The 119,078-nt window shown below is 33.5% G+C and overlaps 1 protein-coding gene across 3 annotated transcripts; it reads right to left on the bottom strand.

The window, feature by feature from the left end:
- Positions 1-5,061: 5,061 nt before the first annotated feature.
- Positions 5,062-116,379, bottom strand: LOC145291509 (protein O-mannosyl-transferase TMTC3-like). 3 transcript variants are annotated; one of them, XM_080137477.1, is made up of 22 exons: positions 116,121-116,379; positions 115,918-115,999; positions 70,790-71,099; positions 67,588-67,724; positions 47,330-47,411; positions 45,730-45,829; positions 44,422-44,537; positions 43,161-43,333; positions 39,501-39,753; positions 37,274-37,425; positions 30,044-30,127; positions 28,845-28,982; positions 25,959-26,083; positions 23,749-23,852; positions 21,829-21,911; positions 21,602-21,674; positions 19,801-19,887; positions 17,578-17,651; positions 16,311-16,431; positions 14,652-14,756; positions 10,193-10,276; positions 5,062-7,558 (listed from the first exon to the last, which is right to left on the bottom strand). In XM_080137477.1, exons 2-22 carry the CDS (start codon positions 115,932-115,934, stop codon positions 7,280-7,282), a joined length of 2,697 nt encoding a protein of 898 aa, XP_079993603.1. In that variant the 5' UTR covers positions 115,935-115,999; positions 116,121-116,379; the 3' UTR covers positions 5,062-7,279. The 3 variants fall into 3 exon arrangements, with proteins under 3 accessions (XP_079993603.1, XP_079993604.1, XP_079993605.1); XM_080137478.1 differs by lacking the exon at positions 116,121-116,379 and having other exon boundaries at positions 115,815-115,962; XM_080137479.1 differs by lacking the exons at positions 47,330-47,411; positions 67,588-67,724; positions 70,790-71,099; positions 115,918-115,999; positions 116,121-116,379 and adding an exon at positions 46,704-46,824.
- Between the last annotated feature and the right edge of the window lie 2,699 nt (positions 116,380-119,078).

Raw genomic sequence — 119,078 nt, 5'->3', positions numbered from 1 at the left:
CATTTCATTATTAAAAATTTATTCAAAAATTTAAAACTTAGTTTCAATGATATACATTTTCAATCATGGAATCAGTTTGTGTGTCACTAAAAAAAAAAAATAAATAAATAAATCAAAGTCTGTATGGTCTTAACCCCTTTATGACCTGAATTATGATGTAGATGATTAAAAAAATATTTATTGTTAATTTTAGTTTGTTTAAAGGGTAATCATAGTATGATTTAAAAACTTTTTCACTATAACAATCTTTCATTATGAAGTTCAATAGTTAAACTATCACTGAGAATTTTTTGCATTTCATAAACTTACTATTCATAGTGCTCCCAAAAAGTTTAATGACAACATAATCCTCCACTCTCTTGACACAGATGGCAGCATACTGAATGTATGCAATGGACAGTTGCAATTTGGAGGTATCTGGCATCTAGCCAGATATGTACGAGATATGTTTGAATCAATTCCCACTTTATTTATGCCGTTATATTCATTTATTTATGACTGAATTAGTTCAACCAGGTCATAAAGAGTTAAACTATGATTTTTTTTTTTCAAATATTACAATCAGAAAACTTGTGCATGGCTCGCATGAAATGAATTAAATTTTTTTTTTATGTGTAAATTTGAATTAGAATTTGTAAGTCAAAAAGCCAATGCAGTATTGTTTTTTTTTTTTTTTTTTAAGAATTTAAAATCAACTTAGTTTCAGTGATATATGTATTCTTTAGGAATGGAATCAGTTGGTGTTCTTTCCTTTTTCTTGTGGCATCGTGTCAAAAGAAAAATGTCCTTGTATTTTTTTTTTTTTCAAATGTTCAAGTTAAGAAGTTCATATGAATTCGAAGTGTTTTTATTTGAATTTTGCATTGTATTGGCTTCTTAACTTACAAATTTTAATTCAAATTTACACAACGCTTACACCAAATAAAAACAAAATCTAATTCATTTTTTCCCTTTCAGCTTTTTATACTTAAATGATCCTCTACTTTGCTCACGCTAATTCATGCGGATTTTCTTAACAGCCAAATCAGAATAGATTAATATTAATTTGAAAAAGTCTTATGTAAGACCTTTCAAAAAAAAAAAAAAAAAAAAAAAATTTTCAATATCTATGGATTTTATAATTGCAAAAATGTTAGAACAGTGAATACTTGTACTGCTGATTTCTCTTGTTTGTAGAGAGACATATGATATCTGTCTTTACCCATTATCATAAAAATTTAAAAAAAAATTGTATCTCAGCTGAAAATTATTGTTCGACAGTTGAAGACTTCTTAGAAGTAGATTTAATGCTTTTTTTAAAAATTTTTTTATTTATTACATTTTCACTCCAAACAAGGCACAGTGCCACTTTGATACTATGTAGGGAGTTGAGCAGCCAGATATTTGTTCAATTACATTTGAACTTTTGCATGTCAGTACAGTTAGGGAAGCAGGAACCCAGAAGAAAATTCCAGAGTCTAGCAGTTCTGGGGAAGAAACTATTAGAGTAGAAAGCTTTCTTACATCTAGGGATCTCTACTGTGTAGGGGTGGGACTTTGCTGCATGTCGGGTTTGACGGGGGTATTTATGTCGAGGGGATACAAAGACTTGTAGTTCATCGGAGCATCCATTATTAAAATACTTGTAAAACAGGAAGAGGGATGCAACATTTCGTTGATGGGACAGAGGCCGAAGCTTAGATGACAGTTCAGGACTTATCAGGTTAACAACTCTTTTGAACCCTGTCTCGGAGTGAGAGACTAGTAGAAGATGCACCAGCCCAAATGTGACAACTTTATACATGGGCGAATGGAGAGGTGTAAGTAACTTACTAGTACGGTAGAGAGCCCACTTTCTTTGCAGCAGCCCTGGCAATGCTCTCAATGTATCTGTTCCAACTCCTGTTCCCTGTGAATGTTAAGCCGAGGAGTTTTAAAAAAGTACTTTCAGTTAATGTATCTTTAACCATAGCTATTGATGGTAGAGAAGGTTTCTTGTAATTATTGAAGGAAACAAGCTTAGTCTTGGCAGTATTAAATGTGATCATCCATTTTTTCTCCCCATTCCACTACAGATTGGAGGTCTTCCTCTAGTGTTTCTGCCATTCTCTTAGATATGTTCATTCGTTTTCCTCTCATGCCTGTTATAGAGCATGGTGTCATCAGCAAATATGCCCATCTCAGAGACAATTTTATCAGGGAGGTCATTTATGAATATTAGGAATAGTAAAGGTCTAAAAATAAACCCCTGATTTATATTGTATTGTTTAGATGTACGACCATCGAGGAAAACCTGGATTTTTCTCTTAAGAAGGATTTAATTATGTTAAGTATTTGTATTTAGAATTACACTTAAAAACAAGAAATACAGAAAAATTCTTTAAGATTTCTGTGTTTGTCATGGAACGAAGATATCATATTCCAAAAAAACAAAAAACAAATTGATCAAGTATTTTTTTTAATTAAGAAAATCAAATTTAAAAGAGGCCATATTGTTTGAAATTTTGCCAAAATTCAAGAATGACAATTTAATTCAACTACAGCAATTTTGTTTGTATTTAAAATAATTAAAACTTTTTAAATCACTAAAAACCGTAAAATTTATTTTCTTCATTAACAAACTACTTGCTTAATTTATGTGATTTTTGGAATATGACATCTTCGTTCTATGACAAGTACATAAAGATTTTTTCTGCATTTTGTTTTATAATCAAGTGTAATTCTAAATAAGCACCATGGAATTTAATTGTACCCTCCCCCCAATATTTTTTATTATTTACCCCAAGCAAAACATATTTCCACTGGAGTGTAAGGAGCTACTGTGATAGGAATCAGATTTTTTTATGCTTGTTCACATTACATTTAAATTTGTATGTTTATACAGTTGAGGGAGGGGGCTGAGAACGGACACAATTTGAGGAAAAAAAGAAAATCTTCTGGCATCTAATGACCTTAAGTGAAAGAGCAGGATTTTACTGCTAGTATTTACAAGTGAAATAGTTTCATCAGCGTACATTCTATGGATATACTTGCAAAACAAGTGCAGATACTTGTTGATGGGGCTGGAGTTTGGTAGACATTTACAGGACCTATTAAGTTAGAGATTTTTATTTGTACTCTGTTCAAGAGGAACGGGCTAGTGTTTGGTAAATCGACCTAGATATAGCAACAATACTCCATGCTTGGGTGAATAGTGGCTGTGTAGAGATGTAAGATACTTGCAGATGTAAAACGTTTTCTAGTACAGTAAAGGGAGCCTACCTTTACAGCAGACTTGGCAACATCTACTTACTTATGTTGCCTAAGAATGATGATTCAAGGAGTTTGATGGGCTCGGGATATCCAGGCGTTTTATGGAGTGGAAACAAAAGGTGGCACACTGCACATCATAAAACATGAAGCTGAAATTAAATTTTGCGATGCTTAAGTGAAAGAGGTTCTCTAAACAGTTCACTGTTGGACAGAAATGGATGATGGAACTTTTTAGAGGAGCAGCCATCTTGGTTAGAAGATGTGAAAAATTAAACACGAGTAAGTACTCTTTATTTTATTTTCATTCTGTTTGCAACGAATGTTAACGTTGTGCAGGTAAGTATGGATATTGATATTAAAATGAGTTTTTAAAGCAAACAAACAAACTTGTTTATGAGATTTCTAGATTTGCAATATTAGGTTTTTGAATTTTTGAGATGACGATTGATAATTTGTATTATTCATACTACTATTCTCGTCTTGGGTGTCATCACGTTTCGTTTGATGTAATCTTCGATCTTCTTCAGGTTGTATCTTGTAAAATTTGTGAATCTTTCTGTCAAACTCCAGAATCTGCACAAAATTTCATACATAACGAATGTAACGTTCTCATTCTGTCAGCCATCTATAATATAAATCTCACCTGTCTGTTTAAATGTATGTCTGCCTAAAACTTTCGACAGAAGCGATGGATTTTCGCAAGATCAGCATCATTGTGAAACTTGATCCTTCGGGCAACGAATATCGAAAAAAAAATTGGCCAATAACATTAATTCCTTCACCCTCAGCTGGGCACTTTTCCACAGGGAGGGGGGGGGGGTCGCTTTTTTGAAAAGTCATCCCTTCTTTTCGATTGTCTAGCCTTAATTTAAACCTTTGTCACTTCCGGTTTGGCGATGGATGCAACAGCAAACACGTCAGGTTTTTTTGCACATTCTTATCCTCCTTCGCATTACAGGTTCAAGCCTGCCTGACTACTACCACTTTTTTAAAAAATTTATTTATTTGTTTAAATTTTTGTTTTTGCTCAACACACCCCTAAACTACCGGGCAATGCCAGGCACCCAGGCTAGTAACCAGATAAAAGTCTTAAGTGATCACAATTGTATCATTCTAAGGATTGAACCATCAACTGCCAGAAGAGTGTCACACTTACAACTGGATTTTTTTTAGTATATTATCTGTTATGCTACGGGTCCGTTTGAAATTCTGTGCAGATTTCAGACTTTGACGAGACACTTGAAGAAAGTCTGAGATTACATCCACTAAAATGTTGTGCAAATAACTGTCAAACTTAGAACAGGAGTTGGAATAATCCAAAGAATGAGATTTTCAAGTCACAGGTATTATCAAAAAAAATGTAGAATGGTGGGAAGTTGAGGATGCTTGTGAAGTTGTTTTTGTAGGTATTGCAAGAAAATGGTGAGCAGACTGTGACAAGCTAAGACTTATGTCATCCCAAATCGACTTGATGTAAGCTAGAATCCGTCTTACCTACTGAACAATAGAATGACAAGTTACAATAATAAGAATCCTTTTCAATCACTGGGTTCATCATTCAGCTGAATATTCACAGTTGGCTATTTGAATAAGGTTACAGCTGAAACATGTATGCACATATGTAGCCAAAAAAACAACAAAAAAAAACAATTGTACTAAAATGCAGCTGTACTTGTAGAGCACTATCTTTTAAACATTATAGCTCCATTGAATTAACATCTATGAACCAACAACCATGCAAACACAATATAAGATAAAACAATTTTATTTGGAAAATAGAATTTATTGCAATCAAAAAAGATTTAAATGGTTGACAAATTGAAAATTAAATTTTGACAAAATGGCCATGAGATGTTCGATTAATTTTTCTTTTTTTTTTTTTGAGCATCATTCCGAGATCAAAATAATTTTTTTTTTGTCGCTTGAAATGATTCAGATTTGAAAATGGTTCACTTTTTTTTTTTTTCCTAGAAAATGCGTGACTCAGTTGAGAATAGAATTGCGTTTCGTTACTGCATATAGTGCATCGATGGAAATTTTAATAGCTATAAACCTATTTCGTTTGCTGATTGCTCTTAAAATTTAGTTTTGCACAAAACAGAAAAGGAAAGAAATTTTACTGAACTCTTGGCTCTAAAGAAGCAACTGTGACAGCAAGTTTTTAGAATCCAGGAAGAAAGGGTGTGAGATGGGGGTGAAGCTGAATGAAATTTTGTAGTTAATAGCCATTTTTTTTTTTTTTTTATTTAAAAAAATTTTTAAGGACAAGCTTTGATATTTTGAACATAAAAGTGTCACACTCAAGAAGAGCGAAAGAAAACCCTTTTCAACATGGATTCTAAATCCTGCAATTTTGGAAGTCAAAAAGAAAGAGATAACTGTCTAACGCACTTTTATCTCTGAAGACATCGTTGTCATAGGGATACTGGATCCCCCTTCTTACTGGACATTTCTTTCCTCAGCAAAATGCATTTTATTGAGGAAAAAAAAAATGAGGGGGGGGGTAGGGAGGAGACCGATTTTAACGCAGTATGGGGGGGGGGTCGGAAAATTTATAATTGTTTTAGATTTGAATCAGAAAGAAAAACCACTAAAAACTTAAGTGTAGATGATTTTGGATATTTTAAAACATTTGATTCTTCATTTATTTATTGTGGACTATTATCCTCAACTTTTAGGTGTTTCACAACGTTTCAACCAACTATTCCTCTGGCCTTCGTTAGGAGATTCGGAATTCCTATCCCACCTGCATTCTCAGCAATTACTACCTCCCATAGTTGTTTGTCTCACCACGTTTTGGCCAACTAAGCCTCTGGCCGGCTTTGGGTAGGATTGGAACCGTTACAATGCTCACCTTGAATCATAGAGATTCAATGGCTCTACCCACTGCGCCATGGTCCCAAGTGAGCATTGTCTGAAGATAGCGGTTTCAATCCTACCCAAAGCCAGTCAGAGGCTTGGCCAAAATGTGATGAGACAAAAAACAACTATGGCAGTAATTGCTGAGAATGCAGTTAGATTTGGAGTTTCTATCCTGTCACGGTTACCACCTGATGAAGGCCAGAGGAATAGTTGGCCGAAACATGAAACAACAACTAAAAGATGAGGATAATAGTCCGCAATAAAGAAATAATATTCATCTCAATAAAAGCATTCCATCTTGTCTAGAATTCCTTGATATTAAAAACAAAAATAAAGAAAAATGAGCATGATTTATTTATGTAGACGTGATGAAACGAAAACATATTTAAAAAAATTACGTAAACTGATCAAGTAGTCTTACTTTTATAAAGAAAATCATTTTGAAGTGGTTAATGGACATTCATAGGCATTACAACATAAATCTCACAAGTCTGAATCATCGTTTTATCTTTTTCTTTTCAAAATGGTGAACAAGACAGTGGCTCTTCTGTTACACATAAAATTTGATTTTCTTATTTTTAAATAAGACTGATCAATTTACGTAATTTTTGGAATACGATAGTCTTATTTCATCATGGATATGTACATCATATTAAATTTTTTTTTTTTTTCATTTTTGTTCCTTAATATGGGAGAATTCTGGACGAGAATCAAAATTTTTCCGTTAAAGTTTACTTTTCAATTTTTATTTAGGAGAGTTAGGGGGGGGGGTGTCTTACAAAACTTGTCACCTTCCCTTCAAACACACACTTTCAAACACAGCAGAATTAGCATGAAACTATTTTTAGGACATTTGTTGTTTAAATTTTGCATTTCATGATTTTGCTTAGACTCTTAGAAAATGGTGGAGTAACTTGCTAGAAGGTTTCTTAACAGTCACATTATATCACAGCAATGCCAGTGTAGTAGTAGTAGCAGCTATATAACTTAGATAGATGAAGGGGGGGGGGGCAAACAAAGGAAAGACAATGGAGGATAAAAAGAGGCTGCCTTAAAACTCAATTTAGTTTAGTTGTCTCTTATACTCCCCTCCATCTTTCCCTAATGAAAATTAAGAAGCCTACTTCCCCTTCCGGTAGGGTTGATACGGATTTTTTAGGGGAGGTCAGATGGTAAGATGCTTAGTTCATCGATGTTTCTCTGGAGGAGATGCTGACTGCTTTGCACTTGCGGGTGGAGGTGGTGGTACGGTCCTGCTCGCTGCTCTCGCCTGCAAGACAGATTGGATCTTTTTGCGCACAATGTTCAAGTGTTGCAGGATGTAGGCTTCTTCGGGCGCCAACTCATGCGCATGTTGCAGGCATTTCTCAGCTCGCAGAATGTCACCTCGTTCCACATAAACCACGCATAGATTGTGCAGCGCCTGCACGTTATTCGGTTCATTCTGAAGAATTGTCTGAAAATTCTGAAAGAAAAATTTGAACATTTTCAGATAAAAATGTTTAAAAAGAAAATACTTGCCATAAATTTTGTTCATTAATCATTTTCAATCCTTTCATTATATTCATCATTCAACTGACTATCCATTCATCTCATTAACCTATATCCTCGAGTGGTTTTCAGCCTTTATAGAAGACTCATTAGTTAAAAAAAAAAAAAAAAAAAAAAATTCAAAATAATTGCATATAACATCATAATTTTTTTTTTTTCTTAAATGAAAATTAAAAAGTTTAAAACCTAAAAACAAATTGCTTGAATCTTTTTTGCACTTGGTTCACCAGGTATATATGCCAGGTAGTTTTTGAAATTATATGCCATATATATGTACCAGGGAGACTCCACACCCTGTTACTGAAGACATAAGATCTAAGTTTGGCTGTCATTAAAGTCAAAGATAGGTTCATCAAATCATAAAAACTGACCTGTTTGATGAAGAAATAAAAAAAAATGAAACTTTTTTTTTTATAAACAACAAAATCTTGCAAAGAAATGTCATCTACAGCCTGTATATATTTGAAATGGGCAGGGGCACAGAAATGCTCAGGTTGGTGACAGTGCAGTAAATGCATCAGGAGAAATAACTCCCTTCGGCGTTTGTAAAGGCAGACATCTAGAAGAAGGTAATATTCTGTTATAGCACTTGAGGCGACTATTGCTGCCAATGACGTATACTTGCTGTTCTTTTTGAATCAGGATGAGAGTTTCTGAGAAAGTGGGATTCGTTTTGTGCAAAGCTTTTGCTCACTCATAAGAAGCTTGATATTCAGGCATTGCTTGAAAACTTCAAAAGCCTACTTTTTTTTTTACAGTGACAAAGACAATGCTTAAAAAAGATTTGCAGCCATCTCTCACTCACACACCACTTATATATATATATATATATATATATGTATATATATATATACATACTAGTATGGAACTATATAGCAAGTAAGCTATACAGAAACATTTGTTTCATTCATGAATCTACTAATCTCTACTCGCATATTGAGCACTATTTAAGTAAATACCAAAACATATATACATAATATATATTACTTTATCATTCAAACACTCGTGTTTAAATATATGGTTAAGTGGCAGTTTTAGTCATTTAGAACTGCTTTAAAACTTCATCGCTCACTCATTTTTGGACCAAATTTCAAACAATTATTATAGTTTATAGATCACCTCAGCTATATTGTGAAAATTTTTTTTTTCGATTTTCGTTCAGTAAAACAAAAGTTATGAATTTTCTGGTGTTCAAAATCATAAAAATATGTAAGGAGGTGAGAGACGTTTTTTTATGACTAGTTTTCATAGCAACTATGTTGCTTCTGCGATTACTGTTGCTGCTAATTCACTACTCTTGCGGAAAAAATGTAACGAGTGAAACAGAATGAAAGGGACATAATTGGGGCGGATTTTATTGAAAGCATACGAGTGCCGTACATGGTTTTACATATGTGTATGTTATGTTTATGGGGGAAAATAAAAAATAAGACTGAAATTAAACAAAGAACAAGTAAATTTACTACAAGCCTGGAAAAATCATGAATTGCAAAAGAAAAATCCGAGCATGAAAAGTAACATCGTTAAGCTTAAACATGGAAAAGTAAAGGACTAGTTAAAACTAGAACAGAAAAGGACAAGATATTCTAGTAAAAACTATAATAAATTTATAACTTAAAATGTTGCAGCATTAAGAATTTTTTTTAAAATGCGATTTATAACATTATATGATCAATTCTTAATGCTGCAATATTTTTAGTTATAAATTATTATATTTTTTACAAGAATATCTTGTCCTTTTCTTTTCCAGTTTTAATAGCTAGTCCTTTACTTTTCCATGTTTAAGCTTAACCATATTATTTTTCATGCTTGCATTTTTCTATTGTAATATATGTATATATATATATATATAGCAACCCCCAAAATGTCATTATAAATTCATTCTTTTATAATTTGTTCTGGATTCATCTAATTTATTCTTCAAATTTTTTGCATATTTTTAATGTGATTAAATATTTTTAATGTGATTAAATATTTGTAATGTGATTAAATATTTTTAATGTGATTAAATATTTTTGTTTCAGAATTTTTGACATGAGGATTGATTATTTAGATTACTGTTCTCATTTTTCATTATTTTCACGTTTCATCAAATTAATCAAGTGTTGCATCTTTTCAAACTTGGAAACCTATATGGAATTTAGAACTAACTTTTTTTAATCCATAGGGGTAGATTGTTCTTGTTCAACCAGACACGACCAAGTAGAAGGATTAATTATTGCTATTCATAATTATTATCACTTATAGTAAGGATTAAACCTTCAATTTTGAGAAGACTGTCACAACTGATTATTAATCCAAACCTTTAAGTGACAGGAGGTTGATGGTTTAATCCTCACTGCGAGCAGTAATAACTAAATATAAGTTAATAATTAACACTTATCTGGTTATGGCCAATGGAACATAATCTACTCCTGCAAATTAAATAAAAAGTTCAGTGTGAAATTGGTTCTCAAGTTCAAAAAGATGTACCTGAAGGTCAAAAGTTATCTTGTGGTGAGAATAGTAATTTGACTAATCCAAAAAATATTTTTTTGATTTTACTTACCTTCTCTGCTTTATCTAAATCTTTTAACGTGTTCACATTAATATCTCCCATCAAGATTAATCCTTTCGTGTGGTTCGGATAATACTGGAAGGAGGAAGGAAGAAAAAAAAAAAAAAAAAGCTTTCAGATTTACTTTCATAGAATAGGAAAATTATGAAAATATTTGTTTCTTTGTTTAGAAACACACAAACAAAAAACTTATAGATCATACCTGCTTCAAAGTTGAATCAGTTTATTCTGTAAAGAATTTTGGAAGGCGAAAACTTGCATTAAGAAAATGTCGAAAAATAAAAAACAAAAAACATCTCATCCATCAGCATCAGCTGCTTGAAGTGCAACCCTTCTACGCCATAAAAAAATAATAGATGTGTTGGTTATGTTACAGCATGACGGCAACTCAGCTGAGAAGGTTTTAATGAAAATCATTTATACGGCATAATCATGTGGACACACTAGTTTCCATTAGATCACCAAAGTTAAGTGGCATTAAGCCTGGTCAGTATTAGATGGGTGACCATTCGGGAATACCATGTGCTCTTCGCTTATCTCGGCCTTATTTCCAGTCGTTCTGGACATTTCCTTGCTGGTGGACTAGCATTGCTGATTCAAGACAGGTGTGGTGGGATATTGCGCAACGTTTATTTCACAATTATATGTGCAGCTAGCCCTACAGGAGGTATCCATTGTCTCAAGATTGAATAGAATTAAGAGTCAAAATCCAGAAGGAATCAACATCAGAATCTGTTTCTGCCTTTGCAGATAATAGTCAAGGACGTATCAGACGTAGAATTGCATATGCATTATGCGAGGATAAGTTGCTTCTGCGTATGTGCAACAGTCATTGTGTTATGTGTTCTTGGCCAAACAAACTTCATACATAAACATTGGGACTTGTTGCTCTGGATATCAGGGGCAAAAATCAGCAATCTTGCAGAAATAACAAAGAGCGACAGCTGACAAGGACTTCTTGCATATCAGACAATTTTAACGCACAATTTTTGGAGAAGTTTAATTCGCTCCACAGCAAAAAAAAAAAAAAAAAAAAAAATCAAGAATATTTATACAAAAATCTGTACTCCTATAAATTTGTTTTTCTTTTGTGTGTATTGATATTCATATTAAAAACCTTCTTTTTCTATTTATTTAAAAAGAAAATACAATTTATTTATATGGGTTGCGGAATTGCATTCACTAGCAAAAGGTCTAGTTAATTTGCATATTCTTTTAAACATTCATTTTAATTCCCTATTAGTTTTTTTTTTCGGTTTTCTAATGGGATGATCATCTTTAGTTAACTTTAGTTAGTTTTCATTTTGATTCTCAGTGGTGGCACATGAGTCTTTTTTTTTTTTTTTAATACTTTTTAAATCATTACTATATATTGCATCCAATCTATTTATCTATCTATACATTTTTTTTTGCCATCCAAAATAGGAGGAAAAAGAATTCACCAAACCAGCGCATCTATGCAAGACTACCCTAACAATATAACACAAAATTTAATGGAGAAATATGGAATTTTAACGGACAGCTAGAAAACCATGCTTCTTGCAACATCTCTTGGATATTAGAACTACTACAATAACAATAAGTAGCTACGCCGACTGGATAGACCTGTCCCTTGTGTTCATAAACGAGAAAATATGTATTCCAGTTTTCTAGGCCTTGCTTTAACATAAACTTGATGGCCTTTATAATCGGATTTCAAAAAATTTAAAGATTTATTGTAGACTCTTGAATCTATTTTTCCCAGTGAAGGACTTCTTTAATTTAAACCCAAGGTTTTTTGTTTGAGCTCTTACGCTTTCCCGGCTAATTCTAGATCTATTTTCAATGTACCCTCACCCCTTTCCTTTTTTTTTCTCTGTGTTTGTATATATGGATATGTATATGCGTATATGTGTGTGTGTATATATATATATATATATATTCTTTTATTTTACTTTATTTTTTCATGGGATCACTCACCCCTATTTCCTGTTATTCTGACCCCCCCCCCACTTGTCTGTATCCCTTTTTTTATGCATTCCCTTGTAATTATTACTAACATTGTTATCATTATTATTATTATTAGTAGTAGTAGTAGTAGTGGTGGTGATAGTGGAGGTAGTGGTAGTAGTATTGTTATCACTATTATTATTATCATTATTATTGTGTTGTTTTTACCACTATTATTATTATTAATATTATAGTCTTTATTATAATTGCTGTTATTATTATAATCCCCGTTATTATCCCCGTCATTGCGACCATAACCGTTATCATTATCTTCATTTTCATTGTTATTACCTTCAACATTGACATTACTTTTATCACAGCTATTGGTAACATTTTTTTAATCTTTATTTTTTACTTTTTTATCTTTATTTTTATTACTATTATTATAATTACCCTACTATTATTGGTATTACTACCACTTTTATAAGTAATAAATGTCCCCTTACTCTTCCACCTTACCAACTAGTTGTATCTTTAAACCTTTTGCATCAAGTTAAACACACTCATAGACATTGCCATCCTATCCTCCGACCGCCCCCTTATAATCATACTCCCTATATCATAACAGAAGAAACTTAAAAATATTGCCGAATATTACCTAATCTATATTACAACCTTGCATTACCCCCCCCCCCACACACACACACAATTTATAAGCGACTTTATATCTGCCATTTGCCGTTTAGGTTGCACCTGTCAAAAATACCACTCCATAGATAATAGACACCCCACAAACCATTAAAATTTTACCATGCAGCAACAATACACCCCAAATTTAACCCTAAAACATATACCCCTTAAACTCAACACTCAAAATATGTTAAAGACCATATACAATCTTATATATCATACTATATATAACAAGCTTCTCCTTTATTTATTTAGAATTCAATAAAGCTTCCCCCAACATTCTATAATTCCTCTTAATCGTTTTTGTCGCCAATGAACCCTATTCTAAACGCCGCATCTTCCCCATGCTACCTAGCAACCTTCTCTACTCTTCTGATGAGAAGCATTAGGCTTCGAAATGCCCTGGCATAAAGACTCCCTTCTATCCCCCAAATTTTGCTTGTATTCCATTATTCAATAAATGACCCATTCTATATCCACCAATATATAGTTTTGTGACTTCATTTCATGCTCTTGCTGTCTTATTGTATAAGCTCCAATAATAATTGTTGAGCTTGGCATTATCCAAATAAGTCTCTTCTTGTGGAATTGAACTCTTTTCCTCTTACGCATTAAGCTATATATCTATAAAAGTGAAAATGTCTGTCTGACTTTTCTCTATGGTAGTTAAGGAAGACTATTATACAGAAAGGCATTACTTTACATATTCACACTTTTTAATATATAAATATCCACATAACCTTATGAACAGTACATAGGGCCCAAGCAAAGCCAGGCAGAACTGCTAGTATATATATGTATATAAAAGTGAAATCGTGCGTGTGTCTGTGTACATTTCCCTACTGTCAATTTTCAAGATACAAACTCGAAATTTGATTTACAGGGTAGTGAGATTTGGGAAAATCTTTGATCAGTTTTCGGCCAGAAATTTGGCTGTTAAGAGGTCAAAGTTCAACGATTTGACCCTTGAGAACTCTACTAAACTCCTCTGCCAATTTTGGGTCTAAACACTTGAAATTTTAAATATAAGTTGCTTGGACATGGATTCAACTTAATAACTTGATTTGAGCCCAAAACAGTAAATGTTAAGGGGTCATAAAGGGGTTAAAGTTTAAAAAAATTTGACCTCTGCGGTCTCTACCAAATTACTAAAGACAATTTCTGGTATAAACATTTGAAATTTTACATAAAGGGTATTCAGAGATAGGGCAAGCTTTTTAATCGGTTTGGATAAAAAATTTGAGCTACAAATATATAAATCTATATATGTATGTATGCTTGCATGTCTGCTTAAAACTTTTGACAGATGTGATGGATTTTCACAAGATCAGTTTTGTTTTGAAGCTCGACCCTTCAGGCGACAAATACCGAAAAATTGGCTAAAAACATTAATTTCTTCACCCTCAACTGGGCACTTTCTACAGGGAGGGATTGCTTTTTTGCTGATATTTTCGAAAGTCATCCCCTCTTTTCGATTGTCTAGCCTTAATTTAAACCTATGTCACTTCCGGTTTGACGGTGGTCGTAACAGCAAAGATGTCACGTTTTTTTTCACATTCTTTTCCTCCTTCGCAGTACGAGTTTGAGCCTGCCTTCGTACTACCACTTTTTTTTGCTCAACATACACCTCCAAACACCCAGGCAACGCCGGGCACCCATGCTAGTCATATTATAAAAATGAAAGTGTAAATAGTTATAAAATGTAAACTTATGAACTATGCCATAATAATAATAATAATACTAAATGCTGACACAATATAATCTTCGTAATCTCATCTGTTGTATAAGGCCGAGTGATTGTATTTTTCTACAATTTCCTTCAATACTTTACCTTTAATAATTTCTCCAAGTACATAACAGCTTCAAGTGGTTTATTCATGTCGTTAACCAACATCAACGCCAAATTAAACAGTGCACTGCGCATGTTGTCTTCATGCTAATCAAAAAACAAAAAAAATTAATTTTTCTTTTTTTTTTGATTGAAAATCTAAAAAATGTAAAACTTAAAACATTTGAAGAAATTTTTACAAATAAAAAAATTTGGCAATTTTTGAGATGTGGATGGATAATTTGGATGAAGCAGATGAAAATAATGGCTGATGTAACCTGACCTCCAGGTATGTTTTTTGAACGTAAGAATCTGTGTCACACTGAAGAGCCTATATGCAAATGTGCCCTTTATATAATGTACAGAGATATATAGTTTTTTTTTCATCAGCCATAACCAAATAGAATAACTTAATAATTAACATTTCTTAGTTGTTATTGTCTGTAGTAAGGATTCATCTTTTAACCCCAAATAAACTGTCACTTGAAATAATTATTAATCAATGGCTTTATTAGTCGCACCACATATCCATAAAATAAAATTTGATAAAATGGCTTTTTCACAAAGGAAAAAAAAAATGATAGTTAAAAAATTTCTGGGGGTTATTTGGAAATCAGATAAAGAAATGATTAATTTTGAAATGTAAAAATGGCTTAAGAATTTATAGTGAAAGATTAGTTCTTAAATCTAACTTGTTGTCGTTTACTGGATGCTTCAAATAAATTAATTAACGAGACTCCAGTGGAAAGTTTTTCTTTCTCGCAAATTTTAATATACAGGGTGGAACGATAAAATTGTCGCCCTAAAAAAGACGACATGATTCCATTTCCATTTGATGAAAACCGTTTTTTTTTTTTTTTCGTTGCAGACCATCTACTAGTTAGCCAGTTGTGTACAAATCCCAAGAGCAATAGAGATCATTATGTCTGAAAGCGACACAATGCACCCTCAAAATGCAAATCTGGTTCAACGCTTGAGGGAACAGTTCAATGAAGTTTCCGGCCACGGATATAGTTTTTGGTGTGGTTTCAAATGAGGGCCACATCATGCCACCTTACATCTTTGAAGTCGGCTTGAAAGTCAACACCAAAGTGCAACTGGATATGCTGAAAAGTGTAGTGATCCCTTGGTGCAATCAGGTGGCCGCTGGCAGATACTAGGTGTGGCAGCAGGACTCTGCATCAGCTCACAAGTCCAAAGAAACCCAGGCTTGGTTTCAGGAGTGCTATGACGTTGTACCCTTCTCTCACTGATCCTCCCCCAACCTAAACACACTGGACTACTTCATTTGGTCATAGATCGAGAACACCACCAACATGACCTCCCACAATACTAAAGCCAGCCTGATCACTGTTATCTGTCGAGCACCCACCGGTACTTATGGAAAAGGCATAGTTCCAGTTCCGGACTTGTATAGAAGCAGTGATTTAAGGCTGAAGGCTCTACTACATAATTAAGTTATCTCAATTGATTTTTTAAATTGATTTTTAAATTGACTTTTCAATTGATTTTTTCAATAAAAGTTTTGAATAAAGTTATAGTGTTGTTTTGTTTAGGACAAAAAATTTATTGTTCCACCCTGTATTTTGCATCAAATACAAAAGAGAGGAAAGAAATTACTCTGTTGATAGAAAAGCTAAATGATTCTCTCTCTTATCTCACCTTGATAGCACTGATGAACCATTTTTTTGCATTTATAAAATCTTTATCATCAGCCGCCAACATGGCCAGGCAATAATATGCTTTGCCATCATTCGGTTGGATTCGGAGCAATTTCTGCAGCCTAAAAGAAAAGGAAAAGATAGTTTAAGAATAAATTACATTTAACTTAATTGAGTTTTGTTTTCTATCAAAACAGAAACAATTCTTCCCAGATGCAGTTCAACTGCTTTACAAAAGCTTATATATATATATATATATATATATATATATATATATATATATATATTCCACTAAAGTTGAGTTAATCAACATTTGTTTCTCTCTGGATTTTTTTCTTGATCAATCAAGCACTAATCCACCACCTTGCAAAAGCTAATCTTTCTGACAAACAATATACATTCAGGCAATGTTGTTCTACTGCAGATATTTTAACAGTTATCTCCCCACGCATACACCATGCACTAGATAAGGCGGGTGAAGCTAGGGATGTAGCCCTCGATATATCCAAGGTCTTTGACAAAGTCTGGTATGAAGGGCTGTTAATATTAAATCATAAGGTATAACTGGATAAATACTAATTATAATTAGATCCTTCTTAGACAATAGGACCGTCCAGGTTGTCATCGATGGACGTTCATTCAAGTAGCATAACATTAATGCAGGAGTGCCTCAGGGGTCAATCCTTGAACCACTTTTATTCCTGATACTCATCAATGACCTTCCCAATAATATTGAGTCCGAAATGAGTATATTTGCCGATGATACAATGCTCTATAACATGAATGAGGGAAGAACAGATGTACACAAATCGAAGACAACGGCTGAATCATTAGAAAATAACTTCCAGACTGTAGTTGAATGAGGACGTAAATGGAAGGTGACATTTAATGCTAGTAAAATTAAGCTGCTCTCCTTTAACAATTACAAAAAGCCTCTCCAACCACTAATATCTATGACAAATAACTCCCTACCTAAGAATTCTTACATCAAACTACTCGGCCTAACATTCACAGGAAATATGAACTGGAACAAATACATTGAGGACATTGCAAAGGCTGCTGCGAAGAAGATGGGCTCCCTCTATCGTACCTCAACAAGACCACCATTTTTGACTTTTGTCCAAATTTAATAAGAAAAGGAAGAACAAAAGTAAACTAACAAAAAAATAATTTCAAATGAAATGTAAATGTAACTTGTAAATGAAAATTTTTTTTTGGATTTCAAATGAAAATCAAATCCAATTTTAACCATAATAAATTGAACTGACCGTTTCATGGCCACTGGTCGATCTTTTGGGTCACCGATTTCCTGCATCAACACGGCAGAATTAAATAAAGTTTGCTGAAATGAAAGAAAAAGAGAAGATCATTAATTTAAAAAAATAACTTTAAAATATTTTTTTTATTGGAATCCTTCCAGATGAGTAATTTGTATATTTATTTATTTATTTATTTATTTGTGAACTGTTATCCTCATCTTTATAATTGTTGTTTCATGACGTTTTGGCCAACTATTATTCTTTTGGCCAACTATTATTCTTCGGAAGCTATAGCACAGTGGATAGAAGCATTGAATCTCTACGGTTCCAAATGAACACTGAAGATAGCGGTTTCAATCCTACCCAAAGCAGATTAAAAGATTAATTGGCCAAAACATGGTGAAACGACAACAACTATGGAAGGCAGTAATTACTGAAGATACAGTTGAGAGATTCAGCATTTCTATCTCGTCACGGTTAACCACCTGATGAAGGTCAGAGGAATAGTTGGCCGAAACGTCATGAAACAACTATGAAGATAAGGATAACAGTCCACAAATAAACTTTAAAAAACGGTTTCATCTTGGATGTTATTCTTACAATGTTTCAGCCAATTTAATCTCCGACTTCTCCAAGTGTATTTTGTCAAATTCAGGAATCTGTATAGAATTTCAAATAGAATCCTTTATTTTATTCATGCAGGTAGATTGCTCTTGTTCTATCGGCTATAACCAGGTAGAATTTTTAAGTCAGTTATAATTGTATTCAGAGTATCATCTGCACTGAGGATTGAACCATCAACCTCTAGAAGACTCACTTAGAACTTATTATTACTTAACACTTATATCAATTATTGTCAAGGATTACTAATAAGTGGGAATTTTGAATGTTACATTCCAAAATGTAGTCATCGCAAATGATCACACACATCTAATATATAAAATAGTGCAGGTGACAATCAAAATATAATTGCAAATTGTTTAAGACTTCTGTCCATCATGGTTGAGGAAACAAGAACATGCTACCCTCATTGATTAAATAAAGGTTTCCATTTGAAATTCTGTACAGATTTCTCAGTCTGACAAGATACACCTGGAGAAGGTCGTAGGTTACATCGACCGAAATGTGAAAATGCCATTCAAGATGAGAACAGTCGTCTGAAGAATCCAAATAATACAAATAAATATTTTGTGTCGGATGAAAAAAAAAAAAAAATACTCAGACACAAAATTATCAAAGATGCTGTACAAGATTGATGAAAATTGAGCATTTAAAAAAAAAAAATTTCACCTATGCTCTGTTATGTATGCTTAGTTAGTTAGTTAGTTAGTTTTGGCTTAGTTTATTAATAAACAAATGCAGGCCAATTGGCTTTGTCTGGTTGTAAAATACGCTTACATATATTTTAATTCATGCAGACATCGTATTTATTGTTACAAAGCCAATTCTATATATATATATAAATATATATATATATTAGTACTGGTTTTAAAGTTAAAAAATAAAATATGACTTCGGTGCCATCAGCTAGAATTGAAACCAAAATATTTAGTGCTCCAGCTAGATTCCCTACCATTTGAGTTATCAACAGATAAGAAAGATTAAAAATGAAACCATTTAAAGCTATGAATGAATTTGTGCATGCGCAAAAATAATAGAAATATGTTGGCAAGAGGAGATGAACATTTTGCATTTCAACTTGACAACATATTTCTGTACGCGTTATTCATCCATCCAAAGATTTTACTCGTTATAAACCATCTTTGGTGTTTGATTATCATTTCCTATTAATTTTAGTTATATATGACCAGTTGTTTAAGAGTTTATCCATTAAATATTTTTACAAAGACACACATACATATATCTATTATTTTATTTATATAATTTTTTTTTCTTTTCTTATTTTGAGCACGTGTCCATGTGTGAAAGGTTACTTCGAAGCAATCGAGTATCATCAGCCTCACATGTTTTAAGTTTACCGAATAAACCACAAGTGGTGAAAATTAAAGTTTAAAAATCTCTTCATTCAATTATTGAATGATTTATTTTTAAAGAAATAAAATTTTAAGAGTTAAAAAATATTACAGCATTGTCTGATCAATTTGGGGGGAAAAATGTGAAAGAAAAATGAGAATAAAAAGATTTCCTGGACAACACCAGTTTATGCACTGCTGATTACAAACAGATTGTCAAGATGTTTTGAACAAAGAAACCAAGAATTCTCACACTTACTTGATGATCAGGGTTGAGTTGAAGTGCTTGTTCGAAATACATTTTTGCATCAGGAAGTTTTTTTTGTTCCAAACTCACAACACCAAGCTGAAAAAATAAAGACAGAAATGTATTTCAATAGAAAAATATATTAAAGGATTTTTTTTTCCCTAAATTTTGGAAATTTTATTAAAAAAATGAATGGAAATCAAAACTTTCTCATTATTTCACTGTGAAACAAATGAAAATATAAATCTTAAGACATTTTTTTGATAATCTGATTAAAGTGTGGAACGATAAATTTGTCGCCCTAAAGAAAGCAACACTACAGGTTTATTTCAAAACTTTTATTGAAAAAAAATCAATTCAGGTAACTTGATTATCTAGTAGAGCTGACATATTCGATGTAGCCGCCTTCAGCATCAATCACTGCCTTGATAAGAGTCCAGAATTGAGAGCATGCCTTTTCCACAAGCACTAGCAGGAACTTGGTGAATACTTGGCAGATGGCGACAATCAGGCTTGCTTTGGTATTGTGGGAGGTCATGTTGGTGATGTTCTTGATGTATGATCAAACAAAGTAGTCCAGCAGAATCATGTTGGGGGAGGAGGGGGGGGGGTAGTGAAAGAAGGGTACAAAGTCGTAGCACTCCTTCTGAAGCCAAGCCTGGGTCTCTTTGAACTTGCAGGCTGGCGCAGAGTCTTGCTGCCACATCCACGGTCTGCCAGTGGCCACCTGATTGCACGAGGGGTTCACCACACTCTTCAGCACATCCAAGTATACTTTGCTGTTAATTTTCAAGCTGACTTCGAAGATGTGAGATGGCATGGACACTTTGTTGAGCTCTGTCCTCAAGTGTTGAGTTGTCCAGATTTGCATTTTGAGAAAGCTGGTAATGGTCCTGTTGTTATCATAACTTGGCTTGGTAGAGAGTACAAGATGTACACCGGTGCATCTCCAATCTCGTTCGTTGAACATTGTGTAACTTTCACACATGATAAAAGGTTCCTATCGCTCTTGGGATTTGTATACAACTGCCCAACTAGTAGATGGTCTGCAACAAAAAAAAAAGAAAACCAGTTTCCATCAAGTGGAAATGGAATCATGTCGTCTTTTCTAGGGCGACAATTTTATTGTTCCCTCCTGTATTTGCACTTTTACAAAATAATATCCTTATCACCATGCATAAAATATGTTTTTATTAATTGAAGCGTTTTGAAGTGGATGTAAGAAATCCAAGGAACTCTGCCATGAGTAACTAGCATAAGTTTTCTTTGTAATTAACCATAAATTTGCATGGAAAAGGATGAGCTTAGTTTTAATTAGTTGTAATTAATCAGTAATAGTTATTAATCAAAGATTGTGAGTTTAATCCTTCAATAGATTAGCATCAACAATCTCCATAATAATATTCATTTGAAAAGTAGAAGAGTGTAGTTAGTAGCAATCACTCCCTTCCAACAAACTTTTTTTCATTATTAATCAGCAGAATGTTAATATGGTCGACCAAAGGAAGAATTTATCAAGCATGTGTATGTAATGTAATGATTTATAGAAGTGAAATATGGCCGGTGTGCATGGAAAGAAATATGAGAATAATATGATGGATGTATAGCGTGCATCTTGAAGATAGGATTAGATCTAATAATCTCAGAGGAGGATTAAATCTGGACAATATGAGTTCATGTCTACAGAGCAAGAGACATTGTTGGTATGGTCACATTGAAAGAATGGATGAGAGTAGATGTAGAACAGTTGAGGTAGCAGGGTCAGTTGAGATCTTCATGAAGATCGATACAAAAATATCTGGAGTTCACTTACATTGTAATAAATGTCTGCATCAGTCTTGTCATATCTCAATGCAATCTGATATTGTTCTTCTGCTTCTTGGAGTCTGCAAGAACAAATACAGTTCTTTGAAATCCACTTTTACTATACAATATAATGTTCTGGTGTAAACAAAAAAAAACATTTCTTTTGCTTTTCATTAAAATTAGGACTACAGGAAATATTGCAAAAGCCAATCGACAGGAAGTTTGTCTACTCACCTTCCTAAACGAACCAAAATTTCTCCTCGGCTCATGTACGCTTTTACATAATCCACACGCATCGTAACTGCAGTTTTGTACAACTAAACAAATAAAATAAAAAACGTTTTTTCTTTAAACAAAATCTCTTTGAAAATATCTTGAAATAAAACTGAAATTAATTTGACTTTTGATTTTTCTTCAAATAAAAAAAAAGATTGATTTGGAATAAAAGTACACAGCATTCATTGCTTTTATGCAAAAGAGAGAAAATTTGTATTCAGAGTTAAATTTTGAAATAAAATTTCTAACTTATTTTGAGATTAAAAAAAAATTGAAAATCTGTTACTTTAGAAAGATAAAATTTGATCTGTTAATGGGTTTTAATGTTTTTAGTTCCAGATTAGTTTTTTTTTTATTACTGGGGATAGGGCATCCTAACAGATGCCAGGTACACCCTCTGTTTCCCTTTGTGAACTTGTATGTGTGCATTCACTGCATTAGCCATGATCATCTGGTCACTGTCTTAGTCTGAATTCGGTTTACTTGATTTCAAAACTGGCCGTAATATCAGTCACTTGGTCTCGATCAGTGATTTAACAAAGGGATTTTTCCTTCCAAATGAAATCATTTGATTTAAAACAAGTCATAAAATTGTGTGAAATCAAAAAGAAACTTAATTTCTCAACCAGAACAGACGTGTAATAAGAACAACAAATTCTTTTTTTCTAACTGAGCACAAAATAACATCCCTCAAGTTTGAAGGCTCAGCTGTTTTTTTCTCTCTGTTTCACTCAGTATACATAGACATCAAGGATTAACAGATTGATCAGAATATATAGACACATCAATGATTAATGGATTGACCACCCAGTGAGCTCTACTTTGAACATCAACTCTTAATTGCAGGACATAAAAACCGGGAATTTTATCTATGTATTTTTTTTTTTTGACTGAAATGAGTATAAGTGGTTTGGTTTCTGAGTATGAATCTTTGTTTTTAAGAAACAATTATTTTTTTTTTCAAACTTTTTTGAATGATCAATCCCAGAATCAAATATTTTTCTCCTCATAAGTCCGCCAGTATACAACAGTATCACAAAACATGTGCATGGTGCAGGTTTATAAGAATATTGGAATTTTATTTGAAATCTTTAACAATATTGTCAGTATTCAAGTTCTTTTTCTGTAATAACATCATATATCGCTTGTATAAGATGGCTGTTAAATCACAAAACCATTTTTGCTCAGCCTAGGCTACAGATTGCAACACCCGGTATCTTATGAAATATTGTTTTTTTAAAAGATGATTTTTAAACTTTAAGGGTCATCTTATATGCTGAAATATACAGTAAATAAAATTGAATACCTTTTCTTTTCTTCAATCATTGTATGTTATCATAGCAGGATTGGTATGATAAAAGTTCATCAAATCTTGGTCATTAAAGGTTAGTCCACCATTGTAGTTACTCGTGATATGCCAAGTTTTCACAAGGGCAATTGCTTGTTGTTGCTGATACTCACTTATGGAGGTTGACAGCTGTTCATCCAATTTTTACTCTTGCTTGGTTATAGGTCACCCAGTCCTTTGTTAGAAAAGTCATTCTATGTGGGAGATGTTCTCAGAGATCTTGGAGCGTTTCCAAGAATTCCATTTGTCAATATGGTAGTTCTGTGAGTTCTATGATCATGCAGGATCAAGTCTCTTCTTGATTTCAATGTTCCGCTTGATTGTCCATTTTCAGGCTAACTTTTGTCAGTTTTTTGTTTTTGTAGATTAACATTTTATTTTCAGTGAATTTGTTTTGAGAAGTTTTTTTGATTAAAGCCTATAAAATTAAGAAATTGGTTTAAAGTTTTGTCTACTGAAATTTATTTGACTCTAGCAAAAAGTTAAAAAAAAAAAAAGGCTTTCAAAGAATAAAACCAACAATCTTTTACCATTTCAGCTTCTTTGAGACGTGACTCGTTCTTTGCAATGAGAGATGCAAGGTTCAAATATGCATTCAAATGACTGGGAGCAACTCGTGCCGTGTAACTTTTTCCTGGAAGAAATGAAAACGAGGCACTTAAAGAACAGATCTAGAAATGTTGACAAAAATATGAATGTTTGGTGTTATTTTTTTTTTTTGCTTTTGAAGAAAAATTCATTCAAATTTAACAAGAATGGTGAATCAAACAAGAAATCAAATGTAATGAATTAGATTTTTTTCTTTTTAAAGAATGTGACAAATAATTGCAGATGTCATTTTTTTTTTTTTTTTCAAGAAAAGAATTGTGAAAATCCATAAAGAATTGTTCCATGCTACAATATTTTTAGCATATTAACAGGATATAATTACTAGGGCTGTGACAACAGAATATTCTTTGCATTCTTTTGACTCTCGGGTATATATCCAACACAGTAAGACACAGTCAATCAACCAAGAACCACATCAGTCTATATAAAAACATAAGATTTTAACGGATATATACTCAAGAGTCAAAACAATGAAAAGAATATGCGGTTGTCACAGCCTTAATAATCACAAAGATTTGGATGATTACATTTATAACAAGAATGAACCAATCAGGTACAAGAATTGATTTATAAATCATGTTGAATCAGTCACAGCTTTTTGTCTTGATACTAGTAATTTGATACTAGTAGAGGATCACTGTTAACTGATTAGATTAATACTACAATTATTTACAATTCCAAGCTTCTCTGATTGGATTGATACTGCTAATCTTTGGTTGGGATAACAACATTTAATACAGGGTGACTCCCCCCCCCCCAAAAAAAAAACGGGCCCCAACTCTAATTAGGCCCCGTTTCTTAGTGTTTTGTCCAAATGAAATGGAACTTTGGTCATAACTAGTTTATTATATTCAAAACATCACATCAAAACACTAGGGTTTTTGGCCTTTTTTTTTCCATTCGACAGCATATGTTCTAGATATACTTTCTATGTTTTTTTTTTAGTTTTTTTGGGGTCACCCTGTATTCACAATTGGATAATTTTATGTTTTCTATGATAGTTATTTATTTTACCATCCCTTTTTAGATTATCATTAGGCTACCTGGCATTGCCTGGTTGTAAAATATGTTTAAATATCATTGTGATTAATGTAGATTTCGTATTTATTAAATTGAACCCAATATATAGTAATGATTTAAAAAAAAAAAAAAAAATGACGTGTGCCACCACTGAGAATCGAAACCAAAATGTTTAGCTTACGATTTGCTTTTTTTTTTTGACGTTAATGCCTGAGCTATGAAGATATGTTAGCTGCAAGGCTAAAAATTAAAACACGAACTAATAGCTATTACGTTATGCATGCATATTTGTCATGCCATTTTTCGACCTTCACCTGACAAATTCTTGAATTTTCACACTTTTGCAGATTTTCCTTGGCTAAAACCAAAATATAAAGTTTTGCATGGGTTCAAATACCCTATATATTAAGTTTCATGTTTATTGACCAAAAACTGACAGAGGAGTTTGGTAGGAAATTTTTTTTTATACAAATATATACACGCATGCATAAATATATAGAAAGAAGTTTGTGTTTACTATAACCTTTTTGTGCAAATATTACACAAGTATAAATCATGTAGAATACCTGCATGAATATAATTACACGTAATAATTAACTGAAGATAATCATCTCATAAAAAAACCAAGAAAACTAATAGGGAATTAATTAAAATGAATGTTTAAAAGAATATGCAAATTAGCTAGATCTTTTGCTAGTGAATGCAATTCCACGACCCATATATAAGAAAGTTGTATTTTCTTTTTAAATAAATAGAAAAAAGGCTTGCCTTTTTCTGTTGTCCAGAGTGTAGTATCTATTCTGATGCTACTCTTAAGGTAATTTGTCTAGGTCAACGGAGGAGAAACCCTCTGTACTGAGACAATTATTATTTTTGGTCTCAACCAGAGTGCTCCTTTTGCCTTTTTTTCGGGAAGCTGGTTTAACCCCACATTAAAAACGACCTTGTGTCACATTTTGCTTTTGTAAGGAAGCAAATAAATACTAATAAATAGAAAAAAAAAAAGGGTTTTTAATATGAATATCGATACACAAGAAAGTATAGATTTTTCGATTCCACTCAAGAATCCATATTTGAAACTTATTGAAATTAAAAAAAAAAAAAAAAATACCTGGAATGATAGGAGGAAATAAAGCAATGGCTGCTCGAAACGCAGATTCAGCTTCAAGTGACATATTCAAATGATTGTACGTTCGACCGACGTTAATGTGAGCGCCAATGTCGTCTGGTTGTACCCTGCAATTCAAGAAGAAAGAATAAATAAACTAAAAAGTCTTTTAAATGACAATTCAATAATCAATCTACTCTATCATTCATTTCAGGGCAAGATCTTTGACTGAGCTTCAATCTTTTTTTTTTTTTTATAAGACATTCACAGCAAAAACTCGTTTTTTACCACAACTACAAAGAACTTTCCTTTTTCCTCTGTGTGGCTAACATCAAGTGAAATTTTCATAAATATATTTTCTTTCCAAGAATGTTCACTTTGTAACACATTAACATGGGACTGCTTCTCTGCAGGCTAACAATCTCTCAAATCCAAACACTTGTCATAAATCATCATAAATAATCAATTTTGTTTATTTCATCATTTCCAGTCCTCTCATCACATTCTTCATCATTGAATTAACAATCCATCAACCCCATCAAAATGATATGCGATTTCTCTATCTTAATCTGGTTCTCAAGGTTCATCTGTTTTTTTTTTTTTGTTTTCTTAAATTTTCTTCGTTTAGCTCAGAATATATGAACATTTTAACTAAAGTACATACAACTATATATTACTCACTTTTCATAATGAGTTCTTGATAATAATAATACTTTTAAAAATGATAAACACTTCAAAGATTCGAATTAATGAATAAATCTTTGTTTTACAACATATCTACCCTTTGTGAGTGGAAAAAATTTTTTAACACGACTTGCACATTTTTTTCTTTCAATAAAACAAACTTTCTAAATATCATAGAAAAATTAATCTACATAAAAAAGTAATGCAATAAAATTGTTAACGTTTGTGAAGTTAAACTATTATTTAACATCCAATAATCCACCATAAATACATCTTATTTCTACGAATGCGTGTTGCCGTGAATGGTCATTAATGAAAAATCTCACAGATTTTTATTTAGTGAGATTTGAACTACAGTTAAACATGATTTAAATGTTGATTCTAAAACTTCAAACACAATTCAATCATTTAAAGACACTTTTCTCAGTCACAAAATTATGTAAGTTCTATTTCAAATGAATTTGAAACATTCTGAACACACACACTTATTAGCAGGCTAGCTGGACAAGTATTTCATAAATCTGTGAAAACGTTTAATTTAGATATTTTGAAAGATCATATTTATTTAAAAAAAGAAAACTATAAAAGTGCCAATAATCATTTTTTTATACTCAATTTCAAATTTGTAGAGGAATTTAATTATGTTAAAGCAGAGATTATCTTTTCGGTTAAGTTTGTCACTTGTGTCCACAATTGTCACCAAACTTGAACAAAGTCTAATTAAGAATGGATTTAATTTTGGGATAACAAGTTCAAAGGTTATCATTGCATAAGTCACATTTTTGATGAGAACTTTGATTCTATTCATGGTAGAGTTGTCTCCAATGAAACTCTGGTGTTTATAAGATAGCGCTCAATAACTGTATTATAATATGTTTTTTTATTTATACAGTCATTGTTGTCTATATATGTACATTTATGTTTCTGCTACAATTTTATTTCAAGTTCAACTTTCTCAGGCCACAGTAATTTTACTATGGTCTGAGGAAGTCTGACTTGAAATAAAGTCATAGCTGAAACATGCATGCACATATGTAGCTAATAATGTTTGTATACATAAAACATTTATACTATATATATATATATATATATATATATATATATATATATATATAATCTCTGTTGTTGATTTATTTGTTTTTATTAGCGATTCGGTGGTATTTAATTGTTATGTTCAGCTGACCGCAGAAACACGTGTACATGGATAACTTTTATGCATGTAAAAATATTTGGTACTTGTACAGTTTAGTCAACACATTAAAAAAATGAAAATATCGAAAAAAAGTTATATGTACATATCCGTTTTGGACTGAAGATCTCCGAAAAAAAATTTCACTTAATTTGATTGAGTAGTTTTTTTTTTTTTACAGCGGAAAAACACGTTTTTATGAGAGCGCGGTGAAGGCAGACATCTTGGATTTGTTTTAAATTTTTGAAACGACATGGGAGATAACTCCAGTTAAAACGCCGATACTCCCTCCCCATCTTTATTACTAGCTTTTCTTCCTAAAAATCGAACCTTTTGCTCGGTATCATAACAAATTGTTTTTTTTCGCTGTAAAATAAAAACTACTTGATAAAATTAAGTGAAATTTTTTTTTCGGAGAACTTAATTCCATAACAGATACGTACAATTTAAACTTAATGTCTTGACTAAACTGTACAAGTACAAAATATTAATAAATATTGAAATAAAAAAATATTCAAGTGTTAAATCAATAAAATTAATAATAAAAAAAAATATGTCTCAAATAGAAGGGGTGATATAAATAAAATCAAAGGGCAGGTAACTGCCTCAAAATGCTCAGGTGAGCATAACAATTAAATACCACAGAATTGCTAATAAAAAAAAAAAAAAAAAAAAATCAATATATCTTACATTTAAAAGCGACAATAAAATTTGACGACGTACTGTGGTCTGGCAGTAAAAAATCAGGCTGCTTATTGAGCTGTTACAAGTTTGAACCTTGTTAAAAGTTTAATCATGCTGATGACGCGTGAAACCCAGAAACACGTGTCCATGGATAACTTTTATGCATGTAAAAATATTTAATAAATATTTCAATAAAATATTCAAATGTTTAATAAATAAAATTAATATATATATATATATATATATATATATATATATACACATGAGAGAGAGAAAGGGAGAGAGAGAGGCTGAGAGGGGAGGGGAAAAAGAAAACTCTGAAAATGTCTTACTTGGCTGCAGCCTTGAAATATTCCAAAGCTTCTCTCCACCGAGAATCTTTTTCCAATGCATGGCCTACATTATTAAATAGTTTTGCATTTTGTTGATTAACTTTTAAAGCTGACTGAAAAAGAGTGTATTCAGATTCCCTGAAAAGAAAGAAAAAGACATTAAATAATTGCCTTTCCTGCACTCTTCCACAAAAACAAAAAAAAAACCCTGAAAAATAAAAGATGCGAAATAATCAGTGGAATAAAAAAAATTGTTTTACTTTATAGTAAAACAATTTTTTGATTCTCTCCAATCTAGAATCATTATGAAATCTTCAGTTTAACGTCCATTTTACATCCTGACATATGTTGGACAGCTTTTAGTAATTAATTTTTAAACTAACCTTTAAATTAACCTATCTCTAACCAGGTCTTTATTCTTCTTTCTCTCAAGTTCATCCTTATTTTATTTACATATTTTGTTTGGTCTTCCCCTGCCAATTGACCCGACTACCTCAACTGTTCTACATCTAACTCCTAAACTCTCATGCATTCTTTTAACATGGCCACACTATCAAAGTTTACTGTTTTGCGTAAATATCCCTATACTGCCCATATTTAATTTTCCTCTGAAATCAGCAAAACTAAGCCTGTTTTTGAGACTCACATTACACATTCAGCGTATCATTCTCATATGATTTCTCTCCATGCAACCCAACCCTCACTGGTCAGATTTCACTTCTATATATCATCAAACTGCATATACATATCTGATAGATCCTTCCCTTTGTCAACAATGGTAATGCTCTGCTAGTTAGTAATGACAATTTCCCTGAAGTTACTCCATCCACCTGTGCCTCTTGCAATCACGCTACTATCTGCTCTTCTGTATGACAATGAAATAAAAAAATTTCAGAAAAACCTCAATAACTTCACCATCCAAATATACTTTCTCCATATCAGAGTTCTCATCCATCTCCGTTGTCTTCTTGCAAACAAAGTGGTTTTACTATCCTCTTCTAGTTAGAATGAGTGCAAAAGCACAAACCTTGTACGACCCATGCATAATCGTCAATTATGAAATCCATTCCATTCTACAAAGTTCCTTCTTTAACCAAGATGCAATCCCACCAATCATCCGAAAGCGTTCAATTAAACGAGGATCAACACCCCAAACATCTCCAGCTATTAATTATTTTAATTCTGCATTTTTGACTCACCAATCAAAATTTCGAATGAATGTCTTCAAACCATGGAAAGTTATGAGAAATCCCATGAAGAACCAAAGAAGAATCCGCAAATTCCTGAAAATAAAAGAATTTATCCAAGAATCAAAAAATCAGAATCAATATATCTAATCGATCTGGGTTTTCTTTTTTTTTGAATTATTTGGATCATTCATACAATTATTCCCCTCTTGGTTGTTATTCTCACGTTTTGAATGACGAAATCTTCGACTTTTCACAGTTGCAGCTTTTTGATTGAGGAAATTTTCATGTCAGAACCTATATGGAATTTAGAGCTGAATCATTTATCCACAAAGGTAGATTGTCCTTGATCGATCAGCCATCACTAGGTAAAAGCGTGAATTATTGTTATTTTTAACCGTTATCCCAAATAACATAATTAACACCGACAAAACAAGAACAATCTACGTGAAATAAATAAAAGGTCAAATTTGAAATTTTGTCAAAAACAACTAAGAATAAAATAATCAACATTAATAATTAATTCTGTATAGGATCTGGAGTTTGGAAAGGTGCATCTGAAGAAGGTCGGAGATTATATTGGCAGAAATGTGAAAATAAAAAAGCTGTAAGGAGTAATCTGAATTTGTGTTTTTATTTAAATTAAAAAAAAGAAAAGAAAAAAAAAGAATTGCACGTGAAAATAAAGTGACGATGAATTGGTGATCAAGATTAATACTTGATCATCTCGAAACATTGTCAAGACGAGAACATAGTCGTAGCAATACACATGAAAAAATTGAAATAGCTTGAAATATTTCAATATTGGTATGCATAGAAAGAGCTTGATGAGCTAAGAAAGAATCTTTTTAAAATTTTAAAATCTGATTAAAATTAAGGAAGTTATGGCTATTTTTGTGCCTCACACGTTTGGATATTTTTCCCTCTTTAAGACCATATGCGTTTCGTCACATTTTTTACACTACTTTTTCAGTAAAAATGTCATATCTTTGTTAAAACACAAGACTAAGAAATGAAATTTACCATATAAGTGTATTTTTGTACAAGGAATCAGAATATGCAACTGAAAATCTCCCAAAGTTTATGGTTTCCAAATAATCTGCAGTAAATGTGCATAAATATGCAGCAATTCCTTAAAAATGCCATGTATCCATAAACAGAAAAGAAGTTGGAGAACTCAAAGTTGAATTGTAATGTGCTTTATGTACAAAAAACTTAAATCTAAACATAAGACTATTTAAAAATGAATATATTGCAATATTTCTTTGGTATTATTGTAGATTAACACCTTCTGTTTAACCCCACTCAACTCCTTCTGACCACCCCTCCAAAATGTGATTCTACCTTTTTAGGAAATTATGTATAAAATGCCATGAAAAACTTTAATGAAAGATAAACAAATTATTTTAGAATTGAATGTAAAATAATTTCCTATTACAGGTCATTCTAGCATTTTAGGGCAGTTTACTGTTTTTTTTTTCTATGGGAAAATATGCATGCTTTTTTTTTTTCTTTTTTTTTTAAGATGATTATGTGTAGTTTTAAGAGGGTTTCTATGCAATGAGAATATGGGGAGGGTTGCCATTCGGACTTTGAATTAATTGTAGGGCTAAGGAAAATTATGTGTGAACATACTGAAAACTTGACAGAGACAAAGCTAACAAAAACAATATTAGAGGGGGGAGCGGTTAGTTTCACAAAAATTTAATGTAAAATAATTCATCATTTCCTGGCCATTCTAGCATTTTAGGACAGTTAACCAATTTATTTTTATGTGTATTTTCCTTTAAGGAAGGATCTATTTTTTGTTTGTTTTAGATGCTTGTATGTGGCTTACAGAGGTATTTTGTTGGGGGGGGGGGGCTTGCCACTCGAACTTAGTGTTATTGTTAGGGTTAAAGAGTGTTTTAGGAGGAGACTTGCCACACATAATTTGTATTAGAGGTGAAGTTAAGAGAGCTTTTTTTTCAAAGAGAGCGTTCAAAAATTTGTTGATTTCTATTTTCGAGGTTGAAGGTGTTAATTCCATAGGCCGTTTATACTACGCTGGAGCAGGTTGTAAAAATATCTTTCGCTTAATAAGTAGAAAAAAAAAATAACGAAATAAAAAGCTTCCTAATTGTAGTTTGATGTGTTTTCTAACTGCTTTTAAAATTTCAAGAATATTGATATAGATTTTGAGGGTTTGTATTACTATACACATAGATTCGAAAAAGTTGTCAAAAAAAACAAATATATAACAAATAAATGTTATCAAAAGCAAGTTACTTTTCTACCTAACTGGATAATTTTTTAGTGTTTTTATTTAATGTAACATGTTTATTCAGCTTGAAAACAGTGTTTACCGATGTTTTGGAAAATTTAAAATGGCGCCCGCGCCCGACTCTCTTGAAACGGTAAGTTTGGGGAAAAGAGTTAAAAATAAAAAAGTAGACAAAATACTGCTAGAAACTCGCTCAATATATGTTACCGTGACATAGGCTGACATATATTCGGTGAGTTTTTAACAGTATTTTGTATAGTTGTTTTTTATTTTTAACTCCTTTTCTCAAACTTACCGTGTCAAAGAGAGTCGGGCCGGGCGCCATTTTTAATTTTCCAATACATCGGTAAACACTGTATGTTTTTCGAGCTGAATAAACATGTTACATTGAATAAAAACACAAAAAATATATCCAGTTTGGTAGAAAAGTAACTTATCTTGCCTTTGATAACATTTATTTGTTATATATTTGTTTTTTGACAACTTTTTCGAATCTATGTATAAACGAGATTTTGATACTTATTTTGATTTTGAAAAAAAAACATTTGTGGCTGTTCGCAGTAAAACATTGTTTTAATTCGTTGTTCAAAACTAATTTAAAGAATAAAAGTGCATGCAAGCTATATATCTACAAAAGTTTATTTTGTTTTTTTAACCATGTTTTTAAATTTGACGAGCAATGTGAGAAATTGCAACAGATTCATAATGCCGAATTGGTTGGGATTGTTGTTATTATACATTCTGAAAACCGAATAGTTCTAAACTAATGTTATTCTGATAACAAAATAGCTCTCATTAAACATATAAGAACATTTATATTCATATTTTCATGTTTTTCTTAATTCGTTCTTGAATAAAAATTAAAGAACGCGTGTTGTTTATACACTGTGCTGTGCTATGGCTGATTCTACAGGCTGGAGCTGCTGCTGCTGCTTCTAGTAATACTAACTTCATTTGACCAAATTCGAGAAATAGAAACAATTTTTTTTCGGGTAGGTCCTTTTAAATTATCAATTACCGCGGTCCTACTCAACATAAAATAATACTTTTAATTGATAAAAATAGTAAAAAGATTGATTTACTTACTACTGAGTGTCTGAAGAATTTTTTTTTCAAAATGTTCAATACTCGTCATATTAAAGTCTTATTTTTAACACGACAAAAAAAGAAATGGTCAAAAATATTTCGGACACTTGACAGTATTAAGATTAACACCTCTTCTAATTGGTTCCCAAATTTCATGACGAAATTCTTCATACAATCACGGTACGGACCTTTAGAAAACAGGGGGGGGTCATTACAAAACCTTACCGAAAACGCCATTTTATGACGTTCACATTTTTATCACTTTATTTGCTTAAAACTCTTAAAATATATAATGTACATTCATATTTATTAATTCATTTGAAAGTATATTCATTTCCGAACAAAACAGTAGTAATTTGAAGACTTGAAGTGCTTTGGTTTAAAAAATATGGCTATTTTAGTAGAACTACCTTGAAATCTGTGATTATCCAAAGCGTTTTTTCGTCCGTGTGTATTACTACTAATAGTCGTCTCAGGTGAGATTGACAACCTTGGAAAATTGCCAACAAAACGAGTGATAAAATGTTGTAATTAACTTTATTTTTTTTTTTATTACATTGTTGGTTCTTGCCCAAAATCACCCCCCCCCATTAAAAAACAAGAATAAAGAAAAATCTGTACGATGTATGTACAAAAATATCCCCCAAATCACATAAATTGATCAAGTAGTTTTATTTTTATAAAGAAAATCATTTTTAAGTGATTAATGGGTATCTGTAGACATTACAACATAAAGTTAGTATGAATCATTGTTGAGTTATCTCCCTTTGCTTCTTTAAATTTTTTTCAAAATGGCAGGTGAGACACTCATTCCTTAGATATTCATAAAATTTCATTTCCTCATTTCAAATAAAACTACTTAATCAATTTACATGATTTTTGGAACATGATATTTTCATTTTGTTAGGGATACATACATCATACAAATTTTTCTTTATTTTCGTTTCTGGGGGAATTCTGGACAAATACTAAATCTATATATCTATAAAAGTGAAAGTGTCTGTCTGTCTGTGTACATTTCCCTATGCAATAACTTTCAATTTTCAGTCGAAAGACTCGAAATTTGATATGAGTATTGAGATTTGTGAAAATCTTTGTAATCTGTTTTCGGACAGAAACTTGGCTGTTAAGGGGTCAAAGTTCAACAATTTGACCTTTGAAAACTCTACCAAACTCCTCCGACAATTTTGGGTATAAACAATTGAAATTTTAGACATAGGTTCCTTGGCCATGGATCTAACTTAATAACTTGATTTGAGCCCAAAACAATAAATGTTAAGGGGTCATAATAGGAGTCTATAATGCGGTCTCTACCAAATTACTCAGACACTTTCTGGTCTAAACATTTGAAATTTTACATAAAGGGTATTCAGAGATAGGGCAAGCTTTTTAATTGGTTTGGGTCGAAAATTTGAGCTAGCAAAATATAAATGTATCTATGTATGTTTGCATGTCTGTCTAAAACTTTCTCAGAGGCGACGGATTTTCACAAGATCAGTATCGTTTTTAAGCACGACCCTTCAGACGACAAATACCGAAAAATTGGCTAAAAACATTAATTTCTTCACCCTCAACTGGGCACTTTTCTATAGGGAGGGGTTGCTTTTTTCGCCAATATTTTCAAAAGTCATCCTTTCTTTTCGATTGTCTAGCCTTAATTTAAACCTACGTCACTCCCGGTTTGATGGTGGTCGTAACAGCAAAGACGTCACATTTTTTTCCCGTTCCTTTCCTCCTTTGCAGTACAGGTTCGAGCCTGCTTTCCTACCACCACATTTTTTTTTTTTTTTTGCTCAACACACATCTCCAAACACCCGGGCAACGCCGGGCACCCATGCTAGTTGTTTAATAAAGAAAGTTAAAATACATGAATATAAATAGACATTTTTTTTTTAATGTATATTTTGAAAAATATATATATATATTTATATATATTTCTTATTTTTGGGTCAGAAGTTTCTAACCAGATAGTGTTTTAAGCCGATACACAGTGAAATTAATGAATATAACAAATGAAATAGCCTGGAAAACTTCCCTCAAAAATGCTGAAATCAGACAATGGTTACATGTTGTTCAAATGGAATATGGTTAGAAAGTGGGTGAGTATTTTAAACTAACTTTTATAAGCTAATATATATATATATATATATATATATATATATATATATATTTCAAAAAAATTATTTTACTGTGAAGTTCTTTTAGGTGAATTAATATAGGGTTCTAATTTATAATAATGCTAACAAAATATAGAATTGTTCTTAGGGATAAAACAATTTTAAAAAAGAAACAATTTCTATGATATCATAAAAAACTTAAGACATCTTCAAGGTGTGTGGGCTTGATCTCATCCCTGCTATACCAATTAAGAAATGCTAAGCTAAGCTAGCCCCCATACTTTCCAAACCGTACAACAAATGCCTTGCTGAACATTGCTTCCCTAATAGCTGAGTCGATCCTTGAACCACTATTATTCCTGATATTCATTAACAAACTCCCTGATAATATTGTGTTTGAGATAGATATATTTGCTGATGATACAATGCTCTATAACATGCATGAGGGAAGAACAGATGTACACAAATCTAAGACAATGCAGAATCCTTAGAAAATGACTTTCAAGCCATAGTTAAATAGGGACATAAATGGAATGTAATATTTAAAGCTAGTAAGACTTAGCTGCTCTCCTTTAACAATTACAAGAAGCCTCTCCAACCACCATTAACCATGACAAATAACTCTACCTGAGAATTCTTCCTTCAAACTCCTCAGTTTAATATTCACATGCAATATGAACTGGAATGAATACATTGAGGACATTGCAAAGAAGGTTGGCCCCCTCTATCATGCTAGAAAACTAGTTACACCTGGGAGTATCCTGTACCTCTACAAAGCCACCATTCGTCCATGCATGCATTGTTGCTACATTTAGACTGGTGCATCTACCATTAGTCTCTTTCTTTCTTGGATAGGGTTCAAAAAAGGATCTCCAATCTAATAGGTCCCACTTTGTTAATTAAGCTCCAACCCATTTCCTATTATCGCAATGTTGCATCCTTATGCCTGTTTTACAAGTATTTTAATAGAATGTGTTCTGATTAACTAATTGCACTTGAGCCCCCTTGACATACATATCCCCAACAAACCCACTTAGCAACAAAATCACACCCCTTCACTGTTCCCAAAATGGAAGAAAGCTTTCTACTCTAATAGCTTCTTTCCTCGAACAACTAGAATTTAGAATTCCATTCCTGCTTCTCTGACTGTACTGATATGCAGAAGTTTAAATGTAATGTAAACTAACATCTTGTTAATATTTCCTAGACATGATCTCAAATAGTAGCCCCTTACGTCTAAGTAGCAATATGCATTATTGGAAGTGAATGCAAGTAAAAAAAAAAAACCCAAAAATGATCAATTGTCAATTTTTTCTCATTAAAATAAGAATTCATTTTCTGTAAAGTTTCTGAATATTTGAAATGAGGATTGATTATTCAGATTATTTGGATTTTTCCGACTACTGTTCTCATCTTCGGTGTTATTTTAATGTTTCGGTCGATGTAACCTCTGACCTTCCTAAAGTTCCCATGGATTAAATAAAGTGTTCCATTCGGAATTCCATGCAGATTCCCAAATTCGACAGCAAGATTCCAGAGTTCAACAAGATGCAACTGAAAATTTGCAGGTTACATTGACCAAAACATGCAAAAAACACTCAAATTGAGAACAGTATTCAGAAGAATCCAAATAATATGAATTATTTTCTGTTGTAAAAAGATTTTCAGAGAAAATCTTTGAATAGAATCAATCAAATTAATTTTTATTTTTAGGGGTGATGGATGGTAGAAGTTAAAAAATGTGTACTCACTGAAAATGCTGATGAAAATACTTACTTTTTGTGGTCGAGTAAAAGCTGAAAACCAAGCGCAACCAGCATACAGAATCCCATACTTGGAGCATAGAGAATTCGCTCGGCAACGACAAAACCCACAGGAAAGAAAAGGTTGGAAGCCGGGATGAAGGGTAGAATTAAGAGAGTCAAAGCCTGCGAATAAGAGAACAAAATGTGTGAACAATTATCAATCAATGCTGAAAAATGTTGGCCCTGTGCCAACATTAAGCAACTAATAACAATAGAGAATAAACTGGTCGAATCAGTCAAACTATTTTTTCTATTTTAAGAAATTAAAAAAAATTAAGATGTAAAAAACGAACAAACAAATTTTACAATTTTCCTGCAAAAGAAAAACGTTGCTTTAATTAGAATTCAGGATTATTGCATCATCAACAACATATCCACGTTATTGTAGGATTTCTTTTGATCAAATATGCAATGGCAGCCTGCAATCCTGGTCTACAAGCTTGACAGTCTTTTCTTAGACCTTCACTTTTCTCTCGTCTTCCAACTTAAGATCTTTGCATTTTGTTTATCTAAGTATCATTCCTCTCAGTCAGATTCATGTAACCAGCTCACCATCAAGAGTTCAAACTTTGGTATATTCAACCTCACCGATCAGGTAGGAGAGTTGATATGCTAGATTTGATCTAACCCGGCATCGGATATGATCATCACTATGATTGCTAATACTAGTATTACTACCAATAATAATTATACTAACGTGTCAACTTGTGGTATGGCAAATATTGTGTAATCACATTGACACACCATCACTGAAGCTAAGCAATGTGAAGTCTGATCGATTACAGACGAGTGACCATTTGGGAATATTAGACAAGTTATATGGGAGGACAGCAACATTTACCACGAAATAAAAAAAAACAACAACAAAAAAAAAATAACATTGTCAAAATCATCTTCTCTGACCAGGATCTATTTATGACTGGAAAGTTCTTGTGAATTTAATATTAAGAAACTTCCTCTCAATAAGCAAACTGAATTAACTCACATCAGGATGCATATTGCAGAATTTCCAAGAAATTCCAACATAAATCAAACAGCTGAATATGCTGTTGTCATTGTTCATTATAATACTCTTTCTTACAGAAAAAAGGTTGCCAATCTTTTTTTACTGTATCGTTATTTTCCTGATAGATATACTATGGAAATCCAATCCATGGTTTCCCCCTCTCACTGTAAAACACAACAGGAACCCGTCTAGCAATAACCACTGTAAATACATTTCCTTTCCCACCTTTGTGTGCTTAAAATTTAACATAACTTTTCAAGAACTATCCTTTTGTAGAAACCAATACTGTTAGGCTGCTTCCCAGCTGATTGTAGCATGGTTGTTTTCAAGTCCAATCTTAACAAATTCTTGTTGAGCAGTCTTCTTAAGTAATCAAATTCTAACCAGCATCAACTATTGTTACCAATAATCATTTTGTTTCACTGTCGTCCTGACAAACTTATTGACTCTTATCTTTGAGTGGCCTATGGACCTTGATAAACGGACGTGTTTGTACAAAAAAAATTCTGATAAAAAAGAAATTTTGTGTTTTTGCAAAGAATAAAGTTTAAAAAAAAAAAAAAAAAAAAAAAAAAAAGTGGGGTTTATTCTACCCCCTCCATTATATGCGAATTCACCCAAAAAGCAAAATGAGATTCTACTTTTTGGTGAAGAGGGGGGAGCAGTTACATGTAAACAGTCTAAAAAACTTGATGGTAAAAGAAAATAAAACAAAAAAGAAATTACTTAAAAACTTTAAAGTGGGGGACCATTTTTCATATAAATTTAACGTAAAATGATTATCCACTTTCAAACCAGATAGCATTTTTAAGGAGATGTAACAAATTTTGATTTTGTTTATTTGTTAAAAAAAAAAAAAAATCTAGGACATTTTCTTACTTTCTTGGAAATTAATTGTGTGCGTGTGTATTTTCCAGGCTGTTTACATGTAATTGCCTAAAATGATAGAATCTTCTTGAGGGAATTAGCATAGGATGTTGGAGTAAAATTAAGAAAAAAAAAAAAAGAAAAGATAAAATTTGTCAGCTACAAATTTAATTCTTGAGCAGAAAAAGAACATTGTCTTAAGTATTTCTTAAAACAAAAAAGCAAAAAATAAAAACAAACAAGCAAAAAATAAAAACAAACAAGCAAAAAATAAAAACAAGCAAAAAAATATAAACAAACAAGCAAAAAAGGGAAATCTACTGACCATAATGACTGCCCTTCCTTGCGGGCCTGGTTCCAGGAGCCCAAATACAATAAATTTGAAGAGGACGACATAAAAGATGAGGGTAAATAAGTTCCTATAATCGAAAAGTGAGTGAATGAGGGGGACTGAGCCCATTGTCCAATCACAGCAGAGAGGTGAAGGGAAAAGCAGCAACCATTGGTTGATTGAGAAAAGGTAATTGAAAGTCATCTGACGAGTTGGTGTCTTGGCAACAGATGCAGGATTATCAAATCTGCAGACGAGGAAGAAAAAGTAAGATAAAAACATTGGTGAAAAAAAAAAATAAATAAAAATAATTTTTTTTAGTCTCGCTATACCTACAGTGTTGAGTTTTTACATTAGTTTATGTTCCAGAATTTTTGAGATAAGCATTAATTATTTCGATTATCCAGATTACTATTCTCATCTTTGTTCAGCTTTTTAACAATGGTAACTGCACAGGGTGAAGTAAACCATCGAGGAGAGTAGGGTGTCATAAAGTTTCCCTGAAGGAATCTATCTATCTATATCTATCTATCCATCCATCCATCGCCCCATCCATCCATCCAGTCGGACTCCTTGCCCGTACCAATGTGGCACTTTCTCTCCAGATTTCCCTGTCTTCCATCAAGTGCCTCAGATCTTCAGGATCACAATTGGCGTCATTTCCTCCGCAAACATTAGCCCAAGTCAGAGTTCATGCAGAGATGGCAACAGTCCAGGATTACTTCATTAGGCTATATTGTTGGATGAAAAAGACTCATTTCAGTACTAAATCGTGGTAGAATGAGAATATAGTCTCTGGTAATCTGGTAGGGCCATTCATGGTGGACAACCTGATATAGAACCTAAACTGGCTAACGGAGCTCTGGTGATGTCATGGGGAGCAGCATGACACTGGCGTGCTTTGGCAGAAGAACTAAAGAACCAATCAATGACAGTGTACAAAAGATGTTGAATGGAAGAATCAATCATTGATCGATGGTCAGGGTTAATCAGTCTAATTAAGAGATGACTGCGTTTCACTTGTAGACGTAGCTCACACAGATGATATCCGAGCTATTGAAAGATTCAATGTGACTCGTAATTAAACCATGATGGAACATGTGCTTTGACCATTCAGTTGCATCATTTACACACTGTTTAGCAGGGAGAGAAAAGATATTGCTCTATGGGATGTCTATGATGGATTTTCAACTAGTGCTTTTAAAGTATCTACTCATTTTGAGCATTTGTTCTTTAGTTTGGTGTTGAAAGTTAAGGGTGATATCTACCAGCATAACAAGGTGATCAACATAGGTATTCATCATACAAACCTTAGGTAGTCAAGAATAAATCAAGAAGTGAGGCTTGCTGATCCTCATGATCTCGGAAGCAAGTCGAGAAAACGACAGTCTGTGAAAGGGAATGTAGTATAGATAAACTATGCACTGTTATTAGCTGCAGCTTGAGAAACAGTCAATTATTGTAGTGGATATTAAAATTACCAAATGCATGTGGCACTAGTATATAAGGAGAATGCTGTATCTATACTGTAAAAACCTCGGCTGAATGGTATATAGTCCTAGATCGAAGGAAAACAATCGAGTAAATATAAGTAACGAATGCTGGGTTTCAGCGTCAGTCTAAGCACATGAAGGTCTAAGGCACATGAAGGTCTGTCTGATTCTAGATTTTTCTCCCTATTCAAGAATAGGGCGTTATGAATATAAACTTCAATTCTATGTATACATCAGTCTGAGCTATTATGGCAAAGTGAGAAATATCCAATGACGTCAAAGCAATTGTAGGGAACTTGAGAGTGTAGGTTAGTTTCGCCAATGCTAGGATAATCAGGGAATTTACTAGGAAAAATGTTTTTACTTGATTTAAATTAGTTCTAAGTAATCATATTTGTGAATGCAAGCCTCAAGGGAGGAGGTAAATTGGTTGTATGCTTACGTAGGTGTCTGTTTGTTCTTGTCCAAGATGTAATTCCATATAATTGCTTCAGATTTAGCGTAGAGTGGGCTGGGAAAATTTGGTATTTATTTAATGCCAGTACGCTCATACAAGTAGACCATTAGTTGAATCTTGATCCATGGTGTTGTGGCCTTGGAAAAGTCCAAGGAAGATAAGTGCAGTGTCCGTTTCCATGCATGACATGGCACTACAGTTATCCTGATATTATACAACTGATGATAGATCAGCCACCCTTTGGGGCTATCTAAAGTTAGGGCTTCCATACTATCAGGTAAAACAGCAGTTAGACAAATTGTCAAACTTGGACCTTCAATCTGTCAAACAATGAAATATTTGATCTTCTTTAGACATCTTTTTGAACGTGAGAATCTTTATATCAAAACTAGACTACCTGTGACCCGTTGGGTCAATATGTTATATTAGCTATGGAATTCATGTATGAGCGTGACACTTGTGACGTAAAGAAAATAGTCTTTTTTTGACATCAGAAACATTTCTATGAAAGTATATTAAAATGAAAAATCACTGACGGATCACTCAAACATGAAAAACAAAAAAAATCCTCCCTATTCGTGTAAAGTTACCTATTTTTCCGAATAATCGCTCAAAAATCGAAAATTAAACATGATTTTCCTACGAATCGAATGCCGACAAGTCATTTAACAGCAAAAACACACATGAACCTACTAATGAGAAATATAAGAATGAAAAACCCATACTGGAATCCTTCAACAAAGTTATAGAAACTTAAAATCTAAAAAAAAAAATAATTAATAAAACCTGAAGCAAAAAAATAAAACCTAAATAAATAAAATGAAACTAATATTGAAACAGATTAGTAAATGTGTCAACAAATTCACCGTTCTCACACAACTATTTTGTATCTAGAAATGTAAACAAGAAATAAAGAAGGAAGGACGGAAGGAAAAGGGATGAATAGAGAGTAGTAGTAGTAGTAGTCTTGGCTTTACTACAATTGTTCTTATGTTTGTCAACGGGTTAAAGTTGTTTAGTTATAAGAAAATAGCGACAGTATAGTTGTAATAAAGAATAGTTGCAAAACGCCCCCACTCTTCCCATATTAAATAATAATTTTGAAATAATAACGTTAATATTTCAGTGCGCAGGTCAAAATCTGCAAAAGAAGCGATTTGTGTTTGTTTACGTTGTTATGGGTTAATGTTTATGTGCACATGTGCAACCGGATGTCGTAAACAGGAAAGTGGGTTACATCACTCGTTACAAGGTCATTTGAGTTTTATAATTATATAGATTACATAGTTTTTACTAAATGCAAAAAAAGCTCTATGCAAATTTTTTAACAGATGCCCCTGAAAAAGGTCAGAGGTTACACATCCAAAATGTTGTGAAAATAATAACTAATAGAGAATATTAGTCTGAATAATGAGTTATACAAATTAGCAATCGTCAACTCGAAAGTTCCAAAATATAAATCATCTTTGTTCATTACATAAAATATGAAAAGTCCGTTATTTTTTGTTTTTCATTTTACGTGATTTTTGATCGATTCTTATTGAAATGCATTTTCAGTTTCAAGAATTGTTCTCAGCTTTTCTTTTTGGTTTTAAAAGATTCACTCGGCAAAATGTTTAAAAGACTCACTCGGCAAAATGTTTAAAAGACCCACTTGGTAAAAAGTTAGAAAGACTCACTTGGTAAAAAGTTAGAAAGACTCACTTGGTAAACACGGGCAACTCAGCTCCCATGATTTTGATCCGAGCAAGTAACAAGAAGAGGGTGCTGCCGACCAAAAACAATGACCTCAAGATGGCACTCCAGAGCCACGGAGGAGGCAGCGATATGCCCCGGACAAATTTATTAACAATTTCCCAAATTTCTTTAATGGTCATCTGCAAAGAAAACAAACAAGAATACAAATTAAAAAAAAAAAAAATGTCATATTTTCAATAAACGTTTTTTTCAGTTTGAGATTTCTTTTAGAAAGAGAAGAATATAAAGAAACAGTGTTATTTTCTGTTCTGTTCCCCTTTGTTCATAAAAATGAAATAAAAGAAAAGGCAATGTTTTCTTCACAAAAGCAACAATAACAGGATTGGTTTGGTTGTTTTACGGCATATCAACCCTTTTCAGGTTATTTAATGCTGAATCCAAAGATTTTGAAGAAAACTTTTTTAATAGAATATATTTGTCGTTTTCAAGTCGGTTTCTATTTAACCCATAGTTGGAACCCTAACAGGTACTACCACTCCGGGTCAGAGTGGACCTGGGAGCAATGGTAATTAAAGGGTGGCTCCACACTCCCTAAAGCCCGCAAGCTGGGGCCTTACCATTGGATATAATTTTAGGTCATATCCAGGACCACAATAACAGGAAGAGGACGGTGGCTAAGTGGTTAACGACACGAACCAACAGTCTGAGTGTGACAAGTTTGAATCTAGTTTGTTCAAATGAACGATTGAATGGTGTTCAACAACATCATCATCATCATCATAAATCGTGGTTCAGAATAACAAAGCATCTTCAATTATCATTTGCGGCTGACATTCTTATTTACCCTCACCTCTCTCCTTTTCCCCAAGAACTAATGTGACATGATGCAGAAATTAACAGAGTTGGGTCAATTACTAAACACCACAAAGATGTACATGACTCTTTGGTGTCCAATAATGGGCACTAAGACTATGAAGGAACTTTTTACAGCATCCCCTTTCAAGGAGAAATTAGCAGGGCTTAAATAGAGTTCCAGCAGCAGTGTCAAGTCTAAATAGTGCTGACTTTTCATACAAACTCATATGTATATGAATAGAATTGTTTAAAATTATAAAATATTTTATACTGTCGACAGAAAAAAAAGGAATTATCAATAATCATGAATCTGAAGTAAGTGGAGATAAAAAATATAAATCCAATCTAAAACAAAACTTAAAAAAAAAAATAAAAAATAAAAAAAAAAAAGTAGAAAAATACATAAACTGACCCGTTGTGCAATAAAGACTTCATAGACACAACAGACGCCAATGACTGTAATTCCTTGCTCCTTACATAACATGGCCACGGCAACCAATAACACAGTCAGCAACAAAGACAGCCAATCTAGGCAAAGATTAGAAAAACAAAATGCAAAGAGAATAAAAAAGAAAAAATAGAAAAAGATCATATTTTTCATTAAAGGGCGAATAATATACATAACTAAAGTTCAAAGTTGTTTTTTTTTTTTTGTACAGGGTGTTTGGAACAAATTTGATGTTTTTTGGAAAGGAAAGAAAAAATATCTATCTTGACCAATAATTAAAATATTCTTAAAATTCAAACCACATCTTTTAGAGGATATTTTGTTGAATACAGTTGTGTTGAACACAGAAGTCACCCTGAACCTCCACCATGGCCTTCATGCAGGACCTGAATCTGAAGCATGTGTTTTTCATGGTGCCTTTCGAAAGACACCTGAATACCAGCTTGATCTTATAATCAGCTTGTTGTTTGTAATGCAGACAGTACTGTTCATGTCTTTGTCAACTGTGTCCTGTGATAATAGTTTATAGGTCGCAATCAGACAAATTTGGAGGGCAGATGCTGAGACTAGTAAAGTCATGCAAGTTCTAAACCAATCATTTCTAGTTTTTTCCTGAAGGCATGACTTGGAGCGGAGTTCTGCTTGCCACACGTATGACCTTTCTGTGGCCACTCTCTCCATAAGTACTTAACAACAGTAGACAGCAACTCAATATAAACATTTAAATTGTGTCGAATGTGGGGCTGCATGATGGTAGGCTAGTCACTTGTTTGGCACATTGTGCAACTGGTTCTAAGAAGATCCAAAGCATCCTCAAGACGATTGACTATTTGACCTTGTTGAGAAGTTTCTTGGCTTTTGTAAAGTGATTCTCTTGAGTCTTGTTGATAAGTAGTTAGCCATTGCAACTTTTGTATTAGGAATACCAAAGATCTTCATTCTGAACTTTTTTCATCGTCGCCAGTCCAATATCTATTTCATTCATCAAGGCCAGCATTGCCATACCTGGTTCCTGCCACACTGTTTTTTTTTTTAGATTTATCAATGAATTTCATTGTAGAGACAGACAGTAAAAACACCTGTTATGATACGTCGTCTTCATAATTCTCCAGCTCACACTTCAGAGCTTTCAAAAAACACTCGGCTGCTTGATAGTTGTGGGCATGATAAACATTAAAAAAAGGAAGGAATAAGTGATGGGGGGGGGCATATGACCTTCGGTGCATGGGTACATGGTGGAAGTACTGACCATTTCGTCAAAAACAAACTTACTTGTTGCTGAGTGATATGCAGTAGCTTTAGAATAATTCAAAAGTGCCGCTAAATAAAACAATGAAGACAAAGTTTCTGCTCGACCAACAACTCCCGTCACCTGTAAAAATGGAAAAGAAATCATATTTTAATCACAAAATTGATGAACTCCTAATCATCATAGTGGAAAAAATAGTAGCAAATTCAATGAAGCATAGACTAATCACTGTACAAGAAAATGAACATTTTTTTTTCTTTTAGAAAAAAAGAATATAAATAAATTGAAACTGAACTTTGGGGTCAAAGACAATGGTACAAAAACAAAAAGCAAAGATTTGCTAGTCAGAAGCAAAGATCAATCTTTCAGGTCAAATGTTTATATTGTTTTGCTTGTTTGGATAATTATTCTCATCTTGGATATTATTGGCACAACGTTTCGATTGATGAAATCTACGACCTTCATCGGGTGTAAAATCCATGTTTTTTTTTCAACTAATGAAAAGGGGTTAGCTCTGTATTGTAAGAAATCTAACCATAGATTTGAGGGTGTGTTCATAAATGATAAAAAAAAGGGTCAATTCAGAATTGTTTCTGGGTCTAAGTTGGAAAATATGACAAGATAACTTTATAGTTTAGAAAAAAAAAAAAAAAGAAATATGTGTGTGTGTGTGTATGTGTGTTTTCTTGTGTGTGTGTATGTGTGTTTTCTTGTGTGTGTGTATGTGTGTGTTTTCTTATATGCATGTTTATTTTTACACTAGCAGTAATATATTTCGTCGTTTTTTTTGCTGATTATTTTCCATGTGAAAAATTTTTTTTCTTTCATTTTATGTTCCATTCGAAAATATCTACATTGTTAAATTAATAAGTTAGCGAGTTGGATTGAAGAAAGTCCACACTGCCTTTAAAGTGCTTGTTTTTCATATCTAAAAGGGGAGTTTTTATAAGTTTGTATGTCTAACTAAAAGTCAGAAACTACATAAGACACTACCTACAAAGCAGATATACGGCATAATCACGTTGACACACTGGTTCCCGTCAGATCACTGAAGTTGATCACGAATGTTGAGCCTGATCATTACTAAAATGGGTGACCAATTTGGGAATTCCAGGCGCTGTATGTAGGAGGACGTCGACATCTCCCTGCAAAAGATGCAAAAAATCTAACATCATCTCCCCTGACAGGGATATACATATGACTACGGATCGCTTGTGAATTTCATACTCTGGTTAAACGCAAATAGAATTAGTGCCGACACACACACACACAAAGCTGGATACATTGGGGGTGTTGGTAAAACAAAAAAATTTTCCATTCACTTTTGGTGCAAGAAATACTAGTACTTGAGAAAAGGGGTAGATAGGAGTAATAGATAGGAGTAATAGATAGGAAAGAAAACATTTCAAAGAAAAATGTTACACACACTTTTCAATGCTTCTATTTTGTTGTCATTGTCTACCCTTTCCTCGCCGGGCAACATCAAGTAGCCATGTCGGTTTGATATAAAATAACAATGTCTATGCTTCTGTTTTGTATTATTATAATAGAGTTAAGATGAAGTGTTGAGGGTGGAGTGGGGGTCATAAGCAACAAGAGAGATTGAGGGATAGAAATACTTACAGCTTCAGTGTGAATTGGATGCAGAGAGAAGAGCAGAGCTGCAATGAAGGCTGTAAATTCATTCACAAACAAACTGCAAACTCTGGCAAAAGAAAAAAAAAATCAAATCGATTAATGAAGAAAAGAAAAACAAAACATGGAGAAATAAAATATTCCATTGTAGATGCATATGTCCAATGGCAAACAAAATTTGAAATTGAGATTAATTTCTCACCCCCCCCTCCATTTCCCAACCTACAGAACCAGAGAGTTCACTTATAATTGCCTAAAATGTAAAATATCGTTCTTTTTTTGTGTGTGTGTGTGGGAGAGGGTGATGGCAGCAAAGGGTGTTAAGCTACAGTACATGTTTTCATATAGAAAGTATCTACTGATATGTTTTAAAGGAGACAGAAAGACATTTATGAATAAAACAAGAGTATTTTATCTCCCCTCCCCCATATACCCATGAATCGTTTGAAGTATGGCAGTTAACATTTTCAGAGAGAGGAAGGAAAGTGAGGCATAGCAAGGCAAAACAAAATATGACAGAAGAAGGAAGAGCTATAAAAACAAGAAAAGAAAAAGAAAATACAATATGGTGGGGGGGAAAAAAAGGGACATAAAGCTCTAGGGATTCAACCAGTTATCATAAAAAAAAAATGTTGAATTTTGCTTTTTTTGAACTATAAAAAAGTGGAATTCTGTTAAAAATCTGAAAACACATTTCTGATAAAGTTGGCAAAAATGGAGAGTATTCTACCCTACTAAAAGCAGTTATTATCTATTCTTGAGGTCTAGGTTGGAGGACATCAAATGTTGAAGAAAAAGAAAATCATACCAAACATGTCATGCTGTAGAAATTTTGTAAATTTAAAAGGAAAAGAAGTCAACAAAAAACAAGACTCAAAATCATTATAAGAGTTTCATTCACCTTCGCCCAGCAATTAAAATGACAAAACCTAATATATAAAAGGCTATATGTCTGTCCGTCCGTCTGTCTGTCTCCATATTTCCAGCTATCACTTCATTTCGAAACTAAAAGTCACAGAGTGGCACTAGGGGCCTCAAATGATTGGATTTTTTTTATGAACCGTTCTTTTATGGGGTTTTAGCCGATTAAAATAGTTTTTAAGGGGTCCAAAAGAGGTCAGAATTAAAAATCGTTATACATTTTGTACATTCATCTTAGTTTATTTTTAATCCGTTCATATACGTGTCACATGGGTAAAGTGGTAACGTCACCAGCTTTGAATGCTACAGTTTTGCTTTCGATTTCGATTCTAGCTGATGACACTCAAAATACTTTTTTTTTACTTTTGAAATTACGACTACAATAATATATACAAAATCTGGACAAATTAAAATATCATATTTAAGTGTACTTTACTTCTTAATGAAGTAAAACACCCAGCTGAATCCGCAAGATAACTTTATATATTAGGTATATGTATAATTAGATTTTTCTAAATGATGGATGGCAGCCATTAGCAAAGATTTGTAGATCTTAAGGATAAGAGTACGCTTGTTTCTGAATTTTTGAGATGAGGATGTATTATTTGCATTATCTGTTACCATCTTGAGTGTTATTCACTCTTTCTGTCAAATCTTTCTGCACAGAATTTCAAACTTCATTTCATCCATAGAGGTAGCATGTTCTCATTCCATCAGCCATGACTGGGCAGAAGTCTTAAGTAAATCACAATTAAACCTTGAACCACCAGAAGAGGATCACTTAGAACTGAATTTTACTTAATACTTTATCCATTATGCCACAAATCCACTCTTCATTGTAGGGAGAAGATTTTAATATATTTCTCCATTCATTTCTAAACATGAGAAAATGACATTGTGTCTGACTTTGACAATGTGTGGAGGCAAGCATGTACAGATAATAAACTTACTATGAATAATAAGAAACCTCTTGCATCATTTCAAAACCATCCTGTATTGTTACTACTCATCTACTTGTAGCATTTCATTGAAACAACATTTTACTTAGTTATTAGAAATAAAATTATTTTACCTACTATTATGATATAGAAGCAATTTTAAGAAATAAAGTTTGATATTTCTTTTAAACATAATTGTTTACTGGTAAGCTTAAATAGATAGATTGATGTAAAATTTTTGTTATTAATGTTGTAAGCTGGTGTTGCTGTTTAGATTCTCATTGTAAAATGTCTTATTACATCTAAACTGAAACTTAAAAAAAAAATAGAATGAATCAAAATTATGTTGTTGCAAACAACATGGTGCAAGGATAAAAAAGAAAAATTGGATAGTCAGAATCAAATATCGATCCATCAGATTCAAAACTGTTGATGAGAAACAGAACCGTTTATTCATTTTATCATATACATGTTTTGATAATTTGGATGAGTGGAAGAATTAGTATAAGTGCCTATAACAATACAAAATATGGAATCATTAATCTATGGCCCCCCCCCCCGCCAAACTTTCACAAGAAACACTAAACTAGCTGAAAACATTATCAATAATTTTCCCCACTCTTTATCTGTGCCTAAACCTAAACATAGATTCCATGATCAAAGTTTCTTTCTTAGAACTGCACGCCTGTGGAATTGTATTCCGTTTTCCTGCTTTCCAGCTGTCTATAATATGGTTGTCTTCAAGTCCAACGTGAACAAGTTTCTGATGAGCCGTTCCACTTAAGTTAACAAATTTACCGAACTTCCATTACTATTGATTACTATATTGTCCTTTTGACTACTCTACACTCTTTAACCCTTATCCTTGAGTGGCCGATCGGCCTTGATAAGTGGTGACGCCTATGTAAAAAAAAAAAAATCCAACACTCATTAGATTTATTACATTCAGTTACATACTAATAGCAGCAAGTCCTAGGAACATCAACCTGAAAGAACAGTTGGAAATGACTTATATACCATACATTACGACCATGTAATCCCTACAGCCACCTACCTGTAAAATGCTGCCGTGAAACCTGACATAGTTATATGGAACAAGTCAGAAAGAATGGCAACCTTGATTGAAGTGAGTGTCCCTAATGATGGCGGTCTGAACAGAACTGAAGGAGAGAAACAGATCAAATACCAAGGTCTCATGTATGATATGAAAAGAAACTGAAATCTAAAGGGGATATCAATCATACTAGTTATCATAGGTGCCACAGGACTTATAAAGAAGAACCTGAAGTCCTACCTAACTAATATTCCTGGTGAACCAAGTGTAAAAGAAATCTAGACAATTGCACTTAAGGGAACAGTGAGGATACTAAAAAGAGCTCTCAGTTGGTTTCAATAAAAAGCAGGGCAATGTTGGCAGCTGGTTTTGCTGTCCCATACCCAACATTACAATCTTCAAAGAAAGAAAATTAAAAAAAAAAAAAAAAAAAAAAAAAAAAGGGAAAAATAGCATTTGAAAAGGCATGAACCCTTGATTTCTCTTCATCTATAGATAAAATAGTTTACTTTCAGATTAACCAATTACAATAAGTAGCTGTCTGGCTTGGAGCAAAGTGTAGTACGCGTTTTGATGCTACAGCTTTTCTGTGTTCAGTTAGTGAAGGAGATGTCTTTCTAGATTGAGACAATTTTTAGTTTTGTTCAATTCCCGTGTGCCCTTCTATAGGGAGCAATATTTTCTCCATATTAGAGATTGCTTGGTCGTCAAATGACGAAGTTAAACCAGAAATTCACATTTGGTTTTCTGGAAAAAAAAAACAAAAAAAACAAACAAAAAAAAAAACCAGTGTTTCAAACAAATGTTTGTTGTAAAATGTTATTGTATTATTTAACGGACAAATGAGAGCGTTTTTGTTATTTGTGCTTAGGATTGAGTATTTTAATGTATTATGGAATGTGAATGGTGGCTTTGATGCACACAATTTAATCCGACATACAATGAAAAGAAACACCGAAAAAGGAAAAAAATTTGCATTTTACAAATCGTAATTTTGTGTGCGTGGAAAGTAATTTGTTTCACATTGGAGTTTTTATTAACCATTCTTGTCTGTAGATAAGAAAGAGAGAGAGAGAAAGAGAGAGAGAGAAAGAGAGAGAGAGAGAGAGAGAGAGAGAGAAAGAGAGAGAGAGAAAGAGAGAGAGAGAGAGAGAGAGAGAGAGAGAGAGAAAGAGAGAGAGAGAGAGAGAGAGAAAGAGAGAGAGAGAAAGAAAGAGAGAGAGAGAGAAAGAAAGAGAGAGAGAGAGAAAAAAAAGAGAGAGAGAGAGAGAAAAAAAGAGAGAGAAAAAAAGAGAGAGAGAGAGAGAGAGAGAGAGAGAGAGAGAGAGAGAAAAGAGAGAGAGAGAGAGAGAAAGAGAGAGAATGAGAGAGAAACTAGCAGAGAATGAGAGAGATTGTTCTTGAGCTTTTATGCATCATTTTAGTTAATAATAACTTAATAATCTAAACATCACAAAAGACAGAAAGAGAGAAGAGAATGACAGAGAAAAAAGAAAATGGGAGAGAATGAAAAAAAAGAGACAATAAAAGGAAGAATGAAAGAGACGATTCTTTAGTTTTTATGCATTTTTTAATCATCCCAACATCTGACAAGAAAAAAAAAATAAAAATAAGCACCTCATCATCAAAACGGGGCTGGGGGTGGGAAAAGCAACAAAAAAAAATAACTTTGAGCTTTCTTTGTTTCTTTCTATTTATAAGAAGACACAAGTTGTATTTATCCGGTGTTCATCTCTGCATGTTCCGGCATTATTACTGATGGTCTTGAATTTTCTCATTTCAAACAAGCACGGAGAAACTCTTGCTTAACAATACACTATCAGCGGTGTCCATTGTCTTTCAAAATGGGAAGGGAGGGGGCAACCTATCAATTTATAATTGGAAGAGAGAAAATGCTTTACTGTTGAAAACACTAAAATACATAACAAAAATAATAAAATTGGTTTAAGTTGTAAGTTCTTGCTGTAGAATCGTTTTCTTATCTAAAGAAAAAAAAAAATGTGGGGGAGGAGATTATTTACATACTTTTATACCCCCTCCTTTCTTATTCTCTGCCTTTCTCTTTTATTTCTCTGTCATTCTTTTTCTTTCTCGCTCTTTATCTCTTTTTGGTGATCAGGTTACCCCACGCTGATGTTTGGATAATTAATATGCAACAGTTATCCCTATCCATAATAAAAGAAGCGCATTTTTCCCCCCTCTGGACCAAAGTACACTAGGTTTGAAACTGCGCATGCGCATTTATTATGTCTAGCCAATTACCCACTATCTTATGTAACTTTAGAATGGCATTACATACATATCTATGTGTGAGATTAAAATGTTACGTTATTTCCAAGTAGCGCCACGATCACAATCTAAACATCTACAGAGCAATTAGATCATATTTTTCTCTTTGACTATTCTGTTTACCACTACTCCCACTTGACTCTGGCACCAATCTTCACATACTCCTACTTTCCGCAGTTCTTAACTGATTAATATCCACATACACATATAACATTTACACTTTCTTACTTTTAAATAATAATTTCTCTCTTGCCGATATCTGCCACCACTGATTGGATGAGACGTAGACATTCTTCTATTCTGATATTCGATTCTTCCACCATTAAACGAACGCTTCCACACTTACAAAACATGTCGCCATTTATTTACATATCCATTTGCTTCTTTTTACTCTTTCCTAAATTATCTACATTATCTTTGCATTACAGGACTTTTCCTGTATTGTTTAAAGTCATTTCATGTTTCATTGTATTTATTCAGCCACAGAAATTCGCAGTCAAACGTACATAAACCTCAGTCTTCCTTCATCCACTCCTGTCATTACTGGCTCCTCCTTCTCTTTCACTCTCTGATTTGTTTATCAATTGCCCTCTGCTAAGCTGATTCAGTTAGCAAAGTCACCTAGCTGTTTGTTCACTTCGATTCACCTCTACTTTCCAAGACAGAAAGGGGGAAAGACAGATACAACACGTATTTGAGCATACATTACTTCATAAAAGCTAACACCATTTCAATTGTAATATTAATTCAATACTAAATACTTATGTATGACAAAGAGATAGAGAGAGAGAGAGAGAGAGAGTATAATAATTAACTAATCTCAACGACACGCATGTGTTAAAAATGTTACTTCCGAAACAAAAAAAACCCAAGTTATCGGTGGCCCAGTTGCTAAATCTGTCATCTCATTTTTGTTTTACACCAACTTTTCATCTAAACATTACACGTTTCAGCCTGCAGTTTTTTTGGTTTTTTTTGCAGGTACTAGCTGCTATTTAAATTTTTGCTACGGGGTTGCTTCAATTTCTTTTTTTTTTTTTTTCCACACGCACAGGTAACAATTATTATTATTATCTGTTTTGTTTTCATTTTGTGAGTACTTTAAGCAATGTCAAACGATTGCAAAGAACGGAGCACATAATCTTGTGACGTCAGACTTGTGTTAACTATACAAAGTATAGAGCAACAAAAGTGATAAATGATTTTTTAAACTCTGTTTATTTTCTTCAAACTGCAATAATAATGAATCTTTGTAAAAGCTTTGTTAGGTTTTAAAGATTTACATTGTTTAAGGATTGTACATTAAATGTGAAATATGGATTTACAAAATATGTACGACTGTTCATTCGGTTAATTAATGGTTCCCATAATTATTGAGTAAAAAGAAACAAAATAGATATGGTATTGATCTACAAAATGTTAATTTTTTTGTGCACTAATAGTTTTTAATCGATTTTAATCTGGCAATGAAGTAGCTGGCAAGAGTTATGTTTGTATATGTTTATAACTTAATATTTCAAAAAACAAAACAAAAAAAAACAATTTTAAACACCCTTTTTAGGAAGTTTCTTTTTCTTGAAAATTCAACTGATAATACAATATATTAATTAGAAAAAATGCTATTAAAAACATAATATAAACTTTATATCACTTTTTTAATTGCAACTTCAAGGTAAGTTTTTGTTATGTTTTCACGTTCGAAATGCTTACTACATGGGAACGTTATTTTAAAGCATCAATTATGTAAATACGATTTTCATTTTGTAATTTCATTATTTTTAGACGATGGAAAACATTTTTTTAAAATTATTACTAGTTTATTTTGCCCTTCTTTTAAACTAGTCTGGGTATTGCCCGAGTGTTTGGAGGTGTGTGTTGAGCAAAAAAGTGATAGCAGATAGGCAGGCACGAACACCTACCACAAAGGAGGAAAAGAACGTGAAAAACAAAAAAATGTGATGTCTTTGCCATTGCGCCCATTGCCACACCAGAAGTGGTGAAGGTTTAAATTAAGGCTAGTCAATTGAAAAGAAGGGATGACTTTCGAAAATATTGGCGAAAAAAGTGACCCCTCCCTGTAGAAAAGTGCCCAGTTGAGGGTGAAAGAATTAATGTTTTTAGCCAATTTTTCAATATTTGTCGTCCGAAGGGTTGAGCTTCAAAATGATACCGATCTCGTGAAAATCCATCACGTCTGTCAAAAGTTTTAGGCAGATACACAAACATACATACATTTAAACAGACAGGTGAGATTTATATTATAGATGGTTCAAAAGTTATATTGATAATATTAAATTATAATAAAGTTACATCGTGTTACATATGGGGAGGGGATTCTGTGGTGAATTTTGGAGGTGCCTAGTGTACTTTAAACATTTACAACTAAGATTTATTGTTTTGTTTTAATGTAAATAGGTCACTAAGCTTAACGACTCCTGCTAGTTATAAAAATAAATGAAAGAAACTGATTTGCAGAGGAAATATTTAGTGCAGACTTTTCCACTAAACAGGTTGAAAATATGAAGTTCAGATTTTCTTTAAATGAGAATTCCTAAGCAAAGGACAAATTGCTTTTTATTCAGGTTTTGATTGATATTCTGTAAAAGATGTAACAAGGTTTCATGAATGAAGAGGTGAGTATCCCCTCCCCCTAAAAAAACAAACAAACAAAAACCAATTAAATTCCCAGGATTAAAACGTCTGGTTTTCATTTCCCACATTTCAATTATTCCTCCTCTATTTATAACCTATAAAACTCATTTGTCTTGGGCAAACTAGTTTCTTAAAGCAATTCACCAATCAAAAGTACATACGCATCCCCCCCCCCCCATCTTTTTTTACATAAGAAACCGACTCTACAACAAGGACATACAACTCGTGTCAATTTTATTATTTCAAACTTCAGCTTTATAGGTCCCAAAAAATGCTACTTAAAACTTAAGCACAACAGACTGACAAGAATGCTATTTCAAAGCTAAATGTGACAGATTAACAGAAATGATATTTTAAACTTAAGCTTGAATGACTAACAAGAATACCATTTTAAACTTAAGCATGATAGACTGATAAGAAGGTTTCTTCAAAGGTAACTGTCGTAGACCAACACAAATGCTATTTCAAACAAACATGAAATACAGACAGGAATGCTATTGCAAACCTTAGCTTCAATGAATAACAAGAATGTTGTTTCAAACTTAAGCATAACAGACTGCCAAGAATGCTTTTTCAAAGGTAACTGACAGACCAACACAAATGCTATTTCAAACTTAAGCATCATAGACCGACAAGAATGAATGCTATTGCAAGCCTAAGCTTCAGTGACTATCAAGAATGCTATTTCAAACATAAGTGCATAGCATTTATCAATTGTACATTTACTAGTTAGTACTAACTTACAATGTTTCTGTTTCTTTGATGAAAATGCTTGTGGATCGTTTAATGTTGTACCTTTTTTGAAAAAAAGAACAGTCAGAATAAAGCATAAATTTGTGGTTAAAAATTGCAAAAATATCGCATCCATTTTTGTAAATTCCTTTCATCAAATCATAGAAAATTCTTTGAAAATTATTTGGATTAGATATGGAATTGTTCGCAAGCGAGTGCTTACAGGTTTTACAACACTACGAATGTTATTTGGGTTTGCGCATCTAAAAATTTTAGTTTGTTTACAGACCCTCACCCCCACCCCGCCCCTCAGATAAGAGTAAACTTGTTAAGTTATGATGATACATGACTAGAGACAAATAAATTTACAAGGCGAGTGTAACTAACACAAACTCTAGTTTCACACCTTTTATCCCTTCTTACCCGGCTGCATTCTGGAGGCTACTTGCAGTGGTTAGGTGGGGGGGGGGGTGATGGGATTTTATTAATAGATTGATGACACATAAGAGATTCAATCTTCAGAAAAGAAACTTTTTTTCACACACACAAAAATCATAAATAAAATCGTTCAAGCAAAAAAGTGAGAGAAAAAAAAAAATATTTTTATGAAAATAGCATAAAAAAATCTAACAAATAAAGTTATCTTGTGAATTTTTCAAAGTCAGACCCAAATAACAACATGGCCGTAATATCAGTGTAATTCAAACTATACAGGGTGGAACGATAAATTTGTCACCTTAAAGAAAACACTAGTTTTATTTTGCAACTTTTATTGAAAGATCAATTCAGGTAACTTGATTATGTAGTAGAGCTTACATTATTCAATGTAGCCGCTTTCAGTCTTAATCACCGCTTCGATACGGGTTCGGAACTGGGAGCATGCCTTTTCCACAAGCATCAGTGGAAGCTCGGCAGATGGTGGCGATTAGGCTGGGTTTGGTGCTGTAGGAGGTCATGTTGGTGAGGTTCTTGGTATATGACTAAACGTAGTCCAGCATTTTTAGGTCAGTGTGAGAAGAATACAAAGTTTTAACACTCCTTCTGAAGCCAAACTTGGAGCTCTTTGGATTTGTGGGCCGGTGCCGAGTTCTGCTGCCACACGCAGGGTCTGCCAGCGGCGACCTGATTGCACCAGGGTATCACCACACTCTTCAGCACATCCAGGTCCACTTTGGTGTTGAGTTTCAAGCTGACTTTGAAGATGTAAGGTGGCATGATGTGGTTCTTACTTAAAACCACACGTGGCCGGAAACTTCATTGAGCTGTGCCCTCAAGTGTTGAGCCGGATTTGGATTTGCATTTTGAGGGTGCTGGTAATGGTCCTGTTGTCATAACTTTGATAGGTAAAGAGCAGGAGATATACAGCGGTGCATCTCCGATCTTGCTTATTGAACATTGTGTTACTTTCAGGCATGATAGAAGGCTCCTATTGCTCTTATATTTGTACACAACTGACCAACTAGTATATAGTCTGCAACAAAAAAAGAAAACCGGTTTTGATCAAATGGAAATGGAATCATGTAGTCTTTTCTAGGGTGACAATTTTATCGTTCCACCCCCATACTATTTTTATCACTTCACATTTCTACTATGTTATTGATAGGAATATATTTTATTTTGCATCAGTTTCTTTCTGAAAATACTTATTCCAGCTAAAAAAACATTTAGTGTGTATATTTATTGGAAAAGAATGCAAGTAAAATTTTTTAGCTTCTCTTAAAAGTATTTAAAATTCTTAGCAAATCCTCATGCATTAAAAGATTTAAAGTGAAAACAGATTAAAACAACATCAGCATAATAAAATTAGTTACAGTTTTATAATAATTTGATTCAATTAATAATTTAAAGATCAAATAATATTGATAATTTAACTTGATAAATTTGATTTAAAAGTAAAAAAAATATATTTTAATAAAAAAAAAGGAAAAAAAAAAGGAAAAAAGAAAAAACAAGTTAAAAAAAAATGCAAAATAAAAATGAAAGTACAGAGACTTCTGGGTATTGCCAGGTCAGTATTGCTAGTAGCTAATAAGATAAATTTCATTTTAGTAATTTGTCATCTACAACAAATATTCACCAGAAAAACAACATTAGAACTTAACTGAAATTAAAAAAAAAAAAAAAAAAAAAAAGCACCAAAATTATGGATTCAATTAGCAGCTATCCTTACTTGAGTGGTTCCAGGGTTAAACAATGTATTTATAGTAATAAATGAATTTTCAAAAAAAATAAAAAATAAAATAAATAAAACAGATGGTGAGAAATGAGATTGAAAACAGGACTTTAAGATCAGTCTGATCTGCTACCATATGTGCTATATGCAGCAAGTTGGTTCTTTGATAAAATCAAGCCTTCTTTCTTCTTTTCATTTAACGTCACTTTCCCCCCTTTTCAGGTTCAGACATTTTCTTATATTACACAACCTCGCTCTTCTCTAAATCATTAAATCAGCAATCTCCAAATTCCACTCTGTGAGGTTTTGTCCGATCATTTGCTTTTAAATTTTCCTTGGCCAGCTATAATTCCTGCGATTTAGGACATTCATACTTCTGCAATGGTTTAAGACAAACATTCCACAGGACCATACGACAGTGATAAATTTATCCTTAAGACAACTTCTTACTGGGCAAGTGTACAATTTTATTTGACCAAAATTGAAGATATATATATATATATATATATAATATTGTTGTGAAGAACATAGGTTAAGTTATCACAAAAGAATACGAATAAAAAAAATGAGTTTGCAAATTGATGACAATACATATGAAACAGGCAAGTTTTTCTTTATTATGGAGATACAATCTTTAGTCTTTATAAAAAGTAGTTATCACAAACCAGCCTTGTTTAGGGTGCAAAGGCAAATAAATATGAAATCCGCCACCATTTCAACTTCTGATATCTTATATAGGGTGATCACTTAAAAGTAACCCAACCTTTCTAATCTTTCTCTTACCGACCAACTGACACCACAAGACAAAATGCAATTCTTTTTCCAACAAGATGGTACATGTCATATGTCTCACAGATCACTGACACGAGTTCATGACATGTTTACGGAAGAGAGAACAATAAGCAAAGATTTATGGCCACCATGTTTCTCGGACTTGTCATCATGTGATTTTTATCTTCGGAGGACTTTAAAAACAAAAAGTTTATGCAAATAATCCTCACAATCTAGACCAACTAAAGGAGAACATTACCAACGCTATCAGGAGAATCATCAGAGAAGATCTACAGGCAGTAATTGCAAATGTTAAATGTGTCTTGAAATGCATAGATGTCAACAGGGGGCACTTCTTTTTATAACACTACAGCTAATTTCAACAATACTACGGGTAATTTCAACAATGCTACGGGTAATTTCAACAATGCTACGGGTAATTTCAACAATGCTACGGGTAATTTCAACAATGCTATGGGTAATTTCAACAATGCTACGGGTAATTTCAACAACGTTACGGGTAATTTCAACAACGTTACGGGTAATTTCAACAATGCTATGGGTAATTTCAACAATGCTACGGGTAATTTCAACAATAAAAGAATGTTCCTCTTCTCGGACTTATCTTCATCTTTATAGTTATGTCAACTATGAAGATGAGAATAACAGTCTGCAAATAAATAATGCTTTTTTTAAGAGGCGGGGGCAGTTTAATAAAATTTGGATGTAAATAATTTACCTTGTTTTTCTTCATATTTTTTCTTGTTTCATGAATCATGTTTTTCTTGTTTCATGAATCATGTTTTTTTTCAGACTACTTTAAGTTGTTATCTTTGATGATAAAGTATTTTTTATGCAAAAAAAAAATTTGTTAGTTTGTCCAAATTTGGTGTGCATGATATTGTGTTTTGCTAGGCATATAAAAATTTATCTTTTATAAAAATCGCTCGAGACGAGGCATGAAGCCACTTTATCTAAGGAGCTAACAAGAATGAAAAATGATCGTCACAAAGACAGATGTTTATTAATTTGAGTTTTTTCATATGTAGGAAAATTAACGGAAGAGTCCATGTATGCAATTTTTTTGTTTTTTTACCCCAATATTGCACTTATTATACAAAATGTATATGGTTTAGCTTTTAATGTTTTGATCACATTATTAATACAATCACAAAAAAGTAATTATTAAATCAAAAAAGATTAAATATCCGGGAAAAATGCTATAATCACTATTAAAAAAAAAAAAAAAAAAAAAAAAAAAAATAACACCGAAGCTCAACTTTTATTTCTTATTTATGAATGAAATGTAACGGACAAATAAGATTCATTTCAATGGTTAGCATATTAGTTTTTTTGTATTCAGTGTTCTCCCCAAACAAAGCATATTTGTAACAGCGTGTATGAGCGCGTGGGAAAATAGCAGCAGCAGGAGCAATGTTTGAACGCGTATGCAAATTAGTGGACGTGCTCAAGCTGATGCGAAAAGAAAAAACAAGACACCACCTGGTTGGGGAGAAAAAAAAATTGAGTCCAAAGGAGACGGACATGTAAAATGAAGGTGAGAATGGGCTGGCCGTGAACAGTGTACAGTCGGAAGAAAGAAACGCATGCCAGCGAGAGACTTTTTAAATCGTGCCAACATGAGAGAGTAACAGTAATAAATGATTTTGTTAAAGAAGAAAAAAATGCCGACCTGGATTTATTTGTTTTTGTTTGTTCCTTTTTGATAGTGCCGGATGGCATAAGGGCCTGAGAGAGGTTTGAACTGTGCTGGTCATAGTTCGAGCATAACGGCCACTTTACATGTTACCATTTGGATGTAAGAGGCTACTATTTGGAATCATTTCTACAGAGGACTATGTAAGATGAGCAAGATGTCTATTCACATTACATTTAAATTTCTGCATGTTAATACAGTCAGGGAAACAAGAAGAAGGGAGGTAATTCCAAAGTTTAGCAGTCTGAGGGAAGAAACAATTAAAGTAGAAGACTTTTCAACATCTAAGGACCTCTGCAGTGAAGGGGTAGAGTTTTGCTGCTGGACGGGTTCGTCGGGAGTATGTATGTCAAGGGGTAAAGGAGTACAATAGAATACATTCCATTAAAATACTTGTAAAACAGGTGCAGAGATGCAATATTGTGACAATGAGACAGACGTTGAAGATTGGTTGTAAACTAGAAACATAATTGGATAATAGGGCAAAACTTTCTTTAAAGTATTTCATTCAGAAAAGTTTTTAACGTGGACTTTTTTTTTGTGAAAGGCAACTTAAAACCATATATTGAACCCACCATATTAAAAACTGGCCCATTTTTAAGATTGGGTTATCTTTATAGAGAGAGAAACAATACTGCATACCAATTGGAAAAACATTCACAGAAAAAAATAAATCTTCCATCATGGAAAATCATAACCTAACTTGAAGTAGCCTAGACCCCCACCCCCTAAAAAAACAAAAACAAAAAAAAAAAAAACTATTAATGCCATAAAGAAAAACACTGTACATTTATAAAAAACATTGTATAATTATAAAGAGCAAAATTTAAATTTGTTTACATTCAAATTTTAAAATAACTTCCTAAGGAAACAAGAAATTACAAGTTAAAGTTAATCTATATATTAATACGATAACGTGTGTGTCACGCTTACATCTTTTTTCTTCTGAGTGATTGTCGTTTAATTGTTATGACCTATTTCTTGGAATAATAATTTTACCAAGAATTGTTCACAAAATTTGGTTTTGGTTTTGATTATAGCTGAAGGAACTCAAGTTTTATATATACATATATATATTTTTTCTTCATAAGTTTTGGTCTTACTTCAAGCAGATGTACCCAAACCATATCGATTTTTTAAAAAATTTTTTTAAATCAACTTTATAATATATAAAAATATCTATAGAAAATTAACTTTATAATAATATATACAAAATCTGCATTAATTAAAATATCATATTTAAGCGTATTTTACAACCAGGCTATGCCGGGCATCCTTGCTAGTTTAGATAAATACTTTTGCAGTTTTAACAAATAATAATATCATCTCCATTTCTGCTGAACATCCACAAAATGTCAACATCAATATATTATATGAAAGTGTCCGCTGTGGAATTTCCACAGGTCCTGCTAGTTTTTCTCTATTTAACTATTTTTTTTTGCACTATGAACTAAGATGGTTTACACAAGCAGCATTCACCCTAAGCAGGTTGGACAGGTTTCCAATGAGGGAGGAAGTATCTAGGAAGCATCAAACTCAAACAGTGTCCAGTTGCATCTATATCCTAGTCAGGGGAGACGACACGTTTGTGAAGTTCTTGTAGTCTTCTTACATACAGTTCCTGGTATTCCCAAATAGTCACCCATCTGGTACTAAACAGGCTCCATGTTGCTTAACTTTGGTAATCTAATGAAAACTGTTGTGTCAATGTGATCACGCTGCATATACTAGAATGGTTTGTGATACAGTGTTTCAATTTCATCATTTTTATTTAGTTATGTTTTTAATTGATTTTAATTATATTATCATTTTCAGTCCCCCACCCCTAATTTCTGGCTCCCATCTTATCTCGCAATTACTTATAACGTCACCAACTAACTTCGGAAGAACCCCCCCATCTGATTTTCTTTTATATCATAAGTTGCTTAAAACGTGATTAGTTAAAGTTCAGAATAAAATCACGCTTTCTCTTAACGGTTAATTTAAAAAAAAAAAAATCTTCTGAACGCTATTAAAAGTTAAATTCTTCACTAGTTTGCAATTTGGAGACGGAAGCGTTGTTGTGATAAGTGATTTTCTCTACTAATTCGCACTTTTTATTTTTAGATTCAAATATTAATAACTACATTTTATTTCAGTATTTAATTTATGTATTTCTGTTGTATTAAATGCTAGCTTTTTTTTTTCCTCGTCCATAAATGTTTATTCATCTACTGAGTTGATTGCAAAAATAGATTACCTAATTGTACTCATTTTTAGTTCGTGAGAGGGGAATTTATCACCATACTTTCCCTTAAACACGTCCGTTGGACTTTTATTAAGTACAATACTTAATAGTTTTTTTTTTTTGTTTTTTTTTAATGGAGAGTAGAAAACGCATTGTGGATGCGTTATCGGCAGCTCCTGTTACTCTCGCTTCTTATTTGTCCCTCAGTCCTCATTTTTTAAATGAGTGATTTTTCTGACAAAGGGAGAAGAAAAAGCTGTTTTCTAGGTTGGCAGTATTTTTGCGCGAACAGTTGGCAGAATTGGTGGAAATTTTCTGTTTCTATGTCTATCCTTGTAGCCATGTCACTAGTAAGGGTGCTGGAGGTAAACGTTTTGTCTGGGCTGACGTTATCCGCCTGATAGTCAGGGACCCGAACCTTGGATTAACCACTAAGGAGGCTGTCCTATCAGCAGGTGCAAAGTACTGGGGCTGCTGTATTGCCATTTGGTGAATGGAATCTGGACTATGCAGTAGCTTCTGGTGGGGCCTCTCGATGCCATACTAGTGGGTAATTGTTACGGCTTTACCTTATCATGTGCTACAAAAAAAAAAAAAAAAAAAAAAAAAAAAAGAAAATTTTTCGTTTCTTTTTCTCTCTTAGTTTCCCCTCTCTGTCCTGCTCTAAGTAAATCTGTCGACCTAGTCCACAAATTCCAAAATTTCATCATGACAAGTTTCAAGAAAAAATACACGATTAAACCCGGTTCTCCAACTTCCAACGTAGACCCCTACTACCATGTCTCCTTCTCCAACATCAGGAGTCTTCGTTCTAACCTTCCAGAGGTTGAAACCCAATTACAGGAGACTAAACCAGACCTTTTATTTTTAAGTGAAACTGGCATTGGACAGGCTATTTCCCTAGATGAGTTTGCAATTTCAGGATACTCTAACTTAACTTCTAAATCTGACCTCCAAGATCGCCATGGGCATGGAATATGTGCCTATATTAAAGATAGCTTTCCATGTGGGAGGGACATCTCCAGGGAAGATCCTAACTTACCCTATATGTGCTTCCGGGTTGCTTTAGCTCACACTACTGCATTTATATTTACTCTCTATCGCCCCCACAACAGCGGAGTTACTATCTTTCAAAGCATATCTGAGAAAATTGACCAAGTCCTTTCTACTTATCCTTCAGCTAACATTCACGTATGTGGAGACTTCAATGTTCACAACGTCGAATGGTTGACCCACTCAAACAAGACCGATGATGAGGGGAGGTTCTGTCATGATTTCTCCATTGCCTATGACCTCACTCAGATTGTTCAGGAACCTACCCGTGTGCCCGATAATGACGGCCAGTATGCGAGCCTACTAGACCTTTTTCTCACAACTTGCCCTGAACTATGTTCAGTTTCTGTTCTGTCGCCTCTTGGATCTTCCGACCACTCTGTTGTATCAATTAAGATAAAAATGAAATGTAATAAGTCCCCAGACGTACCTCTTCATCGTACAGTATATCGATACACTAAGGCTGACTGGGATAGCTTCCGTACATTTATATCTGATCTACCTCTGCATTCCATGTTTAAAAAGGATGTGTCCTCTATAGTATTAGACCTAACTGAATGGTTAATTGTAGGTATTGACCATTTCATACCCTCTAAAAAGTTTCAGCAAAAACCTAACAGCCAGCCATGGTTCTCTCCAGAATGTGCTGCTGCCATTGCGCATAGAAATCACTTTTTCCACTGCTTCAAACGTAATAGATGTATGGAAACTAAAGCCGTTTTCAGGACTGCCAGCAACCATTGTAAGAAAGTAATAAGGAACGCAAGAGAGTTGTATGCTCAATCTGTTAAGTCCAAAGTAGCTGAGCAGCGGCTTGGTTCCCACCAGTTTTGGCAAATAGCAAACAGAATCCTGAACAGAAGCGTGTGCTCCATCCCAACTATTATCAATGAACCTGAGGTAATCTCGTCAGCATCAGACAAAGCCAAACTCTTTGTCAAGAACTTTGCAGCTAATTCTACCCTTTGCGACCAAGACCGCCAACCCCCAATATTTCCTCCTGTATCAGAAAACACGCTATGTGATATACGTATATCTGTACGTGATGTTGCGAAGCTAATCAAAAACCTTGATTCGAGTAAAGCAACTGGCCCTGATGGTATTCCAATTATAGTACTCAAAAAACTTCAACCTGAATTAGCGCCCATACTTACAAAACTGTTTAAACGTTGTCTTAAGGAGAATAGTTTCCCATCTCCCTGGAAAATCTCATCAGTATGCCCTGTATTTAAGAATTCAGGTGATCGCTCATCCCCCTCTCAGTACAGGCCAATAAGTCTCCTGTGCGTCATGAGTAAGTTGCTAGAATCTGTGTTAAATGCAGAAGTAATCAAACATCTCAACAAAAATAACCTTCTTAGTGACACTCAATATTGTTTCCGTTCTGCTAGATCTACAGCAGATGTCCTTACAGTTATATCGCATAGGATTAGCAAATCTCTCGACGGTGGCAATCTTTCTAGGGCAATTGCTCTTGACATATCTAAAGCCTTTGATAGGGTATGGCATAAAGGTTTACTTCATAAGATCGCAAGCTATGGTATAGCTGGAAAAGTCTTCTCAATTATTAAATCATTTCTTTCTGATAGGTTCATAAGAGTAGTAGTTGAGGGGCAAAAATCAGAAGCTCACAGTATTAATGCCGGTGTCCCTCAGGGATCCATCCTGGGCCCAACTCTTTTCCTGATCTACATTAATGATCTTCCAAATCATATCCTTACATCATTTGTAGACATTTATGCTGACGACACTACCATTTATGGTACCACATCTAAGACAGTAAACGACCAAGTTCTCTCCAATTCTCTCTCCTCTGATCTTGAGCACGTAGTACAATGGGGAAAGGAGTGGCTGGTTACTTTTAATGCATCTAAAACCAAGCTTCTCTCTTTACATCATCAACATTCTAATTCACATTTGTCATCAATTGAAATGAATGGCTCTCGTCTTCAGGAGGCCTCAAGTTTTGACAAGCTTCTGGGCTTGACCATTACTCCTGATCTTAAATGGAACACGTATATTAAATCTGTTGCCAAGGCCGCTGGAAAAATGGTGGGATCTTTCTATCGATCCAGTAGATATCTCACTGCTGATGCTATTCTCTACCTATATAAGAGCCAGGTACGTCCAAGGATGGAATACTGTTGCCACATCTGGGCAGGAGCTGCTAGAAAGGACTTGTCCTGCCTTGATAGAGTTCAAAATAGACTTCGTAGCCTCGTAGGAGATGTCCTTTTCTCCTCCTTGCAACCTCTATCTCACAGAAGAGATGTTGCGAGTTTGTCTCTGATGTATCGTTATTTTCATGGAAAGTGTTCAACTGAGCTTCAATCTATGGTCCCCCCTCGCCAAACTTTCACAAGAAACACTCGTCTAGCTGTAAACACTATCAATAATTTCCCCCACTCTTTATCTGTGCCTAAACCTAAACGTAGATTCCATGAACAAAGCTTCTTTCTTAGAACTGCACGCCTGTGGAATTGTCTTCCGTTTTCCTGCTTTCCGGCTGACTACAATATGGTTGTGTTCAAGTCTAACGTAAACAAGTTCTTGATGAGCCGTTCCATATAAGTTATCAAATTTACCAAATTTTCATTACTAATGATTACTATATTGACAAATTTCTACTGTACACTCTTTAACCCTTATCCTTGAGTGGCCTCTGGGCCTTGATAATGTGGTGATGCCTTTGTAAAAAAAAAAAAAAAAAAAAATTAAATATAAGAAATGAATAATATTCAATTTTTATATATGAACAAGTGTGAAATACATCACATTCCTGTATGGATTCTGACTGGTCGTTAAATAGGACAATTTGCTTTATTCACTTACACAGAAATATAGAAGACAGGTACGTATTAACATAGATGGTAGCAGTTGCACATTCACATATAGATTTTTTATTTTTATTTTGTATCTGCAACATTTATTTCTGAGATTGTACGAGTAGAAAACATTTTTTCTTTTAATTAAAACTAGCAGGGAGACCCAATGTTGCCCGGGATTGAATGAGGATCAACAAATATTCTATTGTCATTGAAATCGATTGTCCACTCTAATCAGGGCCCCACTGCAGTGCACCGGGAGCAAGCTCACATGCCTTCTGACAGTGACTTAGTCAACAATACATTGTAGTTTACATTGCACTGTAGAGAACATACTGTTGATTTTATAAAATTATTCTTATATAATGGCTTGAATTAAAGTTTAAAATGCAAAAGTCAAGTATCATGGTTCACTCGTGCTCTAAACAGAAACATGAATTTCTAACATGCCCCTGCTTTATCAAAGAGCCTACTGTTGATTTTATATGCCGGACCCTTCTGCTTGCATAATAATACAACTTTTCAAATACACTTGAAATGTTAGACTGTGTATAAGGATGTTAACTTTAGTCAATATCAGATTGTTCCTTCTTTAATCAGACATTTTGGATTTTCGATACTCAGAGGCATTCTTATAAAAACCTATCTAAGAACACTCCCAGACATATTAAGTACATTTGTGCGAAATTAAAAAAAAAAATATCGACTCAGCTGTTTTGGAGTCCATAAAGAAATTCACACAGAGACAAAATACCTTTATATATAAGTAGAAATAATATGACTTGTGTGTTTGGCGGCATAAACATTTTGAAATTTGATGAAATAGAGCAGAAAGTAAATGTATTGTCTACCAAATAAAACAAAAAAATCAATAACAAAATAGCAATACTTTACCTCATAAAGACAACACAGACGGATGCATGGAGCAACAGGTTGACAAGGTGGTAAGAGAAAGGGTTCATGGCTCCTAGCAAGTAATTCAGTCGGAACGTAAGCACACATAAAGGCCGATAGGATTTGTGACTATTCTCCTGGAACCAAGTTAGATAAGTGGGTGTAAAATACTCAAGCGATTTAATATACAGTAGAAGAAAAGTAACATTTTAAGATCTTTTTTAAAGTAAGAAAAAAAAAAAGATAAAAAAACAAAACAAAATAAGACAACAAACAAAACAAAATAAGACAACAAACAAAACAAAATAAGACAACAAACAAAACAAAATAAGACAACAAACAAAACAAAATAAGAAAAAAAAAACAAAATAAGACAAAAACAAAATAAGACAAAAACAACAAAATAAGACAAAAAAACAAAATAAGACAAAAAAAAACAAAACAAAATAAAATAAGACAAAAAAACAAAATAAAATAAGACAAAAAAAGACAAAAAAAAACAAAAGACAAAAAAAAAGACAAAATATGAGAAAGTATGTGAAGAGCATTCTTTTTAAATTTTTATTCACCTCAAACAACACAGAAATATAAAGGGCCACTGCAATACAGATCAGCTGTATAGGAGAACAACTTGGGTGGGGAGTTTGTGTTTTTCTGTTTTGTTTTTTGTTGTCTTCTACTTCTTTCTTCTCTACTTCTCGTGCGACATCAGTCGACACTGAAATGAATGACAAACTCAGAAACAGACACCCCATGCCCAGAAATTTACTGTCTTTTATACTCCTCGAAGTCGAGGTATACAAATAAGTATGGGCTTCGCTTTGAGTTCAGTCGTGTATATATAGTGCCATTTCTGCATCTGCCACCATGATATTCGTTTCGTCACACTGTCTATTGGACAGCAATAGGGACAGAAAAGGAATTCCAAAGGCATATGGTCTAAGCTATTAGAATAGAAAATCTTACAGCATCTATGAACCTTTACAGTAAAGGGGTGGAATTTTGCTGCTAGTCAGGTTGGTTGTGGGTATTATTGTTGAAGGGAGTATAAGTGCAGTAAGTTCATTGGAGCACATTCTGTGAAAGTACTTGTAAAACAAGCATTGGGACACAACACTGCAGTGATGCGACAGGGGTTGGAGTTTGACAGACAGGGCAGGACCCATTAGGAATAGGATCTCAATGGTATGGCTTACCCAAACCGACTTATATGAGGAATGTGCACCTTCTTCAAGTGATGTTGCCTTTAGTAACAACACTAAGATGGATATTCTACCAGACTAGATGAATTCTTCTCCTGGAATCCAGTAACACCAAAAGATCACAAGATAAACTATAACATATTTAAATGGTTAATTGAAGAGAGGAAACTTAACTTCTTTATTAACTCAACATTATAGATGTATGGGAGAGTTTGATGGAATATTCCAAAAATCTATTCATCTCATGTAGAGATCAAGTGTTAACTCCAGGAAGAAGCTCTTGATTTTTGAGAACTGACTGAAGTAAAATGAAACAAAAAGTAGAAATTTTTTTTATAGTTTGTCCGAAAGTAAGTGATTGGAGAGGTTAGGGATTGGTGAACGAGCCCAGACATTTATTTTTGAATTTTTGAGATGGGGTTTGATAATTTGTACTATTCAAATCATTCATCTTGGTTGTTATTTTCATAACATTTCGAACGATGTGACCTCCATTAACTTTCATTATTGACAGAATGGGTATAACTCGTAATTGAGGCAAGGGAGGAGGAAATCTGGATAACATCAAATTCCAGGTTCAGTAAAAACAAGCAAGAAAAACTCCTTGTGGTTAAAAATGAACAGATTATAACAAATGTTTTTTTTATGCAAAAGGCATTGCACTAGTCTGAAAAGATGCAATATAAAATATAAATAGCATTTGCACAATTACATTTTGGATCATTCAGATTATGATTCTCATCTTGGTTGTTATTTTCATAACATTTTGACCAATGTGATCTCCGATTTTCAGGTGCATCTCTTCAAACTAAAGAATTTTAAAGGCAAATTTGGGAATCTATACAGAAATTGGAATTGGATATAAAAAAGTTTATTTGAATAAAGCCCTATTTACTTCCTTCCATATGAGGGCAAAGTCTTTTGTGTTTACTTCATCAAAGCTTAAATGTTGCAAAATAGACATGGTGTGGACTCAGGTGATAGCTAGAAAGATGCACTGGAACAAGCAGCCTCTCTCTCTCAGAGCTCATTCCTACAACCAATATCTCATATGAATCATAAAAAAACACCCAAAAAACCCAACTATATTGATTACAGAGTTACATCTTTTTTTTTAAGATGGCATTCATGCAAAAATAATTCTGATCTTGTCAAAGTATTTTCTGAAAGGAATTACATCGAGTTACATTTTATTCTTAACAACATGCTGCAACCATTCACCAAAAGAACTGATGAACCAGAACAAACTATTGATTTTGCAGGAAGAAAGCAATCGATGACAAAAACTGTGAAAGAGACGGATTTGATTTTAAATATTAAGTGAAGAATATATTACATATTATTAATTGTATCAGATTCCTAAAGTAAAGACATTTTAATTTAATATTAAAATAACATTTCTTTAAATATATTAAAAGTTTCTTTTTCCTGACTTTTCTTACAAAATAGTTTCTTTTTAAGCTATTTATATGGATTTTAATATTATTTTAAGGAAAAAGTATGAGAGTTAAATGTGAGAAAAAAAAGTAAAAATCTGGATTGAAGTTTGAATAAAAATTTTTAAAACTGTTTATATTGGAGAAGAAAACTTCAGAGAAACGGTTTCTTTTTTAAACTGCATATCTTGCAGAGTTGTAGAATCCTTCATAAGATCCAACTCAGACTTTTTATTTTAAAGTTCAGAGTGTCTCTGACTCCTAACATTTTTATGAGTCCTTATTTACTTGCCTCCTTCAGAGGGTAGAGTTAGATACAAGGCCGGTTTTTAATGAGAAAAATTCTGCTCCCAATAAGGAAGGACTCTAAATCGACCAAGGACTTCTCCTTTGATAGAACTACACTTGATCACAGCCTGAAGAATAACAAAAATCAAAAGAATGACTATTATATATATTAGATTAAAAACAAACAAAAACAAACAAAAACAAAAAACCCAATGAGATGGAAAAAAAAAAAAAAAAAAAAAAAGAGAGAAAAAAGAAAGTGTTACACAAATTTACCTTTTGCATTGGTGTTCCCCAGAAATCATTCCAGAAGAGATTTGTGATTGGAACGTGAGGCCGGAGATCTTGGTTCTCTACGACGGCAGAGACATCATCAAATACAAAGCCACACATCAACGAGTTGAGGTAGCAGATACATACAGTAACAAACAAAATGGCACTGTATTTGACGAAAGATGATGAACATGATGAAGAGGAAGAACAAGTGAATTCAGGCTGGCTGGATGCCATTGTCACGTTTTTGGAGTTGCTTTTCATAAACCCATTTTGCTTGCTGCCCGGCTTTCGAGTGTGGCCATTTGTATGACTGGAAGAACAAACAAACTATTGTTATGGAGACAGACATAGAAATGAAGTTAAGAGAAAACAAAAATATTTTTAAGATATGGCCATTCAAGTTATACATTTAGATCGAGAACGTTATTTCAGATGGTGAGATTTCGTTTTCTCTATCTCGCTGCATCGCAAGTGAGAAGACATTTTAAAAAGAAAATTTGAAGAGAAATGACATTTTTCCTGTGTTATATCATAATAATATATTGCTATAACATTAAATTACATTTTATCATAACAATATAATGCTATAACATTAAATTACATTTTATCATAACAATATAATGCTATAACATTAAATTACATTTTATCATAACAATATAATGCTATAACATTAAATTACATTTTATCATAACAATATAATGCTATAACATTAAATTACATTTTATCATAACAATATAATGCTATAACATTAAATTACATTTTATCATAACAATATAATGCTATAACATTAAATTACATTTTATCATAACAATATAATGCTATAACATTAAATTACATTTTATCATAACAATATAATGCTATAACATTAAATTACATTTTATCATAACAATATAATGCTATAACATTAAATTACATTTTATCATAACAATATAATGCTATAACATTAAATTACATTTTATCATAACAATATAATGCTATAACATTAAATTACATTTTATCATAATATATTGCTATAACATTAAATTACATTTTATCATAATATATTGCTATAACATTAAATTACATTTTATCATAATATATTGCTATAACATTAAATTACATTTTATCATAACAATATATTGCTATAACATTAAATTACATTTTATCATAACAATATATTACTATAACATTAAATTACATTTTATCATAACAATATATTGCTATAACATTAAATTACATTTTATCATAACAATATATTGCTATAACATTAAATTACATTTTATCATAACAATATAATGCTATAACATTAAATTATATTTTAACATAATAATATATTGTTATAACATTAAATTACATTTTAACATAATAATATATTGTTATAACATTAAATTACATTTTATCATAATAATATATTGCTATAACATTAAATTACATTTTATCATAACAATATAATGCTATAACATTAAATTATATTTTATCATAATAATCTATTGTTATAACATTAAATTACATTTTAACATAATAATATATTGCTATAACATTAAATTACATTTTATCATAACAATATAATGCTATAACATTAAATTACATTTTATCATAATATATTGCTATAACATTAAATTACATTTTATCATAATAATATATTGTTATAACATTAAATTACATTTTAACAATATATTACTAAAACAAGTGTGTCATAGGGGAGTTCAAGTATAATGCTAATATTATCAATAATAATAATATTAATAATGATAATATGTTTAGCCACTTCACGTTTGCATGTATGTTATCACCTTTTACACATCAAAAAATGAGATCGACCAATCAGCAAAGGCGGTGATCGGCGATTAATCTGACGTTCCTATTTACTTGCCTCCTCATGAGGGCAGAGTTAGACACAAGGTCGGGTTTTAATGCGAGGAAAATCCAGCTCTCCAAAAAGGGTCAATCTGGATATGAACAAAAATAAAAATTGCCTCAGTCATGAAGGATTTCTCCTCCACTGATCGAGGACAGAAAAGGTGAAGTGTAGTATCAGAACAGATACTACACTTTAAGAGAAAACATTCCGACTTTATCAATTTTTAAATAATTTGTCTCCAACCCATCAACTAAAAACAGTATAATTTTAAATAAGTGGATTTCAAAACGTGACATTCGTTATTCTTTTTTTAATTTAATATTTCGCTGACAATCATTTTTATAAGAAAGACAATATTATTTTAAAAAGAATTACCACAATTGTAAATAAAGAAAAAATATATTAGTTTTATTTATTTACAGAAAATTTTGTTGACAATAATAATTATTTTTACAGAAGAAAAAGTAATTTTTTTAAGAGTATATTCGTCCCTACAGATATTTTTTCAAAAGAAATATTAGTGTTGTAACCCTGCAAGCTGGTAATAATATTAGGTTGGTGCAAAAATGTCATTTTTTGATGTTCAACTTCAAGTCAAAAAACGACATCATTTTTGCTCCAACCTAAGACTAAAAACACAGTGGTATACTTAGTAAATAGGTTATTATCAATATTATAGAAGTACATGCCATACTGTTCAAACTAAATTCTTACCCAATAACGTGTTAAATGTAATTATATTTATAGTCTCCGAGTAAGTTCATTATTCCTAAAATAGGCACATCCGCATATTCATAACAATTACTAACAGTAAATTATACATGTTGATGTAGAAAGTCCAATAGAATTTCCATGAGCTTCCACTAATAATGAATAATATTGATAAACTGATGAGGTACCGGATGTAATAAAATGAAAAATGCAATTTATGATGCTTAAATAATGTCCCAACAAACAGCTCTCCACAGAAGTTATTTGGCATGTGTTTTAAAAATACCCCACCCTTGTTAATAAAATAACTTTCTAATATATAAAATAAAGCCAGTCTCTTTATCATTTCTTTGTTATCAATAGCTTTCTTCCTACAAAATCAATATTTGATTCTGGTTTTTCTTATGGATTGTTGTAGCATATTATTAATAGGAATAAAATGTAATTCGATTTAATTCCTTCTAAAAAATAATTTGTCTGGATTGGAATTATATTCGAATGGCTGCATGTTTTGATGCAACTTGTTAGTATTTGAAGATCAGGACAGTGACAAGCAAAGATGATATAGCAACACTATTGGATCCACAAATGGATGATTTTTAACTACCGAATTGGGATTAACTAGATATATTGTGTGATTTAGCTCAGTATTGGCAAAGATGTGCTATGATGGTCACAGATGATATATTTCTTAAGAAGAAGCAGGATCAAGTGGACTAGGGTGATCATCATTACACGTACAAGTAATTTGTTCAGTTACTTCTTTGATTGGAACCAAAAAATAATACTTTTGAAAAACAACGCAAGGACCTGTGGCAGATATAAGCTTAACAGAGCATGGACACACATATGCAAATGCCTATAAAATGTGAAATGACGTCACTGTATGGAAAAAGACTATAAAAAAGACAGCACGTTAGAGGGACAATCATGTTAAAAATATGGGTGACGTCACAGCCGTAAAGAGAAGTCACCTGTGGTGGGAGAATGAGGAAATAAATGTCATGGTTATATAAAAAAAAAAAAAAAAATAGAAAAATAATGTTGAATTATTACTTGTCCTATGTTTCTTGTGACAACATGTTGGGTTTACTTGTGTGAACCTGTATAACATTACATAAGTTCTAAGCAATATTCAATTCTAAATGAACGGAGGTTAAAGGTTTAATACTCACTAAGAATATAATTATGGATTACTAAGAATTCTACCTAGTCACTGTTCATAGAATGAGAGCAAGCTACCCCTGTGGATTAAATAAAGAGTTCCATTCAAAATTCTGTACAGATTCCAGAGTCCAACAAGATACATCTGAATATCCGAGGTTACACTAGCATTGCAAGAATATCATGCGAAATGAGAACAGTAGACGAAATAAAACCCCAGCACAGTTAAAAAAACAAAAAAAAACAGAAAAACAAATTAGAAATAATACAGCACCAGCATAGTTAAAAAAAAAAACACAAAAAAAAAAACAAATTACAAATAAAGCTACTGCCAGACATATACAGTATAAACACGTTGACACACTGGTTCTCGTTAGATCATTGAAGTTAAGCAACGTTGAGCCTGGTCAGTACTAAAATGGGTGAACGCTTCGGAGTATTAGGCAGTGTATGGAGAAGGGCGTCAACATCTACCTGCAAAAACTGCAAAACCTAACATTGTCCTCTCCTCTGACTGGGATATACATGAAACTGGGGATTGTTTGTGAATTTAATATTCCCTTGACACCTCCTCCTTCAGAGGAAGTCGATTCAAGCCACTTAAGTAAATACCACTGGCATTTTTATAATGTTGGGCAGTATCAGTTAGTTAATACAGTGCAAGAAGTATTTTTGCAATAAAGTTATTTTTTCTGCCTTAAATGTTGGTTTGGCTTCCCACGTGTTTGAGAAAGCCAACCTGTTGCATCATGAAATATCTTGAAGGGCTTAGAAACTGATAAGGATAATCCTTTCATGTAGAATTAATTTTTATCATCAGATTATCTTAATCACTTGATCCGATTGAACCTGACTCTTATGTGGTCAAATTCGGTTTGAAAGGAAAGACAGAACTCTCTGCACAGACATAATATGACACCTTTACGTTTTAAAGAAAGTATGGCATAATCATGAGGACACAATGATTCTCATTAGATCATCGAAGTTAAGCAACGTTGAGCCTGATTAGTGCCAGATGGGTGACCAATTTGGGAATTCCAGGTGCTGTATGTAGGAGGATTTAGACACCTCTCTGCAAGAGTTGCGAAAACCTAACATTGTCATTTCTTCTAACGGGAATATACATGGGACTGGGGACTATTTGTGAATTTCATATTCCCATGGAACTTCTTCCCTTGGAGGAAGCCGGTTAAACTCGCATAGAGTTACCGCCGTTTCCATTTTTTTTTTTTACATTTTATTACAATGATTTTCAATGGACATTTTTAAAGAAAAAACATGTAGCCAAACAGTAAAGGTTTGTTAATAAAATGCAATTACCAATTCCTTGGCAATATTTTGGTTGAGAGAAATGGTTTATGAAAATTAACAGTATTATATTATCTAATACTTGACTATATTTCTAAAATGAGCAGAGAAAGACTAATTTCATTTTTTTACACTAGTTGTGTAATCAAACTATACACGCAGACATGTATTTATTAAATGTTCACAAATAGCCGAACCATAGGTATTATGCAACACATGAGATGATGCACAATTTGCGTATCAAATCTAGGATGGGACGTGCTATTTGATACAGGAATCCAAAGTTTGTGATGTCCACTCAATGTAGTACATTCCACAACTACAAATAAATAAACAATAGAATTACTATGATGGGAAGACATCTTTTCGGATAAAAAACAGTGTAGGTCTTGTGGACAAAAACAAAGACTTGACGGAAAATAAAACTGTTGAACAGTCAGTGAAATTTGTTGCGCAAATCCGTCACTAATGTTACCCAGCCAAGGTAAGCGAAAGTAAACAGGACATTTATCTACTGAAGTTTCTGTACTTTTAAAATTGGAAACTTTTTTTTTAGTAGATTTTACGATATCCAAACGATAACCATTGTTACACAGGGTTTAGGTAATAAAGTTCTTTACATCCAGATAGAGCCATAATGATTTGTTCAAAGCCCTACGTGTAAGGGTCTTAATTAAATTAATTTTTCGTTCGTTGGGATAAAATGAGTTACAGCGAGTATAAAGACCTGAAAACACAGAAGTGAAAAATCCTAAAGTCTCTCTCTCTTTCCACACACACACACAGCCTTATTTGGTGTAACTCGACCACGATTGCAGTCATAAGTGCAAAATAGTAATTTGTTCAGAGTTATTTCCTTTCGAGTGGAACAAAGAAATATAAAAAAAAAAAAATAAACAAAAAAAAACATAATGACACAACAGATATAATTGCTAATTCTACATGAACGGAAGTTACAGGCTAAATCCTTAGTATGATCAATACTAAGAATACAATTATGAATGACTTTACACTTCTACTCAGTCATGGCTGATGGCATGAGATCAATCTACTACACTGGATTAAATATAGGGTTCCATTCGAAATTCCATACATGCATACACACGTTATATATGTACATAGTCATCCACATACAATACTGTTTCGCTGGAACACAGTTCACCAGTGTGGTACCTCAAGCCTAGTTTGAAACTTGACCTAACTGTTATACTATTTTGCCCCTGCTGCTAAGATGAGTATGTGAATTAACAATGTTCAAATATATATATATATATATATATATATATATATATATATATATATATATATACACACTGTGTGGTGTTTGTGGGGAAAGAACTCCAGCAAAGTGCTCAATTATAAAGAAAAATTAATAGAAATATTTATTTTAAAATGTTAGAGAAAATCAGAAAAACATGGGTACCATAGGTTTCAAATCCGATAGGACCAGTTTATGGTAAAAAATATCAAATTTTCTTCAACCTATTCATATTTGTTCTCACTAGAAATGGTGACCACACATTGTCATTCTTTTTCAGTAATTTTTTTATTTTTTTTTAGTAATTTATTTATTCATTTTTTTTTATGTGTTTATCTCAGCAGATAAATTACTCAGCTTTGTTTCTTAGCAATCATGTAAATGTGGAACTTCCAATTTACGGGGTGGTAGGTTTGGAGAAAATTCTGGGTGTCAAAATCTCATTCACGGATTTAAATTTAATAATTGTGTTTTTTTTTAACTTGAATTCGAAATATTGACTTTTTTCAAGGGAAATTACTCTGGAAATTTCCACTTATTTCTCAAAATCAGGCAATTTGTTTTGCCCCCATCACATTTTTTTTTTCTTTTTACACATGTATACACACATGACCTTTTTTTTTTTTTTTTTTATCTATGAATATATCCATACATACACAAATCTATTGTAATTAAATTATAAATCTGTAGTATTTTGTTTCAATATTTTAAAGCATTTTTAGAGAAAATAATTCTATTTTATATCTAAAAAAATCCAGTTATAATTTAATATTTTTATTCATACAGATTTCGTATTTATTACAGAATTGATTCTCTATTATATATATATAGAGAGAGAGAGAGAGAGAGATATTAGTACTGATTACAAAAGTTAAAAAAAAAAAAAAGAAAAAAAATGGGTGCCATCAGTTAGAATTGAAACCAAAACATTTAGCACTCCAGTCACACTTCGTACCGTTTGAGCTATCAACAGATAGATAAGCAAGATTTAAACTTAAACTACTTCAAGCTAAGAATGAATTTGCGAATGCGCAAAAGTAACAGAAATATGTTGGCAAATTGAAGTGAACAATTTGCATTTGAACTTGCCGACATATTTCTGTACATATTCGTTCAGGTTCATTCATCTAAAGGTTTTACTCATTATAAACTTGATTACTGTGCATGATTACTATTTCCTGTTAATTTCAATGTTATGTGACCAATAGTTTAAAAATTTATCGGTTAAATATTTTCAATACACACCCATTTATATTATTTAAATTAAAATTTTTAATATATATTTTCACCTATTATAGGCTAGTGTATGCACATCTTTCATATTTTTATATTTTCACATATTATTTATATACATGCTTAATACTGATACACACATTTCTTTATTTTTATAAGTTTACTGATAAAGTCTTTCAGAAGAAAATTTATCAATATTTTATAAGAATCTATTCATAATTCTATTTTTAGAATTTTTATGTTTTATTGATTGAGATTGTCGGACTGACTTCCTCATCTTGGTTGTTATTGTCACAACGTTTCGGCCGTTTTGCCCTCCGTCAGGTGTTTTGTATCGAACTGGGGAACCGTTTGTTAGGAGTCTCGAACCCAACCCTTTATTATTATTACGGGGGTACTGTGTTCGGACTCCAGCTAGGCTTTGGGACATAGTTGCTGATTCTCTGTTTTGAATGTTACTTTTTTCACTGCCTTCGTTCAGGATTGAACTCAGCACCTTTGGGTAACTGTAAACTTTGATACAACATCTAGGACCACTCGGCCATATGTCACAATTCTTAGTTGGTTTTTGTTAATGTTAAACCTATGTTGTTATTCAAGGTTTTCTCTCTCTATCAGAGGTGTCAGTCCGACAATCTCAATCAATGAAAACACCTCATCTCAAAAATACAGACAATTTTATGTTTTAATTTGAATTTTACTTTGAAATCTAATATATAAAAGGCTATATGTCTGTCTGTCTCCATCTTTTCAAACTATCTCTTCCAAAACTAAAAGTCGCAGAGTGGTGCTAGGGGCCTCAAAAGATTGGATATTTTTATGGGCGGTTCTTTTATTGGTCTTTAGCTGGTTAAAATAGTTTTTAAGGGGTCAAAAAGGGGTTCAAATTGAAAAAAAATCATTATACATTTTGTACATTTATCTTAGTTTATTTTAATCACTTCATATAAGTGTCATGTTGGTACAGTGGTAACATTATCAGCTTCGAATGCTACAATTTTACATTTGGTTTCAATTCTAGCTGAGTGCACCCAAATACTTTTTTGTTTTTACTTTTGAAATTATGACTATAATAATACGTACGAAATCTGGACAAATTATAATATCATATTTAAGCATTTTACGATCGGGCAAAGCCAGGTGCCCCTTCCAGTTTATTACATGTTATAAATTTACTTGAACTATTTAGATTTTAAGTCGATTATAAGCATATAAGTTTTTTTTCTTTGTAAGTATAAACACGAATGACACCAATTTTATTATAGCGTCTTGAAGTGAAATTCTTAGTGAATTTAAATTGTGACAATTAAAACTATTTTTTTTTTAAATTTAATTTTATAAATTATACTCATTTGCTATATTGTTTTAATCGATATGTTTGCTATCTATTACTTTCAATTCTAATTACTGCTTGCGTTGTAAGGATTGTAAGGCCACTCGAGGATAAAGGTTAAAGAGTGTACAGTAGAAATTGGACAATATAGTAATCGTTAGTAATGGAAATTTGGTAAATTTGTTAACTTATATGGAACTGCTCATCAAAAACTTGTTTACATTAGACTTGAAGACAACTATATTGTAGTCAGTTGTAAAGCAGGAAAACGGAAGACAATTCCATAGGCGTGCAGTTCTAAGAAAGAAGCTTTGCTCATGGAATCTATGTTTAGGTTTAGGCACAGATAAAGAGTGAGGGAAATTATTGTCTTTATGCAACACAGAAAAGTCTTATATTATAGAGACTATAAATGAGCAGACACAGAAATTACATAGAAATCAGCTGTTGATTCCTCAGAATGGAAACCATATTACTTGTCGCTAAATAGATTGTTTTTGCTGAGGTGGTTGACAACTTTTCTATTTATCATAGACTCAAGCAATTTACTCATGATGCATAGGAAACCGATCCCCTGTATTTTTAAACACTGGGCAAACTTGAGGTTTTTGAAGGTGTTGGGAAGCATTCCTCCTTAAGGTGTTTTAACAACTTTGTAAGTATAGGAGCTAGTTCTGGTTGCATTTTTTTTTAGCACTATAATTGGAATGTTGTTAAGGCAAGTTGCTTTGCTAGAACCAAGGTTCTTGACAAGTCTAGAAACATCTTGGATAGATATATGGATGTCACTCAGAGTATTTTCAGTCCCGAGAGGAAATTCAGAGGGTAGACAGCCTTTATCACAGTGGAGTTTGATGCAAATTTCTTATTTCCAGAAGAAAAGTAGATATATTCAGGAGAGTCTGGCTGGTAGAGAGGAGAACAATTATGAAGATAAGGAGATGTCCGAGTCAGTCTTAGCCAAGATTTACAAGTTGAATGATGAACGATTTAGCTCAGATGTAAAGACACCAGTTACAAGATCCTAACGATACACGCATGTTCAACAAATCATTTGTATACAATGTCCATATCTGTGTGCTATTTTTATTACGTATGTAAACTGATGAAAATATGACTGTGTCCCAGTAACTGTTAATACTAGAAATCTAGATACAAGATTAAGAACCATGGCACACACATTTGAAGTAAGGTAAACCAATTCACTTTAGAGGAAGTTTCTAGGGAATATTAAATTTACAACTGGTTCCCAGTAACATATATATCCCAGTCAGGGGAGATGATGACATTACATTTTTTAGTTCTTGCAGGGAGGTGCTGTCATTCTTCTCACCCAATACAGCATCTGGTATGACCAACTGATCACCATTCTAATACTGACTCGATCTTGCTTAACTTGGGATAAGGTTGCCAGTTCATAATTGCACACTAGTCAAGACTTTTTTTTTTTTTAATAAAATGTTTGTCTTATGAGGAAGCAGGTGAAAATAGATTCTTGTTTCTTTACACGCTGAAAGGAAACAAAAGAAAAATCTTGTTCGCAGATTCTTTTCGGAATTAGTATTCAAAATGTATGAGAATTTTTTTCTGGTTTTGAAGAACGTATTTGGAAACAAAAGAAAGGGCGGAAAGTGAACTCACCTCAGAACAAAGATAAAAAAAGCCTCGTCATCTGAAATGTATATTCTTTTCTATAAGTCAACACTCTCACAAATTAGGAAAAAAAAAAATCAGTCATATTAAATTTTTCTTTGGCAAACAAGATTTTGAAAGCTATTTATGGTGTCATTTGAACAGAATAAAATCAGGGAGACTCAGAGCACAACTTCATACTCAAACAATTCTGTAGTTTCAAAAATGAGTCCACTCCCTTGTCTGAAAGGATTGAAGAAGGTGGTGGTTACTAAAAAAACATGACCACTGATTTTTTTTATGCATTTATATATGAAGAAAGAAAATCGAAAAGAAAGAAAATCAAAAAGAAAGAAAATCAAAAAGAAAGAAAATCGAAAAAATGAAAAGGAAAAAATGAAAAGGAAAAAATGAAAAGGAAAAAATGAAAAGGAAAAAAATGAAAAGGAAAAAATGAAAAGGAAAAAATGAAAAGGAAAAGGAAAAAATGAAAAGGAAAAAATGAAAAGGAAAAAATGAAAAGGAAAAAATGAAAAGGAAAAGGAAAAAATGAAAAGGAAAGAGGAGAAAGAAAAAAGAGGAAAACTCAAAAGTGAGTGTGGGGGCAGGAGAAAATTAAGAAAAATGTAATCCACTAATGTATATAAAATATCATTCAATGGTTCTTGGCCCTCACATATACATGGTGACACTAATAAAAATCATATGGTTTTCATAAAGTACTAATCTTCAACTGGCACATGTCAACATTTAAGCCCAATTGGATTATTAGTTTACAAATTACAGTTATTTAAATAAAACTACTGTTGCAACTTTTCAAAACAATGAAGCTATCTGAATTTCGTGTCTTCATAAAGCATTGATTTCTGATGGGAAAAAAGTATTGCTGAAGCCAAGAAATGGCTTAATAAATATTATTCACACTATGCTCCAATGGAAATAATAAAGAGTTAGTATAACTTTAAATGCAGCTGTATAGACTAAATGATGCTGAATATGCAGGTTACTCAAATTCAGCGGTTGTCCTAGAAAATATTTTTTAAAAAGTTCAAATTGGTTTTAAGCAATCATAAAATCGCCAAGTTGAATATGTCAAAAGAAAGTGTATTGCCTATTTTGCATGAACATATGCCAATGGGAAAGCTGTGTTCAAAGTGGATGCTGCGTTTGTTCACAGTTGATGAAAAACAAGATGTTGACGATTCGAATGCATCAGTGGATGAAACATGGGCCTACCAGTTCACTCAGAAGCAAATCAGTCGGTTAAGTGGATAGCAGAAAGTGAAAGCCATCTAAAGCAACCAAAGATGCAAACATCAGCAGGTCTCCATAGTTTGGGTTATGCAAGGTATTTTGTTTGTTGCTTACCTTAAAAAAAAAGAAGCATCAATAGCAAATATTATATAGCATTATTGGTATGTTTGAAGGAAGAAATAGCCAAAAAACAACCACAAATGAAGAAGTGCTTTTTCACTAAGAAAATGCATCATGTCACAAGCCTATCACAACAACGGCAAATTACACAAATTGCAATTCAAATTGATTCTGCACTCTCTATTCTCCAGATATAATCCTTAGCAGCTACTGGCTGTTTGCAGACCTCAAAAGAATCCAGTGAAAGAGAGTTGGCTCCAATAAAAAATCAATATCGGAAACGGAGATGCACTTTGAAACCAACAACAAATCGTTCTACATAAAATGCATGTAGTAGCCAAAAATAGATGGGCACACTCAATACTATGAAGACAAAGCTCATTTCCTTTAAGACTTGTAAGAAACTTTTCCTATCACCGATTGCCATGGCCGACAGCACCCTTCCTGAGAGTCTAACATTCAAACTCCTTAACTTAACATTCACAGGTAACATGAATTGGAATAAAAAAACATAGAAGATGCTGCCAAGTTTGCTGCAAATAAGTTGGGCTTCCTCTATTGGGCTAGAAAACTTTTCACACCTGCCAATATTCTATATCTCTACAAAGTCATCTGAGCTGGTGCACCAACCACTAATCTCTGAAAATCTAAATTTCACATGTTTATAAGACCCTGCTTTCTGATGGAGAAAAATACTGTTCAAGTAAAGCAATGGCTTGATAAATGTTATTCAGAAACAATGGTTAAAAGGTTGTATGTTAAGTTTAAATGTGATAGTACAGATATTTGGAAACATTAAGAACTTGAAGCATAAAAACTTTTAGCAAAATAACCTATAAAAAGGTTGATATGCCATAAAAGAAGATGGCCATACTAAACAATAAGACTATTTCAACACATACACCTTAGCAACTACCAATTACTATGGCTGATATGACATTTCCTGAGAGTCTAACATTCAAACTACTTAACCTAACATTCACGGGTAATGTGAATTGGAATAAAAAACATGGATGCTGCCAAGTTTGCTGCAAAGAAGGTAGGCTCCCTCTATTGAGCTAGAAGACTTCTCATACCTGCCTGTATCCTATATCTCTACAAAGCCATTATTCACACATGCATTGAATATTGTTGTCTTGTCGCATCTGGGCTGGTGCCCCAACCACTAGTTCCTAACTGCTAGACAAGGTGTAAAGAAGGGTCTAACCAGACAGGCCCCACACTATATACCAAGCTCCAGACCCTGAATGTTCCATCCCTGTGATTGTTTTACAAGTAATTCAACAGAATGCGATTTGATGAAATTGCTTCATTTGTAACCCTTTACTGTAAACAACAGACTTTACAGCAAAATCCCACCCCTTCACTGTAGAGATCCAGATGTTGGAAAACTTTCTACTCAAATAACTTTCCTCTGAGTGCTTGCATTTGGAATCCTCTCATGTTCACTAGACTGTGCTAACATGCAGACATTTAAATGTAATGTGAACAAACATCTTGCTACACAACTCCCTCAAACTCATTTGAACTTTTAACCTGCCAAAAATCAACGATGGTAGTTTTTGTTTTGATGTAAACCTGGACATTATGGTTAAATTTGATTATTTTTCTTCATTTTTTTTAATATCAGTATTGTTTGTATATACGGCATATTCACGTTGATACACTGGTTCCCATTAGATCACCAAAGTTAAGCTGTGGCACTATACCGTAGTGCCATGGTTGTGGTAGTTGCTTATGCACCCTCCCCCTGCATAGCCAGGTGGTAATTTGGCTGTAGGCGGAGGGATACACAGAAATGCAACCCTATAATTCCCTTCTTTTAATTGATCTCTTTTCGTTCGGATAGTATGGGGTAAGCACGCATATTTCTGTCTCTCCATAAACGAGAGGGGGCACCTCTTCTCCCCTCAACACTAGTTAAGGGTAGTAAGTAATAGTGAAAAATCAATTGTAGGATATGTAAATTGTAAAAGTATTGCAATATATATTGTATACATAATATAAAATAAAATAGTTAATTATATTTCATATATATTACAATTGTGTTGTGTTTTCTTGTGTTTGCTATAAATGTCTCCATTAAACAACGAAGCGGTCCAGAGGACGAAGGAAGAAGATTCCAACCAGAATGCCACCAGGGTAAAGGTGTCGTCTTGAGAGAATGAAGGCGCCACACACCCTCACCCAACATCTCAGGTATGATTTTCTTTTTGATACAAAGACCCTAATGACTGGCCCATCTTCACGGGACCGTTTGTAAGACTTCTAACTTTGTCCTCGTTGGGATATCGTTTATTCCCCCCGGAGAGCTGGTTGCATTCCGAGGACGTTCATTAACCAAGTAACTCTCCCCGGGGAAGCGATAGTACTATAAAGCAACATTGAGCCTGGCCAGTACTAAAATGGGTGACCATTTGGGAATTCCAGGTGCTGTATGTGCTTTCTGCTTATCTTGGCATTGTTTCCAGTTGTCTTGGACTTCTCCTTGCCACTGGACTCAAGCAGTACCGATTCAGGAGAAGTGTGGTTGAGATTGCGCAACCCTTACCTCACAATTTCATGCTCAGCTATCCTTACAGTGGATATTCATAGTCTTGAGACTGAACGGAGGCATCAATGATTGTTTGTATTATTCGAATAGTTGCTGTAAGTAAATATTTTAACCAATACCACCTGTTATATAGTTAGGTTATCGGTAAAAGGAAATAACACACAACACAACCGTATAAAATACATGATTGTTTCTTTATTAGCTGTTAGACAAGTAAAGAAAACATTCATGTGTTGATTATCTTTTTCACATCTTCTGCATGTGATTGAAAGCTGGACAGATGCCTGGCATTTTGTAAGTACGTGCTTGGTATATGTTGGTCTCTATTATCAGGTTTTCTCTTTTGTGCTTGTTTTTATCAGTAATGCTATCAGCACAATAAATGTATTTTCTGATATTTGTGGTCGCCCATGTCACCATAGAGTTATCTCACACACCTGCAGAAACATTGTCATAAGTTGTTTTATATAAAACATTTTCAGAAAATATGAATACTAGATTTGAATTTAAAATTTATGTAAATAAAATCAAGCTTCTCTCTTTCCATCGCCTCTATCTGGCCCTAACTGAAATGAATGGTCTTGGGGAAGCACCATGTCTTGAAAAGCTTCTAGGACTGACCTCCACTTCTGATCTAGAATGGAACACATACATCAAATCTGTTGCCAAGATTGCTAGAAAAATGGTTGGATCATTCTACCGCTCCAGTAGGTATCTCATTGCTGATGCAATCCTCTATCTGTATAAGAGCCAGGTATATCCTAGGATAGAGTACAATTGCCATATCCGGGTAGGAGCTGCTCGTAACATCCTATCTTGCCTTGACAGAGTTCAAGGCCAGCTTCAAAACCTAGTAGATAATGCCCTTTTCTCTTTCCTTCAGCCTCTTTCCTACCGAAGAGACATTGTAAGCCTGTCTCTGTTCTATCGTTATTTTCATGGCAAGTGCTCAACAGCTTCAAAGTATGGTCTCCCCTACCATTTTTGCCCCCCCCCTCCTCCAACCCCACTGGTCTAACTACAATCACTATCAACAATTTCCCCTATTCTGTATCTGTGCCTAAATCTAAATGCAGATTCTATGAACAAAGCTAGAACTTGCCTGTGGAACTCTGTTCTGTTGATCTGCTTTCCTGCTGACTACAATATGGTTCTTGCTAAGCCGTCCCGTTAAATAATTAAATTATACTCAATTTCTATAACTAATGATTACAATGCTGTTGTCCCGATGACCACTGTGCACTCATTAACCTTTATTATTCTTAAGTGGCATTCAAGTCTTGATAAGTGACAATGCCCTTGTAAAAAAAAAAAAAAAAAAAAATGAAAAAAAAAAAATAACTTTAATTTATTTTATTGCGGACCATCATCCTCATTTTTTTCTTATTTTTAGTTGTTGATTCACAACGTTTCAGCCAACTATTCCTCTGGCCTTCATCAGGTGGTAACCACGACGGGATAGGAACTCCAAATCTCCTAACTGCATTCTCAGCAATTACTGCCTTTCATCAAAAGATGAGGATAACAGTCTGCAATAAAATTAATAAATGATACTCATCTCAATGAATTCCAATCAGAAAAATAAAAATGACTTTGCTGCCATACTATCATGATGATCCTCGGTGTGGTGCATCATTTATAAACCACGGCAGTTGAGCAAGTCCCTTATGGTTGAACCAATTGCTTCACAGCAATTATTTGGAGTACAAATTTGTCAAGAAGACCATTATATCTTGATCCCCCTGTCCTTTGCTGATACTAGTACACGTCCAGCGTTAATTGTTGATTTTGGTACTGATGAGGACACAAAAGTAAACAAAGACATTGGGTCACTTGCCATTACTTGTGTCGAGGTTAACTAGTTTGCTGCTCCTTCTATATGATAGGTTGTGGAGTTGATATACGTCTATCTCAGACGCTCACTGACCATTTCCTTTATTAATCTCCTCATGAGGTCACTCGCAAGAATTCACCAACCTCTCTCTAATCATACAACAATTACCAAAGACAAAACGACACTTTACAAAATTCAATGTGTGTGTGTGTGTGATGTCTGTGTGTTGCATACAGAAAGAAGGGTTAGAGAATCTACATAAAATCTAAAAGTGTATTGTATGCAAAATTTATCAGGGAAGATAATGAAAATCTTCCTGAATCTCTAATTGCATCCTAAAGAGGCTATAAAGGTATGGTCCTCTTAAACCTTCAGATATATCCTATTTTTATAAATTTTATATCATCTGTATAAAATTTTCTAGGAAAGACAAAGGAAGTGGTCCTAAACCTTGAACCATCCTATGAAAGCCATGGGGGCTGAACCTATTTTAAAACTTCAAATATGATATAAATTTCATCAATACATGCATAAAATTCTTCAGGGAAGACAATGGAAATGGTCCTGAAGCTCTACATTATACACTTTGTACCAAACATCTATATGCCGCCATTTCTAAGTGATCTATGAAGACAGTACCTCCCGAAAACTTCAAAAACGTATATCCAATTTTTATGAAATTTAAACTATATGTATAAGATGAATTCATTGAAATTTTTCGTCTGCTAATAGTTGCTTGCTGATTAGCTAATCATATTGGCATTTTCCGGCTGCCTTCTATAACGATGCCAGAAGATGTGGAGTCAGAATCTGAATAAGTACAGTGTCAATTATCTATTGTTGAGAAAAAAACTTATCTCTCCACAAGGGCAGAGTTAGACACAAGGTCAGCTTTTTTTAATGTGAGAAAATCCAGCTTAAAAAAAAAAAAAAAAAAAAAAAAAAAGGGAGGGCACAAATATTTTCATTATCTCAGTTTAGCAGAATTTCTATTTCATTGATCTAGAATAGAGAAGATGAAGTATAGTGTCAGAACAGATATTACACTTTGCACCTAGCCAAAAGGCCAAGATATGAGAATAAAAGTAGTTGACTCATGACAAAACAGAAATTATCATTTAAGGTCACTTAAACTCAAAATACCCCCCCTGCCAATCTGCACCCCCACTTCATAGAAGCCGATGATCAGGACTTCTACCCCACATATGATTATACTTACAATAAAAAAAAAAAATGTGATGAATAATTCAGAAATTTTTATGCCTACAATCAAAGTGAACACTTCGTCTAGATTCATCTTCAAAAGATATTTTCTCAATAGAAGCAGTCAAGATGAAAAGTAGGTGATGCGGAAAAGATCTGTCAGAGAGAACAGAAGAAACACTTTAGCTTCAGTGAAATTTCAAAAGCCATTCCCATCAATCAATCTGTTGACAGTAACTTTTGATCACCTTAGTCATGTTCTTGGGCAGTTGAGAGTGTGTCTGGCTCCAGTGGAAAATTCACTGAGAAAAGAAATGGAGCAATCAAGTTGTTATGACCAATGGGATTACAAAACTGATCTGACCATCTGTGAATAAGAAGGGATAGACGATGCAACACGGTTATGTCTACTCTTGCTGCACAACCAGTATAGCTTGAAAGATCTTGCAGAATACAAAAATAATTCAAAAGATGGTGTAAAAAACATAGGAAGCTGTTGTATGATCACAAGTTTCAAAGACATGTAAAGAAAAAGAAAAATCAATCATAATTGAGGCTTTTTGTAAAATAAATACTTATATAAATAAGGAAAAAAAATCTTCTCAGAAAAATAAGGACACTGGAGTTATTTTGTTGGTGTTTATTTTGCCAGCCTCACCAAAATATGCAAATGTGTTTATTTTCTCTGAAAAGAATATTTTCATTTTAATGGGATTTATAAAATAAGGATACCAGAGGTATTTTGCTGAGATGGGCAAAAATAGGGACATGCAAGTTATATTTCTATGTCATCAATATCCAGACAAAAGAACTCACAAAAGACAAAAAATGTACAAGTTGGTTTACAAATTCAGGCTCCATATAAGAATTTAAACGAGCAACTGAGCCATTTATTCAGTGTCAAGAAAGTTGTGTCAGAATTATTGACAATTTCGTACATAGATATGCTAGAAGTTTAGAGCATATAGTGTTATGGTTCGGACTTGCGAATGCCCCCAGGGTTTTCCAGGAATTAATGTCCATAGTTTTACAAGGACAGGAAGAATTCGCTGTACCGTATTTGGATGATATTTTAATATTCTCCAATACAAAGGAAGACCATATAAAACACATAGATAAGGTCTTAGGTAGTTTGCGCAAGCACAATCTTAAGTTAAAAGCAACGAAGTGCGAGTTTTTTTAATAAAGAAATACAGTATCTGGGGTTCCAAATTAGTGAGAGTGGTATACAGCCAGACATGGATAAAGTCAAGTCTATAAAAATGATTTTGACTCCAACCACTGTAAAGCAAGTAAGAGCTTTCATTGGTATGACATCGTACTATCGGCGATTTATAATAAATTTTTCCGATATTGCCGAGCCATTAATCCGATTAACGAGGAAGCATGCACGATTTTATTGGGACGATGCATGTCAGTCTGCCTTTGATAGACTAAAAACGAAGCTTGCAGATATGGTAACACTGGCTTATCCCGATCCGGAGAAGGACTACCAACTGTATACAGATGTCTCTGATCATTCGATTGGGGCATGTTTATCACAAATGGTCTATGACCAAAGGAGGATAAAGAGGTAGAAAAACCTATTTACTTCTTATCCCACAAGTTGAGTAATACTCAAACCAGATGGTCAACGATAAAGAAAGAGGCATATGCGATATACTATGCCCTGAATAAATTAAATCACTATTTGCATAGTGCAACGTTCACCATCTATACAGACCATAGACCATTGGAGTATTTACTAAACTCACCAATACAAAATAGGAAGATACAGACGTGGGATTTAAGTATGGCTGGCTATAATTGCACCATACGGTACCTGAAGGGGAAAGATAACGTCTGTGCAGATCTCTTGTCACGTGCTGTAGATTCGAACCAGGACACTGATGATCCCCCTGTAGAAATAGACAGTAGGAATTACATGGTGAGTGCAATAAACTCAAATCATTTTGAGCAAAAAGATTTTGCATCACATAAGGATGCTGAAGACTCATCGATAGGATACAAGCGTCCTACATTATCAGGTTTAGATGCATGTAAGGAACAGGAAGTAGATAGGGAGATTGTAGATTTACAGATGCGAATGAAAAATGGTAAAGCGTCCAAGATGGAACGGAAAAAGTACATAATGGACGATATAGTATATTACTTGTCGCAACCCGATGACGAACCGATAATTAGGCTATATATTCCGTCGCATCTAAGAGAAGGGGTGTTAGTTCAATATCACGATAATAATGGTCACATGGGCGTGGAATAAACGTTTCACGCTATTAAGCAAATATATTTCTGGCCTGGTTTATTTAAACAAATAAACTAATACATAGGTAAATGTATTTTGTGCCAAACCAGAAATTTGATGAAACAGCAACCTCAAATGCAGCAGTTAGATGTTTCCGGGCCTTACCCAAAAACTTTATCAGGCAACCAATACATAGTGACTTTTATAGATATGTACAGTGGTTGGCCGGAGGCTTTTGCGGATCCGAATAAGAAAGCCGAAACAGTGGTGCATCTGTTGATGGACGAGATTTTTCCCAGATTCGGGGCATCACTGCAGCTTTTAACGGATAATGGGCCTGAGAACATAAACAAAATAATGAAAAAGGTATTAGAGGACCTCAACGTGCATCATGTGACCACATCGTTCTATCACTCCCAGAGTAACGGCAAACTTGAAAGGTTCCATAGAACGATGCATGATGTCCTAGCGAAGAACATAGGGGACAATGAACAGTCATGCAACATATACATGAATCAGATGTTAGTGGCTGTCAGGTTCCATGTAAGCAAAACGTCGAAATTTTCACCCTATATTTTACTCTACAATAGAGATGTTCTGCCGTTGGACAATATTCTAAGACCCCGTAGAGTATACTATGGGGATGAAAATCATGAAATTGCTCTACAGGAAATGCATCGAACCTTCACTTTAGTAAGGAGTAATGTAAGGAATGCTAGAAAAAAAAAAATGACAGATCTAAGAAGAAAACAAAAGCCGTCGAATTTAAGGTTGGTGATTTGGTGTATTATAAAAACCACCAAAAGCGAGGAAAACTAGATGTACGATGGAAACCGTACTACGTAGTGATAGAAAAGACTGGGCCGGTTTCATATAGAATTAAGGATCAATTAACGGGATCTGTAACGAAGGCGCATGCAGAACATCTCTGGGCAGCGTCTATCGAGGAGTGGGAGATTCCCACTACAGAGAGGCCGTTAAGAAAAGCTGCATTGTCTGTTCCAAAGGAATCTAGTGATTCAGACAGCGAATCAGCCACAGACGAAGCTGATTATGCAATGCAGAAGATTCATCATCATGGGAGGGGTCGGATGTGGAATCTGACGTACCGTTAATGAAACAAAAAATCGTGACACGGAGCTTGGCGGCGGGACGTGAAACCAATATAGACGAAATCAGCTGTCCGTATACGTCGCATGCAGTGCACGAGAGTAGAAATAGGGACCAACTTCTCGTAAATAGAGTTAGTACGAGGTTTGGTAGCGGGGAGGAAGAACAGGAGAGAGGGAATTGTTTAGGATGGGTTAGAAAAATACTCTGTATTTAGGTAAATTAAGTAAACTGTGAACACCGTCCTATTCAATAAGAGAAAAAATAAAAGACCCCTTATCTCCATGGTTCAAGCAACTGACGTCTTAGGAAAAGATAGAGCTGCTTCTCATTTCCAAAAAATAATTGGAATGTAATGTTAAAAATTAAGTAACTTGAGCAGAAGCAAGCATTGTTTATCGGATGTCGACTGCCTCAATGTCAATTTTTAAAATTGGGGTGAAAATACCACCTTTGTTATTTGAAATGAAACAAAAACATACATTGAGAGAGACCCCGAGAAAAAGAAATGAAAAAAAAAATGTGTGTGTGTGTATGATAATGGATTTGTCTTAATAATGTTAAAATATATAGAAAAATAAATAACTAAAATGCATTAACGGTAGTGGACAAGAAAAAAAAAAGTTAAAATGATTTATTGTGGAACAGAAAAAGACGTCGTTGAAAAAAGAATAATAATAATAAATAAATCTGAAAAAAAGAGAAATATGCATGAAATCTAGAATTAAAAAAAAAAAATTTATTATATGTATATATAAAATATTTTTTTGGTGGTATGGGAGGAATGTTATGGTGAAGCAAGGTGTGAACGAACTCAAAATCCGGGCCAACAAAAATGGAACCCGGGAATGGGATGACCTGGAGATGATGTAATTCGGTCGTAGGTAAGACCAAAAGCAAACGCCAGGCTGGTCAAAATATGGATCAATGACGTCAATTGGTTTATGGGTTACCAGGTCGAGGAAGCCCATAAAAGTGAGATGGTAAACAAAACAAGGAGAGATGGAGAAAGAGACAGACGACGAGGAACTGCCTGTCACGTTAGCAACCCACACCTCTCCCACCACCACCTCCACCACCGTATTGTGTATATATGAATGTTTACTAAATAAACCAAGTCTGTTTTATAGCAAAGTGTCTCGTTATTCATTGATAAATGAAATCAACTGTCATTCTAATCACTAGACGATTTACAACAAACATATCTATAACTGTCAACACGTAAATGCCAAACGCACTCTCGGTCTATCTATCAAGATATTCAAAAATCTTCTAGTGAATTACAGGCTAGTGCTCCTATAGAAGTGTATACCCTATCTCACTAAGACTCTCCCTCAACAAACAACAACAATACAGAATATACGTCATCTTAATACCACCAGTATATAACAATAGGAGCATGCCAATGAACGTTGATAAAACAAAGACCGTTGGACATTTCATGATGGAAAATTGGTGGACAAGTCATGCTTACAGTGGAGTTTATTTGTATAATATATAATTGGATTGCAGATAGAATTATGAACAATGGCATTTTTTGGCCAGCCTTTGTTGGGGACCACCTTATAAAGTTAAACTTGTCATAGTTATAAAAAGTACTGGGTTTGCAGGTACTGCATGCACTCTATAACTTCATTGGTGAATCTTTAAAGATTTGTCCTATTAATCTTTCATGAGTAGAGTAGAAGTAAATCTGAATTAGGGAGTGAAAACTCCTTCTTGACAATGAAAAATACTGAAAAAAAAAAAATCTATGAAATCGATTAAAAATAATTTTTTTATCAACACAAATATTTACATCTCTATATGAAGGAAAAAAACAAATAAATGGTGACTGCAAGCTCACTTCAAGATAAAATTTCGACACTGTCGATATCCAGACACATAAAAAAATTATGTACAAGTTGTTTCACAAATTAATAATCTTAAATGTGAACGATAAGAGCAAAAAGCCATTCATTCAATGTTAAGAATGTTATGTGTGAGAATTATTGACAATTTTACATGTTGTATCCAGGTGTGTTTGCAATATAAAAGTAAATATGAGGTGCCTTCAAGAAGTTTCCAGACTTTTTTTGTACAGTGTTGTAGACTCTTGAAAACTCAGTATGTTATTTCTATACATTTTATGAGATGACTGATTTTATGATTTCAGTTCAATTAAACGGCTACAGCAGGAATTGAAATATACCTTACTAAAGCCCGATTGTTACAGCTAGTAAATTTAAAAAATGCAACCTGGACGTGGGGACACTTTAGAAGAACGATATGCAATAAAAATCTGTTTTAAACTTGGAAAAAATGCCACAGAAACGTATGGAATTCTTCAGACTGCTTTTGGACCATCTTTGCATGAATCAAGTATCAGTTTTTGAGTGGCATAAGATATTCAAGGAAGGCAGGGAGTCTGTGAGGGATGATGAGGTGTGGGAGGAGTCAGGAAGTCAAAACACCAGAGTTGATTGGCCAAATTTATTTTCATGGATAAGGACTCATGTGTCTATAGAGACAATAAGTGCACAGTTTGATGTCAGTGTGGGAACTGTATATACAATTATTCGTGAGGAACTACAGATGCGGAAGATTTATGCAATGTTTTCCTGAGGGTGCACAGAGAAGATCAGAAAGAAAGATGTCATAACAGCAAAGAGATGGTCGAGCTGATGAATTTAGATACTGCAGTTCTTGATGCTCTGGTGACCTGTGATGAAATCTGGATCTACTGCTATGACTCAGAGACAGAGAGACAGAGTTCCCAGTGGAAGCATGCTGGCTTTCCCAGACTCAAGAAGGCCAAACAGACTAAATCCATCCAGAAACTTATGATGATTCCCCTTTTTTGACAGCACGGGCATAATCTACATGCACTGGCTTCCCACTGGAGAGACAGTCAACAAAGAATACTATGTTGAGATTTTAAGGGAGTTCAGGAAGAGATTCCGCTGGAAGAGGCTCACACTCTTTAAATCAGGCCAGTGACATTTGCACGAGTCCACAACTCCATCCTTGTCACAGACTATTTAACCAAGATGGGCATCAAGACAGTTCCTCACCCTCCCTATAGTTCAGACTTTGCTCCCTGTGACTCTTTATTTACTAAGTCCAAGGAAAACCTTAGAAGCTGTCGTTATGAGACAATTGAAATGAAAGAGGCTGTGATGAGGATCATTGACATGCTTACACAAGAGGACTTCCATGGGGCCTTCCAGAAGTTGTTGGAATGGTACAACAAGTGCATTGCAGCCGGAGAAGATTACTTCAAAAGGGACTAAAGTTTTATGTCTGTACTATTAATAAAAGTGCGCATACAAAAGTCTGGAAACTTATTGAAGGCCCCTCGTATATAGAACTTATCCTTAAATGGCAACAAAAGAAAAATAACATTTGACAAACTTTGAAAACTCAGGTATGGGATGAATTTTACTTGTGGTAACAGTATTTGCCCTGCCTTATGGTGTTATTTATGTTATTTGATTATATACATGTGTATTATATACATGTGTATTATATACTGTACTGTATTTGGTTACCAAGTTTTAATATGTACTGTATAAATTTTGCTTAGGCTTTGCCATCTGGTGATTTCATCTTACGATCCCAACCCTGGAATGGATTATCCCAGAGTTCTACTATATTGCAGAAATGATTGTAGATTTTATTAATGATTCCATATGGAACCCCCTTTTTTTGAGTCAACCTATATATGAGACATTTCTTGATTTGAATTTACAAATAAAATCATCTATATATATAAAAAGCAAAACGGCTGCATGCGTTTCTGTATGTCCAGCAAAGACTTTTTTTGTGGGGGGTTACTATTTTCGGGAACTTTTTTATACTCCCTAGATTGTAATATCTACGATTCGTGAACAGAGATCGTCTATTTTTATTTGAGCGACTTTTACAAAATTCATGCTATTCCGCCCTGTCGTGTGTTTGTTCGGCTTTTTCGTATAAAAGCGAAACTAATCAAAAGCGAATGCAACTTCCCGGCTTTCATGCCAGGGACGTCCAGAAAGCAGTTTTGATCACTGTGGGGTAAACCCCTCATATCAGACAATTGCTATTCATTTGGACACTCCCTTTTTGTGAGGAGTTGGTTTTCCCAACATCGTGGGGAAACAAATACGGCTGGTAGAAAGCTGAGAGCTTAACTGGCTTGCAGCCAAACTATGTGAACTCATTCACTTAACTTTCACTTTCTGCATTTCAACTTTTTGATCACTAAATTTGAATGCTTTTTACCTCCTGTCGCGTCTTAGAGCAGCAGTAAGATTTCAACTTTTCTATCATTTTCTTTTCCACCTTCACGTCAAGACTTCGACTTCGAGCTTGCTTGCCTGCCTACCACCACTTTTATTTTTTTCAAACACTTATAAACATCCGGGCACCCCCCACTAGTCTATTATATAAATCTCACCTGTCTGTTTAAATGTATGTATGTATGTATGTATGTATGTATGTCTGCCTAAAACTTTCGATAGAGGCGACGGATTTTCATGAGATTGGTATTGTTTTAAAGCTCGACCCTTCAGACGACAAATATAAAAAATTGGCTAAAAACATTAATTCCTTCACCCTCAACTGAGCACTTTTCTACAGGGAGGGAGGGGTTGTTTTTTTTCGCCGATATTTTCGAAAGTCATTCCCTTTTTTCAATTGACTAGCCTATATTTAAACCGATGTCACTTCCGGTTTGGCGATGGGCGTAACAGCAAAGACATCACATTTTTATTTTTTCACATTCTTTTCCTCCTTCATGGTATGGTTCAAGCCTGCCTGCCTGCCTACTATCACTTTATTATTATTTTTTTTTGCTTAACACACCTCCAAACACCTGGGCAATGCCGGGCACCCAGGCTAGTTTAAAATAAGAGTTTAAAAAAAACCCCCAAAAAACTCTGGACATTTACGACAAGCAATGCTAGTTTTTATTAAGCACATGATCTTCATTATAATGATACATGTAAGAGCTTTATTTTTAATATTTCAAATTTCAACAGTGCTTTTAAATGAATCATCAATTTACTAACACAACTTGTTCTTTACTAAGAATTCTCTTGAGAATTCTCACAGATTTAATGACATTCAGAAAGAAAAAAAAAAAAGAAAGGAAATTAAAAATACACTGATTTTCTCTGATGAAGGCAGCCACTGCAGTAAAATTTAAACTTAAAATTAAAAAAAAAAATACATATATTTGTATTGTATGAATTCTAACAGCTTTATTTTTCATCTATATATCTATAAAAATGAGAATGTGTGTGAGGACACTTCTCAACCTATATACTCAACAAATTTTTGATCTACAGACTTGAAATTTGGTATATAGGATATTCAGACATGTGGAAAAATTTAAAAACCATTTTCATCCAGAAAAAAAAAGAAGAAGGGCCGTTAAGGGGTCAAAATTGAAATATTTTGGTGTGGGAGTCATCAGATTTTGATCTGTTTACCGTTTCATGAATGTGCATGCGTGAATAATTCACATTACAGATTACTTATGTTAAGAATAAGTAATTTGAAAATACTTTTTAAAGATTGTGTATACCTGGAACTGTAGAGATTCGATGTCTTTAGCCACTGCGCCATGGGCTAGTGGATAATTAGTTGATAATGTGCAATACAGATGGCTCATACCCTTTGACTAGTGATAATGCTTTGTAATAAAAAAGACAGATTTCTCACTTTTCGGTAAATCAATTTCTGAAATTTCTTTTCGGAAACTCTGGCACGTTTGGACAAAATTGTGTTTGTTTTCATTTTGTGATTATAGCCTTTTCATATCTGAAACAAAAATGAAGTGTTGAAAATAAGAAGTCTTAATAAATGATGAACAAGCCGAGCATGCAGGGTACTCCTCCACGAGTGCAAAATTTACTTCCCCAGGACTAATGTTTGTGCCCCCCCTCCCCAATCAAAAGAGTGGTTATTGAGAAAAGTGCAAACAAATGAAATTATGAACAATTTGGGGGCAATTTTACCCCTATAATGGCCCCCCTATGGGGTGAGGGGCAACCAGAGTTATCTTGGAAAATCCGTTCTGGCAAAAATTTACTTTCACCAGGACTAATGTTCGTGCAGAATTTCAATAAAATCCAAGGTGTGGTTATGGATAAAAGTGTGAAAAAATAAACGGATGAATGGGACCAAAAAGCATTTTTTATGTACTAATGGACTACCACTACCAAGGCTAAAATCCACTAGAGGATAAAGATTAGTACGATTTTAGCTGGCTTATGGATGTGTGATTAATTCACAGGATGACTCAGATATTTGACATTTGCCTTTAAAACAATTATGCGGTAGTATGTAGGGAAACATTTCTAAGGTAATGTATTCCACAGGTGGGAAGATTTTTAAAAGAAACTCTGTTCATGGAAGTTCCATTTAATTTTAGATACACAGAGGAATAAAGGTGAATATAAAAACATAATATTCTTGCTTTCACTTTAAACAAAATCTAAATTATGATATTCTTCATTTGTGATATGAGAAATCTTCCCTAATACATTAAGAAAAGTCGGTCAGATTCTCAAATTTAGAATGCTATAAAATTTTATCTAACATATCGATATTTGATTCTAACAAACCTGGAAATTTTCAATCCGTGTTCAATACATAAAAAATTTCAACCAATTTCATTGATTATATATTTTATCTAACCTAATAATTCTTTCAGTAAGACACTGAGAGATTCACTGTTCATTTTAATTAGATCATAAACAAATATGATTATCCAATGAAATAGATCCATTTTTTTTTTTTAATCTGGGAAATAAAAATGGCGTCGAAAATCTGCTCGCTGCATTCAAACATGATGCTAAAACTTATTTCACTTCAAATAATAAGCAAACAAATGCTAGACAATTAACTATTCTATTTTACTTATTATTTACTTGGTTTCTTCTGTGTATTTCAACTTTAGTCTAGTCTCATATTTCCTATTATTTTTATCAGTAATAATTTCACTTATACCTGTCCAATCCTTCAATTGACTTAACACAATTTAACTTTAAATAACAAATCATAGGGATATAATGCTATAGATTTCTTTCTTTTTTTTGTTAAATATTTTTTTTTTTACTATTTGTCAATTTTAACAAACACATTTCTGCATTTATGTAACACCAGGTAGTGTCATTAAATGTTTCATAGTATTAATACTGATTAAGTTTAAGTACCACAGATCGAAAATATAAACGAGTTAATATTAAGTGTTTTTCAACTAATAATTGTGAAAAAATAAAACAGATGAATTATTGTTCTGTCAATATTTCTTCCCCATTTTCTTTTTTTATAACAACTTCATGAACAATTAAGGTCCTTACTTATCAAGGCCAGACGAATAACTTGAGAAGGGAGTACTTATTTACTTGGGACAGGAAAATAACTCTGGTAGGGTAGGATCTTTATTTATCCGGGGGGAAGGTGGGGGAGGAGGTAAAGCACAGACAAAATAATTTAGGTGGGATGGGGTTTTTATTTACTCAGGACAGATAAAATAGCTTAGAAATTCTTATTTAACTGAGATAGGCAAAATAAGTGGGGAAGGCGAGATCTTTATTTGCTGGGGCAAGCAAAATACATAGGAGAGGGTGCATTATGAAAGTTGTATGCATTCTAATTTAGCTAGAACTAATAAAATAAATCATTTTGTCAGTCTTTCAGATTTGAATGAGAAAACATTTCAACACAATTTTTGCCTTTTAAATGTTATTTCAGGAAACTGTTTTGAAAAGAAAAACATTGAAATTTTAAATAATAATTAATCAAATACTTTGAAATTGGTCATCACTGTCCACCAGTAACAACCACTAATAACACTAGGTGGTTGATTCATTGGCTAACTAGATAGAATGGGTGGGGAAGAGAAACTAAATTGCTTTCTTGCTGCAGAAATTTTCAGTTGTTTAAACAAACGTCGACATAAACCTTTAAAAGGAGGACAATATCAAGTATCCTGTTGCTGCCTTCGTAGGAGGGCAACAATGGTGAGTTGTAAGCGTTGATAAAGGACAAAAACGGTAAGATGATGGGAGAAGGATTAATTCCTTGCCAACAAGAAAAACAATCTAAAGTCAATCGTGTTATAAATATTTTTTTAAAGTGTCCTGCAAATAATTTTATGAGGAACAACTATGTTTTACTTTAATAGAATGAAACATACGAGTGGAAAGTCAGAAGAGAAGAAAAGAAGAAAAAAAAAGCGGGGGGAGGAATATTATAATAAGAATCTATTATTATTATTATTCAACTGTAGGTATTTTTCTTTGGGACCCCCAAAAAAATAATTGTGAAAAATTATATTACCGACATAATTGTATGGTTTTAAATTAATATTTTACAATGGTTCCAACCTTGTTTTTAGTCTGCACCCCTCAAGAAATTCCCTTAAAATCTTGCACCCCTTTAAATTTTTGAACTCGCTGTTAAATGTACGATTGGATTAAATCTATTCAATCATGTATTTAATGGCCACTTAATAACAATATTTAACTCTAAAATTAAAGAAGTCAGTACATTGCAAAGGAAAACAAAAACACAAAAGAGTAACAAAAGCCTATGTTCTATCTAAATATTTTGCACCTCTTGGAATATTGTCTCGCACCCCCAGTGAGTGCACGGTCCTTAGGTTGGGAACCCTTGATCTAGATAAATAGTGAGTCCGAACACTGGCAAAGCATACCTTTTTTGCTGTTGTCATTTTTGACAACTACACTAGACTTGAATACCATACATTTCTGTTAGGACAATAACAGTCATAGACTTGGACTACATTTCCGAGATACCATTTTTCTCATTGATCTTCTGTCTCAGTATTAGTACCTCGGTAGATGCCTATGTATGGATTTTTCTGACATGTATAAGTTGAACAAACAACAGACCCATCATCTTGGCCAGGCACAGAATCCAAGACGATCAAATCTCCTAACTGATTGCAACCCTTCATCCACATTCACAGCCATACATTCAGATTTAAGAAATTTTTCGCAGTGTTCTTTCACTTGACTGTTTGCTGCAAGAGTCATCCACATGCCAGCATATTTTTCAGTCCTTGATTTGTTTAATTTTGTCTGCTTGAGAAACAGCTGCTGAAGTTTTTGACTTTTGTAGGTAAAAAAGGTGGTCATTCCCTCAGACGCTAGAGAAGCAACCACGTTTGTATGGTAACCCTTTAGAATATCAGAGGTAAACTAACAGGTGCTACACCTTGCCCAATTTCTGAAGTATGGTAGTGTTATTTACATAATTCCTGCTTCTTACTTTCGCCATAATATTTTGGCCGTTGTATTCCCCCCACCTTCTTCAGGTGCTTTTTGTAATTATGGGTACAGGAATTTAAAACTGAATCCTTTATTCCAATGAAAATACATTGATCTCATTCTGCATTCGCTACCTGTTTAGATATGTTCTAACAGTTAAATTTACTTCCCCTGGGATTGAACTCACAATGTTTAAGCATAATTCACTCTAGAATATCTATTAACCAATGCTTTTATCCACTATGCTATGTGTCCGGTAGTTTTGTATAGCTTATTTCATACAAATCTGAACCTGAATGCCTACACTATCCTCGAATGTCTAATGTCTCTGTACAGAGGTTTGTCGGAGTAACCTGGCATGAGGATGTTTTTTGTTAAAATTAAACTAAATATTCAAAGCCACATGGTATTCGCAGCACAAATTAGATTTCTTTGCTATAACTAACCCTTTTATGATGAATGGTGCACCTTCTCCAAGTGATGTTACCCTCATTACTCTTGCATACTGTTATGGGCTGGGAGGAGCTGTCGGGGTGATCACCTCTGGTTAAAATCTTCGACTCTAAAATGGCACTTCACCCTACGTTCTCGTAACACAGAATAAAAATAAAAGAAAAAGATTTAAAGTGTATCAGTGCAGATTTGCGTCCTTGCGTCCTAGAATGACATGTTATCTATGGTTCATGAATATCTCATTTAACCTGAACAATTCAAACGTGAAGCAAGAATGACAACACATGGATAAAATATCATAAGGGTTTTATCAAGCATATGATTGAAATTTAATGTAACGCCTCAGTGGGCTGGGGGTGAGGTCGAGCAACGAGAAATTAAGCAAAAAAAAAAAAAAAAAAAAAAAAAAAAAAGTGGGCGTGGGGGGATAAAGTGAAAACAACTTGACGTGAATATCGTTCTGGAATAACAGTCCAAAAGAAAAATAAACACGTATAGAGGCGGGGTTTGGGTTTGGGAGCTGAGGTATTAGAAATGGGGTATTAACTGCCGATAGAATATGTCACATGGCCAGCGTAGCTTCTTTTTTATTATTATTTTTAAAAGTATGTGAACGCAAATACATTGCCTTCTGTAGGCTTTTCCAATTGGTTGACATTTTCTCTGAAACTTGTACGTGATGGGCGTCATTTTACATCATTCCATGTGGGTATCATTTCCATATAGATTTATTTTTTTCTGGCGGTCGAATATGAAGTTTCTTTTCATGGGGGCTTGAGTCCTTCATTTTATCCGCCATCATATCTGGTCACTGGTTACTTTCATTGCTTTTTGACATGGTGGCGCGAGGAATCTTTCCATCTGCTCACTCTTGGTGTTGGCCCCAAAAAGACCGTTTTTTTTTTTTTGTTTTTTTTTGTTTCTCCCGCTTTGTTTAGTTTTAATATAAAATAGCAGATATGTTTGTTTGAAAAGGAATTTGATGATTCAATTCTGTTTATGAAAATTGAATTGAAACAAGGTCAGTTAGAAAAACGAACAATAGCAAATTTTAACATATTGAAAAATAGGCTAGGCCGAAAATAGGCAAGATAATTCTTGTTTGCAGACATGTGTGAACAGTGCATGTTAGTCGAGCACATTCTCGGACATGAAGCAAACGAGACATGTGAGGCATTTTCAGGCCACGGGATCGATCAAGCATGTTTTTGGCCATGCGATGACGTCATGGCTGAGAAATGAATTCTCAATATAGGGCTAGTTTTAGATAGAGAACAGAGACAGAGTTAGACAGGAGAGTCGAGTCGGACGAATCCTCCTTTGGAAGCGAAGGGTTAGAAGTTGTAATCATGTAGTGACTTTGAATTTCTGGCTGTCTTCATTGACCGGTTGAAGAAATAAAGGAACATCATCATTTTGTAACTGCATCTTGTGTTGTGTCATTCTCAACAAACAAAGATAAAGTGAAATTGTATTCATATGAACTTTGTTTCTACACTCATCTTGATAATGAACATTGTGTAAACCCCATCTTTAAGTAATGTGTCTCTCCATCATCTTAAGAAATGTGTCTCCCTCCATTATAAGCAATGAAGCCCCCTCCTGTGATAAAAAAACTGATAACTCATCCCTCTCCTAATATATGTGTTAAGAAGAAATATGTTATAAGAACCACAGACTAAACTGTATAAATGCCTCTTTTCTTCTATCTATCTCTCCCCTCATCAAGGAATATCCCAGTCTCTCTTTAAAAGGTACCCGATATATGTCTCTCCAATATGAACACTCAACTATATAATATTTGTCATCTTAAAAAGAAACTACCCCTATGCAACACTCTTGCATACATACATTAAGTAATATATTTTTTATCCATGTAATTACATAAACATTTTGCCTTTCTTTTTTTCACAAGACTAAGGAACTTATTTTTTTGTAAAAATGTAGGCATAAAAGGTATTTAGCATTAATTCAAAACGAATTATTTTTGCTTAAAAACAATTTCTATTGTTTTTTCACTAATAAAAACAATATTTAAGTACAGTCATTGTAATTCCTTGCTTTCTGAGTAGACTAGTTTTTTCCAAAACGTTTCAAAAATATTTTTATTCACACTGGCTATGAAATGATAGAAGCTAGATAAAGATGTCAAAGAGCAGGTTTAAACTAATATCTTATATCAATTTTAATTCAGTCATAAGTTTTTTTGTTGTTGTTTTTTTATTTCCTGTTCTTCAGCAGGTTGATGCCACAATTCAGATTCAGGAAGTTTAAAAAATAACTTTTAGATTTTGAGATTTTCTACAAGTTTTGCGTATTCTTATCATGTCGTATCTTTCATGGGATTCAACAAAGAACCCTCTCTCGCTTGCCAACTTTTTGTCCGACATACATTTCAATCTTTGGAGTTCCATCAACTTTCTTACAATGGAACCACATTTTCATATTCTCCCGTTGGGGCTTGCCAACCATGAAACTTGAGTTTTTGCCAAACACAGACTGCAAGGATTGAACTTCAGAGAAATAAAAACTAACATGCATTTTAGTTTTTAATTAGCAGTTTTTACTTTTGCTAATTTACTCTTGTCCATTAAGAAGGTGATTTTTTTTACAGCACATTTTTGGTAAATGCAGGTTCTGCCTGTGCAGGGTTCCATAGGGCATAAGCATTTATAGATTTTTTTCTTTTGCACATTTTAAGATGCAACTTATTTTGTATTACTGTTTTCTTAGCTCTTTTACAGACTATTCTGTGTTGAAATTGTTTGAATAAAAATAATTTAAATTGTAAAGAAGTTTAATCTTTTTTATCTCAAACTTAGTGACTCTTTCCTTGAAAGCGTACAAGGCCAATAAGCAACCTACTACAAAATGGTGATCTCAACATGCTCCTTGCATAACTCTACAGATACTTGTAAATGTGCTCGACTGAGCTTCAATCTCTTGTTCCTTCTCATAAAAGCACAAAGAATTCAGCTTTCTATCACATGGCGGATCTGGAGGCATAAACCACGATAAACAATTCTGTTATTCTCATGGATAGTAGTAGTTTCTGGGGTGTCCAATGAAAGTGTGGCAGCAGGTTAAAGGTCAAAGTAGTTGTGTGAGTGATCATATTCTTGACAACGGACAAACGCAATGTCCCAATTAGCAGAGAACTCGTCCGTTTAAAGGAGTTAGTGTTAGGAAGGGCATTTAACTGTAAAATTTTTTGCTTCAAATAAACTATTGCTATTTCTAGTAAAGACCAGTACCAAAAGTCAGACATGTGCAAGCTATGAAATGGTGTATGCAATTTAATAGTGAGACGCTTTATCTTTCATACACACTGCATGAGATTTTTTTCATTTAACATTTATTTACTTTTTCATCAACTCTTCTGGTGTTGGCTAAGATTAATCAATATCATTCGTGTTTCAATTTTCATATAAGGAAAAGAAAATGTGTAATTCACAATGAAACTGAAAAAAAAAAACAAAACAAAAAAAAACCCCCAAAAATTAAAATGTAAGGAAGATAATTTTTTTTTTTTAGCTTTTAGTGAAAATAGAAATTACATTACATTTTGAGCAGTTTAGTTCATTATTTAAAATTATCCCCATTGTAATAACTTTCCTTGCTGGAATAATTATTTTTAGAAAGAAACTAAAGCAAAAGGCACTTTTTTAATGTAAAGAATATGCTACAACTATAAAGTGAAATTGCATCGGTCTGTCAGATGCAATGCCATTTAGGTCAAAATGGACTAAAGAGAAAATATGTTTACTTATATCTCTATATTATATCCATTTTAATTCATGCAGATTTTATATTTATCATTATAGAGCCAATTCTCTATTGATTATTATATTGTACCCAATATATAATAGTGATTTCAAAAGTTAATCAAAAATGACTTAGGTGCCATCAGCTAGAATCGAAACAAAAACATTTAGTGCTGCAGCTTTAGTAGTTAATGCTTGTGCTATCAACAGATGAACAAGGAAACATTAAAAATTAAGTGACTTTATTGTATAAATATATATTCCTGCAAATGTAGAAGTAACAGGTTTAATAGACTTATTCCTGCCAAGGTCATTATATTTTCCAATTTTGACCCTTTAACAGAGAATGGTCTCAACCAAACTGCTGCCAATTTTTGGTCTACATACTTGAAACTCGATATATATATATATATATATATATCTGAACGTACCATTCACTGGACAAAGCGGTGGAGGGCAGAGCGGTAGCTTTAGATATATCTAAGGCTTTTGACAGGGTATGGCATGAGGGTCTCCTCAGGAAAATTAGATCATACGGTATCACTGGTAGAATACTTAACATAATTAAATCCTTCTTAGATAAGAGAAAAATCCAGGTTGTCCTCGACGGTCGAACATCTAAACAATATGATATAAATGTGGGAGTGCCCCCAGGGGTCTATCCTTGGACCTCTACTGTTCCTGATATTCATAAATGACCTCCCCGACAAAATTGGCTCTGAGATGGGTATATATACTGATGACACCACACTCTATAACAGGCACGACAGGAAAACAAATGAACACATATCTAAAGAAATGGCAGAAACACTAGAGGATGACCTCCAATCTGTAGTGGAATGGGGACAAAAATGGATGGTCACCTTCAATACCACCAAGACTAAACTAGTTTCATTCAATAATTAAAAGAAACCTTCTCTATCACCTATAGCAATGGCCAACGACTTTATCTAAGAGTACATCTTTCAAACTCCTTGGCCTAACGTTCACAGGAAACATGAGTTGGAACAATTACATTGAAGGCATTGCCAGGGCGGCTGCAAGGAAGGTGGGCTCTCTCTACCGTGCTAGAAAACTACTAACACCCGAAAGTATCCTGTACCTCTATAAGGCCACCATTCGCCCATGTATGGAGTATTGTTGTCATATTTGGGCTGGTGCATCTGCTACTAGTCTCTCGCTCCTTAACAAGATTCAAAAGAAAGTCGCAAATCTGATAGGCCCTGAACTAAGCTTCAGCTTCTGTCCCATCGACGCAATGTTGCATCCCTCTGCCTGTTCTACAAGTATTTTAATGGTGAATGCTCTGACAAACTGCAAGCACTTGTGCCCCCACAATGTGAACACTCTCGACAAACCCGACAGGCTGCTAAATCCCACCCCCACACTGTAGAGATCCCTAGATGTAAAAGATCTTTCCACTCCAGTAGTTTCTTTCCCAGAACCGCTAGACTTTGGAATTCCATTCCAGGTCCCTGCTTCCTCAACTGTACTGACCTGCAGAAGTTCAAGTGTAACGTGAACCAACATCTTGTTGCCCAAATCCCTACATAGTACCCCAGTAGTTGTTGCCCCTGATAGTAGCCCCCTACACCAAAGTGGCAATATGCCTTGTTTGAGGTGAAAATGTAATAAAAAAAAATATGAGATTCAAATCTATGTAACAAATTTAATTTGGTTTTTAGCTGGTAAAAATAGATGTTAAGGGACCAAAATTAAATAAAATTGTAACTTGGCTTTCCACACATCTAATATATAAAAGACTATATGTCTGTCTGTCTCCATATTTTCAAACTATCTCTCCCGGAACTAAAAGTCACAGAATGGTTCTAGTGACTACAAATCATTGAATTTTTATAAACCATTCTTTTATAGGTCTTTAGCTGGTTAAAACAGATTTTAAGGAGTCGAAATTGAAAAAAAAAAAAAAAAATAGTCATAAATTTTGGATATTCATCTTATTAAAAATAAAGTAAGTTTATATGTGTGTCACGTTGGTACAGTGGTAACGTCACCAGCTTTGAATGATACGATTTTACTTTCGATTCTAGCTGATGGCACCCAAATACTTTTATTTTACTTTTGAAATCATGACTGTAATGAAATCTGGACAAATTAGAATATCATGTTTAAGTGTATTTTACAACAAGGGAAGCCCCCCCCCCCCACACCTAGTGTGCAAATATACATTTATATCTTATTTTTTCAAGTTTTTGTATACATATAGATTTAGGTCAGACTGTAACAAATAAGGCTGGAGAGTTATATGTTTTGGTTTCGATTCTAGCTGATGGCATCCAAGTCATTTCTTAAAACTTGAAACCACTGCTACAATATAATATTCAATAGAGTATTGGCTCTGTAATAATACGAAATCTGCATGAATTAAAATATATTTAAGCATATGTTACGACCGGGCATGCCAGAGGGAGGCACTACTACATATTGGGTACAATATCATAATCAATAGAGAATTGGCTCTATAATAATAAATGCAAAATCTGCATGAATTAAAATATCATACTTAAACATATTTTACCATTGAGCAATGTCGAGTGGCTTGCTCGTATATATATATATATATATACACTTGTGCCCGATATTATTCATACCCCTCGGATCTTTGAGATTTCTATAAGATTATTGCTCAAACCAGAAGGTAGACATTATTAAAGGGATTTCAAACAATAAATCAAGCATAAGCATTTAATTTAAACTCAACAAATAAATAAATTATGCAAGTTTGAAACATTATACAAAGAAAAACAATAATGGCACTAGTTCAAAATTATTCATACCTCTCTTACTAATAGTCAATAGCATGCCCTTTATTCTTAATAACTGCCTGTAACCATTTTGGATATTTATCTACAAGGTTTTTACAAGCATCAACACTGATTTTTGACCATTCTTCAATGCAGTAGTTCACCAAATCCCTCAAATTTCTAGGTTTCCGCTTTTTAACCTCAGTTTTCAATATGTGCAAGAGGTTTTCGATAGGGTTCAGGTCGGGACTCTGGCTAGGCCATTCCAAAACATTAATTTGATTATCCTCAAACCATTTCTTGACTATTTTGGCAGTATGTTTTGGATCTTATCCTGTTGAAGGACCCAGTTTGGTCCTAAATGGAGCTTCTCCGCATCCTGTCTAATGTTTTTCTGGAGTATCTCCAAATATTGCTCCTTCTTCATGGTTCCATCTATCTTGACCAAACTACCTGGACCACTAGCCGAAAAGGAGCCCCAAAACATTAGGCTACCACCACCATGTTTCACCGTGGGTATGGTGTTCTTTGGGTTGTAAGCTTCTCCTTTCTTCCTCCAAACGTAAGAAGCATCCATATGGCCAAACAATTCAATTTTTGTTTCGTGAGTCCACAAAATACTTGAGAAAACGGACTCTGGAGAATTCACATGGTTCCTAGTAAACTTTATACGTGCTGCAAGGTGTTTTCCGGTGTGCAATAGAGTCCTTCTTGGTCTTCTTCCTTTCAGACCATTTTCATGCAGAGTCCTTTGCAATGTTTGCCTTGATATTTTTATGCGAGAAGACTCCAGATTTTCTAAAATGTCCTTAGTAGTGGTGGTTGGATTTGCATTAACACTTCTTACAATATTCCTGGCGGCTCTAGCAGACAGTTTCCTTTTCCTTCCTCTACCAATCAAGTTGTTTGTTCTGTGGTGGCTCTGGAATTTTTTGATGATGCTCTGTACTGTTGCTGTAGGGACCTCAAATTTCTTGGAAATTGACTTGTAACCTAAACCATCCTTATGTGAATTCGCAATTTTAGTCCTAAGATCATTACTAAGCTCTTTTTTCTTCCCCATTCTAATAATTTTTATTCTTTTATTGGTTTTCAGTTGATATCATTTTAATTTCTGAAAAATGCAAAAAACGAAATGAAATTAATCAAAGGTTGTATAAAAGCATTCAAAATAAGAATCAAACAGGAAACAAACAGTCAGAAACTCGATTAATACTGAAAAAATAAGGGGGTATGATTATTTTTGAACATTGCAGATTTTATAAATAGCTGTATATTTCTTTTATTACAAGTATCCCGAGATTTTAAAATGACGAAAATGATCAGAAGAGGTTTATTAAGAATATGTATCAATATGGACGTAAACAATAAATTCTAACAAAGTTACACCTAATAAACTCAATTTTCAAGGAGGGGTATGAATAATATCGGGCACAACTGTATATATATATATTCAGAGATATAAAGACTCTCTGAAGAAGTCCCTCAGTGATCGCCACATTGACCACCAGTGGTCTACTTTCGTTGCTGATTGTGACATCTGGCAATGCACTGTCCACTAGGCTGCCACCTTCTTTGAGGTCTCCCGCACAGAGAATCTATGGGAGAAACGCTGCAGGAGGAAGATCCAGGAAGCCTCAGCAGCCGTACCTGATGTGACTTGACTGCAGCCGCTACAACCAAACCTGCTTGTCTTGCACTAGGCTTCTCAGCCACAAGTGTGCCTGCAGTCAACGTGGACAGCCCCGTTCATAGGATCTTAGTTTGTGAAGTCAAGCCAAGAAGAAGATATACATATATACACACACACATATATATATATATATATATATATATATATACACACACACACACACACATACAAGCTAGCTGCCTGTGGTTGCCTAGTTATACAATACACTTAAACATAATATCTTAATCTATGCAGATTGCGTATGTATTATTATTGGACCAATCCTCTATTAATTATTATATATTATGAAGAATAATTTGCCCAGTGGACTAATTAGTAAAAAAAAAAAAATATATTGATAATGTTCATCAAATTCCATTTGTATGTGTTTACAATAGGACGTCAGCTGATATTTGGGCTTGACGATGAATGCCCTGGAAAAGTCACTTCTGATTAATGTTTACTTTTTAAATTTGCAGACAAAAAATGATTCGCGGCGATTTTACAATGATACCGCTTTCATCATAAACTGGACTCATTAATAAGAAAAATTAAAATAAAAGGAGGTACACCCTGGCTTGAACAGGGGATTATTCGATCTGTAGTCGAATGCTCTCCCACTGAGCTATATCTCTAGATTACAATAAATGTTGTTTTTTTTTTTTTATAAAAAGAAATTATTTGCTGAAATTTTATTATTTCTCTTGGCCAATGTAATGTAAAATATTCCCCTATAAAAATTCTTTTTTATCTATAAGACTATTTTTAAGATCAAATTTTTTCAATTTTTGATACTTATCAGATGAATTTCTGTACAAAACATCTAAGAACACTGCCAGACACATAAATTACCTTTGTACGAAATTTGCAAAAGATAGGCTCAGCCATTTCGTAACTCTCTCTCACACAGACACATAGACACACACACACACAAAGTGACTTTTATATAATATATATGATGGACTTTCCTGTCTATTTCGATGCATAAGGTTCCGGCGACCATTTAATAAACCTTATGTTTAAATTTAGAGTGACATTTAAGACCAACTAATGAAATGGAACAAAAACCACAGACTGGTCAAGACTGTGGACACGTTGATCCGACACCCTTGGAAGCTCTGTTTCTTTCTCTTGTTTCTCGCAGCTTGAGGATGTTGAATGCAGAGAAATTCTTGATTCCAGTGTAAATTGCACTCCTCCAATCAGTGTGCACAACATTTGCAGCTGTAAGATTACTTTTCAGCTTATCCTTAAGCCTGAGCAATGGTCGGCCAATATTCCACTGACCACCTTCAAGCTGATTGTGCATGAGAATCTTTGGAATTCTATCGTCTTGCATCTGTACAACGTTACCAACCCATCGTAACTTTGCCCTCATGAGGAAACTCAATTGCATCAATATTACAGATCATTAGAAGATCAGCATTGGATCTTCTGTCCTCCTGGGTTAATCCACAGATTACTCAGAGACGTCCATTGTGAAAAACATCTAGCTGCTGTATCCGTCTACGATACAGGGTCCAGGACTTCAATCCATACAGAAGAGAAGTGAGGACGACAGCTTTGTACACTTGGATTTTGGTCTCAAGATGAATACCCATCATTCCAAAGATGGTGATGTAGTTTGGCAAATACGCTAGACGCTTTTGCAATGAGGAAATTGTCAATAGGACAATTTCCTCATCCAAAATTCTACTTGGATTAACTTTACTACCAAGATAGTTAAAATTCTTCACATACTTGCTCAGTTCAATCAACCCATGTGTGTGTGTATATATATATATATATATACATATATTAGAGAGAGAGAGAGAGACTTATTCCATTTGACAATAGACAGAAAAAAAGAAAGAAGGAAGCATTTCGCATGAATTGTATAAAAAAAAAGAAAATACTAATCCATGCTAATCTCAAAGAGTTATTTTAATCTGTTCAACAAGCGGATTAACTCTGTTGATCCTGATTGTTTCTCTCATAAATTCCCTGAGCAAACACATCGACATGCAGGAAATAAACAATCCGATATTGTGTTAAATTGTTTGCATAATTAAATAATAATCACAAAAATTGCATTTTGCTTATCTTATAATTGAATATTTTTAGATGGTCAGTCCGAAGCAGACTCATTTTGTTTTATTGGTATTTTTCAGGCTACTGTTGCCATCTTGAATTTTATTTTTACAATGTTTCAGCCAATCTAACCTCTAACCTTCAGGTGTATCTTGTTGAATTTGGGAATCTGTACGGAATTAAAAAAAAAAAAAAAAAAACCTTTCTTTAATTTCTCTTACAGACGTGATGTTGTCTGTCTTAGTCTTTTTTTTTTTTTTTTTTTATATATACTAGTGGGGGTACTCAGCGTTGCCTGGGTATAAAGAGGTGGTATACTGAAACTATTGAGCAACCAACCCCCAGCCCTAAAAAAATAAATAAATGAATTGTTTCAACGAAAATAACAGCGAGGATTGCTTGCGAAAAAAAAAAAAAAAAAGTTAGCCGCAGCAGCCAGGCTCGAACCTGTAATGCTAAGAAGAAAAGGAGGTGAAAAAAGCAAATGCGCTAGCTGTCTCGCCCACATGACTTGTGATGTCAAGAACAGTCGACATAACATGTTTTAAACATCGCTTGAGATCGCTAGGCATGAATAACTTGCAAAAAGTTGACGGTCAAAGAATAAATGTTTTTGGCTAATTTTTGGACATTTGTTGTCCAAGAGATTGATCTTTCTAACAATACCAATTTTGTCAGTGCTTGTTGCAGGTGTCAAAAATATTTGGCATACATACAAACACACACTGACACAGACACACACATTTTGCCTATTATATAATAGAAGATAAATACTATTATGGTAACAATTCTTCAAAATTGTCTGATCTATTTTCCGTTTCCTTTGTTCCAGCTTGTTTGACTAATGGTATCCAACAATTCGCCGTTTTACTACCTCATAATACAGCTTCCTATTTCAGTAACTTTTTCCTAAACACTGCAAGCTTTTGAAACTCTTTCTGCTGACTGTTTCCTCCTACCTACAACCTTGGTCTTTTCAAAACTAAGGTCAATACACATCTATCTTTGCAATAATCATCTTTTGTTCTTGTTAGCTCCTTACATTAAGTGGCTTCATACCTTGTCTGGAGCGATTTCCATGAGAAAAAAAAAAAATAAAAAAATAAATCACAGGGATAGCAAGTATTCGTTCCATCAGCTGTGACCAGGTAGAAGTTTTAGCTTGCAGTTGTATTCTTAGTATCACCCACACTGAGGATTGAACCTTTAATCTTCATCCGTTACTTTATCCGTTATGTCATACTACTTGAAGATCAGAGGTTACATCAGCCGCAATGTGAAAATAACACTGAAGATGAGAATAGGAGCCGAAATAACCTGACACTCATTAATCGTTATCCTCGAGTGGCTTTTAGACTTTGATAAGTCGTGACTACATTAGTAATAAAAACAAAAACAACCCCAAAACATAGTCCACATATGAAGCAAAAAAAAAAAAAAGAAAAAAAAGGCAAGATAAACTAGAAAAACAGAGCGTACTGAAAATTTAGGAAAACTTGTCACTCAGATTTAAGGGAAGAGTACTTGTTTTTACCAGTGAGCGATCATTGGTAATGGCTATCGAGAGAATTCTAGTGCATAAATAATAATAATGTTGCATTAAGCACTAAATCCTAAAATTATAATAAAAAAAATCTTTGTTTTTAAATTTGTTGTTCAATTTTTAGAAAGGGGGTTATTTTGCTACATAAGTTTTAATGTCACCCCCTTACCCGCTACAAAAAATAATCAAGTTGTGTTCACTTATCACGGACACTATTCTTTTGATGTCACAATTCTTTTTAATTTGAAAAAAAAAAAAAAAAATCTCATTTAATATCTATATAATAAAAGTGGACGTACGTGTGTCTAGGAGAGGAAGAAATAGGAGAGAGGAGTGACAAGAAGAGAGAGGGGAGAAGAAAAAAGAAGGGAGAGAAAAAAAGGGGGTCAGAAAAAAATGTGGGGAAAGAAAAAAAAAAAGAAAGAAGGAAGAACAGTTAGAAACATTTGAATCTGGTAATCTAATTTTATTAAAAAATCAGCTGAGGTTCCGAAAAGAGATAGCGTTGTTTTGACGCCTCCGACCTAGGAAATTAGCAGGAAGTCAACAGAAACTAAAGAATTTAGAAAGAAAAACATATTTTAGGCAGTAGGCACTGTTCAGTAAATACTGCAAACGATGCATAAAATATTACATCTGTTTAACATTTTATGTGGATACACGAAATCGACATAGCTTACTTTATATAGAGAGGGATTGTGCAGATGGCGAAACAAATATTTGTGTGTGTGTGTGTGTGTGTGAAAATTAATTTAGTGATAACACCAGATTCACACCTTCCTCTGCTATATAAAAAGAGGCAATTTATAGATTCACTCCCGTCTTTAAACCGATTACCCGAACTTAGGGGTAGTGATAGGATTAAAGGAGGGTCTTTATTTTCGTCAAGTTTTCAAGGGTGTTCACATGTAATCACTTACCGAAAAAAAAAAAAAAAAAAAAAATGAAAACAATTAGAGGCGGGCGTGATTCTATAAAATTACCTAAAATGTAGTAGCTATGCCCATATTTGGTCATGTCACTTCTAGTGCTTGACAAATAAGGTGGAAGAGAGCGATGCCAAAGAGACAGTATTGTTTTAAATTATTTTGCATAGCAATACCCCCCACCCGTCCCCATATACGCACATATTAAAATGATCTGTCACGATTCTACCTGCATGCATGGCGCAGTTAACAAATAATGTTAACATAAAAATAATATATTTCAACTAAAAAAAAAAACGCTGGTGTTTTTCTAAGTGGTCAAACGTTAGAGCAAATGCGGTATTATGGTGAAAGTACTTAGTTTAACCTCTATCTTGCCTTGAAATTTATTGCGCTTGTGGCTAATTTTTTATGTAAATTTTATAGCGAATAGATAAATTCTAACGAAAATAGATAGTTTCTTCGAAGTAATCTGAATGTTGAAGACCCCCCCCAAATTCAACTCACTGCAATAGTGCAATAATAATAATAATAATAATAATAATAATAATAAAAAACAATCGTGTTTTAAATCTACAAACACAAGAACGATCTATGCCGAGATTTAATAAAAGTATCATATAATTAATTGATTGTCATACTTATTTTTAGATTAAAAAATCCGATACCATATTTATAATTTTATGAAATAATTTCATATTCCTATTTATTTGTCCCACATCTTCAAGAGGGCAAAGTTAGGCATAAGGTTGTTTTTTAATGTAGGAAAAATTCAGCTCCTCACACACTCCGGATTGAGGATTTTCAATTTAATTTTTACGGTATAGTTTGTTTATCAAATTGTTAGATGAAAGTACTGTTAAGATGGGTTTCTGAATAATAACGCTATTATTTCAGCATGGTCTGTATTCTGCATAAGTACCGAATTACACATTTATTCATGTACGGTAAACATTATTTTGATCATCCATCGGTACATTCAGTTTGGCGGAAAACACTGGAAACTCAGCCCGCAAGGTTAAAGATACCAAATTTAACTAGTTTAATCAGCTGATATAACGGCACTATCATTACATCGGCTAATGAATCGGTCACATTTGACATTTTTTACCCAGCGGATTGAATTTCCAGCGTTTCGCGAAACTGAAAGTACCAATAGATGAATATATATATATATATATATATATATATATATATGTTTTTATTTGACTTTGTCTCCTCTTCATTTCATTTCAATGAGAGTTTTTTGAAATTCATTGAATCACAATTTAATATATATATATATATATATATATATATATATATATTTCTTACGGCGATGAAACGCTTAAAAATCCGTTTAGCTTAATTTCCATATATTTTCATAAATTACTATCTAGCTTTCTACTCACTTGAGCACAAAGTAAATACTGAATACATCAAATATCATATCTCTCATAACATTTCATGCGACATGAAATAAATATATTCGCTTACACGAGTAATTGAGCACTTCTTATTTCTCTATAGCACCGAATGACACTATTACTTATATATTTATAAATATATGATTATTTTTAAGTTGACTATTGATTAAAAACAACAGATGCTCTGAGAGACAAATAAACAAGAGATTAAAAAAAAAAAAGAAGGCAGACGATCATCAACTGAATCATCTTTTAACCAACAAAAAGACACATGTACAACACGACACGAGACAATCGCACTTCGTCAAGTAGATACAATGGACAGATAAGGTCATTTTAATAAAGTAAATACTTCACGTACCCAGATAAATAATCCAATGTTGACAGAGTGGACAGCTTCTAATCCATCAAACGAGTCGCCGGTTTCAGGTAATTTAAGAATGAAATAAATAACAAAAACTTACTGGCTTTTAGACACCATGTTTAGTGCAGAGTTTAGTCGTTAAAGTTCAGCCACAGGTTTCGTATTCCGTATTCAGAAAATCCCTTAAATATACAAAATAAAATAAATTATAAGGAGTAAAAAAAAAAAAAAAAAAAATTCTGATTATTTTGTAATTTATGTAAACCAAAAATTTTGAATTATTTATATTGCGTACGAACTTACCACTAAAATAAAATTATTGCAAAATCAGCGATTTCCATGTAAAAAAAAGTGAAAAGAAATCTCAAAAAAACTTAACACTTCATGCTATTAATTGGAGTGAAAACTTTTCTTGTATCTTTCCTCTCTTCCTTGCAACGCAGCACTTTTTTTTACGTGATCTGCTTGAGGAAGCAACACGAAATGTTTTTTTTTTTTTTTTTTTAAATCTTATCACACAAAGAAGAAGCCGGTGTGTTCGGTCGGACCCACCGGCCGAACCAGTTATAACCCCCCGCCCCCGTGTTTATCTTAGCAACCGGCAAGAAATAAATCGCGGATATCATTTGTAAAACAAGAAAAGAACAAAGAAAACTGGGTTGAAACACTGAGCAGATTAAAAAAAACAAAAAACAAAAAAAAGCAAACAAACAAACCTTTGCTTATTCAGATTGGCGCTCATTATGAGCGCCGCTCATATGGCGATAAACAAAAACGAATAAAATCTTTGGTACTAGTGCAAGAAGGCAAGTGCACTTATTGATCCACGTTGTAATAATAACTTTATTATTTAGAAAGCCATTCTTAACATGGGGATGGAAGGGTGTTTTATACCTATTCTGTATTTAATTTAATAAAAAACATATACTTTAATGAAACTTGAAAATACTATTTAAAAAATAGCGCGAATCAATAAGTGCACTCACTGACACTGCACTAGCACCAAAACTTTTATCGCATACCTACTTGTCACGGAATAAAAATAGTATATTCTAAAAATCACAAAAATTGATCAAGTAGTTCTTTTTATTTTCGAAAAAAAGAAATTGCCGTATTTTTTACCGATAAGTGAAGGCCGGAGCCATTTTTATATTCTTCAAATTTTCATTTTAACTTATTTAAAATGATCCTACAAAAGTAATATTTTCATTATTTGAAAATTTGGGGCTGTTTTACGATTCACAGAGGTACGAAAAACTTATAAAAAACAAAAAACAAATATATAATAAATAAATGTTAACCAAGGCAATATTAAGTTACTTTTCTACCTAACTGATTAAGTTTTTAGTGTTTTTATTTAATGTAATTCAATGTAAAATGTTTATTCGGCTCGAAAAACAAGTAGTATAAGTGCTAGGTGCAAAGAAGAAAAAATGGCGGCAAGGTCTCGTTACGTCTTTGAAGTTTTGAGAACGAGCTAAAATTAAAGTAAAATAGTGGTAGAAACTTAGTAGATGTTACCGTGATTTATTGGTAGTATTGTAAGAAATCTTTATAACCGTTTTTTGCTCCTTGAACAATGGCAAAATAAGACAATCACAACAAAGGCCTACCTTTAAAATTCAATACACATTTTATTGATCTTTAGTTGCAAAAAAGGAATGTAAACAGAGCTGTTTCATCTTCAACAGGAAATGGAAGCAGGTTCATTCTGTCTTCAAAGATAAGAGTTTGCAGCCATCGAAGGGGTCGATAAGATACCTTCTGATGTAAAGGATCCAATATTCGCACTGACTGCATAGTGCGGAAGTACATGAAAATGTTAGTGTCATAATTTATACGAATGAAAGTCTCTAACAGACTTGATGAAGATGTGTCTATATTTAGGCATGGAATAAATTGTCTCAAAGTCTCTAGCAGACTTATGGTAATGTGTCTAATTATTTAGGCATAAGATAAAATGTCTCAGAGAAATGAAAGAGGCTTCATGCCTCCTGCGCAGGGGGGAGGGGGTAAAACCTCCTTCTTCTTCTCGGTTTTGACTGCTTGATGTAACTGGAGCGGATTCTGCCCATCGACCCCGTTTGGGTCCTTCGCTGAAACTGAGAAGCAAACACACAAAATACAAAAACCCGCGAAAGCGCAACACTTTGCAGAGAATAAAATTGGTCAATCTGATTGGTCTAAAACAATACAATCAGAGGCATGATGTAATTGTCAAATTTCTATCAGTTGGTTAGAAAAATAACTTTTCTTGCCTTTGTTGTGGTGTGGTGGATATGTTATACATATCCCCCAGTCGTTAAGAAATAGGAAAAATGAATTGTTTTGAGGAAGAAACGAACAATGCGTTTATTGAATTAAACGAACTAGGATTTATTTCATGAAGAAACAAATGAAAGAAAAGGGTACAGCAGATGTTTAGTTTGGCGTGCGTCTCTTGCTGTTAACTGGTGAGAAGGAAAGTCTATTGTTGTTGAGAGAGAGAGAGAGAGAGAGAGAGAGAGAGAGAGAGAGAGAGAGAGAGAGAGTGAGAAAGTCAATCCAGTTTAGTGTGCGTCTCTCGCTGTTAGCTGGTGAGAGGGAAAGTCTATTGTTGGAGAGGTAGAGAGAGAGTGAAAGTCAATCCAGTTCATGGAGATAGAAAGCGTGTAAGGTGTATGTACTGTCTGTTGACTCTTGTCCCCACACATAGTAGCAGGGGACGTGACGCGTGCAGGCGTGCGTGCCCCGAAAGGGAGCAAATGGTCTGTTGACCGCTCAGCTCAGGAGCTAAGTCGAAAAGAGGGAAGCAGCTTACGTTTCCTGCTTTTATAGTTGTTTCCGGTGGTCTTTTGCGCATGTGTGGATTTCCCTTAAAGGAGAAGTGACGTTTCCCATGTGTGCGTATGTGTGTGTACGTTAGCATGTGTGTGTGAATGTGAGTGTATGTTCGCAAATGTGAATATATCTACGTGTGTGTATGTGGATGCGTATGTGTATGACAAGAAAAATGGCTTGAGATGTGAACGCGTGTTTTTGTGCGAGACTAGAAAGGGCTTGTACACCTTTGATAACATTTATTTGTTATATATTTGCTTTTTGACAAATTTCTCGTACCTCTGTGGATGTAAAAAAACCCAAAAACTTTTGTTCTGAAAAAGAAAAAAAAAGAAAATATACTCTTTATGTTAATAAATTATTGTTTGGTTTTAAATCGTACGTTTTGATTGTCTTTCCGACAGTATCCCAGAACAAAAACGGCAAAAACAATTTGAAATG

The sequence above is a fragment of the Euprymna scolopes genome, chromosome 12 (genome assembly GCF_053919585.1).
Source record: "Euprymna scolopes isolate OS-2025 chromosome 12, ASM5391958v1, whole genome shotgun sequence".
In the NCBI taxonomy this organism is placed as follows: domain Eukaryota; kingdom Metazoa; phylum Mollusca; class Cephalopoda; order Sepiida; family Sepiolidae; genus Euprymna; species Euprymna scolopes.
Note: the sequence above shows the minus strand (reverse complement) of the source record. Positions and strands in the feature narration are given on the sequence as shown.

Excerpts from the sequence above, each read along its gene's own strand:
- LOC145291509 (XM_080137477.1), bottom strand. Across the intron at positions 47,412-67,587 it reads GTCTGTGTTGTCTTTATGAG|AGTTTGCAGTTTGTTTGTGA; the intron begins GTAAAGTATTGC and ends TTCTTTTGCCAG. Across the intron at positions 39,754-43,160 it reads GAGTTGCCCGTGTTTACCAA|ATTTGATAATCCTGCATCTG; the intron begins GTGAGTCTTTCT and ends CCTCGTCTGCAG.